Source organism: Sarcophilus harrisii, chromosome 1 (assembly GCF_902635505.1).
Source record: "Sarcophilus harrisii chromosome 1, mSarHar1.11, whole genome shotgun sequence".
Classification (NCBI taxonomy): Eukaryota; Metazoa; Chordata; class Mammalia; order Dasyuromorphia; family Dasyuridae; genus Sarcophilus; species Sarcophilus harrisii.
In genome coordinates this window covers 6988662-7132840 of record NC_045426.1, presented here as the reverse complement: position 1 = coordinate 7132840, position 144179 = coordinate 6988662, and the positions used below count along the sequence as shown (strand labels likewise).

Here is a 144179-nt window from a genome sequence, read left to right as displayed (position 1 = left end):
CATTATCTATGGTACTCTTTAGCAAAATATAGTTTCCTTCCTTATCTCTTTTAATTAGATCAATTTTTGCTTTTGCTTGATCTCAGATCAAGATGGCTACCCCTGCTTTTTTTTTTACTTCATTTGAAGCATAATAGATTCTGCTCCAGCCTTTTACCTTTACTCTGTATGTATTGCTCTGCTTTAAATGTGTTTCTTGTAAACAACACATTGTAGGATTCTGGCTTTTAATCCAGTCTATCCACTTAAGTTTTATGGGAGAGTTCACCCCATTCACATTTACAGTAAAAACTACTAATTCTGTATTTCCTGCCATTTTATTAATCCCAAATTATACTTTTCTTTTTCCTTTTCTCCTTTCTCTCCTCCCCAGTATTTGACCTATGAGCACGACTTGCCTCAAGCAGTCCTCCCCCTTCAGAGACCCTCCCCTTTTCTTATACGTTTCCCCTACTCTTTCTGGATTCCCTTCTATTTAGCCTAACCCTTCCTTTTTCCCTTTTCCCCTTCCACTTTTCTATAAGATGAGAGATGTTTCTTGGTGAAACCAAATATATCTAATACTCTTTCTTTGGGCCAAATCTGATGAGAGTAAGATTCACATGATATTCATCACCTTCCCTTCTTTCCCTCAATTACGTTTTCTTTGCCTTTTCCTGAGATGTAATTTCCCTCATTTTACCTCCACTTTCCCCTATTTTTTCTGTTACAATCCCCTTTCCATCTCTAGTTTATTTTATATATTGTTACAGTAAAATCAGATTATACATGTACTCTCAATGTATACCCATAACAGAAATACAGTTCTCAAGAGGTTTTTTTTTCTTTTTACCTTTTTATGCTTCTCTTGAATTCTATATTTAGAGGTCAAATTTTTTGTTTAGCTCTGGTCTTTTCATTAAAAATAAACAGAATTCACCAGTTTCATTGAATGTCCATCTTCTTCTCTGAAAAAAATATGCTCAGTTTAGCAGGGTAATTTATTCTTGGGTTCCTTCACCAGGCCCTTCCATTCTTTAAAGTGGAAGCTGCTAGGTCCTGAGTAATCCTTATTGTGGCTCCCTGGTATTTGAATTATTTTTTTTCTGGTTGCTTGTAATATTTTTTCTTGGTCTGATAGTTCTGAAATTTAGCCATAATATTCCTTGGGGTTTTAATTTTGGGGTCTCTTTAAGGAGGCATTTGGTGAATACTTTCAATGGTCATTTTACCTTCTGTTTCTATGATATCCAGGCAATTCTCTTTGATGAATTCCTGGAAGATAGTGTCTAGGCTTTTTTCATCATGTATTTCAGGGAGTCCAATAATTCTTAGACTGTCTCTCCTAGATCTATTTTCCAAATTGATTGGTTTCCCGATTGGGTATTTTACAATTTTTTAAATTTTTTTTCATTTTTTTTTTTTTTTTGGTTTTGCTTGAGTGATTCTTGTTGTCTCATAGTCATTAATTTCCATTTGTTCAATTCCAAATTTTTCTGAGTTATTTTCTTCATTTGCTTTTTTTTTTTTTTACTCTTTTTATATTTGCCCAATTGAATTTTTAAATGAGTTGTTTCTTCTATGGAATTTTTTTTTTAATTTCACAAATTCTGTTTTTTAAAGAGCTATTTTCTTTTTCCATTTCACAAATTCTGTTTTTTAAGGAGTTATTTTCTTTTTCTGTTTCACCAATTCTGTTTTTCTGGGAGTTGATTTCTTTTTGCATTTCATCAAATTTGTCTTTTAATGAGTTATATGATTTTCCCACCTCACTAAATCTATTTTGTAGTGAATTTTCTTCAGATAGTTTCTGTGTTGCCTTTTCCAAACGCTCTTGCAAATTTTTCATTTCCTTTCCCCATTTTTTCTAGCTCTCTTTTATGATCCTTTCTAATTTCTTCTAGGACAGCCTTGTGTGATGCAGATCAGGTTATGTTGCCTTTTGAGACCAAGTCTCATCAGTTATATTGCCTTTTGAGATAATGTCTCATCTGGAGAAAATCTGTCTTTAGTGTCCTCAGGGTTTGAAATCTGTTCTCTTTCACCATAAAAACTGTCATTCATTATTGTCCTCTTACTTTTTTACTCATTTATTTTTTTAAGTTAAGATCTGCCTTTAGGGCAAAGGAGGTTTTCCAAGTGGTGCAGCTGTGTTGGGTCAGTACTGATTCACTCCCAGTGCTGTGTGGGCATGGCCAGGTCCCAGGAGATTCTGGTGTTTTGGGGTTCACTATTGATCTTTTATGTTTTTGTTGGATGTTTTATAACTTATATGCAGATCTACTGGCTTGCAACCAGGGTAGAGTGGCCAACATTTCTATAGATTCCTGTATATTTCTCCCCCTAGATTCTCTGCCACGTGGAGTCTGCACCTCCCTGCGAAGTCCACACCTGCTGGCATTTGTACTCAGCTGGTTGTGTTGGCTGCCTCCCTCCCATTTCCAATTGAAACAGAACTTTTCTGGTGATCTTCGAAATTATCTTCTGCTGATAATTTGTTGCACTCCCAATATTTGTGGGTTCTGCCAGTCCAGAGCTAATTCAGAGGTGATTTCATAATTATTGTGAAGGTTGTAGAGAAGATCAGAGAGAAACGTGTGTCATCTCCACCATTTTGCTAAAGCTGTGAATTGTTGTTAGTTGTTTTTTAGTTGATCCTTTATTTGCAAAGAGGAATAGTTTTATTTCCTCATTATCTAATCTAATTCCTTTAATTTATTTTTCTTCTTTTATTGTTAAAGTTAACATTTCTAGTACAATCTTTAAGCTTAGATTATTTAGTTTCCAATTAATTTTTGGTCTATTTTTTTTCTATAGCCCTTTATTACACGTAATTTTTATTGCATCATGATCTGAAAAGGATGCATTTACAATTTTTGCTTATTTTGCGTTTGATTGCAAAGTTTTTAATACCCTAATATGTGCTTAATTTTTTGTAGGTGCCACATCCTGTTGAGAAAAAAGGTATATTTTCTATTCTCTTTCAATTTTTCCCCCCAAAGATCTATCATACCTAACTTTTCTAAAATTCTATATACCTCCTTCTTGTTTATTTTATGGTTAGATTTATCTAGTTCTTATAAAAGGAGGTTGAGATATCCCACGAGTAAAGTTTTGCCATTTATTTCTTGTAATTCACTTAACTTTTCTAAGAATTTGGATTCCATTTCATTTAGTACATGTTTCGCACTGATATTATTTCATTATCCATGTTACTCCTTAGCAAGTTGTAGCTTTCTTTGTTATCTCTTTTAATTATATCTATTTTTTTCTTTTGCTTGGTCTGAGATTAAGATCACTACTTCTGCTTTTTTGACTTCAAGTGAAGCTTAATATGTATTACTTTAGCCTTACACCTTTATTCTGTATGTATCAATTTGCTTGGTATTCTACTCTATGGTGAGAAATTAAAAATATCTTAGTCTATAATGTCTATTATCACAAATTTTATGAATGGTACCAGCAATCATCATTTACTATTGAAGACTTGTGGCTCTCATGACCTCATCACCAATCCTGTATTCCATTTATCTAAATGCAATAAAACTTTGTGAATGCAACTTCAGAGCATATTAATTAGAGTATGTAATATTCTTTTCTAAAATGTAATGTTCTTTTGGAGCAGGTTTCTTGGGGGGCTTCTGGAAGCAGCCTTCATTTCAGTTCAGTGTAATCACCCCAAAATGCAGCCAGGAGTTGAAGTCCAAATTCTTTATTGTCTCTTTAAAAGTCTTGTCTCCTTTACTTGGGCTTGGCTAGTTTTTCTGGAGCCTTCTGTAGTCTTGGTTCTGAATGCTTACTTAAGCTACCTTCTCTGGCTCTGAATCTCCTCGACTAAATCCTGACTGAAGCTCCTAGAGCTTCTACTGGGCTTGTCCTTTCTGGCCCTGACAGCTCCTCCTTATATATCCCACACTGAGTACACACTAATCATTATATCACTAGGAAACCATTGTTTGTTGTAGGATTAAATCAATGCTAAACTACATTTAACCACTGTCTCCTCAATTCCACTTACTTAATACCTTGTTTGGCCCATAACAATCATAACGTGATTAAGGAGAAGAAACATACAAGATGTGAGAATGATAAAGGCAATGTATAGTCCAGAGTACTGTGCTGGAGTGATCATAAACTTCTCTCCAAGCTGAATATTCACATTCAACAAAAGTGGCAGCCCCAAGGCAAAGACTACTAGAAGAATTAATGCCAACAGATTAGAGAGGGAACAGTTTGTTGACAACTTGGAGAGTAAGTTGAGCCAATACAGAGTTGGCAACAATAGAGCAGAAAAGGAGTGGACAGTTTTGAGAGATTTGATACACAGCACTGCATTTGCTCATCTGGGTCAGAATACTTGCAAACATCAATATTGGTTTGATGAAAATGATGGGGAAATTCAGAAGCTGCTAAATGAAAAATGAGAACTACATAGGTTGTACCAGCAGGATAATTCATCTGTCTCTAAGAAGGTAGCTTTCAATTCCATCAAAAGTAAACTACAATTGAAACTTAGAGAGATGCAGGATTCTTGACTATTAAAAAGGTAGAGGAAATTTAAAATTGATACTAACAATCCAAAGTGTTTTTATGATGCACTGAAGGCTATTTATAGGCCAAAGATCTCTGATGCATCTCAACTACTCAGTGCTGATAATGCCACACTGATTAGTGATAAGGACATGGTCCTGGAGAGATGGATTGCACTTCCATAGTGTTCTCAACAGACCATCATCAATAAATGCTGAAGCACTGACCATTCACCTCAAGTTGAAATCAGTCACTCCTTAGCTGAAATTCTAATGGAAGAGAGGTTTTGAAGGCCATTAGGCTATTTTAATGTGGTGAAGCACTGAGTGCTGATTCTATTCCAGTTGAGATTTACAAGGTAGAGAGTCCATTGCTCATACAAAGCTGACTGAAATTTTTCAGATTATATGTCAAGAAATTATGCCCTAGGAGTTCAAGGATGCCTCCATTGTCCATCTTTATAAAAGTAAAGGGAACAGATTGTATTATGATAATCCCAGGGGGTCTCTTAGTCATTACTGGCAACATTCTTGCCAAAGTTCTCCTTAATAGACTGACCTTATACCTAGAAAAAGATCATTTCCCTGAGAGCCAGCACAGCTTCAGACTGTGCCAAGGCACAGTCAATATGATTGTTGTCTAACAACTCCAGGAAAATCCCAGGAGAACAGAGGTCTGTATACAACATTTGTAGATTTGACCAAGGCCTTTTATACTGTCATGAGGATTTATAGAAAATTATGTCAAATTTGGTTGCCCAGAGTTCATCAGCATAGGACATCCATTTCATGATGGCCTGCTTGCCTGGGTTCTGGACAATGGACCATGCTTTTGAGCTTTTCCAGTCATTAATGGAGTGAAACAAGGTGGTATGCTTGTTCACAGGCTTTTTGGCCTGATTTTTTCAGCCATCTTGTCAAATTCCTTCAGTGAAGACAAACATGAAATCAAAGTCAGCTTATTGGTGGTAAATTCAACTTGAAAAGGTTACAAGCCAAAACCAAAATGGAGTGTTGGTGCGTGATTTTTGTTTGCAGATGATTTTTCATTCAATGCAGCCTCCTAAGCAGAGATGCAACAAAGTATGGATCAATTCTCTGAGGTTTGTACTAATTTTGTCCTAATAACACCAAGAAAACACAGGTCCTTCATCAGTCAGCATTACACCATCCATATGTGGAACCATCAGTTACGTAAATGATGAAGTTTTGAATGCTATAGGTTCATTTACCTTGGCAGTATACTTTCCAGGAATGTACACGTTGGTAATGAGATTGACACATGTTTTACCAGAGCTAGCTCATTGTTTGGAAGGCTCTGAAGGAAAATGTGAGAGAGGAGAGGTATTAGACTATCAAACTGAAGGTCTATGGAGCCATTGTACTGACCTCATTGTTGTATGCTTGTGAAACCTGGACAGTGTATTAACACCATTCCAGGAAACCAAATCACTTCCATCTGAACTGTCTTAGGAAGATTCTGAAAATCACCTGGATAAGATACCAGACACTGAGGTCCTTTCTTGAACTAATCTGCCCAGCATTCCAACTCTACTGCAGAGAGCACAACTCCATTGGGCTGGTCACATTGTTCAAACGCCAACTGTATGCTTGGCAAAAAAAAAAAAAATATTTTATGGAGAACTCACATAGGGCTCTGTAAATTGTCAAATCTGCCAGCCCAAATATTTCCTGGCATTTTTATTGGTTGAGTATAAGTGATTCCATAGCTGGTAATAACTAACTCATCATCAAAGGAAAATTCCAATAGGAATAGATAAAAAGTTTTCAGAAATTATTATCAAGGAGTATGTCACTTGTCATACATGTCGGTCACCAGACACAATTCTGCAGAAGGATACCCGACTCTATTTCTTACAGTGTGAGACCTGACATTCTAGCTGACTCCATTGCCAGCTTCAAACTGGATTCCAGATCATCACAAGCAAATGAGCACAGCTCCATGCCAAAGCTAACTAATTTGCGAATCGACATTGGAGATGTGGCTGGACAGGTTTACAATCAGAATGGATTTACCATTGTATTGAAAGCAAGACATAAAAGCTGCCAAGTTTTCATTTGGCTGGTTGGTCTGTGAAATCCTTGCAAGATGCAGATCCTCAAGCTATTTGATGCTCGTTAATATTTTAACAACTGTCAGAGAAATGATAGGGAAAGGAGGTGCTTTTTATAAACCATTTCTAGAATTCTATAAAATGCAAGATAAATTACTCTAACAGTGAAAAAAATTATAATAGCAGCACCCATACTCCATCTAATTAGATTCTCTATTAGCCCTCTGTGACAATAAATTTTACCTTTTCCTCTAGTTCTAGAATATCTGACTAGTTTTCCTTTACATATATTTTTTAAAACAAGAGGTCTCAGCTCTTACTCTCCCATTCCCCAATGGCTTTCAGATAATCCAGTGATCCTTTCATTGTTTCATCTTTTTTCAGGCTATTTTCTTATGAGACATAACATTTTTCTTCTAAATTTTTTAGTTGTTTGATTTTGCTTTATATTTTTTGATATATCATTGAATCTAACTTCTTGATGGCAATTCTAATTTTAAAGAAATTATTTTCTTTAGTAATGTTTTGTACTTCTTTTATTAAGATATTAATTATCTTGTATCTTCCTTCCATATCTCTTCTTTGCTTTAAAAAATATTTTAAGCTCTTTAAGTCTTCAAGGAATTCTCATTGGGGTTGTGTCCAATCTATATTTTTCTTTTGATGGTTTGCCTGTAGCTATTTCCAAGTCATTGCTTTCTTCTGAGTTTGAGTCTTGATCTTCCCAGTCACCAATTTTTTTATATTTTATGGTTGAATTCTTTTTCTGTTTGCCAATCCTTCCAGGTATTCTTTACTTTGGATTTTAACATTGTGCCTCTGTTTACTTCCAGGGGAAGATATCTAATATGAGTTTCTGTTTCTTTTTATGTCCTTCTGCTTTCATAGCCCAGTCTGAGGGCTAGAAATTTTTTAGTGCTTCAAAAGGCATTGAGAAGGAATGATTTGACAAAAAGGAGGAAAAAGAAAGTGCACTATTCTAGGAACGTAGAAAGAAAAGCGTATCAAGAAAAGGATGAGGAACACATTAAATTTTCATTCTCCTAAAGGACCACAGACTGGTCAGAAAATCATTATTATGAAATTAAGTTTAATATAAATTCTTCCTTAGAGTTGTCTTAGTAATCTTTAAAACTTCAAAAATCTTATACAAAATAAGAAGAAACTTAAGGTTTACATACCACTAGATTCTATTTTGCCCTTTGTGCTTGGAAAAGTGTGAATGAGCTCTTTTCCCTTAAAGAAATAAAAATTTCCATCTTTTCCCTTCCTTTTAAGTTTTGCCTAACTATTAATAGGACCTGATTAAAAAAAAAAAACTTGGCTATAGTCACTTGTAATGAATTAGGATGGGAAGAAAGGCATAATCATACTGTTGATGGGGCAGTGAATTGGTCAGAACTGTTCTGGAGAAGAATTTGGAATTATACAAGAAATGTGATGAAACAATCCATATCCTTTGATCTGGCTTCTATATCATGAAATTCAAAGATCGATACTAAGATGCAACAAATATAAAAACATTCATAGCAGCATGTTCTATGGTTGTATGTATTAAATTGACTGTGATATAAAGACAAACAGTATCAATAAAACAGATTTGAAACAAACCAAATCGGGCTAAAATTCCTGCCAAGACCTTCAGTAGTGCCTTCTACACAAAAATGGATGATTTAATCACAATATTAAATGGTTATGTCTTTTTTTTTCAGGGCTCCAAATAACTTTAGACAGGTTCTCAACACAGCTTTTTCTTAGTGAGTATTCAAAGTCTCTTACCTCTTATTTCTAAATGAGGTAAGCATATCATTAGAGTACCAAAGAACATTATCATCCTTGAGGATTATTTCCACATGAACAATGTGTAACAATTTTCATGCTCTCCAACCCCAATTAACCTATTTAGCTATGCCTCAATATCTTTATTAACCTCTGAGTTACACACCATTCAAAAATATAAACTGGTGCTTCAAGCCATTGGATGGAATCAGATCACAAAATTTATTGGGATTACTTAAAGGAATAGACTTCTAGATATTTCTAGACTGATGTATATGAAAGCAGATGATTTAAATGGGAGTGTTCCCCTAACTGTTTTGAGAGTTATAGACTTTGGGAATGCTTTGAGAGGCCAGACTCTTACACCTATAATCAGAATGCATAAGGGATATCAGCCCAAGGGAATTCCCATTCTCTTCTTTTCAAAAGAAGCTTCCCCCATGAATCACCAAAAGACACTAAACTTGTAACTGTATATTGTAGGAAGATGAGATGACAAGACAACTAGACAATGTGGAGAAAAAGCAACTTCAAGACTTTTTAGGACAGATCCTTGAGTCCCAGCAAAAGGACACATAAATCTCAGAGAATGATTATTAGAATTCCAAGGGAGAAAAGGATTGTCATCCAAATAAGAGCAATGAATTATTTCTTTCCCATTGTGTTCTCTAAGCCTGAGTCCACTTTCTCCTGGACTCTGTTATTTACTTGAAGGAGTACCCACAGTTTTAGAGGGAATGTCTTATGCCAGCTATCTTTATAGCAGCAAATACTCCTAAAAGCTCACCAAGAAAAAAAAAAAAACAGGTAGTTGACAACCAATTGTGATCACAGAAATTGACATTGTGAGAGATAGCATTAAAAATAACTCAACCCTTCAGGTTTTTTATCTAGAATCCCGAGTTGCCCTCTAGGAAACTAACCTGCCAGTAAGACTGAAAACTGGAAGAGTAAGCCCAGGGTGTAGTGAGAGTAATTAAGATTTTTTGGCATGGGAGATGGGGAGACTCTTTCAATTAGCATGAAGAAAAATTTACCCTTTAAAAAGAAAAAGGTATATTTGTTTTTCTCTATAAAAGATCCTTTTATCCTTAAATTCAATCAGCATTTATTGAATGCATATCAAGTGCAAGACTTGGTGCTTTTGAAAAAATTCTAATCCACACATTCTTCAACTGAATTTTAATAGGTAGAAACTGGTACTAAGAAGTCCTTTATTTTTAGTACAATAAATTTTGGCTCTGCAACAGATAATTTTCTATTTCATTTTGTCCAAAATTGGAACAGCTAGTGGGTCTTAGAGGTACAGTCACTTGCCCAATCCTTCTCCATAAGGGACTCCCCTGATTCAGATCTATTCATGTGGCCCAAATTTGGTTCAGCTCTGAGAAATCTGGCTTCTAATGTGAGGTCAGCATCCCTTGTCTCAAACTTTGACTTGTTAAATTTTCTTTCCTTATTCCCATATCCAGGGGAACATTCTCATTTATAGTTTAGTATCTGACTCATTTATAAGGAGTCCCTAAAACAGGAGAATAAAAGGGTGCTCAATGTACAACACGACCCAGAAATGAAAAAAGCTATCTATTTAACATATCCACATATGACCAAACAAGTTTAAAATAGGATTCAGTAACAATTCATGTTTGTTACAATCTGCTGGGAGACTTGATACTTAAATTCACAACATGAAGCAGTCTGTGGGATTGGTGAGTTTTCATTTCACTTCAGCTCCAAAATGTCCAAATATCTTCGGGTATAACACATTAGGATTGGACTGGTCCTCTTACTGGAGGTCATTTTCTTTAAGAGAACTGGAATAGTGGTTACTATTTAACTATAACATAAACAATTCAAAATCTCTCTCAAATTTATAAGGTCACCTCCAAACCTGGGACATGTCCATCTCAGCAGAGGTATTTTCTTTTTTTTTTTTTTAAATTTTTTTTTTTTTATTTAATAGCCTTTAATTTACAGGATATATACATGGGTAACTTTACAGCATTAACAATCGCCAAACCTCTTGTTCCAATTTTTCACCTCTTACCCCCCCCCACCCCCTCCCCTAAATGGCAGGATGACCAGTAGATGTTAAATATATTAAAATATAACTTAGATACACAATAAGTATACATGACCAAAACATTATTTTGCTGTACAAAAAGAATCAGACTCAGCAGAGGTATTTTCATCTGAGATCCAGAGAGGAGAGAAAAACAGAAAAAACAGCCAAGGACTCAGGGATGAGTTTTTCAGTTCAGTCTCTAGCTTTAGCTGCCATGTGGCTAGTAGTACCTTGAAGCTGGGATGAAGCTAATCAGCTTTTTTACAAACCCATTGGAAGTCTTCAAGTCATATGCTATTTACTCTGTTCAAGAAAGCAACAGATAGTCAAAAGCTGGCTCTTTTGAAGTAAAATCATCTCTACCCGTTATAATATATAGGAAGTCTGAGAGACCACTCCAGGTTTGCCATGTCATACCAAAACACCAACTCTTTTATTTGGGTTTACTTCATGGCAAAAAGCAGCCAGGTAATATCTATAGATGCTTTGTATAACACATATTTGTTGAGGAGAAATCTTTAAAATCCTTATTCTTCTTGGCTTTTTTTTCTTTTGACCATAAATGCTTATCAAAGTTTTCAATAGTTTTTTCTATGGTGTAGTAAATAGAGTACTAGATTTGGAATCAGAAAAATCTGAGTTCAGTGCTTGATAAACTTACTTCCGAGGTGACAATGGGCACATTATTTAACTTCTCTGCATCTGAAGTAACTCCCCAGGACTTATCTGCTAAGTTACAAATGGCATCTGTAAAATGGAGGGAAGTCCTACGTGAATAAAGTTTATTTTTATTTATTTATTTTTAATTTATATTTTATGCATTGTCATAAGGTTGTTTTAATGTCCACTAAAGTTGGACTTTTCACTTTTCATAATTATTTGGAAGAGATCTTAGATTCTTATAAATTGTGTGAGTACCAGTCTGGAAGGAAACAATTCTTTTTTTTTTCCTTTCATTCCTTCTCTTTTGTTCTTCAGTGCCTGGCACAATGAGCACTTAAAAATGATTGATTACTGTCTGAGAATGAGCTTTCTCAGGCCCAAACTCACCACCAGATAGTTGGATACCAGGTAAAAATGGTGTACAGTAAATATCAAAGCAGAAGAAAAAAGATGAGAAGGCACTAATTCACAACTTCTAAAACCTGGTTATTTTCAGCTTAAGTGCTTCATCCCTGAAATCAATGAGCCTTGGATATAGATCCAAAATGTGACACAGGTAATAAGTTTTGGAATCAGACATCTTCCAAGTTAGTTACAAAGATTATCCAAGAGCAGAACATTCCCAGGAATTGGTAATTCTTGGAAATTAAGCATTCCCCTCTGTTTGGACACTAGATATGGGCAGCAAATTCTAACAACACTTTGAAAAGCAAGTTTTTTTTTTTTTTTAACCGAATTAACAAATGATGCTTCTTTTTCTATTATTATTTCATTTTGCTGCTGAGGATATAGCAAGAAATCCCATGGGCTCAGTTTCAATGTGAAAGAAGTGTATGCTAGGACCTACAGCTCTCGAACAGCAGCAAGGTGGCAGAGCAATAAGTTATAAACCTGGAAGACTCATTTTCATGAATTTAAATCTTGCCTCACAACACTACATATATACCATGAAGGATATAGCACTCTCCAAAATCTATAAAAAATAAGAGGGGCGGCTAGGTGATTCAGTGGATAGAGCACCAGCCCTGAAGTCAGGAGGATCTGGGTTCAAATCTGGTCTCAGACACTTATGCTTTCTAGCTGTGTGATCCTGGGCCAGTCACTTATGCCTCAGCAAAAAAATAAGAGGGAAGGGATAGGTGGATAGGAAAGCAAAGGATAAGAGAAAAAGACAAAGGAGGGAGGAGTTAAATTAACAGTAAGCCAAGTTATGAAGCAGAATTTATTGAGAATCAGCAGGGATAGGAAAAGCATGTTTTTGTGAGGTGTATGTGTGTGTGTCAGTGTGCCCATGTATTTATATAACTACGTATGTATAATAAATATATCTTTTCTTATCTGTAGAGCTTGGGTGTGGTGGGAAGATGAAAGAGAGATATGTATGTGTATATGTATGTATGTATAATGTATATATCTACATATGTATATATAAACATATCCTTTCTTGGTGGTGGGCGGGGATTAAAGGGGGGAAAGAATAAAGTAAATAAGGTGTGCAGCAGAGAATAAAATAATTTATAAGGAAGTAAAAATGAACACTTATGAATATAATTTCTTCTACTAATGTATACACTTCCTTAAATTGGTTATTTGTTTGTTATATATTTTGAATCCTCCTTTGTTGTTATATGGAAGCCACCTTCCAGTGGCTGCTAGAGGTCTAACTCAGACTTGTAGAATGGATCTTTTCATGTGAGAGGATATTGATGATACAAGGAGACTGAGAGGCAGTTGCTGTTCTGACCTCTCTCCTCTTCCCTCTGCCTCCAATTTATTTCATTCCCAATCCACAAAGAACATCTGCATTAAAGGCTGCTTTGCAATTCCTTCAAATGTTACGTAATTCATAGCTGTGGAGACTCTTGGAGAACTGACCTGCCCCTTCACCTAGGCATGGGCCTTAACAATTCCCTATTTTTTGTTTTATGGGAGTGTGATTATTTTCTCCCTCCAGCATGGTCAGTAAGTTTGTGCATTAGCTGTTATCCAAGTCCACATGCTAAGGTATCTGAGTCCGCATGCTAGGGAGTGCAAACAGCACTACAGCAAGTGTTGAATCTTGTGAGATGTTATGGAGACAAACTTTCAATCAGAGAAGATTATAGTCAGAATATGAATTTTTTAAGTCTCTCATCAGTCTCCTGATTTGGCTCTTTTGATGTGTTGGCCCATTTAATCATCCTGATTAAAAAAGTCTTTATCAGGTCTCTTCTTCCTTTACTTCACTGCGGGTTACCGAAGGAACTCTGGGAGGATCCTACTCATGAACAATTCTCAAGTGCTGCTGCTTCTTTCTTTCTTATGCTTCTTGTGCCCTATGTTCGGGCACTATATACTGTGAGATGAGAGCCACCTGCCAGTGGCTGCTGGAGGTCTAACTCAGACCTGTAGAATGGATCTCTTCTTGTGAGAGGATGATGCTGATACAAGGAGACTGAGAGGCAGTTATGTTCTCTGACCTCTCTCCGCTTCCCTCCAATTTATTTCATTCCCAATCCACAAGGAACATCTGCATAAGTAAAGGCTGCTTTGCAACTCCTTCACATGTTATGATTCACAGCTCTTGGAGAATTGACATGGTACTTAACACTCCTTGATGTTCTGCTGGGCACATGACAATGTTCTATTTTATTTGGTTTCATTTTGTTTTGTATTGCTTTTTTTTTTTTTTTTTTTTTTTTGAGAGAGCTTAAGAAGATGTTTTTGCTTATTGTTTCTTCAATTAAAATAAACTTGAAAATTAAAAAAAAAAAACCTACGGTCTTAAAAAAAAATCTGGCCTCAGATTTAAAATCACTTAACAATGTTTGCCTCAGTTTCCTCATCTGTCAAATTACCTGGAGAAGGAAATGGCAAACCACTTCAGTATCTCTGCCAAGAAAACCACAAATGGGATTACAGAGAATTGGACATGACTGAAAAAACAACAGCCCTAGGGTGCTGCTATCTGGAGACTGTCATTACTGGAATATTTTTGGTAGGGCTAATGTACCAATATGGCTTTAGAAAACTGGATAGAGGAATGAGGAGATAAGAACATAGGTGTCAAGGTTAAATTGAGGAGCTAGGGAGAGGAAAATAGCATGTTACAAATAACCAATGTCATGAAAGAGGAAATAAGTCAGTATAATGACTATAAGGGGCAAAAAAAAAAAAAAAAACAAAAAACACACAAAAAAACAAAAAAACAAATGGGGTCATAGTTGGACCCAACTGAAAAACTGAACGATGATTATGAATGGCTAAAAGACTCTTGCTAGATACATCTTCTTAAGCTCTCTCATAAAAATGACCACAGATAGCCTTGGCTGTCCCTCAAGGGAAATTTTATGATCTCCACCCCAGCACATTCCTTGTCAATGTAAGAAACAGGGTCTGATAGCTGACTCAGCTATTTGCAAGGAAAACCAATTTGATTCCTCAGCTCTTTTAATAACTCAGGAGGATAAGCATGGTGACCTAGACTTTGGGATACAAGTCTTAGTTGAATCCATGTAGGGTAAGCACAAACTCATCAGCTTCCATGGGCTCAATGACTATTTTTATTCCAATAACCTTAAATCTACATATCCAGTTCTAATCCATCCATTAGATATACCACAGAGTTTTCATGCCAAACCTTTTTAATCTTCTGTGTTTTTATTCAAGGGAACCATTATTCTTCTCATCACCCAAACAGGTAAACCTGGAATATTCTTTGGCTTAGCTTTCCCTCAGCTCTGCCATATTCTGTCAGTTACCAACCTTGCTGATCCTATCCTCCTGAAAATTTTCATTCCTATATTCTTCCCTTTATTCACATAGCTTCTACATTAGAGGTAAGGCTCTTATCAACTCAAATAGATTATACCAGTTTTTTAATTGGTTTCCTTACTCATGGTTTTTAGATATTCCCAATTCATCCTCTACATGGCTGTCAATGATATTCCTAAAATGTTGTATCTATATTTTCCGTTATCTAACAATCAATGGTTTTTATTGCTCTGATGATATGCAAAATTCTCAGGCTGGAATTTAAAGTACTTTACAATCTGGCTTCCCCTTATCTTGCCAGATTTATTTCATGATACTTCCCTTTGTATATTCGTTGTTCCAGTGAAACTTGCTTATTAAATGTTCCTCATGTGACATTTCATGTGACATTTCTGCCTCTATACAAATGGTCTGCCATAATATCATAAAAATAAAAACTTAAGAAACTGTAATTAATGCAATGATCAATCCGAGGATTGATAATGAATATTACTATTCACCTTCTGAGTCATGAAGGTCTAATGAATAACAGATTTCCAAGCATTCCAGATAAAAAGGCCAGATCTGAATAAACATTGTAAAATGGAAATGTAGGCACCAAGAGAAATAAAGACATATTTGTTTAATTATAAGGGTATATGTGGGGATTAACTAGATGTAATTAAGGAGAAGAAAAAAACAAATGCCTTCTCAGAACTCTAATATCTTTATAGGTGATAGAGGAAAGTAAAAATGATGCATTTGATAGATTTAGATGAAAGAAATGTGAAGGATAGGTGACTATGTTGTGGAAGAATAGAAGAAGGGAATGGAAATCCCTATCATATGACATAGGTACATAAAATAAAGAGCGAATAATCATGGAGGAAAAGAGTAGGAAAATGAACAAATGTGTCATGAAACTCATTTTTATTTTTAAAAAATTCTTTTTCTGTTCCATATTCTTCCCATCCCTATCTTCCTTCCCTCATTGAAAAAAATCAGAAAAACAAAATCTGTTACAAATATATAAAATCAAACAAAACAAATTCCCACATTAGTCATTTTTTTTTTAAAAGTATACCTTAATCTGCCATCTAAAACCATTAGTTCTCCACCTAGAGACAGCATTTCAGCATGAGTTCTTTGGAATTGTAGTTAAGTCATTGGATTGACTAACATTCTTAAGTTTTTCAAAGTTGTCTTTATAATATTGTTATCATTATGTAAATTATTCTCCTGGTTTTGCTTACTTCACTTTGTATCAGTTCATATGCTACAAATTTTCATACGGATGCAAACATACTGATTCAAACTACTCAAGGTTCTCTGAAATCATCTCCATCATTTCTTACAGTATACTAGTATTCGTACATCCCAATTTGTTCAACAATTCTCCAATTGGTAGATGTCCCCCTCAGTTTTCAGTTCTCTGCTATCACAAAAGAGCTGCTATAAATATTTTTGTACATATGACTTTTTCTATTTATTTGATCACTTTGGGGGTATAGACCTAGTATTGGTATTGCAGGGTTAAAGAGTATGCAGAGTTTTCCAGTTTTTTGTCCATCATTCCAAATTGCTTTACTAATTCACTATTCTGTTCTACCATTGGTGCATTAATGTGCCTATCTTCCCATATTCCTGTTAGCATTTATTAGTTTGATGGGTGTGAAGTGGTACTTCAGAACTGTTTTGATTTGCATTTCTTCATTAGTCACTTAGAGCATTTTTATATATATGGTAATTTAAAATCTTTATTCCTTCCTCTAAAAACTGCCTATTCACACCTTTTCCTAATATTCAATTAGGAAATGTTCTTATTCTTAGATTGAATTTGAATTAGTTCCCTATATAGCTTTGAAATAAGACTTTATTAGGAGAGGTGAAGAAAAATTTATTCTGCTTTAGTTAAATACAAAAAAAAGTAAAAACAGAGATTGTGCTTTCAAATAAGAACATGATACACAGATATAATAAAACAACAAGCAAAAAAAATCATACCATACATAAAGGCACCAAAGATATTAAGTCAAAATTGATATTTAAAATGTGTCTAAAAGCACAGCATCTACATTCTTAAAGGAAAAGTTAATAGAAGTGGGACAAGATACACACACATACATATACACACATGTAATAGGGGATCAAGGTTTTCCTATAAACCTAGTCATATCTAATTATTAAAGACCCTAATATAACTATAAAAATTAGAGATGATAGATCTTTGGCAATTACTGAATGGAAGAGAAAAGAATTTAGTGAGGCAACAAAGTAGCATAACAGATAAAGGGCTGGTGTTGGAGTAAAAGTGACCTGAGTTCAAATCTTTGTTTAGATATTTATTAGCTGTATCACTTTGATAAGTCACTTAACTTCTCAGACTGTTTCCTCATCTACAAAATATAGATAATAACATCACCTCTCTCATGGACTGTTATGAAGATGAAATGAAATAACATCTAAAATATTTTGCAAAACCTTAAAGTATCATAGAAATGCTAGTTGTTATTATTGTCATCATCGTCATCATCACCACTACTACCTATTTTCCAGGTGTACATGGCACTTCCACAAAATCCATTACATGTATGAAAGCAGAAATACTAAACACATTTTCTGATTACAAAACAAGATCATATTTTAATAAGAGACTCTTAAGAATGAAAAAAAAAACAATTCAATACTAAATAACAACAATAAAAAACTGGTAAGTGAAAGAACAGATTATAGAAAATTTCATCAAGAAAAATACCTATAGTGAGACAAAATACCAAAACTTATGGGATGCATATAAAGCAGTTCTGAAGGGACAATCTATATCTCTAAGCACTTTCATGAACAAATCAACTGGGAATATATCTAAAAAAAGCTTAAAAAATAACAATTACAAAATCTCCACCTAAGCAACAAAGTTGAGATCCCCAAATTAAAGAAGACATTAATAAAGTTGAAAGTAAAGAATATTGAACTGATAACTAAAAAACTAACAAACCAAAAAAGATAATTGACTCTTCTGGTGAGAAGAGATGAAAACCAAATTGTTTCAAAAATGAAAAAGAACTCACAACAACTGATGAGTAAATAAAGAAAATGATTTGAAATGCATTTGTTTATATCCTAACAAAACTTACAACTTAAGAGAGATGAATATTTTTAAAAAAAGAAATGACTATTTAAGTAACCTACTTAACCTAAGAATAAATAGAATGTTTCCATCTTGTTCAATTTGTATTTACTCCCAAAAGGGGGGAAAATACCCTTCAGTACCCAAAGGACATTTAAGGAAATCCTATATGCAAAGAACAATTAATTCTAATATTATGCCAACTGTTTGCAATAATAAAAAAGCACTCATTCGCTCTTTATAAGATGATCAAGGGTAAAACATGGTTGTACTTTTATCCATACAACTGAACACAGCACTAAAAAAGATAGCTGTAGAAATAAAAGGAAATAAAAGGTAAAGAAGAAATTTTTTTTTTTTTTTTTTTTTTTTTTTTTTTTGCTTTTTTGGAGGTTACATAAAGGCTTACTTATGACTAAATGATTAAAGAACAAAAATCTTAATTGAAAATGTTTTTAAAATTCATCAAAATTGCAGGCTATAAAATAAATTTACACAAATCATTAGCATTTCTTTTTACCAACATTGGATTACCAACATTAGCATTGTTTACCAACAATGGATAAAATTTGACACTATGTTAAGTGCTGGAAATACAAAGTGGCAAATGACAACTCAACTTCCAGGAGCTTACTAACAATGAGAGAAACAACATGCAAACAAACAAATACAAAGCAAGTTATACTGGATGAATAGGAAATAATTAAAAGAGGGAAGGCATTGAAAGAGGATAAATTCAAAAAAGCTTCCTGGAGAAAGTAAGATTTTAGTTGGGATTAAGGTCAGGGAAGTCAGTAGTTGGTGTTCTAGGCATGAGAGAAAGCCAGAAAAAAATGCCTGAAGCCAAAAGATGAGATCTTTATTCATGAAACAGCAAGGTTATCAGTATCACTGACTGGAAAAGTAGTTATTCAGAAGGTACAAGAAGACTGGAAAGGTAGAAAGGAGCTGGGTTATGAAGGGCTTTCAATGTCAAACAAAGGATTTTGTATTTGATCCTAGAAGTAATTGAAGTTCATTGTGTGTGTGTGTGTGTGTGTGTGTGAGAGAGAGGGGGGGGGGAGGGGGAGAGGGATAGGTTCAGATCTGGGCTTTAGGAAAATCTCTGTGGCTGAATGAAGGATGGATTGCTGCATGAAGAGACTCCAGGCAGGCAAATCCACCAACATCTATTGTAATAATCAGGTCATGATTTGATGAAGGCCTGCAGCAAGGGTGGTAGTGTCAGAAAAGAGCCAGCATATTGGAGATGCTATAAAGGTGCAATCTACAGGCTCTGGCACAATCCTATGGGAGAATGGTGTTGAGATAGCTAGGAATGCAAGATGACCCCTAGATTGAGGGCCTAAGGCACTGGGAGGATGGTATCTCCTTCCATAGTAATAGGGAAGGTGGAAGGGAGGAGGGTTTAGGGGAAGAAGAATGAGTTGTTTTGCCTACAGGACATATAATCTGAGATATCTGAGAGCGGTTGGAGACGTCAGGCTGGAGTTTAGCAGTAAAGTTGGGGTAGGAAGGCTAGATTTGAAAATCTTCTGTATAGATATATCATTAAATCTCTAAAAATTGATGAGGTTATCCAGTGATGTAATATAAAGGGAAGAGGGCCCAGGGCAGAACCTTGAAGGGCACCTATGGTTAGCAGCCATGATCTGGAAAAGGATTAAGCAAAGGAGTTGAAGGAATGGGCAGAAAAGTAGGAGAACCAGAAGGTCTAGGGAGCAGTTACTTGCAATCTTTGGCAAAGTTCACATCCAACCTTCCCCCCAACCTCCCTCCTCTGCTCCCCCAAATCATCTTATAACAGCTCAGGGACTGTAGTCAATGAATAAAGACTAATTTCTCTTCATTTTTCAGTGGGAAAGAATCACAAGCATAGACAGGTTGCACTTTTGCAACCAGCCTGAACCCTAACAGTACACCATTAAGAGTTACCTCATCTCAACATAATTCAAGGATCCCTGGGGTTTTCAATCTGCCCTGCAGTTAAAGTCTCCAAGTTTTTATGAACAAATCAAGAAGTCTGAGTAAGTCTGAGTTAAAAGCAATCAGATCTGGAAATTTAGAGATCACTGGTAACTTTGTAGACAGTAGATTTGATTGAATGAAGTCAGAAACCAGAAATACAGAATTCTGAAGACAGGGAGAGGAAGTAGAGGTACTCATTGTGGACAATGGGCTCGAGTAATTTAGCCAATAAATGGAGAAGAGATCAAGGAAAATAGGTAATGGGGATGGTTTCTGGGTAAGTGTGCTTTTAAGGATGGGGGAAACATGGGTATGTTTGTAAGTAGCTGACAAGTAGCTTAATGAGACAGAGGGGGCAATCTGCTGGAGAAGGGGGATAGAATGGGATTAACAATGCATGAAGCAGGGCCGACCTTTGCCTCTTCACATGAGATGGCGTGAAGGAGAGAATGAAAAAAGATATCAAAAGAATTCTTGGTGAATGGCCTCAATGGAGAGTAGGGACAGGGAGCCATAGAAGGTTTGAAGAGGGATGAAAAAGTCTGAAATGAGTCAAACTTTTTGGAACAAAAATTCATTACTTGATAAAAACTGCTGGGAATAAGTGGAGAGCAGTATGGCACAAATTAGGTATAGACCAAAATTACACACTGTATACCAAGTTAAGATCAAAATGGATACATGAATTCACATAAAGGGTAATACCATAAGCAAATTAAAAGAGCATGGAATAATTATCTGTTAGATTTATGCATAGGGAAGAATTAAGGACCAAAGATGTAAATGTTACAAAATGCAAAATGGATTATTTTGAGGATATAAAATTATAAAGTTTTTGCACAAACAAAAGCAGTGCAACCAAAATTATAAATCATTAAGTGGGAAATTTTTGCTACAAATATCTCTGATAAAGGCCTCATTTCTTAACTTGAGACCCTAGTCAAATTTATGAAAATACAAGCCATTCTCCAATTGATAAATGGTTAAAGGATATAAACAGGCAGTTTTCAGATGAAAAAGTATTGGTATTAAAGCTATCTATAGTCATATTAAAAAATGCTCTATAAATTACTGGTAACAACTCTGAGGTACCATTTCATGTCAAAATAGATAATGTGACAAAAGAAGGAAAATGTTGGATGTGGGAAAATGGGCACACACTGTTTCTGGTAGAGCTATGAACTGATCCAACTATTTTGGAGAACAATTTGGAACTATGCCCAAAGGCCCAAAGGAACGATGAAAATCGTTCATGCCCTTTGATCCAACAATACTACTACTATGTCTAGATCTCAAAGATCAAAAAAAAAAAAAAATAAATAAAAATAAAAATAAAAAATAAAAAAAAAGGAAAGGTCTTATCTGTACAAAAGCATTTACTAATTGTCTAAGAATTGGAAATCAAAGGGATGCTCATCAATTGGAGAATGGCTAAACAGGCTGTGGTATGTGATTATAATGGAATTATTACGCTATAAGAAGGGACAGGCAGGATGACTTCAGAAAAACTGAAGAGATTTATATGTAGTGATACAAAATAAAGTGAGCAGAACCAGAGAACATTGTACACAGTAATAGCAATATTGTTCAAGGAAAAACTGTGAATGATTTGGCTATTCTAAGCAATACAATGATCCAAAACAATCCCAAAGGCCTAATGAGGAAGTATGTTGTCTGTCTCCAGAGAAAGAACTGATGCTGGTTGAATACAGACTAAAGCTTGCTATTTTTCACTTTCTTTTATTCAGGTGATCTTGTACAAAATGACTAATATAGAAATGTTTTACATAATTATACATGAATAACTTATCTGCTATATCTCAAGGAGGGGCTAAGGGAAGGATAGAATTTGGAACTCAAAATTTTAAATGATACTATTTTTAAAAGTCTGGAAAAAAGATTTGAAATGGCTGTTGTAAGTACAGTAGTAAATGGATGATGACAGAAAGAGTCCCTTTTTGCAGTGAGGGCTCAGCTGAGATCATTTAACCATGAGTGTGAACATCACGTCCTAATTTTCTCCAGCTCTATTCGGTATTATATGATCAATAATGTTAATGTGTAGAAGTAACTCCAAGCTGGGTCTTGGTAAGGCATGATGGGTGGTAATGTGGTCAAAGGACAAGAGTGAATTGATCCCCTAAGGAATTGGGATAGGGAAGGACCAAGAAGAGTGGAGCTGTAGCATGTATGATGGTGTGGAAAAGAATTGGAGAAGGGGATCTGTTGGAATCCTTACAAAGTGTTAAGTTGTTAGAATCGATAGAGACAATAATTATCTAATTTAGCACGGTTCAGTATGATTGATCTGATCCTACAAGGAGATGTTATGGGCCAGAACTTGAAACAAGGTACTAAGTGGAATTGAGGAGACAGTGTTTAAATCTAGTTTTGCATTGATTTAATCCTACAACAAATAATGGTTTCCCAGTGATATAATGATTGGTGTGTACTCAGTGTACAGTATATAAGCAAGAAGCTCTCAGGGCCAGGGTCAGAAGCCCACTCTCGGAGGCAGAGATAGATTCATTCTATATTCCACCTTTGTGCTGGCTGGAGACATTTGGAGGGAGCTAGGGGCTGAAGCTCAAGACTTTGAAGGACACAATAAAGGACTGGATTTTAACTCCTTGCTGCATTTGAAATGATTACAAACTAAGGCTGCCTCTAGAAAACCTCCCCAAGAAACCTACTCCCAGAGAACCATCATATTACAAAAAAGAAGAGAACACCACAGGGATCCTCCCCCTAAGCCCTCTTCCTACCAGTTTTTCAGATTCATCTATTCATTATCTATGACTTCCCAACTCAATGAAAATTAATTCTCTTTAAAAATCTAATTGCCAAATCTGATAAATTCTCAAGCCTCTTGGCCTTGGCTCAATACTTCTTGGCCTCTTTGCAGCATTTGACAGGTCGTCTACCCTTTCCTCCTATAGTTATTCTCTCCTCTGTGGGTTGTTAAAGATGTTGTGTGTCGCTTATAAAAACTCTTTATCTATACACTTTAAAAATTTAGCAATAAAATTTGCAGTCTATTTAAATTTTCAATGGGTTTTGAACAAATTTATTAAAAATATAATGTGAAGGTTTTCTGGATATTCAGCCTTAGTTTCAGTTGAAATAAATAATTACTCCAAAATGCAGCCAGCTGGTAAGAATGCAAACGTTTATTTCTCCTTCCAAATTAGCCCGGTTAATTGAGAGGCCTATCTCTCCCAAGAGCCCTTGCAGCTTTGTCCTTGGCTTCTGCCTCTGCTTTCTTCAGCCTCCAGCCAGCACCAAGGTGGAAGATGCAATGAATCTCTTGCTTCGAAGATAGGGCTTGTGGGTTCCAAGAACTCTCTCCGACTCCAAGTAAAACTCTCTTAAGCTCCCAGAGTTTCTAGTAACTCCTCAAGTAACTAACTCAAGTAAGTCCCACAAGAAGAAGTAACTCAAGCTTCAAGAGCTCCCTATATATGTGATCTCCCAAAGGTTAACTCTGCCTTCTGGAGGGAGAGGGATTCTGGGTTATCTCCCAGAGTGCTTTCTGGCCCTAAGAGAGGTGTGAATTCAGATCTCATACTAGCCCTGAACTCTCCCAAGTGCTAGATACTTATGAGCTCTCTAAAGGTATGAACACAAGCATTGTTTCCATCAGTATTAGCAACTTATCACCTTGTAAGGATTCGCTCTAAGGTGTGAACCAATAAGCACAGTATCAATTCTATTGAGTTAACACCAGGATTCTGACATCACCCTTGAGTTTTCACCTTGTTTCAAGCTGAGTTGACACTAGAATTCCAACAATATAACGGCTTCAGTTTAGCTTCAAGGAACTGACAAATATAACATATGACAAAAAAAACTGACAAAGCAAACAAAAATCTAATATCCAACAATAACCTTTGCATAATTTGCATTATAATGATGCATAAGCATCAAGATGAGTTTTTTTTTTAAATCATGATTTTTAACAAGCATGGCTGATATACTTTCCCCCCCCAGGTGAATCTATGTATCTTTGTAGAACATTTTTTCCCACAGATATAATTCTTCTTAAAAGGATCAAAATAAAAGTGAACTCAGAACTATACCTTTAATTTCTAGATCACAAAGTGCTAAGCCAGGATTTTCAAAGATAAGCATATTCAATCACACAATTCTCAGTAAAACTAATATGTTCAGTTTTAGTGCTGCTAATACAATAATATTTTGCCTTTATTTCACTCTTTTAAACTTATATTTTTATAATGCACATAATTTATCAGTTATGTAACTCTCACTTTAAAAAAAATTGATGTACATTTCGGGGAAGATAGTGAAAGACAGTGAAATACAAGGTCAATGAGAACTTGCTTTTTCACTATCTCCCTCAAAAAGAAAAAAAAGAACTCATACAATAAAGCAAGCTTAACACAAAGATGCTGAACAAACAAGAATTTCAATATAATGAAAAAATTAAAGTATAAAATATAGTAAAGAGAAAAATATCATAAGACTGACATATCCTAACATCATCAGAAATTTAGAAACCATGACATAAATCTTGGGAGATACAGTTGAGTAATAAACACATGCAAAGAAAATCAGAAAAAACTACAACAGGAATTATAGTAGGAACTGAGTTCAGCTCCCAGTCCAGGGAGACAGTGATGAAACTTGGCACAAAATATATGGAAGAAGTTATGAATACTGGAGAAGAGAATGGCAGAAAGCACAGTTTAGATGGAGAAATAAATTCAGAAATAAAATCTGAAAATAATTTGACTAGGAAGGAATGCAGATGAATCTATTAATCAAGGAAAGAAAGGCTCAGAGTTGGTAGCATTTCAGAAAATATCAAAGAATAATTAATCATCCAAAAAAATCCCCCCAAAGAACATAAAGTAATTAATATTTGGCAAATATCAAGAATCATAGAACTTCATGAACAAGTAGTTAAGACCTGAAATTCTGCAGTTGGAAATCCCCACATTTATTTTATCTTACTTAAATTCCACAATTGTCTTGGTATGCATATTTTATAGGAGAAAGAACAGTGTGGAATTAGTACTAGGCCTCAATATTCCTTTTTAATTCTAAAATTATGATTTAGTGAAGACCAAAAATGGGAAATGACTTATCCTCAAAATTAAAAATACAAAGAAGAAATCTTTCAAGTCAATAGGTTTGAAGATTACAAAATAGCACTTTTCAAAAACATCATTTTGAGTTTGAAAGGATTTTTCAAAAATCACCACTGATCAAATATACTGAAAGAGAAGTGACACAGTTTAAAAACATGGTATGGATAACAAATTTAGATCCCAGAAAACCTAAGCATTATTTGTAAAAACAAGGTAGATGGTTAAAAATCCTGAAGACCTTCAAGACTTTGGGAGGCAGGGGGAAAAGAAGTGATTCTAAAATCACTTAAAGGCTGGTACTTTTCAAAAATGGTTAATTGTAGCCTTTCTGTGAGAACCAGAGAGTGACTGAAATTTAGCATTACTTTATTTAATCAGTGATATGCAGTTAGAAAACACAATCATTTACTGAAAACTTTTAAGATTAGCCTTTTACTTCAATAAACTCTAAGATAGGGAAGCATTATGAGGCAACTGATGTGCTAAGAGATTAGGTAATTTGTGCAGAGTTACACTGATAAACGTGGGCAGGATTTCCTGATTCCAAGTCAAATCCATTTAATTTTTAGTGGGAAACAGCATGGAAAACAGGAAAAAAAAGATAAAATAAATCAAAATATACAATTAAAAGATCATTTAAGTAATCAGAGAGCAATAACTAAGAATGCAAAAAGGAAGATGACTGGAAAGACAAGCACAAATTGGGAAGTGAGAATGAACTTTGGTGATAACAATAGTACAAAACAGAAAAACTGTGTTTAAGTTTAGTTAAGGATCAGAAATCAAGCTTAATCTATAGAATGCAGCAAAGTATACTCAGTACAAATTACCAGCACTGACTGTCCATATTAAGGAGAGAAAAAAGAAAAACTCCTTCAGCTGATTTCTGTATTTAAAGCACTTTGAAAAAGTCAGGGAGATAAGAAATTGAAAATAAAATTTGAATAAAGGAATCTATCAAAAGCAGCAGGAATAAGATGGATCACAAAGGAGACAGAACTGGTCAAACCATAATAATAAAATAACATTTTTATAGGTCTTTAAAGCTTACAAAGAACTTTCTTAATAATGACTGAGAGATCAGGATGGCAAGAACTGCTTAAAAGTTTTGAAAAGTTAGGAAATTTGCCAATGATTATATGTAGTGTAACCTAGAGGCTTCTAATTTTCAAAATACAATACAAGTGCCTATACAAGTCACAAGCTATTTCATTTAAAGGACCAATAAAAGAGAAAAAGCTCAGACTAAGTTAGGACAAATCCTTATGAGTTCAACAAACAAAATCTGCAGACTATTATGCTTAGTTTTGAAATAATCTGAGAACTCAAAAAGAAATGACTGAATATCAAACATAAAATCCCCAAACTGATGAAACAGAAAATATCTTGAACTGGCCAATCTTAGGAGAAATTATAGGGATCAGTAATGAACAACATCTGGACCGTCTTAAAATATCATTTTTAAATGTAAAAAACAAAAACACATAGGATTACAAAGGAAACCAGTTGTTTGGAAATTGTTCTGTTTATCGAACTTTATACCCAGGTTAAGAACACTTGTTTTATAGATTCTCAAGTAGCAAAGTCAGGATTAGAATAAATTTTTTGACTTGTATAGGTTCACTATGTTGAACAGTAAAAACAGATAATTCCGACTGTTAGTAGATATAAAGATAACATACCACTCAATTCTTTTTACCTGACAAATCCATAATAAAGCTGAAAAAGATAAAACTACAGGCCAATATTATTGAATACCAATGTAAAAATATTAGAGAACTGGCTAAACTATAGCAACATACAAAAACATTATTCATTTTGGTAAAAGGAATTAATGGGAAATCAAATATACTTCTGTACTGAGAAAATATAACAATCTTTAAAAAATATATGATCTGGACCTGTGATTTCTTTAGTAGATTTAAAAAAAAAAAGGAAAATTGAAGTCATAAAGAAGTGGGATACTCCTTTCAGTCAGGAAGAATGTCATTCCACAACTCAAGCTAAGTGAGTTACCCAGAGCCCTGAATGGACAGGTGATTTATCTCTGATGCTACTGAGGGGCCAACCTTTGGTTTTCCTTATTTCAAAGCAGACCTTCTATCCATAGCACCACTATACACCCTAATCACAACATAAAAAAAGTTATATCAATAGATGTTGCTAAAATGCAATGTTCATTTGTTTAAAAAAGTAACAAAAATCTATAGTTTTTTTTTCCTTTTAAGTAAACAATCTGGCTTTTATTAATTGCTGGCATACAAAGGCACTGCATTGCAAAGTTTAGATCAAAAGCACCTTATTGGTTTTAAAGGAATTTACAGTGCAGCAGAACTATCCAGTCATCCCTCCTGTCTGGTATAATTTGGGGAATGTCAGTTCTAGCAAGGAGACATGAAAAAGACAGGAACAATGAAGAAGTTATACCTCTAGTCCCAATCTCTTCCTTTTACAGATGAAGGTCTGAGGTGAAGCAATCTGCTTAAGGTGACAGAATTAGTAAACAGCAAAGCCAGGGTTAGAAAGCTTTGTTACTCTTTCACCAGTAAAATCTAGATCCCAAAGGGTGCAAACTTTCAGGGGAGTTACAATTTTAAAACAACCTGAATTTAATTAAAAGTGGGATGTGAGGAGCCATGCCAATATGCTGTTGCTCACGGTGTCATCAGAGATTTAAAGCAGCCACTGAAAATTAAGTGGTTAAACTTTAACCTCTAAAAGCTATATCTTATTAAGACTATTAGGGAGGTTGCATTACTAATTATAGCCATGTGGCAGGGTATTTACAGTTGTTATTGCATAAATTGTTTAACAAGAACAAGATTGTAGGTTTAGAATAACTGATTCGATAAAATTTGAAAGATAGTACAAGAAACTTACAAATACAGTGGGGTTAGTTTTGACTTTAACCACACATAAGATCTATAAAGACAAATTTTTAATATTTCTGACAGAAATAAAGGAAAACTGAACTATAATATCTCCAACCAACCTTTCACAAATTAAAAAAAAAGAGCACTAACAATCAAATTATTAAGGGACTAGTGTGGGAGATGGGCTTCCTGGAGAGGATTACTTCGTATTTGAAGAACACATTGTAAAAAATTCCCTCCCCCAGTTGCAGAAAGCTTTACGCCACCAGATAGAAAGAATATAGCTATCTCTGGGAGGCAGAAGGCCAGCGGAGCCTTTTTTGTCACTTTATAGGATGGAGGGACTCTTCCTTCTATATCTTCTTAAAGTTTGTCCCTTATACTTGCGGCTTGTTAACCTAAGTGCTTGTATGGGATCTGAGGGCTTATTTTTTTCTGAAAAACCCAATTCTGATGTTTGAAAGGAGAAACCCTAGGACAGAGAGGGCAGGGAAGCGAGTTTAAACAAAATAAAAATTATATAAGGTCTGATTCTCTATGAACCTCAGAGCCTGTGACGCAAATTACATTTATAGAATTAGATTTAAGAACATAATAGGGAAAAAAAACCAGCCAAATTTCCAGTTGTAGAAACAACCCGATTGTTCTGTCAAATTTTAACATATAACAAAACAGAACATCACCTCATCCTGAGACAAACAGGAACATAAAAAGATAAATAGAATCAGGGCAAACACATGACCGTGCCTTGCTCCTCAATGTTCCTATTTTACAATAGTTTCAGATTCTAAGATTTTTTTTTTTAAGTTTTATTGTTATTAAGTTTACAATTGAAAGCCAATTCATTCCTGAAATCCCGCAACAGATGGCCTCAGCGCCACAGCTGGAGCTCAGCGAACAGACCGACCCTTCTTACTGGGGGGACACTGCCCCGCACCTACCGACTCTCCCGCCCTGCGGGACTGACTCTCGGGGCAGGAGGCCCTATTCCGGGAAGGCGCCGACCACTAGGCGGCTTCCAGGCCGGAGGACGCCGGCCCGAGAGGCGGAAAGGGGCGGCCTCCGGGACCAGGGCAGAGAACACCAGGGTGGGGGCGGGACGGACTCTTCCTCCCTCTCCCTCCCCCCTCCCCGGGGCGGCTGCGGACGGCTCCAGGCGCCCAAAGGAACCAGGGCCGATCCCAGAGAGCCCAGGAAAGGCAGGGACCACAGCGGGAAACGTGACGAGGACGAGCGTGCGGCCCGGGGGGCAGGCGCCCTCTCTCTCTCGAGCTTCCCGAGGCCGGGGCGGGGTCTCTTTCGCGGCTCCCGCCCGAGGCCGCACGAAAGGGACCGGCGCTGGCGCGTCCCTGGGAAGGGAAGCCCGGCCGGGGCGGGCCTCTGCTCCTTTTCGCCTTTCCGACCCCGAAGGACGATTTTCTTCGGGCCTCGGGGGCCGCGGCTCCCACACCTCCCACTCCGGCCCTGGCGCCGGTGGCGGGGCGGGGCGCGAGGGGAGGCTACGGCCTGGGCCTCCGACCCTCGTCTTTTTCTCCCTTTCCGGTAACGCTCCTTCTTCCTCTTCTTCCCCGCCCCACTTCCCCGGAAATAGAACGACGTCGCCTCACAACTTCCGGCGCACGCACAAGGCGCGAGCACGCCGAGGGCGTCGACGAGGCGACCCAGAGGGCACTCGACTCTACTCGCCGCTGCCGCCATTCATCTCCGCTTATGTGTGCGAGGTGTGCGTGCGCGCCCCCGGCGCAGCGTCCAGGCTGAGCGCGCACGCGCGCCGAGGATACGAGAGGCAGCGAGGGGAGGAACCGCGGAGGCTCTAGTTCCCGCCCCCTCTCACGCTCCTCCTCCTTAGCTTCCTTCAGACAAGGGGAAGGACAAGGGGCGGGGCGGCCCGTCGCGCTAGTCCGTCAGAGGGGAGGGGCCAAAAGTGAGTCCTGGAGAAGGAAGAGAGTGTCCTGACCCTATTCCCCGGGCCGCCCCCACCTCCCAGCCCAGTTGGCCCGAAGCCTTGCCCCTCCACCCATTCCCCTCCACACCCTCCCCCACCCCCGTCCGTCAGTCCATCAGCCACGCTCTCCTCGGTCGGGCTCACGCACCCGCGCGCCCCGCCGTCGCCGTGCGCGCGCCCGTCAGTCCCGCTGGGGCCGCTGCGTGCGCGAGGCTGCAGGCCGGGAGTTGTTGTCAGGCCCAGGCCTCCGAAGCCGCCGACGCCGCCCCCCGCCGCCGGACCGGGACCGGGACCGAGGCCGAGATCGGGACCGGAGCCGAGACCGAGACCGAGATCGCGGCTGAGTGAGGAGGAGCTAGAGCACGCGCGCGCGTGCGGCCGCCGCCCGAAGAGGACAGCCCGCCCGGCCGGCCGAGGCTCCGCGCACACTCGCACGCCCGTCCGCCCGCCCGGAGCCCAACGTCGGGGCGGGATGGAGTGAGGCGCCGGGGCCGCGGCCGCGCCACTTCCGCCTTGTGCGGCCCGAGCAGGAGCCGCGGCCGGAGGAGCCCGAACGGAGGCCGCCGCTGTTGTTGTCGCTTCCGGCGCGGGCATGGCCACGGCCCGGCTGTGAGCCGGGCCCGCCGGAGTCGGAGCCGAAGCCGAAGGAGCTGAAAGAGGAGGAGGAGGAGAAGAAGAAGGAGGAGGCCGCGCCCGCCCGCCCCGCCCGCCCGCCAGCCGCGTCCGGCCCGTCCCGCCGCGGGCCCGCAGCCGCCCCCCCATGCCGAGCAGCTCGGACACGGCCCTGGGCGGCGGCGGCGGCGGGTCCGGGGCCGGGGCCGGCTTGAGCTGGGCCGAGAAGAAGCTGGAAGAGCGCCGCAAGCGTCGGCGCTTCCTGTCCCCGCAGCAGCCGCCGCTGCTCCTGCCGCTCCTGCAGCCGCAGCTCCTGCAGCCGCCGCCGCCGCCCCCGCAGCCGCCGCCACCCCCGCAGCCGCCGCCCTCGCTGCTCTTCCTGGCGGCCCCGGGCCCGGCCGCCGCCGCAGCCGCCGCCGCCGCGGCCTCCTCGTCCTCCTCCTGCTGCTTCAGCCCGGGGCCGGGGCCGGGGCCGCCGGGGCTCGAGCTCAAGCGGCTGCCTAGGGGGAAGAGGCGCGCCGCGGCCCGGCAGAAGCGGCGCCGCGGGGCCCGCGTCAGCAGGCCGGCGGCCGGCTCTTCGCCCGCCCCGCCGCCGCCCTCCGCCCTGCCGCCGCCGCGCAGCCCCCGCCGCCTCGCCCTCCCCAGCCCCCGCAGCCCCGCCGCCACCGCGGCGGCCGCAGGACGGGGGCGGCGGGGCCGGGCCCGGGGCCGCCAGCCCGCCCGCCGCCGACTACGACGACGTGAGCTCCCAATCGGAGCAGGGCCTGGGGCCGCCCGGAGCGCCGGGCGCCGGGGCCGGGACCGGGACCGGCGGGGGAAGCCCGGCCTCGTCGCCCGGGGCCCCGGCCGGCCGGGGACGCTCGTCCAACCAGGCCGCCCGGGCACCAGGGCGGCCGGCAGCCGGCCGGGGCGCCAGGGCCGAGCAGGGCAGCACCGGGGGCCCGTCGGACGCGCAGCGCGCCGGGGCCGGAGAGGCCTCGGCCAAGTCCCGCGGCCGCCACGGCCACGGCGACGACCGCGCGTCCGAGGCCTCGGCCAAGGGCGGCGGCGGCGGGGGGCGCCGCAAGAGCGCGTCGGGCGCGTCGGGCCGGGAGCGGGACTCGAAGGCGCACCGCAGCCGGACTAAGGCGGCCAAGGAGCCGCCCTCGGCCTACAAGGAGCCGCCGCGGGCCTACCGCGACGACAAGAGCGAGCCCAAGGCCTACCGGCGCCGCCCGCGCTCGCCCAGCCCGGCCGGCTCCCGCAGGGACGCCCCCCGGCCAAGTCCCCGGCAGCCCGGGGGCGGCGGCTCGGCCGCCCGTGCCTCCGGGCGCGGGCCGCCCCCAACCCTACGCCCGCCGCCGCTCGCCCAGCTACAGCCGCCACAGCTCGTACGAGCGCGGAGGGGACGTGTCGCCCAGCCCCTACGGCGGCAGCTGGCGCCGCTCCCGGAGCCCCTACAGCCCGGCCGTCGGGGGTGCTCGGGCCCGGGGGGCGGGGAGGGGGAGGGGCGGCCTGACCCAGAACCCGGGGGGGGGGGCGGGCGGGGGAGGGGCGGCCCGGCCGCAGGTGCCCGTTCCTGCGGGGGGCCTGGGGGGGTGGGGGAGGGAGGGTAACCGCGGGACAGAAGCCCGCCGCCCTGGCCCCGAGCTCCCCAGTCCGGGCTCAGTCTTCCCGGCCTCCCAGAGCGGGCCCCGGTTCGGGGATCTCCCTTGGAGTCCCGCGTAGCAAAAGCGAAGCAAACCCTCGCGGTTTTCCGGCGCCTCCTCAGACCTCAGAGGCGCCCGCCCCGGGGGAAAACCTCCCCAAAAGGGTTCCTCCAAGCAGCCCTCGGGGTGCAGGGTCGGTCCGGTCCCGGTCCTCCCCCCACTGGCTTGGTACCAACCCAGCCCCACGTGCCGGGATCGGGGCAGAAACGGCCCGAGAGCTCCGGGACGTTGCAGGGTGGGGCTAGCCTTAGAGCAAAAGGAAGGTAGGACCTGATTCTCCCGGCCCCGCGGTGCCGGGCGCTCCTCGGTCAGGGGCAGCTCGGGGCGTCCGGCTCCAGGGGCGCTTGTCAGCGGCCGGCGTGGTCTGGATTGGGCGAGGCCGCCAGTGCGGGGCGAGCTGCCCGTCGGGACTGTGGCCGCCAGTTTGTCCCTCCGGGAGGGCCTCTGACCGGAGAAGTCGCAAGTCAGGGCCTCCCCACCCCCACTCCTCCTGCCTTGGAGAAGGATGTCAGTGCGGGGAACGGATTGAGAACTTCTTCCTTGGGGGCGGCCAGCAGCGTCTGCGGGTGTGTGTGCGGTGTGTGGCCCTGCCCGGCCCCGACTTGGGCCTGCGGCAGCTTCTGGTTTGTGTTTGAGACCGCGAGGCTGTTTGTGGGCTACTTGGGCTTGTTCCTTTAAAGAGGACGGTGATGTCCTCCCCGTGACTTTGTGCTGAGCACTGCTTGTATTCATGGAGGGAAGCTCTGCCAGCACTTGGGAATTGCTCTCCTCTTTAGTGAAAACTCCCAGCTCCGGGGGACTTTTCTCAGGAGCTCCCAGAACGGTCTTTCAGGTGAGAGGGTGCTTGGAGGGAAGGCAAAGGCTCTGGCACTGACACAGGCTTTGCTTTGTTGGACAGTTCCAAGTGTCTATGAGGAGGCTTCCGAGTCCTGTGGTGAAATCTGCCTTTCTCTTTACTTCTCCCATGGGGCCCCAATTCCGTTCTCTGGAATAACATAGAAGAGAAGTCTAGTTCTTTTTCTGGGGCCAGATCGTTAAAGAAACCCGCTTTGTCTTTTCTTACACTTCTTCTCTCAGCTAAACTTGGCTAGTAGATTCCCCTTGTTTTCCCCTTGTTTCACGGTTATATGCTTTTTTTTAGACTTGGAAATTATCCAGCTTGTTCATTTTAAAGATGAGGAAAACTGAGGCCTGTCACCAGAAAGTCATTTGGCCAAGATCTTAGTACTAATAAAGAGTGGGTCTGGGAATGGCCTTCCCACACTGTGCCAAGTGCTTCTGATTTTCAGCTGGACCCCAGATCAGGCTGGTCACCTGACTCTGGACACCTGGTTTGCTGATGCTCTGCTTAAAATGCAGCTGCCAGAATTAGCCACCGTCTGCCTGCTTGCAGGGCATGGATACTCTTGGTTATCTTTTGCCTTATTTGAAAATTTTTGCCTTTGAGGAAAATGGAAATGTAAAAAAGTAAAACTGGTGAGCCCTTCTCATAGCCTCCATGACAGACAGGAATTGTGGAGCACTTAGTTCTGTCCAGGATGGCTGGGATTTCTTGGATAATATTAGATGGAGACATATATCCTGTAAGGGGGTGAGGGTGGGAAGCATTTATTGATTTCCTTTAAAAAGTGACATTAATTAGATGAAGAGGATGTTCTGGGGTCATTCTCGGGGGTCATCTAAGATCCATTGGACCAATGTTATAAATGGATGGTTATCAAATGATGTTGGATCAGATCTTTCCCATGTTAGGTCAGTCTGGTTATAATGTATTGACGGCTTTATATTTTTGGCCATAATTGGTCGGGTTAGTGTTGTATGTTCTGTCAAAGAATTGCCCGGCAGACTTTTGCTTATTGTACCTATTGGAAAATTAATTTAACGCTGTGTTTGAGCCAGAGAGCAGATGTGATTTATAATGCTTTTAACATCATGTGAGGTTTGATGTTAGATAAATCATTAGATGAAAACTCATCATGAGAAGTAGTTAAATGAATAGTTTGTGGTTAGTTATGACAATTTCTTCAGGGAAAATTGTGAGGTGTTTGTTGTTAGATAAAACTTCCAGGATCCTTTTTAGGTGCTTTGCTGTTAAGTGAAAAGAATTAGGAAAAGTCAAATAAATTTAGGGTCTTTTCTTAAGGAATAATTGATTTTCCTAGTCCCTGTTAAATTTTCAATGTAATTTGTCACAGTTTTTTCTTAAGCTGTAAAAATTCAGTAACAGTATTTGCTTTTTAAAATTTTATGGTAAACACGTTATTCCACACATACTGCTTTCAGGGCCTAATGTGTACAAGGAAAGGTAGATGATAAAAAATGCATAAGTAGTACATATATACTTGCTAGAAGCTATCCCAAGATTTTAGAAATAGTTCCTACGAACTTGTATTACCATGAAGTTTTGTAGAGACTATAAATAACTGTTTGAGTACATGCCATATGCATAAGTAATCCTAGGCTTGTCGCTGTAGGTCTCATAAGTACAGCAATGTTGGCTCTGGCAAAGTGCTAATAATTGTAGGTTAGGGGAGAGAAAAAAGCAAGTGGAAATGAATCTCTGAACTAGATAGTATGCCAGGTATTCCATTCTATAGTTCAGACAGAAAGTTGTTTTGAAAGTGCTAATGGTGTGACATATTAAAGCCAAAAAGTTATAATACAGAAGGTGAAAGTTCATCATAGTCTGGAGTTGTCAGAAATGGCTTAAAGCATCCAGATGGGGTCGAATAATTGCATGCGACCCGTCATAACATTATATATTAATCAGTGAATGTTTGATTTATTTACTGATCTTGCATACCTACATACTTGAGGTCTTGTAAAAATTTCTCAGGCTAAAAGGGGTCCCGATGGAAAAAGTTTAAGAAGCCCCAGCCTAAGAGATCTGGCCTAGGTTCTGTAGCTCCTGGGATCCATAAACTGAAGGGGGGCTTAGGAAAGGACTGAAAAGCCTAATATCCGGCATGGGGCCATATCCTTTGCTCACAGCCAGTCTTTTAAAACTCTCTGATGACTTTTCTCCTTCCCTAACCCATAAATGTAGCGATCTCCCAAATCTCTTTCTAGTATAGTTATTTAATTACTTAAGTACCTACTCTCTGCCAAGGTATTCAAGCTGGGTGCTAGTGATGGAAAGATCTGAAGGACTTTCCCCTTCCTTGTTTCTGGATGACCTTTGCTTTTTGTACATGTCCCCTTCTCTCCCTATCCTCCACTTTTAGTAGAAGGGTAATCTTGAGGGCAGACATTGTTGAATTTTGTCTCCCTGCTCTCCTGAAAGGGTGGGAAACTAGATAAATAGATCCAGGCTATTTGAGGGAAGAATCTCACCAGGGAAAGAGTAAAGTTATCTGGAGGAGCAATCACACAGCAGTTTCCCTGGGCTCTGCTTCCTTTGTCCCAGACCCTTTTGCTTGCCTTTGGTCTTAGCTGGCAACTCATTATACCTGGAAGGCTCCTGCTCCAAGATGAAGTTTCTGATCTGAGCTTCAGCTTCTCATCCTTTCCTGCCTTGAGTCCCTGTCCAATTATCACAGGGCACTTCAAACTGAAAATGTCTAGAATCCAATGTTACCTTTTCCTCAGATCTGTGTTCTGTTACTTCCATATCTGTGGAAACTTATTTCTCAAGTAACCAGATCTGTGGGTCCGTTCTCAGGCTTGGTTTTTCCTGATCACTCAGCTGCCTTAGTCACTGATCATCTTCTCTTCCTAGATTCTCTCTTTTCTTTGGAGCATCACTTTTTCCCTTGGTAGTAGTTCTCTTGTCTCTCTGGCTTTGCTGTATCATTATCTGAAGGCCATCCTCTGTGTTTGTATTTGAGGACTTTATCCTTTCCTTTCTCTACTCTCAGTGATCTCATTAGTCCCATGAGCTTAAATTTCATCACTGAAGATGATTCCCAGATGCACATATTTGGTTCTCATTTAGACTCTACTCTTGAGTGCACTTTTTTAGAGCATTTTTTTTTACCTTTTGAGTATTTTCAAAGTGGTTATTTTGTAGGCGTTTCAGACTCAACATGTCTGAAGCAGAGCTCCGCTTTGCCCACCAGCTTCCCAAACCTACCCTCTTCCAAACTTTGCAGTTTCTTTTGAGGGTATCACCATTCTGCCTATCTCCAGTTATGACTTCAGCCTAAGCTTTAACTCCTTACATATTTGCTCTTTTCCCACATAGCCAATCAGCTGTTAAATCTTGTCATTTCTAGGAATGACATATCTTTGCAAACATCTCTTCTTATGTTCTTAAACTTGGGATGTGTGAATTAAAACAATTTTTTTTTTTTTTGATATCTATAATTTGGTTCAACTGGTTTCCTTGGCAGCCTTTTAGATTTCGTTTTGTGCTTTTAAGTGTCTTGACCGAGGGTCCACGACGCAAACATAGTTTAGAACTTACAGGATCAGGTGAACTCTGATCGTCTCTGATCACTTGAGTTGATCGCTAAATCTAGTCCCTGCCTGCACAGGCTATTTTGAATGCCACAGAGGTTCAGGCTTTCTTCATGTCACCTCATCCACTGGGTGACTGTAGTAGCCCTTGGTCTCTCTGCCTCAGACCCATCCTCCACATGATTGCCAAATATAAATATTTCCATGTTAGTGCAGGTCTCTAAATCTCTTCATGTTAGTTCAGGTCTCTACTGCCAGGTTTGGATAGGAAGGTCTTTATGCTTTAAAACCCTACATAACTTGACTTCTTTTTGGACTGGAACAGTGCCCTTCAGGCATTCTTGGATTTGGCTACCCTTGAAGGTCCTCCAGCATATCTCTCTTTGTCTTCTCCCCACCCCATCCTATTCTCCTCATTCGGCCTCCAAGCCTCTGCCTTTTCCAGACTTAGCTCATCCCACCAAATTGGAGGAGGTCTTTACTTCTTTCCTTTCTTCTCCCCACTTAGACTCCTTTAATTCAAAGACAGTGGTTTTTGCGTTTCTTTGTATTTGGAGCATTTTGGGCAGTGTGTACATAAAACAACCACTTAAGAATTGCTTTTGAACTGAAGAGGAAATTGAGGGAGCACTGACAAGAGCTGGTTGGTAATGGCCCCTGAGGTGAGCTTTGAAGCTCCAGACTTTCCAGTGCAGATGGAGGGATGAGGAAGTGGAATGCTAAGCTTACTGTTGGCCAGTTTAACTGGAACAGAGAATCCCTGAAGGAGGAATAATATGGAATTTGTCTAGAAAAAGTGGGTTGAAGCCATATTGTGAAGGATTTGAAAATGGCAAGTGGAGCAGTTTGGATTGTACCGTACAGTCAGTGAGGAACCTTTGGGTATATAGATGTAGGTATTTGTAAAGAAGCTCATGGTGTTTTTTGGTAAATTCTCTTAAATGAGTTCAGTTTTTCTGGCTGTAACTTTTATCAGTTTATCCCCAGACCATGGAGATTTGACATGGTAGTATTTATTCCTCTCGCAGCTCTGTCCAAGGAAATGAGAATTGGAGATGGGCTTGTACTAGTTAAAACTCAGACCTGTGTGGACTTCGGTCAAGTCATTTTCTGTGTAGCATGATGCCATCTCTATAGTAGGCACTATACAAATGCTTGACACAAGCCTCAAACCTACTTTTTATGGTTTTTCTTTGTGAACTCTTTAATAATAATAATAATACTCTCACACATTTATGAGACTTCAGTACGTGGCAGACACGGTGCTTAAATGTTTTACAGTTATTATCTCATTTGATACTCACACCAGCCTTGCTGTTACCCCCATTTTGCAGGTGAAACTGAGGCACACGGATTAAACGATTTGCTCACACAGCTAGTAAGTGTCTGAGGTCAGATTTGAACTTGCGAATTCCTGACTCCAAGTCTGGCACTCTGTTCACTGGATCCCCTAGCAGCCACAATTCCTGAGCTCACCAAACAGGTGTTTGTTTAGCTGCATCAGGAGAGAATTTTCAAACTAGTCTAATCTTGGCTCACTCTGTTTCAGGACCCCTCCCCCAGGGATGCTCTTCCACATATTCCCCCCAGGAGTATTTCCCTTGTATCTGCTTGGAAAGTTTCTGCTGATGACCAGTGGAGCTTTCACTCCTGCTGTTGGGAGTTACTTGGCCTGAAGGCCACTACTCTTGGTAGGGCCAGAAACCTGACTTCCTGTGACCTGTACTGTTGTTCATCTGGACCCAAACGTGTTAATGATTACTTAATTTCTCCTGCCTTTGTGTTGCCTTATTTAGAGACCTGGAGAGGACCATTAAAAAGTGAATTCCTCTAGGGCAAGGGAAGAATTTTTTGTCTTTCTTCGGATCCTCATGGTTTGTCTGGCTCTCAGTAAGTGCTTGATGATTGACCTCATGAGGTCAGCATTTCTGAGGATTATTACTGGGTTTGGGCTGAGCAGGGTTTTCTTCCAGGCTAGAAATCTCAGATGATGTTGGGCACAGGGAGCAGTCTCTAATACTAGGAGCTGGGTGAACAAGCTGATTAGCTCAAAGGATCCCATTGAAGATGTGAGAGTAAGGCAGGAAGAAATATGGTGACTCGGTGGCAGAGAGAGCCAAAGGCTTTAGCAGGACAAGGAATATCATTATAATTTTGAGGTAAAGACTGTCCTTACCCCTCTCAGGGATGCTTCTGATACCCTTGTTCCCAAGGCTAAGGATAAAAGGCTTTGAACCTGGATCCAGATTTTCTGCCACTATTCTTCTCATTCCATCAAATACTATTGATATACCTATATTTACTCCACTTCCTTCCCCAAGAATTCTTTAGCTCTTCAACCATTTTGAGGGTGGGCAGGGTCAGTACTATAGGAATAGTTGGTTGAAATTACAGTCAGTTGGCATTTATTAAGTATGTGTTGTGTGCCAGGCCCAAGCTTCATGCTAAACTTTGGGTAAAGAATAAGCCTAGGGTGACCAGATTTCACTACTTAGGCGATGAGGAAGGAGACAGGCTCTTGGCGACTGAGTCTAGAGGATCTCCAAGGGCCAAGGATCTCCCGGAATCTTTTGGTTGTCTGGCATATTGGTGTTAGTACTTGGGTGTACATTTTCTCTCATAAATCTTTGCCATCCCTGGCTCTCCCAGGTTATTTTGGAACAGAGAGTGTGAACCCAAATACTGAAATAATCTTTTGTGAAAAGACTTAAAACTGTTTTGTGAAATGAGTTTGTGTGGAGTAGAGGAACATATGATTGTGGCCAAACTCCATGGGGTGTAGGGAAGTTGACTAGTTGCCCTCATTAGGAAGGGGCTAGTGCCAAGGTCCTGCTTTTATATTCTTTTAGTTTTTCCTTGTTGGGTAAAGGATTAGGGGTGGTATTCTGCCATTAAAATCTGTCTTAACTTGGTGGATGAACCCAAAGAAGGGACCATTATTTCCAGGGAGGTGAGAGTGCAGGTGGAGCTTTCTTGAGTTTCCATCATTGTGGGTGAGAAATGGGGGCGATCATTACTATGAGGTTCTTACAGTGTGCAATCAGATCTTTGCAAGGTTGGCAGCTCTGTTGAGGGTCTCTGCCCAGGGGTACCAACAGTCTGAGTGCTTTAAAAAAAAGAAAATCCAGAACCTTTCTCATTGTTTCAACTGACATTGTTCAGCCACAAGAGGAAGTAACATAAATCTTCTTGAGCTACTAGCCTAGTTTGGTTCTGCTCTGTTTGCCAGCAAGAGATTTGCAGGGAACATGAGTAAGGGTCCCATAGCAACCTTACTGAGAGTCAAACACCTTCCTGCTACCATAAGACAAGGTACCATTAGAGCCATCCAGAGTTCTTTTCATAAGATGTCTGAGAAAGGGCTGCCAGAACTTTAGCACAAGGAACCAGAGATGAAGAGCTACAGCCAGCCTAAATAAAGGCTTGTGGTCTGGCTTCCTTCTTTTATAGATGAGGAAACTGGGCTAAGGTCTTTGCTAGTATGTGTCCCCCACAGATACATTCACACATACATATATTCATACATGTGTTGTTTCCCTCATTAAAATATATACTGCTTAAGGACAGGGACTCTTTTTGCCTTGCTTTATATCCCTATCATTTAGTTCAGTTTCTGGCATATATTAAGAACTTAATAAATGTTTATTACCTGGCTGTTATTTACCACTTCTGTGACTTTTGGCCAATCATTTAACTTCTCTGTAAAATGAAAGGTTTGTGTTTGATTCCTTCTGAGGTGCTTTTCAGTTTCTAATCTTGAGAACTTTTTGCCTTGAGCCCTTGCCTTTGCATGCTGCTGAACCATTCCTGGGCCCCGTTTGCAATAAGCTTAACTTCTTTATCATGTCAGTCCTTCCCCTGGATTTTTTGGCTTTTTGAGATGGGAAGTATGGAGAAAGGAACAGAGGGGGCAGCAGCACTCTAGCTGGCCATTGAGGCAGGTCTTGTTTTGGGCTCTGTTTCTGATGATTTCTAGTGGCTGGTTGCTGGTTCAATAAAATGAGGAGTTACCTCATTTTAGATGGGATCTGTCAGACTTTGATCAGCTAGTCTATCAGAGTTCCCTGATTCCATCAGAAGTCTTGGGCCCAGAAGCTGCTCATAGTGCTGCTCCCTTGATGGTATTGGATGGTTGGTTTATGGAAAACTTTCACACCCTCTGTAGGAAGCTCTCTTGAAGTTGGTCAACAGGTTGTGGTCAAACCAGGCTTCAGTTGCAGTGCTCCTTGATCTCCCTCCATTGCCCCTTCCTGGATTCTGCTGCCTGCACCATCACTCTCCTTTTAAAGAGAATTCATTTAATCCAAGTGTATCACACAGCCAAGATTCTGGTAACTGTAATCTGCCATACTATAGGACATTCTCCTGCCTTTCTCTTAAAAAAAAATCAATAGTGTTTTATTTTTTTTTAATTACATGTAAAGAGAGTTTTCAGCATTCAGTTTTCTAAGATTTTGAGTTCCAAATTTTTTTCTTTCCTCCCTCCCCAATACAGCAAGCAATCCGACTTAGATTATACATGTATAGTTATTTAAAACATATTTCTATATTAGTTATGTTGTGTTAGAAAAATCAGAACAAAAATCTCCTTCCTCTCTCAAAAAATTCATTACTTGCTTTACAGCCTTTCCTCTTGATCCCAACTTCTGTCCTCAGGGGACTTTAACTTACACATGGATACTTTTGTCAGACACCCTTACTTCCGAGTTCCTCAGTCTGGTCTGTTCCTGTGATTTATTCCTTCACTCCAATTCAGCTGCATACTGATTGACTATACCTCCTTTGGCAGTAGAATTTCTGAGTCAGAGAAAAGGAATATTTTATTGGTGTAGTATCATAACTTTTAGTCATCCAAGTAATGTGGAATCCCATCTGAAATAATCAGCTATGGGGTTTTAGTATCTCAGTAAAACATGTATATTTTGGTCACTTTATTTGCACCATTCCAAATGGTTTTTACAAAATGGTTGTACTGATTCTCAATTCCCCCAACAATGTAGTAGTGTACCTATCTTTCCACAGCTCATAGAGCATTGTCTCGTGTCTTTTATAATTTACTGGGTGAGGTAAAATCTAAGGGTTGTTTTGATGTGCATTCCCCCGCCTCTGATTAGTGATTTAGAACATTCTTTTATATAGTTATTAATTAGTTTGGAATTCTTCTTTTGGGAACTCTTTGTTCATAGCCATTGGCTAGTTTATTGAGGGATGCTATTATTATATTTTTCCCTCTGCCTCATGAGCTCTAGTCTTGCTCTTCATCCTCATAGTGACCTCTAGGCTGTCTCTTACACAGAGACATTCCCATGTCATCACCCCTGCAACTGACTATACTTTCTTCCCTTTCCTTTCTTCCCCCCTGGTGAAATAGTTCAGCCCTGCACTTGAGCCGCATGCCACATTATTCTGTTGCTGTCCATCATGTCTTGCTAAGCCCTAAGTTTAGGTTATGTCAGCCACATGCTACTTTTGCTCCTATGCTAGTCCACTACAAATTTGTTTCATAATTTCTACCGGGCTCATTGTGTTAAGGGAGTCCTTATAAGTTTCACTAATTGATTCACTGTCCCACTCAATTACAGCCTCCATCCCCAAACTTTTTGTTCTCCCCTAAACTTTACTGGGCACCACTTTCCCTTTCTGTTGAGAATCTTTTCCCATGTTTTATTGAAAAATAAATAATTGAGGTGATTTGCCAAGAATGCTCTCCTTGCCTTCTTTTCATCTTATGTTACTCTGTCTCCTGTGAAGAGGTAGACTTTCTTGCCAGGGTAAATCCTTCTACATGTGCAATCAAGCCCATTTCTCCAGCAGATTTGTTCTCTTTATCATAGATAATCTCTTACTAATATTTAGTCTTTCCATATCCATAAGCTGCTTCTCTCTTATCAGTACCTTTATCATCCTTAAAAAACAAACCACTTTCTTGATCAAAACATCCCTATTACCTCTATCTTTCCTTCTAATTCTCTTTCCTGAACTCCAGTCTCCATTTGGAAACTGGACATTTGGAGTTGCTTGTCTTATTATAACATCTCAGACTCAATATGCTCAAAGCTGAACTTATCTTTTCTCTAAAACTCTCCATCACTCTTAAAGGGACTACCATCTTCCTAATTTCTCAAGCTTGTAACTTAGGTTTCATCTTCTACTCCTCATTTGCACTCACCCCAAAATAATCGAATCCATTGCTAAGTCTCTTGTCCCTCCACAGAATTCCATCTTGCAGTCATCACATCTTGCCAAGATTACTTGCCATTGCTTTCTGCCTAGTTTTAGGCCATCCTCCACCCAGCTCTCAAAGTGATCTTCCTAATGTGCAGCAATTCACCTCCCAGTCCCTTTTCACTGGTTGTCTGCCATACTTAGCATTGGCTCCCTCCCTACCTCTGCCTCTTGGCTTCCTGCAGCTCAAATTCTTTTGTGCTTTCCTCTCCCTACCCCGAACCTCATTGTTATCTCAGTTTTTAGGGTCTAGATCTTATATGGATCTACTTACTTAAATAATGCTGTCCTCCAAGTGAATAGAGTCTTTCCTGTATGTGAAGGCAGGGATTGCTTTTGCTTCTCATTGCCATTATTTAACACAGTGTCTGACCCGTAAGAAGTGCTTAGTAAGTGGTTGTTGACTGTTGACACTAAGCAGAACAAATGTTTTTATTTTTCATTTTTTAAATTTTCAGTGTATTACATTTTCCGCAAGTATATGTAAAGATAGTTTTAAGCATTCGTTTTTGTAAGACTTTTGTGTTCTAAATTTTTCTCCCTTCATCCCTTACCTCCCTTTTCCCAAAACAAGTAATCTGATATAGGTTAAATACATACAGTTGTTTTAAACATTTCCATATTTGTCATGCTGTGCAAGAAAAATCAGACCAAAAGGGAAAAAACTATGAGAAACAAAGAAACAAACAAAAAAGGTGAAAATACCAAGTCTGGCTCCACATTGTTTCCACAGTTCTCTATGGCATTTTCCATCCCAAGTCTATTGGAATTGCTTTCAAACACCGCATTGTTGAGAAGAGCCAAGTCCATCACATCGATTATCCATCTTCTTGTTACTGTGTACATATTGTCCTGCTTCTAATCACTTTACTTAACAGCAATTCATGCTAATGCTTCTAGGCTTTTCTGAAGTCAGCCTGCTCATTATTCCTTATAGAACAATAATATTCCATTACATTCATATACCATTTATCCATTCCCCATAATTCAGTTTCCAATTCCTTGCCACTACATAAAAGAACTGCCCTCTTAATAATTACTGTAAATATAATGCTAGCTAATATTTATATAACAGCTTCCATGTATTGGGTATTCTGTGAAGCATTTTACAAATATTATCTCATTTTATTCTCACGATAGAATTTTTTGGAGAGCGTTGCTAATGTCCCCATTTTACAGTTGAGGAAACAGAAGCAAGCAGAGATTAAATGACTTGTCCAAGGTCACACTCTAAAAGTGTCTGAGGGTGGGTTTGAACCCTAGCTTTTCTGCCTCCAGGGCCAGCACTCTCTCCATTGTGCTCTCCGGGCTCCCAGATCAAAGGAGATGATAATTGTAAAGTGCTTAGTACAGTAGGTACTATGTAAATATTAGCTATTATTATTAAATGTGATAATAATGTATGTAATGTCTAATCACAGGGGTGTTCAGTGATATTCTCATCTCTTTATTCTTGAATGCTTTGGTTGGTTTGGTTATGAAGTTACCAGCTTGGTTGTCATATCACATTGATTCTAAAATTGAGTTTTTAATCTAACACTTTCCACCCCACCTCAAGCCGTTGTCTGTCATGCTTTCCCTATTTTGTCTGTAAAGTTGATTTCTTTAATTAGGTGTAAGGTTTTATATTATCTATGTTAAATTTCATCTTACTTGACTCAGTTCAGTGTTCTTGTCTATAAAGATATATTTGAATATTGAAACAGATGAAAATGTTTCCCACTGTTTAAGATGTGGGACTGCAGGTCAGTAAAATAATTAAGGCTAGCTAGGTAGGTTTAAGCTCTAGATCTCTGTTGAAGACAAAATGAACTCTTGGGAGATGGTAAAATTACTGAGAGAAGAATAAGAAAAGGGAGCAGGAACTTGACTTATGTTTTACTTGGACTATATTGACATATTCTGGTCTTAAGATCTGACCTGTACATTGTCTGACCCTTTTATTACAGTCCTTTCAAAAGGTTTTGCCTTTGGTAAAGTTAGGCCACTGTTGGGTTGTTTTTATAACCTCGTCACATAGGGTAGAAATCTGTGTGCTACATTTGGCTTGCTTAACTTTTAGGGAGCTTAAAGAGTCATGCATAGTACTCCCAAAATCAAGTGTAAATTATTGAAAATTGTGCCAGTTTTGATTTGGAGCCCTGTGGGTCCAAGTTGGGATAAGAGTTAGGAAGTATTCCTGTTCCATCTTTTCAGTAGCATTGGAAAGCTTTTGACTGGTGCTGCCTAATCCAGCCATAGTTTGGAACTCCTTGAAGGTTACTTCTTCCTCGGAGTGCAAGGCACTTTGCCTAGAATTGTATGCTGCGTTTAACTATTCCCCAGCTGGACTCCAGTTCCTTTACCATTATCAGTATTATTAATTAATTAATTAATTAACAGAGAAAGAGGAAAAGAACCTATATTATCCAAAAGCTGGAAACTGAAGAGGAAGGTGGGTTTGCTCATCCATTGGAGAAAGGTTAAGAAAATTCTGGTATAGAAGTATAATGGCACCATAAGAAATGATGAAATGGTTTCAGTGAAATCTGAAAACATCTGTATCAAGTGAAGTGTGAAGACCCAGAAGAACAATTTTTATAGTTCTAGTATTATAAAGCTATAAATCTAATATTGTAACTTTGAAAGACAGTGAGCTGCCCACTGAACTGATAAGGAAGAGAACTTACCCATCTCTATTAAAGAAAGATAAAGAGTAGAAAATAACCTTCCAGCCAGGTATAGTTTATATGAATATCATACAGATCTAGTATACTTGTAGTTTTAGAGTTTTATAAATGACCAAATTTCTTTTTTTTTTTAATTTATTTTTTTTCACATTCTCTTCCCATCTCCCCTCTCTCCCCAACTCGTTGAAAAGGCACATTGCAAAGGCAAGAAAGTTGATACCCATTTTACATATGCAGTGATGCAAAACATTTCCATGTTAGTCACGTTGGGGGAAGAAGACACAAATAAAATAAAGGAAGGAAAACAATCTTTAAAATCTTCATTCAGGAAGTGGATAGCATTTCATATCATAAGTCCTTTGGAGTTGTGATGTTTCATTGTATTGAATAGAGTGGCTGAGTCTTTAACAGTTGACTGTCATTACAGTATTGTTATTGTGTGGATTATTTTCCTGGTTCTGCTCATTTTCTTTTGTATCATCTTCTTTCTGAGAAGATCTATTCTCAGATTTTTGTGAACCTATCTACTTCCAGCTCACTAAGTCATAAAAGACCTCTAGAATTGTTCAGGCAGTACATTTTTATATTAATTTTTATTAGTGAGAATCTATTGAGGATGCCAAATCAATCTGGGTTGTTCGCCAGTTAATCCACACAACCTTTCCTTAATTAAACTGATGAGTTAAGAGTTTTCTTAAATCTCTGGGTAGCAGACATGAAGACCATGCTGATATACCATCTCTTTTATGCAAATTGAATGCCCTGTTAGGGGTGCATTGCACCTTTATTCTAATTGTTCAAATTTTAGAATCCCAAGATGGGTTTTGAGCTGGAAGGGGAATTAGGGTTCATTGAGTCCAGCCAAAATAAGGAAACTGAGTTGTGATTCTCTTCTTGACTTTGTCACATAATGTCGCCAGGGAGATATTGATGTTGCTGTTGTAGGTCTTTGTTTCGTGGAAAATCTCAAGTGCATTAAAAATAGCCCTGTTTTCTATAATAGTCCAACCAGCTCTGCTAGTTAATTCTGGCCCACCTCAGGGGCCATCTGCAGTTTCTATCCAGGATGTCTTGTCCTGATGAACAGGTTCTGCCCATCGCCTACCTGCTAGTGACAGTCTGGACAGCAGGGTTGGCTTGAGCCCGCTTGTTTTTCGTGATCGTTTGTTTTTTTCGTTGATAGTTGCATCATATGTGCTTGAGTGATTGGGGATCTCATTTAGGATGCTTTGCAGTTTTGAAGGGATTAATTGAAACAAAACAGTGTTATCTGCCAACATGTCAGGAGGACCTAATCATTTGAACTGAATTCCTCAGTATTATGACAGTAGCATACACCTGTTTTAAGCCTGAATTGATAGAAATAATAGAGAATTAAAAATTCTTGTTACATCTTGTAAGGATTCTAGTAATATATTTTAATATATGAATGGGACAGACTTTCATATTTTAGAATAGTACATAATCTGTACCATATCCCACAAAAGCTAAAGTCTTCTCATTGTGCAAAAACACACCATGCACATTTGTATCCCTATTTCTTGATTCAGTCTGCTCTGGATTGAGGCTCTTCTGTTGTCATTGTGACTGCATTATTGTCAAGTGAGGAGAAGACTTTAACCAGGGAAAATATATTAGGAGGTTATTTTGATAATGCTTTTGAGAAGTGATGAAGGAGTAGTGCAGGGGTAGCTATATGAGTGGAATTAAGGGGATGGAGGTGAAGGATGTTGTGGCAGTAAAAACAACACGGTTTGGGCAATTAATCTTTGATTTTGTGGACTGCAGGAGGAAGAAGAGTTGATACAAAGCTTATAAAATGTGGTAACTGGAAGATTATGTAACCCTTAACAGTTGTAGGGCAAGTTTAAAGCAGAGGTGAGTTTGGAGAAAAACATTATGAATTCTGTTTTAAACATGATAAGTTTGATATTTTTATGGGACATCCATTTTGAATTATCTTTTAGCCAATTGATGTGGGATTGGAATTCAGGAGAAAGGACAAGAGATACAGATTTATGGAGAGATAGTAATTGAATAATCCATGGCAGTTGAGTGTAGAGAACAGAAAAACGAGTCTATTTTTCTGGATGATTATCCAGCAAAGGAGACAAGATAGTGGGATCATAACCAAGAGAGTAGTGTCATCAAAACCCAAAGAAAAGGGATTGTCTAGAAGTCAGAGCCTGCTCATCAATGTAAGAGGTTACAGATCGACCAAGAAGAAGAGAAAGTAAGAAAAAACTATGAAGTTTGGTAATTAAGAGATCAATCATTGCTGATCTTGGGGAGAGCTTTCTCATGTCTTTGATAATTCGTTTCTGTCAGCCTGGCTGCAGAGTGATTTTTATGTGTGTGTGTGTGTGTGTGTGTGTGTGTGTGTGTGTAATATTGCTGTTATCTCTTGGCTAGTATTTTATTCAAAAGTTGCATCAGTATTCATTAGAAAAATTAATCTAGAGTTTTCTTTCTTCACCTGGTTTAGGTATTAAGACTATATATGTATGATAGAAGGAACTTGGCAGGATTCCTTCTTTCACTATTTTTTCAAATAATTTATGTAGCACTGGAATTAATTGTTCCTTAAATAAAAATCCTGATAGAATTTACTTTTAAATTTATATGGTCCTGAAATTTTTTTCCTTTTGGAGCTCATTTATGACTTGTTAATTTCTTTTTCTAAGATAGGATTGTTTTAAGTATTTACTTCCTTATCTAGTAATAAATAAAAGAGCCAGTTTAAAAATAAAATAGATAAGCAATTACCTAATTATAAGACGAAAATCAGATTATCAGTATCAAAAGTGGAAAAATAATCAGTGAGAAATAAAAATAATTATCAAGAACTATTTTGCCTAAGTGTGGAGCAGTAAAATGGACAGTCTTTTTAAAAATATAAATTGCTCTTGATTAATAGGAAAAGTAATAATTTATTGTTTCCTTCTACAACTTGTTTAACTTTTCCATTAAGAATTTAGATGGTATGTCATTTGGTACATATATTCATATTGATATATTAATTCACTGGTGTGATACCTTTTATCAAAATATGGTTTCCTTATTTATCTTTTAGTTAGGTCTTTCTTTGCATTTGCTCTGTCTGAGCTCATGGTTGCCACTCTTGGCTTTTTTTTTTTTTTTTTTTTTTAAACTTCAGTGTAATAGATTCTGCTCAGTGCCCTTATTTTGGTTCTATTTCATGTGTATTTGTTATTAAGTATTTTATTGAGGGGCAGCTAGGTGGCATAGTGGATAGAGCACCAGCCCTGAAGTCAGGAGGACCTGAGTTCAAATCTAGCTCCAGGCACTTAACACTTCCTAGCTGTGTGATCCTGGGCAAGTCACTTAACCCCAATTGCCTCCCCCCATAAAAGAATATTTTGTTGGATTCTGATCCATTTTGTTAAACTCCTTCCTTTTTGTGAGTGATCACATCCCACTTACAATATTTGCTGTTATATATTTCCTTCTGTATCCTTTTCTTTTAAAATGCTTTTCCTTGTCTACTTTGCTTCTCACTAATACCTCTCTGAGTTCCCCTCTTCCCCCCATTTTTCTTAATCCTTTTCACTCCCATTTCCCTGTTGGATAAGATGTATTTCTATACCCAACTGTGAGTGTATGTTTATATTTTCATTCTTCAAACAGTTCAAATCAGAATGAAATTCAGGTGTCACCTCCCCTCCACCTTGTATAATCCCATTTATCTGAAATAATTCTCGACATTCATGTTCCTGCTTCCATCCTCTGCCAGTGCCTTCTTTCCTGCCCTTTCCATTCTTTAGAGAATATCCAAACATAACGGAATTACATCTAGGTCCTCTGTCTAATTGTAATCCCTCTGACACTTGATGATGGTGAAGTTCTGACAGGATACTTGTATCATTTCCTTATATAAGAATGTAACGATGACAGCTAACATTTCTATCATGCTTACTGTGTATTAGGTATGTGCTAAGATTGATCTCATTTCATTCTCACAATAACCCTGGGAGATAGGGCTATTAATAACTTTTCTCATCTAATAGTGAGTCCTTGGATCTGAGGTAAAGGACTTGCCTTGTTTCATACAACTAGTCAGTGTCTGAGGCAGGATTTGAACTGAAGTCTTCCTGACTCCAACCTTGACACTCCACTGCGACATCTAGCTAAGAGATATTAAATTTTGTGTGATCCTGACTGTGTCTTCTCCTTGACCTAAGCTTTGAAGCTATAAAATTCCTGGGAGTTTTTGTTCTGGTGTTTCTTTCAAAAGGTTACTTGTGGATTTTTTTCCCCGAATTTGTATTTTTCCCTCTGATTCTTAGATCTGAGCAATTTATATTTATGATTTCTTGAATATGATGTCTAGACTCTGTTGTTAGCTTTCAAGTAATCTAGGGATTGTTAAATTATGTCTCAGATCAATTTTTCAAGTGAGAATTTTTCCCCTTTGGGTATTTCACATTTTCTTCTATATTTTCAGACTTTTGACCTTGTTTTAGTATTTATTTCTTAATGTCTCATGGAGTCATTGGTTTCCATATGACCAGTTGTAATTTTCAAGGAATTACATTTCATTAGAGGATCTGGGTGGTACAGTGAAAAGAGTACTGGGACTTAGAATCAGGAAGACTTCTTTCCAAGTTCAAATCTGGCCTTAGACCCTGTGCACGTCATTTAACTTTGTTGGCCTTAGTTTCCTCATCTTGCCAAATGAACTAGAGAAAGAAATAGCAAACCACTCCATTGACTTTGCCAAGAATACCCTAGATGAAGTTGGACAGGACTGAAAAACAGCTGAACAAATACGGCACAAAATTTTGTTCTTCTTTTTCTAAGCTACTAAATTTTTTGTCATCTCTTTCCTTGCTTTCACTTGTTTTCCCCGTTTTTGGTCTACTTCTCTCAGTTGGTTTAAAAAATTTTAAAAATAATTTTAATTCTTTAAAATTTCTGCTTTAACTCTTTAAATTCTTGAAAGTTTTTCTTTGGAAGCTTTGCTTGTTGTAGACATTTTCAAGTCCATTATTCCATCTTCTCTCAGCTTTTCTTTTGTGTTTATGCCTTGAACTTCCTTTTTAAAATAGTTGTTGGGTTTTTTCAAGATGGTGTCATTTCAGTGTCAGGTATAAATGAGTTTTCAAATTCTTCATTTTTTTATTAGAAACATGTGGTCCATGAGACAGTGTCTTAAATGAAAATATTCCTGCAAAACAAAACACAAAATTTACCTATTTTCTTCAGAAATACATGGAACTTTATTGTATCATCTGGGAAGTTTACTTTTTTTCCCCTCCAAAGCAATTGGGGTTAAGAGACTTATCCAGGGTCACACAACCAGGAAATGTTAAATGTCTGACAGATTTGAACTCAGGTTCTCCTGATGGCAGGGCCCGTGCTCTATCCACTGTGCCACCTGGCTGCCCCAGTTATTTACTTTTAAGATTCAAATATTTGTCAACTTTTTTTTTTTTTAATTCTGATCTTGATATCTCTAATAGCAGAAATATATTTTGTTTTATGTTGTGAAAGAAAAAAGTGATTTCATAGATTTTTTTTTTAAGCCAATGGAAGCATTGACATATTTTCAGTTTGAGGAATCCTAATGCTTGTGAAGTTGTGGTTTCTTATCAAAAAAATTTAAAAATTGAATGTATCAAAAATATTTAGAGAAGAGGATTAACTTTATTAGTCTCAAAGTTTCCTTTTTGGACACAGCCAATTACTTCCAATTTACCCTGAATATGGTTTATGCATAGCTGTTTCCCTGTTGTTTCTCCCATATGATTGTGACTGCCTTGAGAGCAGAATAGATAAAAAAAAGAATAGGTTAAAAAAAATAGGTAAAAGATATTTTACCTATTAATCTCCAGTGCATAAACAGTGTTTGGCAAATAGTTCATATTTAATAAATTAATAAATAAATATTGACTGGTTATTGTACTCAATTATTCAATATTTTATCCTTTTTTTTTTTTTTTCAGAATACTTGGAAAAAAAATCTTAATTGACTGCTGTTTCACTGACTACTTTATATACCTTCATTTATTTTCTAACTTTAATATCAGTTTTCCAAAAGATAAGAAATATTTTATATTGCTCTAATTTAGGCAAAAACTTTGTGATAGTCTCTGGCTGTATTTGAATGTATTTTTCCTTATAACTATGAAAATTTTTTAAAAAATTGGCACTAATTGGGTCAGTTCTTTTAGTAAATGCTTTTTGGGGTTTGTGATTTCTTCGGTGAATCTCCCCTAGATCGCAGATTACAGCCCACTTGTGCTTTCTCAGCTTCTGTTACCTGGTAGTCAGATTTCTACAATTTCTTGGGAAGTGGGTACTAGTGGCAGAGACTGATTTGGGCTACCCTGCCTTGGAAACTTTCCTTTAGGATTTAAGAACATGAACCAGTTGGGGGTGCGAGAAGTACAATTGGGAAGGGGAGGAATCAAACAAACATTATATAAGTAAAAGATGGTTTAATTTAAATTGCTTTTTGGCTTTTATTTGTTTCAAGGAGGAAGCCTAAAACATTCCATTCATCTGTTTTAAAAATTAGAAATAAGAAGCATAATCTCCTTGTTAAACAATCAGTGGTACCACATTCTTTTCAGACCTCCAGGTTTTCAACCTCAGCTCTTTATTTTAATTCATTTGAAATAATAAATCAGTTGTTAGATCTTGTTACTGCTGTAAAAACTTTTATATCCTATAACTTTTCTCTATGTAGCCATTATCAAAATTCAGGACTTTATCATTTCTCACCTCTACTATTGAAATAATCTTTTTTTTTTTTTTTTCAAAGATAAATCTCCTCAATTCCTTTTTTAAAAAAAATTATTTATTAAAAAAAATAGAAAAAAAGAAAAGGAAAATAGATAAAAATATCCTAGAACATTGTCATGTGCCATGCCCAGCAGAACATCAGGGAGGATTCATAATAAATAACAATAATTTATCAGTTCAAGAAAGGATATATAATACCAGAAAAAATTCATGAGTATCTTTTCTTTGCTTGCTTATTTTGTTCTCTGCTGCATACTTTTTACTTTATTCTTTTTTCCCCTTTTCATCCCCCTTCACTTTTCTCAAACAGGCTGTAATTAATCACAGATATATTTATATATACATATGTAGCTATATACATACACACATGTCCATCCTCCCACACATATACCCTTGCCCACACACATATACATTCACACCCATTCACAGACCCACACACATAGCTATATATACACATATTTCTTCCCCATCCCTAACTCTTCTACTTTAATTTTGCTTCTTAACTTACCCTATTTCTTGACCTACCCCCACACATGGATCCCTCCCTTGTCTTCTCCTCCCGGCTTTACTTAACCACTCCACCCATCCCTTCCCCTTATTTCTTTATAGATTTTGGAGGGTGTTATACCTTAGAATATATATGTAGTGTTAACAGTTTAACCCATTCCAGATGTGAATAAGTTTTCAGATCTCCAAGCTCTCATTTCCCGTTCTAATGCTTCTGTGTATATTCTTCCTCTGCGCCTCATTTGTATAGCATGATTACTATTTTTACCTTTTCCTAGGCAGTTTTGCTTTTTAGAGTCAGATCATAATCAACTCTCTACTAGTCTTTTTTGTTTGTTTGAGTTATCCAATTGCTGATGTCAATTTTAAACATATGGTATAATTTCCACATAAAAAGATCCATGTTAAGTTCCTTGAAATTAATCTTTGATATTGGCCTTAATATGTTAAATTTTCTATTAAGTTTGGGTTTTGTTGAAAGTCTGAAAATTTTCAAGTTTGTTGAATGTCCTTTTTTTTTTTTTTTTTTTTTCCCATTCAAAATTATTGGTAACTTTGCTGGATATGATATTTTTGGTCATAGACCTAATTCTTTTGATTGCTGGTATATGTGATTTCAGGACCTGCAGTCTTTTATTGTGATTATTGATAAGTTCTTTACGATTTTCATTGTAGCTCCAAACATATTTGAATTGATTTTTCCTTGTTTCTTGTAAAGTTTTTGCTTTGATCTTGAGGTTTCAAATTTGGCAATAATATTCCTATGTGATTTCCATTAAGGATCTCTTTGAGGTGATGATTACTGGATATTTTTGTTTTTCTTCTTTCCTCTCATGTTCTGTCACTCCAGGACAATTTTCTTGAAGAAACTTTTTTTTTTTTTAAATAACTTTATTGTCCTTGTCTGAAGATGAACTTGGTCTTCCCTGTTCCCATAGTAGGTTTTTATGGTTGGGTTCTTTCTTTTTTACTGGCTTATTTGTTGTTGTTTTGGTAATGAGAAATGAGAATATTTCTAATTATGGAGTAAGGGAATTGGTGCCTCACTTCACCTCTTCCTTCTGACCTGGAATCCCAAATCAAAAGCTCCTTCCTCCTGCAAGTGCCCCGAGGTAGCAGTGCCCCTGCCCCTGCTGTCTCTGTACTCACCATGGCCCCTGAAGAATCTGCTCAGCAAATTTGGGCCTGGCAGCTCCTGATCAGTTGAGGTTCCCTCATTCTTCCAGAGTCCTCATGTGGTTTGGGAGGTCAAAGTTTCTGTGATTGCTCCAGCCACACTCAGCTAGCTGGAAGGGTCCCCAACTATCTTTGAAATGTTTGTTTCACACTAGCTAATCTCTGACCTTCCTTTGGATATTTTCTGTGATTGTGCCTGGAGGACCCTTGTTCTTTCTCAAGTCTTCTTATTTTTCACCAGTCTTTGTTTGCCCTGATGCAAATTTGTTCTGTTTGTGGGGAAATCTGGAGAGCTTGAAATTTACTTTCTACTCCATGTTCCCAGAATCTTCCTCCAAAATATTAATTTGTTGTCTTTCTTTAGGATTCTTCCCATTCTAATTCATCTTTCAGTCAGTTGCCAAAGTGATTTTTCTAAAGCACAAGTTTGCCTGTGTCAGTCCTTTACTTAATAATCCCCAGTAGCTTCCTATTTGTTAAAGAGGGGATCAAATATAAATTTCTCTATTTGAAATTTAAAGCTTTTCATAATTTGAGTCCAATTAACCTTTCCTACTTGTAAAGACCCTTTCCCTTCATGAATTCTATGAGCCAGCCAGTCTGACCTCATTGTTTTTCATATATGTGTCTCCATTTCTCATCTGGATTCACTAAAGGCCATCTCTAGCCATGTTGATCTATGTCTTGCTGCCATTTTGATGGCTCTGGAGGAGAAAGATAGTTTGGTGACTTTGCCTAGTCCTTTCTCACTTAAATCCAGGTCACTTAGATGTCATGGTCCCTCTTCCAGAACAAAGAACAAACAACAAGGATGTTCTCCACAGCTGGAGTTCTCTTTCCCTTCTGCTTCTTAGAATCTCTAGTTTCCTTAGATCTTAGGCCAAGTGTTCCCTTCCACAGAAAGCCTTTCATGGCTCTTCCAGATGCTGGTTCTCCCACCCAATACTTTGTATTTAATTTGTCTCCACCCGTATTTGTTCCTCACTTAAAATATATGTTCTTCCAAGGTGATTGAATGTTTGTATCACTACTCTCTAGCCCAGTACGTGGCACATAAGTAGACACCTAGTTAACTCTTAGTGATTCATAAAACTAACAAATGTAAATCTTCTGTTTTGGGGAAGTTCTTTTAAGAGGGAATTAAAAAAGAGAAGATGAAGTAGAAAGGATAGCTAATTGAACAAATATAATCTAAAGCAAAAAGCCATGCAGAAATGGTTAGTTTTAAAATAAGGATGTCATTGTGGTCCTTTTAAATCAGTGCTATGTTTGCATGACCTTTGGCAGATGAGGATATCAGTTCTTAGTACTTGCTGTATGGGCTGCATGCATCAAAAGGATAGGAGAACAACTGTCTTATCAGTGCTTTAAAAAAAACCCAGAAATATTTGTAACATGTTACTCTATCAATTTAGATTAGATGGTTTAATTATTGATTTTGCTTTGTAATGATAATCAATTTCCATATTAGTCATTTTCTTCAAAAGTTTATTAAGTAGTTTGCATAGACTCATCTTTAGAGAAAGAGAGAGTTTTGGTATAGAATAAAAGTCTGGTTCCCTTTTACTTTTCTTTCTTAGTACCTATGTGATAATGGGTATGTCATTTAGTTTCCATGAACCTTGGGTTTTTTTACATATGAGACAGGATGCCCCGCCCACCTCATGGGGCTGCTTGAACATAAAGTGAGTGAGTGTATATTATTGTGCTAGTAAATTAAACGTGGTATTCTACACAATTAAGCATTTCTTTAGTTTCAGACCCTTGACAGGGGATTGGAATTGCAATTCTGGCTATGCCATTTATTTTATGATTTTTGGCATATCACTCTGTCCCTTATGCCTCTGTTTCTGCATCTCTGAAATGTAATACCTACCTTACCATTTCCCAGTCTTTTGTTAGGATAAGAAAAATAATGATTCTTAAAATACCTTGAATGGCTGAAAACAAACATAAGTTGCCTTTAAAGATTTTCTAATAATTCTGCTGTTATTAAATGTTTAATTATTTTTAATGCCTTAGATGTAAATAGAATGCTAATTTGGTAAGAATCAAATCACTTTATTTTGTGTGTAATTTGCTGTGCTGTGTGTGCTATAAGATTAGTTTAGGTGCTGCTTAGACAAGGATCCTTTATTCTGTCCATCAAGAGAAGGCAGATGTAACTGAACTTGAGGTTGGAGTGGGTGTTTGGCTTTGGCTGCTACTGAATTTGATTACTACTGTAACCTTGTCTTGCTTGGATTTCCTGAGGCATCATTCTTGTCTCGTGGTCTCCTGGCTCTTTTATCTATATTACCTTTTTTTCTCTCGGAGACTACCTCTACCTTTTATGGGCCAGACAATCTTGCGAAGCCTGGGCAATTCTATTTCCATGACTTCTTTAAACTCTTAGTCAGTAATTACACTTTGTATGGTACTTTCTACTCTTTTTATTGTTGTTCTGTGTATATATTTTTTTTTGTTGTTGCTGTTGCAGAACTAAAATCTTTCTGGACCTCACTTTCCATTATCTGTGAAATAAGGCAGCTGAACTTGAGTTCTGTGCTATAACCTTGCATGTAGAAATCCCTGGTCTTACAATAATTCTAAGTTGAATTGGTGACTGTGTTTCACTGTACAGTTGGGGAGTATGTAGTGGAATTTGAATATCAAGCCCCACTATCTTTATTTCCCCCCAAAAACCCCAAATCTGAACATTTGCTAATTCAATCTTTACTGTTTTTCAAGCAGGCGATCTGCCAAGTCGCGAAGCAGAAGCCCTTATTCATCTAGGCATTCGAGGTCCCGCAGCAGACATAGATTATCTAGGTCCCGGAGTCGCCACTCTAGCATTTCTCCTAGCACCCTGACTTTGAAAAGTAGCCTGGCTGCTGAGTTGAACAAGAACAAGAAAGCCAGAGCCGCGGAAGCAGCCAAAGCTCACGCCAAAGCGTCCAACACCTCGACGCCCACCAAAGTAGGGAGCACTGACCCTGCAGGTGGCAGCGCGCCTCAAGCCAACCATGTGAAGGAGCTGAAGAAACTCAAGGCTGAACACACGCCTTCTCCCACAAGTGGCGGGACTCTGAAAAATGACAAGACAAAAGTAAAACCCTCTCTGCAGGGAGCAAAGATAGAAAATAATTTGATTGTAGACAAAACCAAGAAAGGCATTGTCGTGGGCAAGGAGAGTCAGCCGACTGTGGTGAAGGAGGAGCCGGCAGTACTGAAAGAGAAAAGCAAACCACGCACCCCAAGCTTGGGCACCAAGGACAAGGAGCACCACGGACCATTGGTGACCTCCACTTTACCACCTTTGCCTTTTCCTCCTCTGCTGCCTGAAGACAAAGATGCTGACAGGTGAGTGTGAAACTTGTGAGGTTCTGGTGTGGAGGGGAAAGGAAGTTCTGTGGGGAAAGACTGAGCAAAATGCAGGTTTTAATTGATGCACTCTAAAGAATCAAATTGCTTTTTATTGTCTACATTTTGACAACAAATTAGTTATTGCAGAATCATAGAATGAAAAGGAACATCAGCCAGAAAACTGCCACACAAATCCATTGTTAAGGGCCAGAGTTTCGTGTAGTTATAGTGTCTTCTAAGCTGTGCTGCCTAGGTCTACGCATCTCCTGCCAAAGAGTCCCAGAAATTATGGGGCAGACCTGGCGTGGGACCATCGACCTTAGCTTTTGGTTCTGGGAGTAGCACCTGGGTATGTTTTGTGGGAGAATTTTATCTTCCTCAAAAGTGTGAGGTATGGCTCCCAAATGTCTCTCAGTTGTTCCTATCTCCATAACAATTTGTGATACTCCCTGTGGCTAAGCCTCCATGAGTCTGTGCTGTATGTTAAGTTGATGTTGACTGGGAGATTATCATAGTACTTCCCTTGCCAAGTTGTGAGACATTTATATACTTGAACATTTTGCAAAACTTCAAGTGCTAGAGAAATGTTAACTATTAGAATTACGATGAATAATTACACAAATTTCAGAAAACCTTTCATTGTTGATACATTATAGAAATTTCTTTTGTAATGAATATTAAATAAGTCATAGCAGAATAGCTTGAATGTAGTTGAAACATGAGAATGAACTGAAAGAACTGCTAGATATTTTCAAGGGATTTTTGAGTATAAATATAGAAACTTAAGAATGTTTCCTGTAAGGTCTTTGCTTCCATGAAGCAGGCAGACCATTTGTTGTCTTTCTTGGGTTCTTTTAAACAGTTCCCTTTTGTGATTTTTAATTTATTTTTTGTATATTTGAAAAGAAGCTAGAGCTTTCTGATTCTGTTCCTGTGACTTTATATCCTACTGTCCTTCCTCATTCTCCCCTTTTGCTCCTCCCCCTTTCAATTCTTTTCCCTTCCCCTTTCAATTTTTCTAATCTAATCTCTTTTCAAGAATGTGAGTGCAGGGCTGCACAAAAAAAAAAAAAAAAAAAAAAAAAAAAGTCAAATTTTGTATCTTGGTCTTCATACCAGCCTTCCTTTCTGTATCCAGATTGTTTCTCTGTGCTGGCCCTCCTTTCCCTCTCCATTTCTGCCTCTCTGTCTTTATTCCTTTTTTGTTTTTCACAGTACAGAAAATCCTTTAGGGAGCACATCTGGAGAAGACGAGACGATTGTGTTCCATTAGTGAATATGCTTTGGACCAGGAATTGCTTTACAATTTGTTAATTTCAAGTGCCATCAATTAAATTGATTTTCATTCTCTGAAGATTTTTTTTTAGCTGCTACTAAATTATTAAATTTTTATCTGTCTTAATTAGAATAATAACCATTTAAATCTTTTAATTGGTTACTGTTTTCCCCTTTTATTTTGGGAAGCTGATAAGGTCACTATCCCACTGCCTATTCCCTCCTTTTCTTGATTTCCTCAGCATTGAAAGTTTCAGCTTTTTTTTTTTTTTAAGGATAATCATTTTATGCCATGAATTGATTTGAAGGGACAACAAAGAAATAGGAAAATGACTTGTTAAGTCTCTTGTCTTTTTGATTAGTAATCATAGTTCCTTTCGGTTTTCTCTTTCCCAGAATCCTATGGATTTTTATGTGTGTTTCTCTTTAATAAATGAAGCTTATAAAGAAAAGGGACCATGGCATTTTTTATAAAAATTTTCTTTTCCCTCAGAAGTTTGGCTTTGACTAATTTTTCCATGATTATCTTCCTTAAAAGGACTTTTCTTCTCTTCCTCCTTTCCCCCCTTCATCTGCTTTGGATTTATTATGTGTGTGGAAGTTGGTGGTATCATTAAAAATAAAGTGCTCTTTAATTCCATGATAATAATTTGAGTCTTTTTCTTAAAAGCCTTTCAGTGAGGAGCATAGAGTTGTTCTCTGGTTACAGGCAAAGCTGCATAGACCCAGATTTTGACATATGTATTTCATGGGGATCCACTTGGAATGTTTGTGATCAAGCTCTTTTTCTTTTCTCTCAGGATCCAATTAAACACATTGAAATATTTTTTATTGTGATGATACTTTAGTTTTCTTACAATTTTAGTCAATTTCAAATCTTTTTTTCATAACTAGATTCTTTATACTGATAAGATAAAGGGAATGCTATAGATAAAGCATAATTAAACTTGTAGCAAATGAGAACATTTAAGTGGGGAGCAAATGAATTAAGCATTTACATAGCGCCTCCTATGTGCCAGGCATTGTGGTAAGTGCTTTATAACTATTATCTCATTTGATCCTTACAGTAGTCCTAGGAGGTAAATACTATTATTATCCTCATTTTACAGATGAGAAAATGAAGGCAGACCGAGGTTATAACCTGCCTATGGTCATTTGGCTAGTAAGTTTCTAAGGCCAGATTTGAATTCAGGTCTCCTTGATTTCAGTTCTGCTGTTCTGTGCTGTGCCACAAGTTGCTTTCTTATTGTGCCAGTCATTGTGCTGATAGATGCTGGGGATTCAGTCACAAAAGCCAAGGTAGCCCTTGCTTTCTAGGAGCTCATATTCTAATAGGAAAAAATAGCACAGATTAGAAATTTTAGCTTCAGGTCACATGGAAAATCTTCATGATTTTTAAGAATGAATGACCAGGTAGATGGAAAGGCCTCTTCATTAGTGTAATTTCCACTGATAAAACCATATTTGTTTCTGACATTGAACTGTTAGATAGTGCCAAGGACTTTGAGAAGAACTTGGTTTTCCTGGTCTTAAGGAGCTGAGATCACTGAGGAGGCTGGGGCCGCAGCTCCAATTTTTCCTCCCTGGATGGATTCCTGGGGTGGTGGCTATCGGGGCTGCACTGGAAGAGGCCATTGGTTTGGGTTGGACTCATTTGCCTCTGAAGCTCCTTCCAGTGATGAAATTCAGTCTTTCTATGTGTATATTTGAGAAAATATTCACTCATGAAGATGCTGAATGCTTTTGATCACATATTGCTGTGGAGACGATATGATTTCTTTGCTATTGAGCCTAGAAAGATACTTCCCCTGCTCCTCCCTTCAACTTCGCTGAAATTTATCTTTTATTTTTGACAGTAATTTTAAAAATACTTTTTTGAGTTCCAAAATCTCTCCCTCCAGCCTTTCTTCTACCCATTGGGAAGGCAAGCAGTATTGGTATCAGTTATAGATGTGAAATCATGCAAAACATTTCAGGAAATGTTCTTGACACTTTAGTTTGATATAGATAATTATAACTGAGTTTTAAAATCCTCCATGAAATTGATAATTCATGTCCTTTCCTGAAAATTACCTCGTAAGTGTGATTTGACTTTCAGACAAACTTAAGAATTGTTAGCTTGCTGGAGCTTGGATTACAAAATGAAATTCGGCAGGAGGAAGTAGTAGCTACCGAGGAATTAATGTTATATATTAAGTAGACATTAAGGCTGAGCAATAAACATCATGAGGTATCAGTGAGAACCAGAGAAGTTACAAATAGACCATCTATTATGTTCTTGTTTCAAAAATCATTTCGGTAAAAGTAAGAGTTCCTTGAAAAAACATGTAATTTAAAATTTAATGACTTTACCCTGTTTTGTTAGGATCATTTTTGTTTTAATGAAAAAACAAACAACTGTTTAGGATGGACAGAGAAGGCAAATGTGACAATATTAACATGAAATGCTTAAAATACACCGATTATTTTTTTAAATTGTAAAATAACTTAGTCTTTTCACCCAGAATGAAATCAAGTGCTTGGTAGCCTGCTGGCAACTCAGTGTTCTTTTTACTTGGAGCTTGTGTGTTTGGGGCACACGTTGTGGGGTACCACCATTCCCTGCATCAAAGGTCAGTAGTAGGAAGTACACCATCCAGGCGAGTGGGTGTGAGTGTGACATTCACCTATGACCCTTTCTTTTCTAGTTTAAGAGGGAACATTTCTGTAAAGGCGGTGAAAAAAGAAGTGGAGAAGAAGCTGCGCTGCCTGTTGGCAGACCTGCCTCTGCCCCCTGAGCTCCCAGGTGGGGATGACTTCTCGACCAGCCCCGAGGAGAAGAAAGCCTCTGCCCCGGCGCACAGTAAGAGAAGGCCCAAGTACGTGCCGCCCAGCCCCGGGCCTTGCTTTCTGCCTGCTGTTAAAATTTGCCTCAGATATTTCTGCTTTATCCAGAAAAGTTGAAATGTGAAGTTGAATTTCAAAATTAAAAAAACAAAAACCAACTTCCCAAAAGAACCTCAAATCTCTTTATGTTAGCAGCTTGTTTTTAAATGTGATTTTTAGTGTATTGAAAAAAATTAAGATTATTTTCATAATTACATGGTGTAATCTGTCAGCGAGTTCTAATAAAAAAAGAAATCTAACAAAGCTATGAATTGCTGTCACTTGGAAGAGGTATTAGACTTTTTTGCTTGAGAAGAGAAAGCCAGGGGCAATGGGGAGGCAGTTTCAAAGAGGCAAATATGATGACAGAAATGTGTTATCAGTCACTTATCGCTGTCAGAAAGAGGGGTGGGCTGTTTGTGCTCTTCCAGGCAGGACAGGCTAGAGCAGTCATTTCTCTAGAGAGTGACGTGAGGAGGGAGTACGGTTGGGCTGTTGGTGCTTTCTGACCCTAAGATTCAGTAGTCTTTTTACCTTGCTAATTTCCTATGGCTCCGTTAAATATGATGATTCTCTTTTTTGTATAGGATATTCTAAAAAAAAAAATAGAAACAATAAGACTTGGAGGCAAGGGAAGGTGTTTGTGGTCAGCTCTCAGTGAAACCACCCACTGTGAATTGTGGGAAAGTCAGTACACATCTTTGCTTTTAGTTTCTGATTTTTTTTTTTTTTTTTTTTTGGCCTTTGATTATCTCCCCTGTATCTTGTTTCTAAAACAAGAATTGGAATTAAAAATAGATTGAAGTCTTATCCTAGTGGCTTCGATGAAATAACCGAAGCAAGTCTCCCTGCAGCCTAATTTAGTCTACAAACTAAGCTCCTTTTTCTCATGGCTTTCTTTCCACCAAGGGAATTTGTTTTTTAGATGTGAACTAAAAAAGTAAAACATTCCTTACAGATTAATTGAAAAAGTATGAGAGAATGTTCATCCCTTCAACAGGTTGATTTATTAGCATAGCTAATAGCCAGTTTCTCCTTCTTTGAGTATTAATAGATGAAGATAATATTTCATTTAAATAGTTGTAGGTATTAAGACTAACCAAGCATTTCATTTAAAGAATATAAAAATTGTTCTGAACTATTCCTATATCTAACTAGAAAGAAAGTTTGTGGGTGGCTATTGGGGTGGCTAATGGAATTGATTGAAATGAAGAATTGCATGTATTTCCCTGACTTTAGAGTTGAGTACTGATGTGTGCATTTGTCAGTGTAAATTCCTAAAGACATAACTCCATATTAATTCCCAAAGTCCAATGATTTAAATTCAGTACACACTTAGCATAAAGCTTTAACTTTATGAAGAGATGATAACTGTTGATAACTGAAAAGAAGGAGACCCTTTTCTTTAACAGTGAAGGGATAAATCATTTGGGTTTTTTGCCCATGAATGTTGATTCTTGGGCTTTACTACTATTTTGAAAAGCTTTCATAGAGCTTCTTCCTTCTTGTTCTTTTTTAGTTTATACACAAAATGAATAAATGTTCTGGGTGATACAATGACTCTGTAGCATTATTATGATATAGGGTCCCAAACCTATTTGTCATTATGAAGATGGGAGGTGGGGTGGGCTAAAAGGGAGGACTGATTCTTTGTTTTGGGTGTTTAGTATTTAAAGTAGACTTACCTGACTGCATATAAAACTTCAGAACTATATTTACTAGAATATGTGGGCCTCGCTATGGTGAAATAAAAGAAAAGGATATTGACTGGGGAAAACGCTGCGTGGATAAATTTGATATCATTGGAATTATTGGAGAAGGCACCTATGGGCAAGTTTACAAAGCCAGGGATAAAGATACAGGTAAGAGCTCATCAGATGTGTTTATATTGGGCTGTACTGTGGGCTTGGCTTGGTTTCATCTTCTAAAAACACAGTTTGAGGAGTTTTCAAGCATATAGTTGATGTAGAGGGAATAATTCTGTCCTAATCATGTCAGCTTCTTTTGCAACATTGTGATTCTTAATGAAATCAAGTGTTTCTCATTCGGATTGCTTTTATTTTTAGAGAGAATTTTATATTCATTCATATGTATATATTTCCTTTGATAGTCTTAACCATAAAAGTATTTCAGCCTTAATGAGGTAGGGTTGTTTTGGTTGTTGTTTAAGTATCTTTTTTATTATTTAAAAAATCATAAGCAATTGTTTTATAGAAAAAGATTAGGAAAAAAAGCTTGTACAGAATGTTTTTATGTAGCAGATTTTATTGTAGCAAGTTCAGCAAAGTACTTTTGCTATTATTGGCAGTGGTCCAGTTTGAGAAAGTACTTTTTGATTATTTATGGCCAATGTTTAGAAACATTTTATTTACATAGTAACTTTCTACAGTCTAACCCTATGGAGGTGAGGTGTTCCACAGCCAAACTTTAGAAATGTAGGTGGGACTCAGAAGCTGGCAAGAAATGTTTGGAGCATTAAAGGATAAGAGCAGGTTACATGGACGGAAAAAAGAATGAACAGAAAAATCCCTAAATGGTTCCAGGTCATTTATTCTGTTCTATTTTCTTGTCATAGGCTCTGACCACTTCATCATCTAGTTAAACAATTAGTATTTATGATTCCCTGGAGTCATTAATCAAGCGTGACATGGATTTTAAGATGATTAAAATACAATACATGAAGCAAGTATACTCTAAATGAAATTTTGGTTATAACAATATTATAACTTATATAACAGTATATATGTACATTCTAGTAGTTTCTTTACACACACACACCTCTGAAAGGAGAGAAGACTACAGTTTACTTTGTGAGCATATCCTGTTGATAAACTATAAAAAAGAAAAGAACCCAAATTAGATCCTTTACTTTTTTTTTTTTAAATCCTGTATGTCTCCAGCTACTTGTTTAATACAAGATAGTGATTCCATTTTCAGATTGGAGCAAAAGAATATGGACTAGTTATTTTTAAAATTCATCAGTTTGAATTAGAATTTTTGACAAATTTTCTTGGCTATAGGTTGTCTGGGTCTCATTTATGTATAAATAATCTTATAAAGAAAATATTTGACATTAATTATGGGCTGGAACTTCAAGTAATAGGGATTAAAAATTGAATTCAAATTTAAAATTGAGAAAAAAATATGTCTGGCTTGCCCAGTTATGACAAATTGTGATTTGTTTAATTTTATGACAGGAGAAATGGTGGCCTTAAAAAAAGTCCGGCTAGATAATGAAAAGGAAGGCTTCCCCATCACAGCCATCAGAGAGATTAAGATCCTTCGACAGCTTACCCACCAGAGTATTATCAACATGAAGGAAATTGTGACTGACAAAGAAGACGCTTTAGATTTTAAGAAGGACAAAGGTACGTGATGTTTATTTAAAATACTGGCTTTTTTTTTTTTTTTTTTTTTTTTAGTGATAGTGACACCAATTTACAGATCTAGTTTGTCATTTGATTAGAAGTACATTTTTTGGGGAGACAATTGGCCTTTTGGTAGTAAACAGTTAAATGAGAGCCTGTTAACCTAAGGAAAGCCCTTTATTTAGAATGTTAGTGAAATTGAAAATGCTTTAGTATTTCAGTGGGTCACAAGCCATCCATACCTTCTCATTGTGTGCCATTCTTCATGTCCTTCCATGAATCTTTTATTTCAGGTTCTAGAAAACCTTCTTTGTGCTGTCATACTATCTCATTGGTACCAAGAGAGCATCCTCCACTCTGCCCTTCCCTATTTATCTCTTTTCCTTTGCTCCAGCTCTGGGACTAGCCCATCTTGTTTTCTGGTCCTACATTGCCTTGAAGGATGTCTTTTATCCTTTCTCATCTAAGCCATAATCTGGAAGTTTCCTGCATTCTCTTCCCAGTATACATCACTGCATTGCCCTCTAGATTCCTTTGAGTCTTCTGGGATCATAGTGGTCTATGATCCATAGCTTTCTTAGGATTTTATCTGTTTTAAAAAGATATTCGTTTGCACAGTTGAACATCCTGCAGTTGATGAAAACACTGCTCAATTTTCCCAGGTATTGTAGCCTATCCTCCGAGTCCTGTTAACTTCTGGGTCTAGTTCTCTGTCACAGAGCAAGGCTATGATAGACTGATTCATTGGGCTACCTTGCCAACTTCATTCTCTGTGTTGGACTGATGCCTTTTTTCATCCACTTGGTTTTTTCTGTGTGATTTGCCATCTTGTTCAAGTAGTTTGTGGACTCACTGAGGAGGCTTGTGATATTCAGGGGCTCAGTGTAATCAGCACTATGTCATCTGTAAGCAGCATCTGCACAATTTGATAAGAAGCTTATTTCTTTTTAGTGGCTTCTTTGCGTCGGCTAAATAAACAGCAGGCACATGTAGCGTATGTAATCTCTTCGGTCTTAGAGCCTGTATTTTCAAATCCCGTTATCAATTAGAAAATTGCTTTTAAAGATGAAAAAGCTTATGCTAGAGTGCTGCTTTGGGAGTTTATGTGGGCAGGTCTTGGCATAAAGGCAAATGTTTTGCAATTAGCTCTGTATAGCCCAAATTTACTGACCTTTAAAAACTTAAAATAACAATAATAGCCCTCAGACCACCTTCGTCCCTCTCCCCCCAAAAGAATCCAACAACCTTCTGAAAATGGGTATTGACTGTTGAGTTCCACTGAGTAGCTTGATGCAGGTCTTGTCGATGAGCAGTAGAACTGACTGTTCTCAGCTACTATTGGGCTGGACTGCTTCCTCTCCATTTGGAGAATGTGTGTCTATTTACCTGATTCTCTTTAGTGACAGTGTAAATGCTGAGAATAAGATGGAGAGAAGATCAGGGGTTTGTAGCTCACAGGGCAGGGCATTTATGCTGAAAGAAAAAATAACTTATTTGAAAGCATTCCCATTCAGCATTCCGTTCTTACATGAATATTTCCAGTAATACTGCTTGGGTCCTGTTCTTCTATTCAGAAGCCTTCTCTAGAAGAGGAGATACATCTGTAAGGCGGAAATTAAAAAACTAATTAATTTTAAAAATGCTTTTCCTATTTGTGAAAGTTAATAATAAATTGTTTTTTAAACTCTCAGACTTCTGCAGCTTTTCCATTGCTTATAGGTCAAAATCTCCGAAGTCCTTAGCTTCACGTTTTCAGCCTTTCCTCTGTATGGTCCTGTGTATTTTCTAACTAGAATCCCAAAACTTCAGGGATCCACTAGTCCAACTAGTTCATCTCTTTCCCTCATAGCAGCTCCTTCCTAAAACTGATTTGTGTACATTTTGTATTAGCTTATTCAGTTGCATTCAGGGAACTCCTGCCCCGGTTGAAGGGTAGTCTTGTCTTTGTGGTTGTGTCAGTAGTCCTCAGCCCAGTACCTAGTGCTTCAGTTACAGCTGTGGAATAGATAGTTGCAGTTAGATACTTGAGGGCTACACAGTCAGCTGGGAGCACAGCCTTTACTAAGCTAGGAGCCGGGTTACATTCGTGTATTTGCAGGTCTGGATCTGATCAGGAGCCCCAAACACCTGTATTCTGAGTTTGATGTGTATTCTGCCATGATATGATGTGGGAACAGAGATGGCACCAGGTGTGATTTCAGCCTTAGTCCTAAAGATCTAATCACTAGGTATTGCTTGGCCCAAGATCCTCACTCCCTCCAGTGCCAGCCCCTTTGTTTTAGGGGAGAGAAAACTTTAAAAGTACAACTATTATGCTTATATGTTTATATGATACTGGACCAGACCTGGTACTTTTCCTATCCAGTGGCTAGCAGACTCCCCAAATCTGTGTCCTGAATTACTGTAATTCTGAGTTGTACATTGCTATTTAGCCATAAAATCTTAGTAACCCCACTTTCCCTGCTAGCTCTCCTGGTTCTGTCTTTGTTATTCAGTGTAGCCCTGTTTCCCTGATGTCTCCTTTGATTGTGTCCTTGGAGACTCCTTGTCCTGGAGACTTGGAGATAACAGAGCCCTTCCCCCTAGATCTCTTCTTGGGACATACTCTCTAGCTTAATGCACTCCTGGGGACTGCTGACTCCATCACAGAGTCCTCTTTCCCATCTCTGAGCTCTTTGACTCTATATTCCTATTTTTGGTGTTTAATAATTTACATAATTCTGAAATAGAAATTTAAGGCCTTAGGAACTAGTCTAATTTATAACTGAGATTCAAACTACCATCTGTGACATTATTTTGAACTTCCCTGAAGAATGGGTATAGAACCTAAAAGAATGATCTGAGATATGGAGAAGAGTGAGGAATGGAGTTTTTTTCTTAAGGAACAAGTTGGGGAAAACAGCATGTGTTTGAAGGAGGAAGGCAATTTGGTGGGAGCTCTGTTGCAAAGTAATGGGAGGTTAAGTTTGAGGAAGTGTGATTGTTTGGACCTGATTATGCTTGGACTTTAGAGATAATTAAGACATTTTTCTTAGAGGGAATGAGAGCCACTGAAGGGCTTTGAAGAAAATTGATCTATCTGGGTGATAATAGTGGGACTAGAAGAGAGGGAGAGGTTCAAGGAACAGGACAATGTGGCAGAGTGCACTGGTCATAACATAGACCGGGGGAATCCTGGTTTGAAATCTGATCTTTAAGACTAAGACTGAACCTTCCTGAAAGTGGAGGATGCATGGATTTCTAGGGAAGCACAGGCAAGGTGATGTCTAGCCTCCATTTTACGCAACCTTTAATCGCTGTAGGCTGGGTGTATTCTTAGCACTTAAAGGATGGGAAAATATCAAGTGCAGTGTTCTCATTTTACAGGCAAGGAAATTGAACCCCAGAGAGGTTTCCCTAAAGTCACACAAGTAGAAAGTGGCAGACTTAGTGTTTAGATCCAGCACTATGGCCACTGAAGACCTTTCCCACCAAGAATTAGGAGTAGGTCAAGTCAACTCACTCGTGCCTTTATTATTTGACAGAATTCTAGAAACTCCTTGCGGGCTTTTTTTTTTTTGTATTCCCCAGCATGTTGTAGGCACTTGATAACATTGATTAATTATTTGAAATCAGCTGTAGTAATAACATTGTAAAGAATTTTTAGATAACTTTTTTCTTTTTGGCAAATGATATGACAGTTTATTTAGCATTCTTAGGTGAATCAACAAAAAAATGAGGTGATTTTAGCAAAATAGCAGAAAAAATAGAAATCCACTAGTGGTTGACTTTATTATATGTCAGTGATGAAAATCAGAAAGTGATAGCAAATTATTAATTGAAAGAATAATTCATTGTATTCAGTATCAAGAGATACCAAGCTATATGCAGGATTTATGTAAAGATTACTATAAAACACACCATTGAAATTAAGGAAGAATGAGTTTTCATTATTTGTAGCTATTACAACCAAATATGGTAAAGATCATGCAGCCCAAATTAATTGATAGATTTATTACTTTAAAGATCAGTACAGCTAACATAACTTTATCAAGATCACACATCAAGGGGGCAGCTAGATGACATGGTGGATAGAGCATTGGCTTTGGAGTTGGGGACCCGAGTTCAAATGTGGCCTCAGACACGGAACACTTTTCTGAGCAAGTCACTCAACCCTGATTCCCTAATCAAAAATCAAATAAACAAACAAGCAAACCAAAAAACCCCAAAAGATCAGAGATCAGGCCAAGGTAACCAAAATAGCTGTTTTGACCAGATGCTAAATTAGTAGACCCAGCTGTGTTTCAAACTTATAAAGTTTTACAAAACATTCTAATAGAAATATTGATCAAAATGACTTTAATTAAACACTTAAATATTTTTTTAAAAATCCTTTTCTGTTTTCCTTTTGAAAAAGTGTCTTATTTGGGGCTTTTGTTTTTATGTCCTCTTTGGTTCTTTTGCATAATAAGTCATTAAGTGTGTAACAAAATTAAAAAAAAAAACCCCACAGAAAAATCAGTTAAGTGAAACAGTACAGCCAGTGGTTCAAACCCATAGTTTTCCCTCATGTAATGAAGGGAGAGAGCTATATTTTCTCTGCTTTCTTTTTTAAACATTGTTTTTATTGTAATATTTTGTTTTTGTATATCATCTTCATTTATACTTTTCTTACTTCCTGTCTTTTTATCTGGAGAGTCATCCTTAGTAGAGAATAATGCACAGAGAGGGAAAAATGCAGGTCAGCAAAACTAACCAGCATGTTGTCTCTATCAGTCCACATAAATCTTCCCATATTTCTCTGAATTCTTTGCATAATCCTTGTTTCTTATGGTATAGTCATATTCATGTGATTTCCCCGTTTATCTCTCTAGGTATCATGTATTTTTATTTTTGCTATATCTGATAAGGATAATGACAACTTCTGCTTTTATGGAATCATCCAATGCATAAAGAATTTATTCAATCGTTTTCTTTCTATTATGTGTCTTTCTGTTTTAGATTTACATTTTTGAGTTTTGTTTTGTTTTTTAATCTACTTTGCCATTTTTTCCCTAAAAATTGTTTAAACCATTCACATTTATACTTAAGCATGTGTTTTTCTCAATGAATTCTCTTTCGTGTTATTGTTGTTTTTGGTCAATATTTTGTCCCTGAAGTTATTTTTGCTTATGCTGCCTTGATGCTTGTCTCTTCAAAGGCTCTTCCCTTTGTTTCCTATTCCTGCTCTATCCCAAGTTCCTTTAATTTACTTATATTAATTTCTTTTTTTCTCCTTTTAAAAATCTGTTTTTCCTTGTTCTGTTTGCCTTTCTTTTCCTCTCCATTTAAGTTGCAGCAAACTACCTCCCCCCCAAAAAAATACTTCCCCCTTTGAATTTTACTTCATCTATTTCTAGCAAGCTTTTCTTTATTTAGTTCTTTTCATTTCTCTTTTCTTCTTACCTATTCAAAGTTGTTTTTTAAATTCATTTGCTACATGCTTTTTACTTTGTGTCCCCAGAGTGGAGCTTCTGAAGTACTAATTTTAGTTTTCTTCTCTATTCCATTTCTTTGTTATTGTTGATCTTACCCTGTTCAAACTTTTTTGCTTTTCCTTAATCTTAGAAATATTTATTCATGGGGGATGCAAATGGGAACATTATGTGATTAGAGTTATTCCCCATTCTTACCATGACTACTCTTGACTCAAAATACTGGGTTATCTGATTTCTGGATCTGTGTCTGGTCTCCCACTATGAATTCTGGCTACCTTTAGCCTCATAAATCTCTTCTCCTTTGGTTGGTTAAGTCCTGGCAAGGAAGCCCATTTTGGAAGATGGTCTTCAAATGGGCAGTTTCCTCGTCCTCCCTCAACCGTCCCAACCCCCATGGAATGCACTATAAGGTTTCTGTCTCTTACCACAAACATATCTTTGCCTCATGCAAATATCCTTTGATGACACCCTTTTTTCCCTTTGGGACAACATTTTTCCTTCTATTTCCCATTCCCCAATCCCCATCACAGTCTATTTATATTTAGAGGTGAAAGAAATTATTCTTTGTTCACCTATGGACTTGTTGGGGATATATTTCCATCTCCTCTCACTATTCTTCCTATTCTTATCTCTCACAATCGCAAAAAAAGTTGATTTACTATTGCAGAATGGGAGGAGACACATTAGGTGTTGGGGGTATTATTAACTTTAATCCAAGGACTAATCACCCACCTCTTTTCCTCTCCTAATATTTAAAATTCTCCTTAACATTTTAGTTCTGTAGGTCTTTTTTGTCCTTTAATTTTATTTTATATCTCAGTTAAAATCTTTTCTTTTGAGTAATAGGATATAAATGGAAAAAACTGATTTTATTATTTAGACTTGACAGTTATACTTGTTGACCTTTCTTTAATTTGGAAGTCAAATATTCTGCTTATGTCTTTTTTATACGAATGTCTCAAATGTGTCTGCTGAGGGTCCACCTCTTCATTGTGTCTCAGTTTTATGTAAAAAATTATTGTTATCTTGGATTGAACTTGAGCTCCTGTGTTTTTTGCAGATTATACTATTCTGTTCCCTTTGATTATTTGAGAGTATTCTCTCGACTGCTTTCAGTGTCTTATTTGTTGTTGAATTTAACCAGTAAATGCACTTTTAAATGTTGTCCTCTTAACACAACTCTACCCACATTTAAAGAGCCAATTAATTAGTAATTTGTCTTTATTCAGATGTCCTGGTTAGTTCATTTGTGATTTTTCCTGCTATATGTTATATTCAAGTTTTTTGATGTATCATGTTTACCTGGGAGATCTTGAAGTTATGTTGTCAGCACAGTTTGTTAATCAAAGAAAATTCTGTGATTTCTGAAGAACTCGTGTGCCCTTTCAACATTCTTGCTTTTTTCTTTCCTTTTGTCAAATTATATTTCTTTTTTCTATCTAAAATCTGTCCTTTGCCCTTTTCATATCTAGAAACTGTCCATTCTACCCAATATGTTCTATATCTTGTAAAAGTCTGACTTTTTTGCCCTCTTCTTTCCGTTGAAAGTTCTTATAGGCAACATTTTTTCTAATATCTTTTAGCCTTATTTCTTGTTTGAAACCTTCTGTATTTCTTGCTGTTGCTTTATGATCTCTGAAACGTCCCCAAATGTTTTCTGATAGAGGCATTTTAGTTCATCTTGTTTTTTTGTTTTCCATGTTTTAGTACATGTTCATAGTGTCCAAACCTTTCCTTGTATCCTTATGAGCTCCTTTGTTGGTTTTCCTGTTTCTGAGTGATGTTTTTGCTCATGGATTCTCCCTTGATTTGTTACTTTTTTCAGCCTTTCTCTTATATTTCGAGTTGCTTGTCTGATTTCTCAACCATTTACTTTCCCACTGTTTACAGTCTTCTCCAGTAAGAGATATAGAAGCCTAGCCTGAGTCTTTAACCAGAGTCAGTTCTGGTGGGAAAGTGCTGGCTCTAGGTCGGTTTCTAGTCCCTTTTTCCTGAGCAATAGCTCTCTCTCCTTTTCCCCTTCATATGGCTGTATAGAACCCGCAAATATTGCCTTTTTTGAGTTAATCAGGACTAATTGACTTGTCCCAGTGTCATGCTACAGGTAATTGAAACTGGGTTTGAAATCCGGCTTGGTGCTCTATCTATTGTTTGACCTAGCCATTCCTCTAATTGCCTCTAGTTGGACCTAAGGACACAAGCTTTGAAGGTTGCTTTTGTATTCTTTGTATTGAGTGAGGGCAGGGAGAGATGAGGAACTACACTGGGTCCATGACCTGAGAATTGTTTTGTTTTGGTATTTTTACCATTATCTTATGATTTCAGTTTGATTTACTGTGATTCATAATTCTCTTTGGGGAGATTTTGAGGTTCCACAAATTTTTGGAAAACAACTAATTTGCTATATTGTTGAGCATGTGCTTATTATTTACTTAAATGTGGGCATATCATTTGAGACTATCTCATGTTGTAATGGAAAATATGGAGAGTTGTGGGCTAGATGATAGTACAATTAGGTGGCTTTTGAGCTCATTGAACCATCCTATCTAAAGAGTAGTCATTGATAGTTTAGTGTTTTCTTGGCAGAATATCTTGCCTGGCTTTTCCTGATGATCTGTGCCTCAGCATTTGTATAAATGTTTTTAATAAAATCATAGATGGGATGACTTGACAGGCTGGAAGATGGCTAGAATTTCCTAAGTTTTTGACAGACCAGAACATTAGACTGAGCCTAAAAAGATGAAATTTCATGGGAGAAATTGTAAAATCTTGATTTTAGAGCTGCAAAGAGTTATCCAGTCCAGTGTTTGCATTTTACTAGTGAGCTAAAAGAAGGTCAGAGTAGGTGAGAGACATTTGCGGCCTTTTGGATGACTTGCAGCTTTTTGGAGATAGCAGTGTGTCATGATGCTGAGTCATATATCACCAGAAATCCAGAAATAATGTGAAAGAGAAAACACTGTTAAAAAGAGATGGCCCTTTGTTCATGGAGAAACTTGGGTGGTTAAAAGTACTCTGGTTTTCTAAAAGGCATTCTTGCCAACTTTCATCCCTTTAAATTCTGGACCCAGTTTCTTGTCCATCAGAGTGTTGAAAGACCAGCTTTATGGGCTATTTGGGTTAAAAACACAGTTTTTGGGGAAAGACAGGACTCGATTACAGTTCATCTGAGAAGAAGGTGAAGGTCCAGTGGCCTTGTGTGCTTTATTGTCTATCATTTATTTGATATCATTGCCAAGAAAATGAAGATGATTATGGGTTGCATTGCTAGCTTCCCTAAATAAAAAGGTGATCCACGTTCTGTGGTAGTTTGCCCTGGTCTGAGTGCTTCTGTAGAATTCTATGTCATCCTGGGGATCCTGTTTTAAGAAGGATATCAATAAGCTGTCCACTTTCCAGAGAAAGGGCAATTAGGATCATAATGGACACCAAATTTAATATCCTGTGATAATTTTGATTGAAGGAACTCTGTGGATGGTTAACTCAGAGGACACAGAGACAACAAGACGTCATGTCTTAGAAGTATTTAAATGACTGTGATGTGGAAAAGTGATTAATCTTATTTCCTTTGGCTACAGAAGAGTCATGGGTGGAAGTTGCAAGAGTCAGATATAACTATGTTGTCAGGAAAAACTACCAAAAAACCCAGGTAATTCGATTAGTTGAATGTGATGGAAGCAGATCCTCCTCTATGAGTATCTCCAAGGAGTAACTTTAGATGATTTGTTGGACTTGTTATAGAAGAAATTCCATTTTGGATATGGGATAAGTTAGGTGATTGCCAAAAATCCCTTCCAGCTCTAAGATATTGTCGTTTGGAGATTTTCTCTTAGACTTGTAAAATTGGTAAAGATCATCGGGTAATAAAAATCTCTGATGCTATGACAGTCAAATAATTGGCATTCATTTTATAAGCACTGATGATGTGCCAGGTGATATGTTGAGCATTAGGACTACAAAGATCAGCAAAAAACCAGGAGGGAAGATCATGACCTGTGCTTTGAACGTGCTGAGCATGGGATGCCTTGTGAGATGCCCTGCTGGGGAAGCACAGATAGGACCTAGTCCTAGCTCCAGAGAGGGAGAGGACACTTGCTGAAGGTTACCCTAAACCAAGGATCCTCGGACTATGGCCCTGGGCCAGATGCAGCAGCTGAGGACGTTTATCCCCCTCACCCAGGGCTATGAAGTTTCTTTATTTAAAGGCCCACAAAACCACAAAAAAAAAAAAAGTTTTTGTTTTTTACTATAGTCTGGCTCTCCAACAGTGTGAGGTACAGTGAACTGGCCCCCTGTTTAAAAAGTTTGAGTACCCCTGCCCTAAACTGTGGAGCTGGGGATGGGGTAGGTCCTAAAGGTCTCCTCTGGGTGGCCATGCAGTCAGAAAAGAGAGGAATGTTGGGAGTCCATTACCCAGACCAAGAAAAAGCTATCAGATAGGAGTGAACCAGAGAGAGGAGGGCCAGGAAATAAAAATTTTAAAACATAATTAAAAAAAAGTTTTTTTTAATCGAATGCTATACACATATATACATGTATGTATTCACACATGTATACATACATACAATTCCCTCAATTACATATTAAAACAATTTTAAACATGTTTTAAAAGTTTTGTGTTCCAAATTGTATCCCTTCCTTTTCTCGCCCTCTTTGAGACAAGCAACCAGATCTAAGTTATAAATATGTAGTTGTGTAAAACATTAATAATAAAGAACTCACATCTTAATACTTTCATTAAGCTACAAAGAGGAGTTATTTGATTCACCTACAAAGAAGAAACTAAATTTAAAGGACGATAACATTTGAGTGACTGCAGCAAGGAAGGAAAGGAAAAAGGAAGGGAAAAAAAGATGAGAACAAGATGATTAACAGTAATAATAACTGACATTTATATAGAGTTTTTGCAAAGCACTGGCTCCTTATTGTCTCATAATAATCCAGTGAGGTGTAAGTACTCGAGATACTGCTGTCCCCATTTTACATATAAGACAATTCCAACCCAGAAGTTAAATATTGTCTCAAAGCTTGTAAATATCGGACAGAATTTGAACCCAGCCCTTCCTGACCATAGGGCAGTGGGTTTGTATGTTCCCTTCGGTGCCTTTCTTGGGTAAGAATCCAGGCAGCCACATCCAGAGCTGCTGAGGAGCCAGGAAGGCTGAACTTAGTATGTCCTTGATAGCCTTGGAGACAACAGTTTCAGCCATAGTGAGCGAGATGGGAAGCTCATTGGTGAGGTGGAGATGTGAGAAGGCAGAAGTTGCATATAGATGCTCATTTTTCTGCCATTCTTCCCGTTTCATTCTGGGTCTAACTCCTCATTTCTGCTGCATTGATTTATTAACTTAGATAAACTGCTCATCCCAGTGCACATCTTAATTAGGGACATTGCCTGCTTTAAGCACTTGACTTCTCCCCAAAGACTGGTGAACTTAGGAATGCTTGTGGGTATTTGAATTATTACATGCTTAAGTTCTGCATTCAGCACAATGTGACCTGCAAACATTTCTTTTTGAGGGACATTTCCACTTTTTAGTGCACTTCTAGAGAATACCATGCCTAGCAAATCTCACTTTTAACTGGATTGTGTGTACAGTGACTTTCATGGCACTAGTAAGTCGATAGCCTTGGTGCCCATGTGTTGTCCTGTTTTATGCCCCACTTTGATAACTACAAGTGTGTTCATTTAAAGTCCTGTGATTGCATTAAAAATTGATCCCGTGTCACCTTCCCATTTGTATAGGAGACACATTTTTGGCAGAGAGCCTTTTAAAAGTGGTATTTTGCCTTGCCAAATAAAATGCTGTTGATCCTTTAGTCCTCTGAACAAATCACAGTAGGATTGTGTATCCTACCTTTTCCCTTCAATTATTTGGTAGAATATGTAAATTCTATAGAGAATTGTGTAAGAGCAGCATTCAGATTTTCTGCAAGCTGACCAAGCACACATAGGCTGTTTCTCGAGTATTGTACTGAGCCAGGCTCCTAGTGCAGTCATTGATATCTTTTCATTCATGGGTAATAGCACCCGTGCTCTTTTTCACTCTTTTGGAATTTCCCCCTCCTTGAGATGTACGGAAAAGCCTTCCCAAGCACTTTGACAACTATGTTTCCAGAAGCCTGGACCTCCCAGGGTCAGCATGCTTCTGACCATCACTATCTTGAGGACTGGTTTTGCTTCCCTCTCTCTGTGGCAGCATCTGAGTACTGAGAAGTAACAGTGTCATTGTCAGGGATAATGAGGAAAGAAAAAAAGCTTAAATGTAAACGGAATCTCTTGGATTTTTGGCCCCGATGAGTTTTACGTAGAATTCTTCTTTGAACGAATTCTCACCAAGCTTGCCTTGCACATACATGTTGCTCTTTTGTGAAGTGATATTGTTATTCTTTTGTCCTCTTTATTCTAAACGTTTATATTTAGCTACCTTATCTTTCTGCTTGGTAAAGTGACAAGGCTTCCTTGGCTTGACCTTCTTGTTAAGATAGTTATGTTCCAGTGGTTGAACTTCTGCAGGAATGAATGAAAAAGTAAATGCAAAGTAGTTGACTGTGCTTAAAGGGTTAGGGAGGGATTTGTGCCTCAGTTGGTGAATGAGCTTCCTCTTGAAAGAAGGGAGGGATTTTTGGAGGTGTGGGCGAGGGCAGAATGTACCCTGTCTGGAGGCTTGGCCCAGGCAAAGAAAGGCCCAGCTAGCCTGCGGGAGAGAGGTTCAAGTCCAGTGAAACTGGAAAGATGAATTGAGACCTGCTTATGTTGAACTTGTAAAGCTAGAGTTCATCCTATCGGCATTAAAGAAAGGATGGCTTGAACCTTTAGGCAGCAAGCTGGTTTGGAAGCTGGCAGAGCAGGGTGGAGGCCATTGTAGTGCTGCGGGCCAGAACCAAGGAGTTGGTTGTATGAGGAGAGAAGGGGATGGCCGGGGAAAGATGTCCAGGTGCTGGTGGCAGGATTTGGCAGTAAACAACTGCCAATTGTGTGGATGTGTGTGGATTCGAGGGAGATGCTGAGGTTACAAACCTGCGAGACTGGAAGAACATCATGTGATCAGCACAAAAAGGAATCTTTGGAAGAGGGAGGGGAAAGAGATAATGACACCGACCTATAGAGTTTGAGGTGCTTCCACAACATGGTTTGAAATGTCCTATATAAGAAACAGAAAGAGGCTGTCTCGGGGAGTGGAGCTGAAAACACTGAGAGAAGAGTTCAGCTGAATTAGATTGAAGAAGGGAGCGTCGGTCAGTTCAGCAGAAGCCCACTCTCGGAGGCGCAACCAGATTGGGAGATCATATATATATAAAGGAAGCTCTTAGAGCTTCAAAGTGTGACTTTGGAACATTGACTGATGACTTTGATGAGTGGAGCTCGTGAAGCTGGAGGTGATGGGAAGTAGATGCATGTACACATATTATCTCTGTCTGTCTGTGGGCTGTCCTCATAGAATGGTAGTTAAATCCATGGGAACTTGTGGAGGTTATCTGGGGGCTGAGGGAGGGAACTTTGCTGGGATGTAATGTGGGTGAGGAGCCAGAGAAGAAATCAGAGCAGCAGAAGGTGAACCAGGTGATGGTAATATGAAAACCTGGAGAAGAAAGGGGGAAAGTGGCAGAATCTGCAGGTAGTTGAGAACGAGGTCTAAGACTGTCAGATTTGGTAGTTGAAAGGATTTTGGTGGCTAGAGCACAGGTCAAAGATCAGGAACACAGCAAATGTGGGTTCAGACAATCTTTGTGACTCTGGGCAAGTCCAGGAAACTGTTTGCCTCTTGTTTTCTGTTAAATGGAAATCATAATATCTGCCTGCCCAGCAGAATTGTGAGGATCAAATGAGATAATTTTTGGTAGGGTGCTGTAAGCATTGTGCCCGGTAGGTCTTTTGTATTTGCATGATTTATTGAGCGCTTGTCAATCTCCAGCTTCCTAAGGATGGGTCTCTTGTGGTTGCCCCTTGGATAGCACACGTGGCCATGGTGGGGACCAGCCTTGGAAAGCCTCCAGAACTTGACCTCCAGCAGCTTTTCGTTACTAAATTCAAGACAAAGAGCACTAAACAAGATGATGGATCCCTGGTAGAGGGAGAGCCAGGAAAGAGCCAGGGTTGATCTTCGGAAGTTTGAAAATTTCATTTTGTTTTTCCATCTCCTCCTTACCTAATAATTTGTGTTCCCAGGAGACTTGAGCCCTTCGATTATTCCAAGCCACCCACTTGAGTGCCTCAAGTACACTGGCAGTATTCTTCAGGATTTGTCCCATCCTCCAAATGCTGTGACCATTCCTTTTCCTTCCCTCCCTCATCAGAATGCCCTTTTCTTCTTGGCAGTTATTTTCCTCCTGATGGCTGATGGCCTGTTTGAGTTCATTAATTTTTTAATTCTAGCCTCTTAAGTTTCCCAGAGGTGTTTGTAATTTTAAAAAGAGACTTATTTCAAATTAATTTTTTTTACCTAATGAAACTTAAAGTACTATTTTTTTTTAAAGTTGGGGAAATAATTCAAGTAACACAGAAGAGATTTTGTGGGTAATCCTGCCATGTCTAGAAATTGCCTATAGTTATCCTTAAATTAATCTTGGCTGAATGACCCTGGACAAGTTACTTAACTCTCCCTCAGTTTCTTCATTTATTAAGTACTTAGCATAGTGACTCACACATAGTAGGTGCTTAACAAGAACTTATTTCCTTCCTTCTCACTGGAAGTCAAGGATGGAAAACAGGTTTGATGATAAGCCTCTCTCCCCCCCCCGCCCTCCGGTAGCCTTTAACCCCCCCCCAGTTTAATCTGTATTATTCACATTTCCCATCAATTTCTTCTTTTCTTCTTTTTTTTGGTGATAGTCTTCATTAAACTCATGAATAGCTGTATTCTTTCATATCTCTATATAGCATAAATAGTCTTCAAGAACTAATTTTGTTAAATTAGCATGTATTAAGACCCTTCCGCAAGCATCACCTATATACGTTGCCTATTGGGGCCAGTATTTGATGTCTGAGCCTAAAAATTGAGGAGGGGTTGTTATTGGGAGTATCTATCAGGTAGCTTTTAACCCTGGTTTCTCTAGTACTACACCTTAGTCTTCAGGCCCACCAAGAAGATCAGGGCTTTGTGAGTTCAAAGGTTTGTAGGTTCAGAAGGTTTAAATCACAGATCTGCTCTTGACAAGTAACTAGAGAATTTTCTTGCTCAATGATTCGGAGCAGTTCAAGTGAGCAAGGGGTCTGTCTCCCTTCTTCTTCCTGTCCCATTGCCCGAACTGTGCAACAGATCCTGGGAGAGGAGCAGCCCTTCCTGGCCTCCTGTCACACTCCCCTGGTCATCACTCACAGTGGATCCCAGTGGCTGTCCCCAGCTCTTGATTTTACTTCAAGTGACCCACTTCTAGTGCTGAAGGGTTTTGTTACGTCTCTGAAGGATTGGATGGAAAACTTCTAGCAGCAGACTCATGACTTTGGCTCAGGGTTCATATTGCCATCTTATCTCCCAGGACTGCCTGGTGCTAAGGACCTGAGAGTCAGGTCCTCCAGGAACTTTAGACAGTTCTCTTTTCTCCCTGGAAGGGGGTTGTAAACCTTAGGAGGAATGGGCTGTGTCTGCTGGGCAGCTGTTTATGGAGCTCCTACAGATAAATGGCCTTTCTATATTCTGCCTTCAAAATTAGCAAAATGTGGTAGTTTATTAAGGAGTGGGAATTTCACATAATTGGCAGTTATCTTCAGGAAGACCAACCAACCAGAATAAGGGCCTGTTTTGGAAAATAAAGCTTTCTTAAATCAGAGAATCTGGGGATTGGCTGGGAATTTAATGAGCGAGTTTACTCAAACGAAGAAACAGATAAAGAAGAGAAGTGGCTTAAGGCATCATATGGGAGGCTCTGGGCTCCATTATAATTCCCAGCTTCCAGAGGCAGACTCTTGGAAAATGGGACACTGGGCCTCCAGACAGTGGAATGATGCAAACCTTCACTCAATCGGCAGGCTTGTATTCTATATGTCAGGTACTGTGCTAAGCGATGAAATCCATCGTTCTCTACAAAAAGAGGCAGATGATTCCTACTCTTGGGGAGCTTACGATCTCATGATGGAGACAATATGCAAACAAATATATACAAAGCAAGGTAGAGATAGGAAAAATGGGAAGTAATCAAAAGAGGGAAAGCGCCAGAATACGAGGGATCAGAGAAGCTTTGTGGGATTTTGTTGTTGAGTTGTTTTCAGTATATCTGACTTAGGAATTTTCTTGGCACAGAGGCTAGAGTGGTTGGCCATTTTTTCCTCCAGTTCATCTTATAGAGGAGGAACTGAAGCCGTCGGGGGGAGAGAGGGGGAGTGCCTTATCCAGGATCACATGGCTGGTCAGTGTCTGAAGCTCCATTTGAGTTTGGGTCTTCCTGACCCCAGCCTAGTACTCTCTGTACTGTAATGCCCCTGAGCAGCTGGAAACTGGGGTTTTAGTTGTGACTAACAAGGAAGCGCTGGAGGTCTGTAGTCTGAACGGAGAGGGAGGGGAGAGCATTGCAGGCTTGGGGATTGGCCCGAGGGAATGTTTGTAGCTGAGCAATGAAGGATCTTATTTGTGGAACAACTGGGAGGCCAGCATCATTGGATGGAAGAGGACATGTTGGGGGTGAGGAGGAAGAAGGCCAGATTAGGAAAGGCTTTGAATGTCAAGCTGAGCATTCTGTTTTTGATCCTCAGGGGATGGAAGGTGACACAGACTAATGTTTTAGGAAAGTCTCTGATGGCTGAATGGAGAATGGTTTGGAATGGCAAAAGCCTAAAGGCAGGTGGTCCCCCAGAAGCTATTGGTGGTAGACTAGTCTGAGGTGCTGTGGGTCTGGCGCGCGCGCGTGTGTGTGTGTGTGTGTGTGAGTTAGAGGAGACAAGGGATTCTGCTGGGGCAATAGTGAGCAAGGATAACTTCTCTGAGATAGGATAGGGTTCTCTCTTTAGTAATAGGGAGGAAGGCCCAGGGCAGGTGGATTTGGGGGAAAAGACAAAGAACTTGACTTGGTCTTTATTTGAAAAGTTAATTTTTAAAAGATGCTGGGGCTTTATATGAAACTAAAAATATTTGAGATGCACGGAAGACTCATTTTTTTTTTTTTTAAACGAAGAAAAGAGATCCTAATCTGTGGGAGAAGTTGTCAGTGTCTCTTTGAGACAGGGAGGATCCCGATGCTGCCCCGCCAAGCTTTAAGGTTCATTGAATTCAGGATCAGTTACTGAGGTAAAGGTGTTGGGGAGGGCCCTGCACCCGCCTTATTAGTATTAGCTAATAGCCCAGGCAGCCACAGGTGGCACCAAGGAGCCCGGCGCCGCCTTCTGGCAGTGCTGGCATGGCTTGAGGCCAGTTTTCCAGAATATGAAATATTTCTGTTTCCACACATTCCTCTGGGTCACTCTCCTGCTCTCTCCTATGGTGCTGCCTTCTTTCAGAGACAAACTTTGGGAGGGCTGGCCACACTTATTCCCCTCTGTTGTCCTCCATGTTTGACCCTTAGGAATGGGATTTCTTTCTCTGCCAATTAACTGAACCTGGCCTTTCCAAGATTGCTCATAATTTTTTTTTTAATTTTTTAATTGCTATGACAATTAATTCATTTCTGAATATATTCCTTTCCTTTCTCTGACCTGTGAGCCATCTCTTATAACAAAAATGAGAAAAAGAGAAAAATAAAAAATTGCCCTTCTGGCCAAAGAGAAAAATAGTTTAAGAAAACCGACTAATACCAGTAGCATATGACAGTCTGTGCATTATTTTACACCCATCATTTCCTATCTTTGGAACAAAAGGAGGGAAGAACATTTTCTCACCTTCTCTGATCATTGGTCATTTTAATTACAACATGTTCATATTTTTGTTCATATTGCTGTTAGCTGTATAATTGTAATGATCTTTTAATGGATCTATATCCATTATTTTCTGATTTTTCTTCCTACTGCAAATTTTAACAGTGGCTATTCTTCTGTGTGCACTGTCCTTCCTTGGCATTCATGACGTTCTAATCTGTCTGACCTCAGTGTCATCCATGAACAGCCCCCAAATGTGGTTGTGTACCCAGATTCTCTCTATATTTCCCCCCTTGGTGCTCTTGTCACTTCTCATAAATTCACCTATTAATAACTCCCTAGATTACATAATTAGCCCTTACCTCCTTTCAATACTTACTTGCCAAATGATTAATTATAAATTCCCTGTCCAAAATGAAGCTCGTAATCTTTCTTCCTAAACCTGCTCCTTCTCGAACTTCCTTATTTTTGTCCAGTGCCCTGCAGTGCTTCTAGTTTCTCTAGTAGTTTGTAAATAAAGAATTTTAGAACCATAAGACATTTCCCTTCAGTGGCCATCTAGTCAAACCCATATCCAGAAGGCATTTCTATTATAATGTGCTTTACAAGTTGTCCTCCATTTTCGGCTCAGAAAATCTCTATAAAGAGGCCAGCTTATTCCACTTAGGCACCGTTCTCGTTATTAGGAAGTTCTGTAGATAATGCTTCAGTGGCTCTTAGTTTTATCTTTTGAGTCCAGTCGAATCCCTCTTCCATGTGATAGATTTTTAGTTGCTTGGAGATGTCTCGTATGAGTCATCTTGTCCAGGTTAAGCCTCCTTGGCTCCTTTAGCTTGGCCTTATGACATGGCTTCATTCTCTTTCTTCATCCTGGCTGTCCTTAGGGAGGTCCTCCCTAAACTGTGGCACTCGGAAAAAGCAGATTGTTCCAGATGGAGTCTGACCGGAGCACAGCAGAGTCCCTCCTCCGGCAGTTGTGTACCCTTGGCCATCCTCTCTTGGCTACCAAAGTCCCTCAGCTAGCTCATCCCAAGCTCGGCCTTCCCTGGGCTAGTCTGGCGTCTTGGCTTCTGCTTCCTTGGCCAGAAGGGCAATTTCCCCCGAAATCCAAGTCCTGGTCATTGGCCTACGGTTTTCAGACAGATGATGGGGCGTCTCTTAACCTCCGGAGACCTGAAGCGCCCCCTCTGTCTTCTCTGGTTACTCAGACAACACTGCCAGTAGTTGTAGCTAATCTGGGTCAGATCACTTGAGCTCATTAAGAGCAGTTATACTGTTCCTCTTAGACATTTTTATTCTGTCATTTGCAGTGTGAAAGGTCATTCTCCCATGTATGGAAAAAAAGGAGCAAAACAAGAACCATTCGCATTCTATCCCCTGTAGCATCCTTTTGTGCTGATCCAAATAACTAAAAATTCAACCAAATAAAACTTCCTTTTTATCCCATTCTGAATGCTCCTGTTTTCGAAGGCTAGTGTCATGAACTGAGGTTAATTCTTAGGCATCCCATCTCATCTCTCATTAGCCTTGAGGTCAGTTCACGTTAGTTTCTGTATTCAGCTCCCCTCCCATCTTTCCTTCATCTCGGTGTCATCCTTACTTCACCGTCACGCATTATTTCTGCTCTCCAGTCTGCTGCCAAGTCCTTCCATATGTCTCCCCATTTCTTCCTTTTTCCCCTCTCAGATGACCACCAGTTCTTCTTGCACCTTTGTTCTCCTCTTTTCACTTCATCCCCCACCTTTGCCAAACAATCGGCCTGAAGCCCAGGTGAGACATCAGATTGCTGGCCGGCCCTCCCTCTTTGAGCAACCCCTCTTGCTTTTAGAAGAAGATAAACTCCTGGGCTTGGCATTTAGAGCCACCTGGCTTCAGCTTCCGTTTCTAGACTCATTTCCCATTTCTTCTCACACGTTCTGTAGTCTAGCCCACCTGAATATCTTACCTCCAGGTGTTTCTGGACTCTTTGTGCCTGGAATCCTTCCCTTCCTTCAAAGCTTGGCTCTGAGTGCCATTTTCTTTGTGAGGGTAAATCTTGATTCTTTCGTGCGTCTCCTAGCACCTGTTTGCATACCCCCCACTCTGTTTTTCCCCTACCCAATTTTACTTATTTATATGTATGTTGTATCATTCTAGTAGAAAATAAGCTTCTTAGGACAAAGATAGCTTTATTTTTGTATTTATAATCCCCGCGTCTTTTACTAAACATCAAGAAATGTTTGTTGGATAGCAGCTCTTAGTTGTTGTGACCAGTCCATTCATTTTTCCCGTAGTAAAATTCCTAATAGTTGCTGCAGTGCTTGGTACATAGTACTTACCTAATAAATATTTGTGAGATGTAACATTGTGAAGACATGGGTAAAACCGAATATCAAAAGGTAAAATTCCCTTGGATGAAAAAGCACTTGTTGGGGGGTGGGGGTGGGAGTGGGAGTGGTGGGGGGGGCGAGAGAGAATAAGTATTTATTAAATCCATACTATGTGCTAGGCACTGTGCTAAGTGTTTTATAAATATGATCTCATTTTATCCTCACAACAACCCTGGGAGGAAGGTGCTTTCATTCTCTCCATTTTATGGTTAAGAAAACTGAGGCAATCGTGAATTAAGTGGCTTGCCCAGGGTCACAGAACTTCCAAGTGCCTGAGGTTAAATTTGAACTCAGAACCTTGCTGAATCTGGGGCCAGTGCTCGTTAAATATTGATCAAAAAATTGTGCTCAGCTCAAACTTGAAAGTTGGAAAAGGAAAGAATGAGAAAACTTTCCTGTCACAGAGTTTCAGGTTTGGAAGGTGTAGACCACCTCGTCCTTAGAGGGGCTTATGGACTTCGCCAGTGACCGTGCTGGGTCTTCTTGAAGACTTCTTTCTCTTGAGGCCGCCCAGATTGTCTTTTGATGAGTTGCCCTGATTCTGAGGACATTGTTCTCCATCAACCCCTACTTCCTCTCTATACCTTGTACCCAGTGTTTCCTGTTCTGTTGTCCGAGGCTCGGGAGAGCCGATCTGATCATTTCTCTCCTGCCCTTGTTCAGGCACTTGAAGCCTGGGCCTGTTCCCCCTAAGTCTTCCCCTTCACAGCTGAGGGCCCTGACTTCCTTCCCCAGCTCTTCCCGTGGCATAATCCATAGGCCCGTCACCACTCATTGGCACTCTTCTGTGTGTTCTCCTGCTTCTCACTGTCCTTCCTACCGTGGGTTCCCCCTCATCTGGCCCGACAGGGGTAGCATGGAGTGGGATTGCTGTGTGCCTCATCAGGCAAACACTTTCAATGTAGGCTGGGGTCACCTTAGCTTGTTATCTGTCATGTCATACTGTTGATTCATATTGAGCTTGTAGTCCATTAAAATCTGCAGATCCTTTTCAGATTGCTTCCCAGCCATGGTTAGCCCACTTAGTGTAATAAATTAAATTTCTCCCTACCAAGTTTCATCTTATTAGACTCAGCTCACCATTTTAGCCTTTTTGAATCTTTTCCAGTACGGCCTCTGTCATGTACCATGGTAGCCCCCCCTCCCAGCTTTGTGACATCTACAAGTTTGATCAGGATGCCATCCATGCCTTTATCTGAGACATTCACAAAATTGTTAAGCAGCACGGGGTCCAACACCACATCCCTGGGGCCCTCCACTCAAGACCTCCTTTCAAATGAGCATGGAACCATTAAGTAGTCTTTGCTTCTAGCCATTCAGTGAATTTTGACTCCACCCAACTGTATGATTGTCTAGCCCACATCTCTCCATCTTTTCCACGAGAATAGCATGAGAGACCTTGTCAAATGCATTGGTAAAATCTAGGTAAATTATATCTCCATCATTCCCCTGATCCACCAGTCTAGTAACACTGTTTAAGAAGGAAATAAGGTTAGTGTTGCATGACCTATCCTTGATGAAGCCATGCTGGCTCTTTGTGACCACTGCTTCTTCCTCTTCCTCCTTCTTGCTTTGCAGGGCTCCCTGCTTCAAGGAACCAGCACTCAGGCAAGTACAATTTATATTCTAGTTCAGCTTTGTTAGACACGAAATAGGCTGGGACATTGCTTGAGGTAGAGACCAATAGAACGTTCTTTGTGTTAATCACGATGATATTGAAAGCGTTGATGATGTCATTTGTATTCTTGTCCTCTCCTATAGTTACCCTACTTAGAACTGTCCAGAGCCAGGGGAAGGAATTGGGAAGGCTGGTTTAATAAACTTTAATTGTAACAGTAAATTGAGGGTGGGGGGGAGTGTGGCTTTGGGGAGGAGGAAGGGCATTCCCAGGTGTGTAGGAGATAAGATGCTCCTAACAGTCCAGTGTATCCGGTGCTGATGAGCAAAAAGGGGGCAGTAAGTTGGCCAACCAGAATCCCAGAATCCCAGTTCTAGTTAAAGGTCTTAAAGCTATAAAATATGCGTGTTTTTATTTAAACGTAGGTTAGACGTACGCAAACACGTTCACTCCCTAACATTAACCTCATTTCCTTTTTTGACAGGGTCACTATTACTAGTTGGTTAGAGGAGAGGAAGGATATAGACATAGTATGTCTGAACTTCATCTGGATAAAGTCTCTCATGATATCCTTGGATGGTGTCCTAATAGGGAGAAATGTTTGCTGGATACCAGCTGGATACTAGGTGGATTTGAAACTGGTTGGATGACTCTCTCCTTAGAATATCGATTTAATGGATTGTTTTTTTTAACATGGAATGGAGGTGGGGGAGGAGGTCTCAAGTGTTGTTCTATATGCCCCAGTCTTTGGTCCCATTATGTTAAATATTTTTATTAGGGACATTGATGACTTATTGGACAAATTCGTGGCTGACAATTCATTGGATGAGAGAATCAAATTGTAATAAAAATCTTGCTATGTTGGAATGTTGTGCTAAATTAAACAAGAATTTAAACAAGATTAAAAGGGAACTCTCAAACTTTGGCGACATGGGCAGAGAGCAGTTCACATTAAGAGGACTACAGGTGTTAGTTGCCTGCAAACATTAATAAATGCAACGTGACTGTCAGCAAGCTCTGATGTTAATCACTTAGGCTGCACTCAGAGAAGTATAAGGCCCTTACCGAGTAAAGAGTCGGGCCATCTATGGATGACAAGGGCTGTTGTGTTTTCCATTTTAAGTGGCATACTTTAAAAGGAGAATTGACAAGATGTAATCCAACCAAAAGAAGGTGACAAATATGGTGAAACAATTAAAGGAGTAGTTGAAGTAACTGGGGATATTCAATTTGGAGACAAGAAGATGCAGTGTGAATGTTACTGCCTTCAGTCACTGAAGGGCTTTTAGGTAGAAGCTACCAGTCTTAGTCTTTCTGATATAACTCTAGGGGGTTGAAATAAGGCCAATGGCTAGAAATTATACAAAACCAGATTTTTTTTAGTCAACATATGTTTGAAAATGAAATGACCTAATTCCTTGAGTCTCAAAATGATTTTTCATTTTTGTCTTTGTATGCTCAGCACTTAGGACAGTGCCTTGCACATTATAGGCACTTAATAGGTGCTTGTTGAATTGAATTATATTGAATCGGGAGGGCAGGGAGTTTTGCCTTGCTTTTGAAGTAAGTGTTCAGTTAGTCGCTGCCCAGGTACAGGTATTTGGAAATAGTTGAACTGCATGTCCCGTGATGCCCCTCGGAACCCTAAGCTTCTGTATCCTTAATATTATAAACATTAGTGAATCAGTTATGCCGAAAGGTTATAATGGTTTGATACAAGTGAATTTGCATGTCAGCAAGAGGATAAGATTTCTAAAATCTTGGAGTAGTAAAAAGTATGATGGACTCGGGAACCTAAGAAGCCAAGTTTAAACCTGGGATTTGCCACTTATTTAGTCTTGGACAAGTCATTTCACCTTTGACCCTCACTTCCTCATCTATAAAAGGAGGTGATTGGTCTATATAACTATAGCAATCCTTTCCAGTTCTAACCCTGTGACCCTATGACCCAGGAATAGTAAAGACATTCAGTAGCTTTTCTTTATTTAGCCGTCATCTTTTGGGGGAAAGCTTCTGGTATTTCTTTGCTATAAATAATGCTCTTGGTTGCAGAAAGATATTTTCTTAGTAAAGGAAGGTTCTTTTTTTCAACCAATCCTAGTGTTGTTATCATGAACAATGCTATATTTTGTTGAAATGTTTTTTTTTTTTTTTTTGATCCGTTGGTATTATGATCATGTCATTTTAAATTATTACCATTAATTATGTGATTTATTATGTTTATGAAATTTCTAATGTTCAAGTATCCTTACATTTCTAGTATAAATCCAAATTATTTATAGCGAATAATTTATAAATGAATTGCTATGGCTTCTTTGCTAAAGTTATTCCATATTTTTGTATCGGTATTAATTAGTTTTGATGGTCTGTAGTTTCTGATTGAAACTTTGTTTTGGGTTGCAAAACTGTAGTCTTCTCATAGGAGATTGGTCTCCCCCCAAAAAAACGGTAACAACAAATCCAATCAACAAAAGCCAAAACCAAGCCTAAGTAACATAGGAATTTCTTGTGTTCAGAATGTTGCTTTGTCATTGGCCTTCTCTGAGTCTCAGTTTTCTCCTGTTAAATGAAATTATTTGCCAAGGTGATTTCTAACATCCCTTTCAACTTTCAGCTTATGATCCTGTGACAGTTTTTATTTCAAGGATCTGTTAGGTTTAATTCATGGTCGTTTTATTGACATTTAATTCAATGATCTAATCACTAGGGAAATGAATTTTAGGGAAAATTGTGTTGGGAGTTTTGAAAGTTTTTCACTATTTTGAATGTCAGCTATAAAGGGTTTGCAGCACCCCAGTTTGTGTGTCATAAATATATTCTCTTGTTATTAGTTGCGATTGTCATCTAGAGCTGGTTGGAGCTCACACAGTCCTTTAGTCCAGTCCCCTTAGGTGGTCAGTGAAGGCATTGACACCCAGAGCAAAGTCACAGCAGTGCTAAGGAGGCAGAATTTGAACTGAGGCCTTCTGTTTCCAAATCATAGTGTGGTTTCCTCCGCCCCCCAAACGACGACATCATTTATTAAGTGCTCACTCTATAAAGATGTGGCGCCAGGTTCTGAGTATTTGAAACCAAGCAATGCCTATTTCAAAGGGCTTATATTTTATTGGGAGAAGATCTACTATGTATTCACACAAGTTACGATCAGTTTGAGGATAAGGACAAGATTTATTACTGGGATGTTCAAGAAGACTTCATGGAAAAGATAGCTTCAGATCTGAGCCTTAAAGGAAGATGAAACTGCAAAGTTGAGGAAATGAGGAAGGAGTAAAGACCGGTCACGAAGAATGGTCTGAGAAAGGGTCAGAACTGGGAGAAGCGGTGCCCAATTTGATGGCTTGTAGGTCAGTCCGGCTGGAAAGTAGAGTAGATAAAAGAAGGGGATGATTTGAAATAATTTAGAAAGGTAGGTTGGAGTTAAGACTGTGGAAGACCTTATTAAGTTAGGCTCCTGGCTGAAGAGTTGGTGTTTATTGTAGAGCTAACAGCTAACTATTGAAGTCTTTTGAGCAAAGGAAATCTAATCTGGTTAGGCCTGTGTTAGTTTGAGAATTATGTGAAAGAGAAGATACTGGAAGCAGAGAAGCTAATTTGGGGTTGAGGTGGAATGTGATGAGGGCCTGGATTAGGGTACTGCTGGTGTTTGTGGAGATAAGGGATGGATATGGCCTGTGATGGTAGAACCATGGCAAAAGTTTAGATTTAAGAGAGACAGATAAAGGAAAACACCAAACTTGACCGGCTTGGGTGACTGGAAAGATATTAGTGTCCCCAATAGAAATAGAGATATTTGGGGCAGGGATAAGTCTAGAGGAAAAAAAAAGTACAATGCTCCATTGTAGACCTGTGAGTTTGAGATAACCAGTAGGACATCCTCATGGGAATGTCCATTGGACAATTGGTACATGTGGGACTGTGATTAAGGATGCAGATAAAAGCTTAAATATTTAGCTAAATATTTAAGCTGGAAGTCTTATGCAGAGAGATAGGAGGCAAGAGATTTTTAGATGATGACCTGGGGAAATAGGAAAAAAAGAAGGATGAGGAATAAGAAAAGGCCATTAGATTTAAAAGTTAAGAAATCACTGGTAATCTTCGAGCTTTCATTTCTGGAGAGTGATAGGGCAAAAGGTTGATAGTGATTGAAAAATGAGTGTGTGACTCACTTTTTAAGTCAAGGCCATAAACTACTCTTTTAGGTGTTTGGCTGTGAACAGGAAGAGATCAGTCAACAAGCATTTATTAAGTTCCAACTGTGTGCCAGGCTTTGGGATATAGAGATACAACTGTGGGGGGAGAGGCAATGTTAGATGTTGTTTGAAGGACTGTTTATAGGCCTCCCTTAATCTAGTAGAAATGGAAGAAGGATGAAATAGGAAAATTTGGGAAATTTCCTGGAAGAAACAGGAGAAGAGCAAAGGGCAGAAGGAAAAATAGTGAAAAGAAAATGGGACATGGGAGTGGGACCCTCTGGGAAAGGAGCCTTTCTAATTTTGCCTTGATGTGGGTGAAATGAGTTTAAAAGTGTTCTGAGAAATTGAAATAGATTATTGACTGCAGGATAAGGGGAGTGACGTTTGGGACTAAAGAGAGAAAAGGAATCCAGGGCTGATGATTTGGGACAAGAATCCGGTAAATCAGGGAAGAATTGCTGTGCATCTGGGAATGCCTCAGGGAAATCCGATGGCGTATATTTGTAGGTGACCCGATTAGCAGGATTTGGCATAGGGACAGCTGGTGTGGGGCGTCTTGTTGTGGGGATTGACCGGCGTGAATGCTAAGGTGCTAACACACCTGGGGACAGGGTGTTCTATGTAGTTGATGACATAGGTTAGTTACTAGGATTGTGCGGTTACCAATTAACTCCATAACCTCCACTCAGCACAGGGGCCATGGATCCTTCCATACTTAGTGAACTTGCACTGGGCTCTTGTCTTCTGATCTGCTAGAGACCCCAGGGGGGCAAGCCTCCTCACTGAGGAGTCAGGCTTCCGTTTCTTTATCTTCTTCCACGTCTGTCTGTCACCTTCCTCTCAGACTCCCTTTTTACCCTTCCTATTCTCACATGGCATCACACCCCTTGTGACTTTATTTCCCTCCTTTGCAGTCTTGAGCCCCTCACTGGTCCTTTCAAAGAGGCCTCACCTTCTCCTTTGGCTCCCTTGCTTTTCAGCCCTTCTTTTGTTCGTTCTTTGCTGATCCCCCCGCCTGAATGTTCCCGTCTTCAAGGATGAGCAGACTGACTTTATTAGGGTTTCCTCACTTGGGGCTGTGGGAGGCAGGTACCTCTCCTTGGAAGGATTGTGTCAGGACAATGGCAAGGCATTAGGAGGTCAAGTCCTTAGTCAGGTTCTAGACTTGGATCATAGAGAGAGCAGTGCCCTGAGCTTCTGCTTGAGGTAGCAGGGAAATGTCTCCAAGAGACGCACCTTCACACATGCCCCCTACCTCCAAGCACTAAATATTGGTCTTAAGTAATCACAGTAGAATCTGCCCTGGATATGTTGGCTGTGTGATCCTGAGCAAGTCCTTTGAACTCTAAGCCTCATACAGGAATAATTTCTCTAGCCCCTATAGGGTTTTTAATTCTAAGCCCCAGGTTTACTTAATGCTGCCTGCCTTCTATCTAGCCTTCTGGACCTAGAAATTGAAATGAGGGGAAAGTCTTCGACAGAATGACCTTTCAATCATTCCTAGCCTCTTTCTTTTGGCTTGTGCCACCTCCCCTCCCCTCCCCCCCCTTTCCAACTCCTTACATACATATTTAGGCAAGGGACTGTGTTAGGTGAACTAGACTTTGCTGGACATTTCTGTAGCTTTGATCACGCCATTCCCTTACTGCACAGCTCCACTGACTTCCTCTTATCTCTGAAATTAGCTGTAAACTCTCAGCTTAATTTTTTAAGTCTTCATAATCTGGCTCCTCCCTGTCTTTGCAGCCTTGCACAGGCTCCTGAGTCGGGCTCTCTGGGCTGTGGGGCCAATTGATCTTCTCTTCCCCCACGTTACTCCCATCTCTGGGCCTCTTGCTTGGAATGTACGCTTGCCTCAAAGAATCCTTTTCATAGAATCACTCTATAAGCCTCACCTTTTATGGGAAGCCTCCTGATCACCTAGCCTGCTCGTGCTTTTCTCCCAAACACTTCCTTAATGAATGACTTGTATTTATTCAATGTATGTATATCTCCTTGTGTCTCTTCCCTATTCTCACTCTGTCCCCCTGCTCCCCTCCCCTTAATAGAAAGTAAACTTGTTTGGTTTGTTTTATTTGTACCTCCAGTTCTCAGCTCAGGATTTGGCTCAGAGAAGGCCCTTGTTCAAGATGCAATCAGCCAAGTGCTAAACTGGGAGTTAGGAAAGACCTGAATTCAAACCTTGTCTTGTAGTCTTCCTAATTGTGATCCTGCAAAGTCCTATAAATTTTCTCCGTCTTCCTTTGTAATATGGGTATAATGAGACACCCACCTCACCCAGGGAGTAAATGGGCGTTACAAAGATAAAGCATTTTACAGACTTTAAAGCAATATGTGGATGCTGGTTATTATTGTTTGTTATTTATTGATTGATGGAACTATGACTGGGTCATTATTTGTAATTTCTGTAATTTAAAATAAGAATTCTTTAATGAAATAGCTATGTAGGATTCTAGCCCTCTACTTGTCTTTCTCTCCATCTTCCTCCCTCCCTTTTCCTCCTTTCTTCCTTCTCTTCTTTCCTTTTCTCCCTCCCTTCCCATACCACCCCCCGCCCTCAATATCTCCCTATATCTATATCTAATTCATTCTCGAACTCCCTGCATATTTCCATTTTGTATTTCCTGGGTACCAGTGGAGTATTTGAGGCTGGGCAGAGAGAGCAGGTGCTAGCATTCTTTACTGATAATGTTTTTCTTTGATGTTACTCTTTGTTGCTTCTTTCATTTTGAGTAGTCATTAGAAACCTAGTGTCTTTAGTGTCCCTTCATTTCCCTTAGAGTCACTGATATGGTACTCTATATGCTCATGTTTCAAAGATGGATCTTTGCGCTGGAGAGCAGCTTGAGGCTTTTAAGTAATAAGTTTGGAATCTTCCTTCTCTTTAATCCTGGGCCCAACTTTCTGTCCATCTTGCACTGCCTCTTTCAGATATATGGCTGCTGGCCTAAATATGTATATAAGGAGTTGGAAGAGGAGGAGGGGCATAAGCCAAGAGAAAGAGGCTAGGGATGATTGAAAGGTCATTCCGTCAAAGACTTTCCTCTCATTTCAATTTCTAGGTCCAGAAGGCTAGAAGGCAGGCAGCATTAAGGCACTTTTTGTGTATTACTCCTTTTCTTCCCCTCCTTCTCCTTCTTCCTTTCTCCTCCTCCTCTTTCTCCTCTCCTCTCCTCTCCTTTCTTTCTTCTTTGCCTCCTTCTTCTTTGCGCCTTTTTTCCCCCCCAATATATCTTTAGTGTGCAATGGTTCTAGGTCTCCCAAGAAGAGGGAAGCCTTGCAATACTTCTGGGGCTTGATTCCAGATGTTCATGATCTAGAGGGAATCTCTGTTCCATTTGGTCCCTGCCTTAACAAATCTCTTTCATAAATGTAGCTCTTCTTGTTTTATGCTTCACAGAGATCAGGAATACCAAGCACTGCTGTAGACAAGTCTCCTTGTCTGCATTTACCAAAGAGTGTGATGTGATCTTAGCATATAGATGAGGAGTATCTTAATCATAAGTGAATATATTCTGTTCTTATTGAGCTCTCTCTATTGAGAACTGTTAAGGCTGTTCTAATCCACAAACACTGCTGGGTAGTAATGTGGGGTTCTATAATACATAACAAGGTGCTCTTTTCTGAAATATCATTTGTAAAATCCTTTCTCTTTTTACATTTTCTTGAAGGACACCTTTGATATGCGTACTGATTATTCTTAGGGGATTTTAGAAAGATAAGAAAGCAAGTATTTTGGTTGGTAGCTACTGCTTTTTGTCATTTTTCGTCCCTTCTTTTGATGTCTTTACTCCCTGAAATTTCTTGGAAAAGTGTTTCTCAGTGCTTTGAGATAGATGTAAGTAGGGTAAATGTCTCCAGCAACCTGTCTTTACTATGTTCACTCATGGTTCAACTATTGCTCCCTAGTTGGTCATCTACGTTGCTGGTTTCCACTAAGTATAGCCTGTCAGGGATTGTGCCTGAAGGTCCAAACACAAACATTTCACTCCTTTGTGAAATATGATGGCAAATAGATTGGTATGGAAATGCTGACGATCTCACTGTGCTCTCCATCTTGTTTCTTGAATTGTTAATAGTACTCAGTTGGAGTCTCAGGGCAAGTTCTTTTTGCACTTATTTTTACTTCTATTGCTTTTCCTTGTAATGAAACAATATTGCTCATTATTTTCTTCACCATCCCTTTGTACTTCACAAATTTGTTTGTATTCGGAACTGGTCTTGCTCTTGGCTTCTCTTTTATTCTCATTTGGCAGAAAGATCCTATGTTTGCTACTCAAGTGGGTTTGTTGGTTTCTTTGATCTTCTTGCTATGGCAACTGTTTTCTTTTTGTTAAACTTTAGCAAAAGAAAAAAAATCACAGTGATTGTAGAATGTTTTTGCTTTATAACATCAGTAGCACGTTTAGATAGGGTTCAAGCTCTTGTAATTTTTCACAGTGGTTTCTGCCTATCTTTATCTCTTCTTGAAATATGATAATGATTTTGACCCTGGCTCTAAATAGTTGATGGTTTTAATATAGATATTTCTGAGATGATTCTTATATCCAAATCAAACATTTCTTGTGCTAAGATAGTTTTCTTTGGTGGACACTATGCTTTCTGACTCTTTTTAAAGGAAGTATTGATATACATTATAAACCTAGTTTTGAGGATATTGTCAGGTCTTTGAGATTTTCAGTTTCTTTAACCTTTGCAATCAATTTTAATATGTAAACAACAGTTATCTTAATGATGTTCTTTTTATTTACACTCATCATGATTACCAAGAATCCCATGAAACGTGTTCCTTTTTTAGATAGATAAGAAACCAATTCTGCTCAGTTCCTTTGTTTTGTTTATAATGAACCAGTGAATCCTCCTTCCATTTACTTTCGATATCCTTTTGACTTGGTTTCTTTCATATTGACAATACCAATAATGTGATTTAACTACTCATTTTTATTGAGTTTGACCCTTAGACAAACAAAATTTAGGATGGCTGACATTTAACTAATATTCTGAATGGTCATAGCTGTGATTTTTAAAACTCTTAGTTCACTTTTCACTCAGCCACTATCGCTTGGAAAGTTTAACATAGGCCATTGTAAAGGGAGAGGGAGGTATTGCTGAAGACATCTTTGTATATTTGGCATTTTTGTGGCTTGCTGTGGCCCCAGACTGTACCAGTGGGTGGCCAGCCTCTCGTTGGTGAGCATTGTACTTGGACAGTGTCATGGGTAGAGCCTTAAGGAACTCAGAATCACTATTGTGCCTTAAGGAGTACTATAGAAACTGTGAAAATGTTGGGAAAGTTAGTATACCTTTTTGGGTGCCTTTTGGTGTTTTATCATTGTCATTTCCTGATAAACCTTTTTGATCCCCTTTTCCTCCAAGTCCAGGGAGCACTTTCCTTGTAATAACAATAAAAATCCAGCAACAGCTAGTTAATAAAAACAGCTGACAGCATAGGCAACATTCAGAACTCGATGTCCCTTCCTCGTCTCTCCTTTCCTCCTCTGCTGAGGTCGAGTTGTCAGTAAAATCTTCATATGCTGACTTTGCTTTATTGTTATTTTTGTTTACATTATTGTAGTTCTGCATTATCTCAAATAAGATCTCCCATGTTTCCCTGAAATCCTGCTGTTTGAATTTTCTTAACAGCTCCACATGTGTTAGGTTGTATTCTAGTTTGTTCAGCTATTCCTTAGTCAATAAGAATTTATTTTATTTCCACTTGTTGCTACACAAAAAGTGCTGCATTGAATCTCTTTATCTTTTACCTCCTCTTACTCTATCCTAGCAGTAAGATTCTGGTTCAGAGTATAGAAATAGTTTGGGGCTATTTTTCTCATAATTCCAGATTGTATTTCCAGATAGTTGGAGCACAGTTCATTAGTAAGCCTGTATTTCTATATTCCTTCCCACATACACTGTTTTCATCTTTTGTAACATTTGCCAGTTTGTTGGCTGTGAGAGGAAATTTCAGTTGTGTTAATTAGCATTTTTCTTATTAGTGTTGTGGAGCAGTCTTTCATTTTGCTTTCAATAGTTTGAAATCATTGTTTTGAAAACTGTTGCTATCCTTTGGGAGTATAACTGTTGGTAATGACCCTTGATCACTCTTTCTCTTTCTCCTTCCCACACTCCCACATCCATTCACTCACATATACATGTGCACCACTTCTGTTTAGATGTCTTACATATCAGAATTCTGTCACTGGTATTTATCACTAAGACTTTTTTCACCCTGTTCAGTTTTTTTTTTTTTTTTTCCTTTTTTTTTTTTTTTTTTCTGGCTGTCGTGGTTTCGTGTGTATCAAAATCTTCTCATTTTATGTAGTTGAAATTGTTGATTTTCTATGACCACCTCTCTCTCTTGTTTAGTAGTCATATATTGAGACTTGGAGTAATTGGCATTATAATCACTTTTTGCTTATTTTCTCTTGATAAACTAATCATCTCAAATATCTATGAATATTAATGTATTTGGTAACTTTACCTTGGCCTTTTTGTCTTCTGTAGAACCCAGTCTGTGTTCCTGCTTTAATGGTGTCACTTTGATTTGGGGGAGTGGGAGCTATTCAGATTTGAACTATTCTTGTAAGGCCTTTTTATCCAGAGTTTATTCTGGTGATATATTTCAGGTTCCTTGTATATGTCTCTATACTTGCTGTTGGTGGTGATGCAACAGTTTACTTTAAAGCTGCTTCAGTGTGCACTCCAGACAGATTGAAGAAAATAGACTTGCAGTTCTTTTGGTGTGTGATCCAGAGGGATTTAAAGATGAGATGCTGCTCAGTTTTCTTTTTCATAAGAAAACATAGTAATTTTTTTTCCCAAAAAAGTAAATTTTTTTTTTTTTTTAATGGCATGGAAGGTCGGCTCTGCTCAAAAGACTTTGAATTTTTGCCCACTACAAACTGATGTTTGCTTTTCCAGGACCAGCCTCATTAAGTGGACAGAGAAAAATAGTCTCCATTAGGCTGACTGGGAGGCAATAAATTTTTAGGTATCGGTAATCGGTAATCTATGAAACAGAAGAATTTAGAATTGGCCCTTGATTTTTGTGTTCTATTCTGTTTTTGACAATGCCAATGACATTGGTGTCAAGTATATCAATACTCAAACAGTTTTTTACAGACTTAAATAATGTATTAGCTTGGAAATCCTTTCCCCAATGACCCGTGAATAGACACCCTTCTGGAGTAAACGGATTATATTAACTCTTATATTAGTCTAGAAGACAAAAAATAATTTCAATTCAGGAGAAGGACAGAGGGCTTGTGGATTCTTTGAGGAGAATAAACACAAGAGTTGGCTGAGTAGACTTTATCATGTGTCTAAAGACAAGTAGAATTATTTTCTGGGGCGTGTGGTCACCTTGATTCAGAGTGGTTTGAAACAGTAATTGCACAAAAGCTGCCATGGGATATTGTCTATCTCAGTATTTGATGCAGAAGATCAGAAAAGAAAATCTACAAGGAATTTTAATGCAGTGCTCCAAATTAAGAAATTAAACTCTCAGGCCCACACATGGGCACTTAAATGCCTGTTGTCTTGATTTTGATACTTGTTGACTTCATGAAGAGGGAACCATAAGGTACTTTGAAAAATACTTCTTTGAAAAAGACCAGAGGCCTTTTGACTATAAAAGAAAGTTTCATGCTTACTCTCTCTGTGTACTATATTCTACAAGTGTCTTCTACCCTTTGCCTGCAGATGTCCAGGAAGGGGAATCCACTGCCTCATTCTGTCTTTGGGTAGCTAACATCTGTCCTAAATCTACCTTTTTGCTAAATCTCTCCACTGTTCCTAGCTCTGCCTTCTGGGCAGGAATACACTGTGTTGATTGTTTAACTTTAAGAAAGCATTTACTTTGGTAAAGTGAAATGTTGCTTTAAAGATTTTTTTTTCTGTCACAAAATATGTGGCATTCATACGTTAAAATCATACAAGAAAGATTTTACACCAGAAATAACTGGTCACCTCTGGTTAAAAATAGCAAAAGAAGCTTAAAACAGGGATGTAGAGGTTGGAAAGAAGTTATTGGCCACAGTTAATGAAGATGTCCAGTGCAGAGCCTGGATTGCAGAGGGCTTCCTTCAGATACTCCATTTTGGAAATAAAATTGTGCTGATTGAATCAAGTCCCAGAATATTACTGAGCCTCCTCAATGAGATTTAGAGCCACTTAAGAGCTCAGTTAACATAAATATCTCCATAGGAATCGGCAAGAGGGTGAAGAATGCCTCCTCCTATCCCTACTCTGTGTTTGGAGGACAGCCCCTCATGCTGATTCTTCAGTACATCATCTTTTAGAAATGGATATTTTGTTTGAAAAGACACTTGAAAAAATTCCTAGGTTTCTCTAAAAATAAATGTCCCAAAACCAGTTTTGGGGTTGTTAACAAAGAAAAAAGATAGCCTTTTATTTTAATCCGATGGGGTAGTGCTGATATTGACCTTTGTATCTGTTTGGATTTTTGTAGTTCTTCATTGTTGATTTCATTCACATTGTGAAGCCATTGATTATATTATTCTTTGTCCATATGTTGATGTTAAGTTGGCTTCTCAGCTCTTTCTGAATTTCTTACTTCTATTATGGTGGGGCAGGGAGGGGAGGCAGAGGCTGTGCGCTTTTGATCCCAAACCATTTTACAAAATTCTCTTGTACGGGGTAGGGGTGTGTGTGTGCAAAAAATTGTTGATGGAATAGACTAGATGAGTAAGATCTGAAAATTAATATGTACAGAAGTCAATATCTTAGCAGCTTACAAAAATATGACAATGCATTCCAAATGAATCAATAGCCTAAATAAAAATCCTACCATAAGAAAATTAGAGAACAAGGGAGGGTTATTCATTTCCCAGATGTTGATTAGTAAGGGGAAATATTCATAGCCAGATGTGAGTCAGAAAAGTCTTTTATATATGAAATTCAAACTCTTTGGACAATTAAAATCAGTGCTGTTAGAATTTTAAAATATAAATATATCTATATACATATATATATATATATATATATATATATATATATATACTGGGGTCTAATTTTTCTCTGATGAGAATTTGACATCCATCTTTTCAGATTGACATAAATCTAATATATTAAGAAATATTCTTCAGTAAGTAAGATCAAAAAGTGTTTTAAACTGTCATTTGAATAGTTTTCCAGTAGCAAAAGTAGTTAAGCACAAAATTTAAGTAATAAGGGTAAATCGAGGAGAATAATTCTGTGTTGCAAAACACAAAATGAATAGTGTCTGCAACCTTCTAATACATTGGGTGGGATAGACCCCTCTCAGATTTGGGAAAACTGTCCCTTAGCACATGGACACATGGGGTCAGAAAAGTAGCAGTTAGCCCTCTTCTCCTTTTCCTTGTGCAGAGACTCTGTTCTGGATTAATTTTGGAACAAGCTCTTCACCTTATGTGGTTTCCCTTGGGTTGGATCATTTGAGAACATAGGAAGCCTCCTTTTGTCTATTGTTAGCACAGGACTTCCCTGCCCTCCTACTGCTCCAGTCTGACTCTTAAATTTATAGTTCAAGAACACTGCCAGACTCCCCCTTACTTCTGGATTTATCACTTTTGTCTCCCTTTTCAGGGTGCTGCCTTTCTCTAGTACTTCCTTTTCTCAGACAAACTTGATAAAAAAATATTTTTATTGATAATTCTCATTTTTATATCACCTTGTTTCTTCCCCTACCTTGAGAGCCATCATTGGTTACAAAAAAATAAAAGGGGAAACAATGAAGAAAGAACTTCAAAAAGACGAAATAGAAGATGTCAGCCAATGTGTCTTGGACAGACCGTCTGGAGTGTGAATAGGGCTGCCCGTCGGTAGGAGGATGAGCGAGTGGGCTGTATATCATCTAGGAAGTGGTGCAGGGCTTTGAGCTTCTCTATGCAAGAAAGGGCAGGCTTGTTTAACTGAGGTGTGAGGCTATGGACATCTTCCAATCGGAATTCTAGGCTTCTGGGAATTAAGGCTGTGAATGACCCAAAGGTCAGTGATAAAATGAATGATAAGTGTACGTTTCAGGATAATATCCCTGAGTTCTTCTGTGTAGCAAAAGTAACCTGAAGGCCCTTGTTGACGAGATGGTTGCCTGGAAGGGAAGCATGGCTGATGTATTTAGGCAGAGAGGTCAGTGGCCGACCTGCAGGAATACATTGATATCTATGTGAAGTTGGGCTAAGTAGGAGAAGGCATTCCTCATGCTGGGTAGATCTCCTGTGGAGCATTTGTAAGAGGTCGTGAAAATGGGGGCGGATTCCAGTCTGCCTCAGTGAAAGACATGTCCACATCAACAAATGGCCACCACCGTCCTCATCGTAGCTCACATTGACAAGAGTGCTTACTGTGTTCAAGGCACTGGGCAAAGCATTTTACAGATATCTCATTTGACCTTCCCTACAACTCTGGGAGGTAGGTGCTATTATTATTCCCATTTTAAAGGTGAGGAAACAGAAGCAGAAGTTAAACGATTTGCTCAGGGTCACACAGTGAGTGTCTGAGGTTGGATTTGAACATTGGCTTTGTTTTGTTTTGTTTTGTATTGCTTGTGTGTTTGGGTTTTTTTTTTTTTTTTTGGACCTGGGCCCAGTGTTCTATCCACTGTGCCAACATAGCTGCTTGTGTGCCTCATTGGTCAGTAAGATCATAGAACCACCTTTGTGTCTTTATATAGCTTGTTCACACGTCTGTCCCCTGCACTTAGCATAATGCTTGGCACACTTATTTCAAAGATCCTTATTAATTGATTAAGAAAAAGCACAGAGTTGTAGTGCAATAAAATTATTTTCTCCTTGGCACATAGGTTTTTTATTTTTATGTCAATTGCCTCTGAAATCTCTGGGCTTCCAATAGATTGGTCAGGGAGTAAACATTTCAAACCTTGTCTGGGGCACACACGTTCTGTGCCAACTGTGGCCCCAGGCTCTGTTTTACACATCTGTCCATCAGACGGGTTGTTTGGCAGGAGATGACTGAATGCAGTTATTTTTCTCAGGACTGCCTCATTAATGCGATAGTTAATGGCCAAGATAGATGTTAGTAAGCACTTGGCAAACTTAACGGAGCTGTTACCGTTCTTTATTCTGTTCATACTTAGCGTGTTGAAGGCCTTGACCGTGTGTAAGGGGATGTGCCAGGCTTGGGGCCTCTAGCATGTGGGGGAGAGTGGTAGGAGGAAGAAGCTGTAGAATCTTACTGCGGCAGTTGTCCGCAGTCCATTGTTCGTGATTTTATTTGTAAATACTTTATGTATATGAAGTTCCCTTCACCATTCAAATGTATTCCCATCATTTAGCATGGTACCTGGCCCATAGAAAGCATTGAGTAACCGTTTACTGAGTGACAGATAGATTAATATGTTAGGATCTGATTATTTTAGCATGGTCATTTTTTTCCACAGGCACAGGTTGATATTATTAGCCTTCCAGAGCTGATTGGGTGAAATCATCAATAACTTGTACTTAGTGATAGGTTTCTCTGAATTGAGTTAGGCTGGACTATCCTGATATTTCTGCAGTTCTTTGCACCTGGTTGCATCTGCTTGCCCACCACTAGCATTACCTTTGAGAATCCACAGCATTGATTGACACAACATGGTATTCCATAGTCAGTCATAGCATCATGCAAACATATAATTGAAGCTAAACTATTCTTAAAAAGTGTTTTTTGGTTTTTTTTAAATTAAAGTTTTTTAAAAAGTGTCTGGATTTCATGATGCCTTGTGGGAAGATTGCAATATATCCATGTGGACGAGATCGGAGATGTAAGCTGGAAAAGAACACAGGAGGCTTGGTTTAGAACTTTTGGAATAGCTAGATTGAGTTGATGTCAACTTTGGTGGTAGGAAGAGGAGGGTGTACTGTGCAGTTCTATGGCTCTCTTAAGAGAGAAATAGCCTGTTTATGTGATAGTTGGCAGGCTCAAGATGCCTAAAAATCTTGACAGGTTTTTGAATTGTTATTGTTTTTGTTGCTTTTGTTAAGATCCGATTTGTTGTCCTACAAGGAACTCCCAGTGTAGAAACCCCTCTCCTGTATAACTTAGGGTTTGGGGAAGCTACCTAGGGTACTGCCTGTGGCATTAGCCTGGATGTGGCATGTATAGGATTTTTAACCTATTTTCCTGGTTTCAAAGCCAGCCCCCTGTATATGCTCTGCCACTTTACTTTTCTAAATGAAACTTATTGAAGGTTAAATGCAAATTCCTGTACTCTGATTTTTAAAAACAAAGTGTATTAATGATGGAAATGTTGCTGAACCGTTCCCGTGAAATGCAAAATTGTGTCAGCAGTGTGAGGTTAGCCAAGAAAAGTTACTGTTAGACTGTGTTTGTAAAAAGCATTGCCTCTGGAACGAGGGAGCTAACATTTTGCCCTGTTCAGAATCATTTGGGAGGAGAAGGATCTTGAGAAGTCGAAGGGCATCCAGAGGAGGGAGATCTGGGTAGTAAGAGGATGCCAAAAAGATAGCAAATGAGAATCAGATTTAGGAACTAGATATGAGAGAGATTTTTGTCGGTAACTCCAGCAGCTAGCACGGGACTTGACATGTTATGTGTACTTACTGAATGTTTGTGGATTGATTGAGATGATTCCAAACTTAAACAAGTAACACTTTGTTAATTCTTTCCTCTTCTCTTAGGTGCATTTTATTTGGTGTTTGAATACATGGACCATGACCTGATGGGACTCCTGGAATCAGGCCTGGTTCATTTTAATGAAAATCACATAAAATCATTCATGAGACAACTGATGGAAGGTTTGGATTATTGCCATAAGAAGAACTTTTTACATAGAGATATTAAGTGTTCAAATATTCTACTAAACAATAGGTATGACTTAATTTTTTCTACCTATATATTTTTGTATATTCATTTTGGGGGGTGGGGGTAGGGAAGCATGTTTTTAAAATATCCAAAAGACAGCACATTCGATATTGCTACACATGATGTTAGTCTGATTAAAATTTGAGAATTTGAGAAGCCAACATGACATATACCTTATGCTGTTATATTTTTCAAAGAATAGATCTATTTATTTCCATTTGACTAGTGAAAATACTGGGGTGTAGGGAAGAGTAGGTCTTGGATGCTTTTCATTTAGATCATTGTTTGCAAATTGTGTTAGAAATCTTGGTCTTGTACCTCCCACATTGGGGTCATACAGACTGAACCTTTGGGGAGCCCTAACTGTGCTGAACCTTCCGACTTCCTCCGTGGCCAGGCCTGGGAATGTCTTGCAGTCTTGGGTCTCATTGTGAAAGGCTGATGAAAACTGAGAACTGCTTTTGTCCTTGGGCCACCAGAAATCTGCTAAATTCCTGAGATGGGTCTGGGCTGGGAGTGTCATTTTTTTGACTGCTTATTGAAAATCAGATTGATTTGCCCAGATTAGCTTAAATTCAGACTTCAATGTCAGGATCATCTTCTTGAGATCCCAGAATTCTGTGGGACTTTCTTCCCCATGTCAGCAAGGCCATTTGTGACCGGTATATAATTATCTGACTTAGGCATATTTCATTATAAGGGGACACTGTATACATTTTTAAAAACTACTCATTTATTATGGCACTCCTTCCTGAGCTGCTGTTCTAGGTAAGGTTACTCTCATTGCTAAGAAATGAAATAATGGATCTTATTTGATTTTATAAAAGGCTAGATTAAAAATCTTGCCTTAAACATAACTGAGTTCATCTTAGCACTAAATCTAAGTTGTGTTATAGTTACTAACTTCTGAAACATCACTTGGCATTTTTAGTATGTATTAGTGTTCGTGATGTATGACATCTGAACAGATGATCATGATCAGCACAGTAAGGACAGATGGCACTGAAGGGAAGTAGAAAAGAATAAGGAGGGATTGGGTGTAGGCAGGATTTGGACTTTACACAGAATACCGAGTTTCTTTATTTTGGGGGTGGGAAAAAGAAAACCCCAGATGTGCTGTTTTCTGGTTCATTTGTTTGATACTTTGAGCAATTTTCACAAATTTGCTTTTGAGCATATTTTCCGTTAGCAGCAATTGATGTTCCTTGTTTTGAGATTCTCTTGTTTTTTCTTCTTTTCCCTAGAGGGCAGATAAAGCTAGCCGACTTTGGACTTGCTCGATTATATAGCTCAGAAGAAAGGTAAGATGCATGAAATAGTGTGAAACTTAGTGGCCCCATTCTAAAAGTCCTACTGACAACTTTATATTCAATTCTTGAGAATCATGACATGACTTCCTACCCAAGCTCATGAAGAGTGGCTTGGGTCATCTGGTGGTCTTGTCATGTGTAGTCATTGACTCCTAATAGTATGATTATCTTCGTTACCAAACCTCTGTAGGATCTAGCCAAATCTTGTTGCTTTGATTTTATAAAGATTTGGTCCCTGTTGGGAAACCATTTATCTAAGTCAGTATAATTGTAACAAAATGTCAAAATAAAGCTGACTTTCTACAAGTGAAAAAAAAATTTAAGTTTACATGTATTATCTGCACATGTTATCTGAATGATGTTTAAATGAATAAATGTAACATTTGTTGGTTGATATATTGTTGTTCCTTGTGTTACTGCAATGAGAGTTAAATGTATCCACTTAGTCTTTTCCAGGACATGCCCTAAGTGTGGGTTTCATGAAGGGTTCAGTTTTTGTGTTTGGCTTACTTTTCATAGGGACATGTGGAGGATTCTTTTTGACCCTTGACTCTAACTCATGGTGGGAGGTGATGATGGTTGTAGTGGGGGGGTAGGTTTGCTTGTTAGTCTACATTTTGTGCAGACAGCTGTAAACAAGGGAGATCTGGGACAGGCTTCTCCCCCTCCCCCTTTAATTAAACCCTAAGGATATTCAATAAGGTAGTGTTTGATTTATAAGATATTTTAATTTAATTTTAAATCAAGTGAGTTTTCCTTTTTACTTCTTCAACAAATAAAAAGTAATTCAACACAGTCTGTTCTCAGAAATGACATGGTTTGCAAAATAAAACTTTGGAAAGTCCCCAAGGATAATGAATTACAGATTTTTACGTAAGCAAATACAAACCTCTTAGCCATAGAATAAATGCTTCTTGGATTGAATTTAAATCATAAAGTTTGAAAAGAGGGCCTCTTGGACCCATTAAATACAACCCCTCATTCTCATAGTCTAGGCCAGTTCGGATTTGATTTTCACATCTTTTTCTTTCGTGTCATTGGGGAAGGCAGTTTAATGTCACCATAGTATGCATTGCAAAACTTCAATAGTTCATTTACTAAGTAGTATGCGCTTAAAAAAAAAAAAAAACTGATTCTCTATTTTGAATTTCACAGAAGATTTTTTTAAAAAGATGCTTTTTTTGAAATCTTGCTAAATATATCTAAAATATAGTGTCATTTTTCTGATTTCTAAGAGGATACTAAGAATAATTGGATTCAGAATCTTGCAGTGGCCTGTTTTTCTGAATATGTTCATTCTTGGAGATTACAGAATATTGGAGTTGGATAGGACCCTAGAGATCTTCTAATCTGCCTTCCCAGCATCCCCTCATTTTATTGATAAGAAAGCAGACCTTTTAGGTGGGGGTTAGGTCTGGCTCATGTAGTTGGTAAAGCCAGAGGAAGGTCTTATCCATGAGGTCTCCTGACTTTTAAGGGATTTATCTTTCTTTTGGACCGTCTTCATTTGAAACTGGGAAATGGAGTTGAGTGGGCCCTTGTCCCAAGGAACTTTGGGACATAGATACTCTGTTGTTTCTCTCTGTCTGCTGTCTGGGATGTTGAGTGGGGGAGAAATATGTCTGTAAAGAGGACTCATGGTTGGACTCCCACTGGATGGGACCCCAGAGGCCTCTTTGGCCAACTCACTCCTTGTCCAGATTCAACCACTGAGGTCTTGGGGAATTTAAGGAACTCGCTCAGGTAGGTATCAGGGGAGGCTTTTGGGCCTTTGTTTTCAGAGTCATAGTGGTTGTTAATTGAAATTACTGTTAGGCTATCTGTTTCTTGCTTGAATGGAATATCCTTTCCTGTTATGTTTTGGTAGAGAGATGAAAATCAACTATGAAGTAATTATAATTTTCCATTTAACAATTTCTACATATTTATCGGTCTAGTTAGAAAAATATATTTCCACAGTTAGATAAAGCAACTAGGTATATCCAACTCTTTTCCTTTTTCAGTTTAAAATGGGAGATACCTTGAGCACGAAAAGCTGGAGGTTATAGTGACACGAAGGACTGAACTGGAGAGTTGTAAGGTGGGAGCTCAGAGTTCTGCTTCTCCTCATTACTCTCCAGGTGACTGGGCAAGTCACCGATCTTCTCTGAGATGGTTTCCTTGTTGAATTAAATGTACATTTGTTCACCACTTAGTCTGAGAAAGGCCCTGGGCTTGGGATCCCCAAAGAAGATAGCTCCCTGTGCTAGGGGGACTGATATATCGTGGTAGGAACCTCACAAAAATAAAACCACGAGCAAAAATGATCTTAATGTTGGAAGAGTCAGATAAACAAAGCTGAGAGATTCAAGGAGAGGGCAGATTGGGAAGAATGGAGAAAGTATTATCAGAGCTGGGCTTTAAAGGAAGATGAAGTGAAGGGGGGCTGGAGTAGATGAGTGCGGAGAGGATGCTGTTCCACAGATGTAGAAAGTTGTATTGAAGGGGCAAGGAAATTATAACAGCCTTAATTTGTCAGGAAAATAGCATAGGGAGAGAGGGTGGCAGGAAAGAGTTCTGCCAGGGTGGGTTGGAGCCAAATCATGGAGGTCCTAGGACGATAGGATGTTATGTTCTCAGTTTCTCTGGAGGGAATACAGAATAATTGAAGAAAATTTTCAAGCTTGCCGGTGAAGGGAGTACATTGGTACTTTAAGAAATTTTTACTGGCTATTATACTACCCCCTCATAGTTTTTACAAAGTATCTTATCAACTATTAAACACTCTATAAGTGAGAGCTTATAACTTATCTATATCTATCTATAGACCTATAATCTAATTTTAATAAAGGGTAATTGATTTTAGGGAAGCAAGAAGTTTAACACAGTGTTATGTGCTTAGGTAACATAATGACTTTCTTTTTTGTTGGATCACCTGCAGACTATAGAAACATTGCATGTTCCTTTTCCACATGACAGTGCCTATCTTTAAGGATCAGAATGCTCCTTCAACTTTCCCTTTTATGGGCTAGTCATACCAACTTTTGTAATGATTCGTTTACAAAGGGAAAATTTTTTTATACATTTCCTTTCAAATGTAATTGTCCTTCAGGAATCTTTTATCATCACCTTGATTTTTAAAACAATACGGTTTCGGTTGTCTGGGAAATTTTCCAGGGTAACATGGAGGATGTACATTTATTTACAGAATTCTCTATTATTATTAAATTACAACCTTTTTCACCTTATATTATCTTTCTTCCTCTCACTCTCACTCAAGATATTTTCAGTTTTATTTCTATTTGAGGTGCTGAAAGGCAGAAAGCTTCCACCAGCATGGGAAGAGATTTACTCTTGACAATTTAAAAATATGGGGCAGTGAATTTTTCTGTTTTCTCTTATTATAAAACATGAGAAATAGAGAAATCTTGGAGTCTTTTTTGACTTTTCCATAATGCATTGTGGTTGATAGCAATCTATAAACATATATTAAATTAGGTAAAGACGAAGTTTAGTAACAGGCAAAAACCATTAAATTACAATAAAAGCAAATTGGGAAGAAAATTAGAAAGTCTACATGAATGGGAAATGACATTAATCTCTTCAGTCTCTAATCTCTAGCTCATCCTGGAGAATAGACTAAAGTGTCCCTCAAAAGATTGGAAGAAATGCTTCAAAGGGAGCCCAGTGAGGCTGGAGATTTTTGATGTTTCTTTCCAGAAGTTCTAAGGGAGAAGAATGTGGAGGAACCAGAAGGCCCAAAGAATTGCTAACCCTGGGGAGATTCCTGCAAGTCCCGGGCCTGAGCCCTCCCCAGCATTGCTGGGGACAGAGGATGTTCCCTCCAGGGCTGATCGGGGGAAGGGAGAAACGAATGGGACAAGATTGCCTCCTTCTGCTTATTGGCATCGTGGCGAATGGTCACAGTGTTTCCTTTTGGGCTAGCATTTGTGCAGCCAAGACTTGTCAGACCCCATGATGAACTTGGTGACAAGGGTGCCGTGCTGCTGCCCGGCAGAATATCTGAAGTGAACTCTGGATTGTGATGTTCTGGGTTACAAATTCAGAAGCTTCAGGGCACAGATGGGCCCGTAATCATGGCTGTTGAAGAAAAGTTTTAGAAGGCAATAATTGGTTAAGAAGATGGTTTTGAGGCCCTAGATGAGGACCTCAACACAGAAATTGTACTCTTGGCTCAGAGAAACTAGCTAAAGAACATCTTCAATTAATTAAATAACTATATATGTTTGCATGGAGATTTAAAGATCCAATTAAAAGGATTTAACTGGAAATGGAGGGAGACTGAGAACATTCCACATCTTCTTCAAAAACAGATTTCAGAGAGAGGAAGAGGGCAAAGTACTGATGGAGAGATCTCAGTAATTCATGGGACACATTATCCAAGAACCCATTGTTAATGATGACTCCCATACATCAGGCAGAGAATATGGTAGAGAAACTGCTGCACTTGGGGAAAGGAGACAAATTCTTCTTCATTACTGTGAGACATGACTAAAATGCAGAAATGGCCCATTTTGCTCTACATGAGACACATTAGATAAAGTTGTATTTCATCCCAAGATGTGATGTAATGGCACGAAGAGGGAGCCCGTCATGTTATGATGGATTCTATTTTGGTGATGATCACTGGAGTGAGAAACAAAGGATTTTAGTGTGGGAATCCACCGTAGACCGCACTGACTTGGAGGAACACCACCGTTCGGCCATGGTTGCAAGGTGTAGTTGTGATAGTGGGCACTGGAGCCTTCCCTCTTTCTGCCACAACCAGAGCATCTGGTAATTTTCTTGTACTGAGGACAGCGTTATTCTTCAGAAGGTGAGGAACTGGTCTTGAAGTGGTGGTAGGAACCTTGAGAGGAAGCCACCCTTCCTTCTGGGGCTCAAGTGTCTGAGCCAGGCTTCTGAGGGGTCAGAGAACAGGGAGTGGAATCCATCTGCAGAAATGGATGCTTACCATTGTTGCTCTGTGGGAAGGGGAAATGGGTATAAAATGCAATTTCAATAACAGTAAAGGATTTTCTTCACATAGAACTTACGGGGAAAAGTGAGGCAGACTGTAGTAGTTTTCAGGTGGTTAGATTTATTGTTTTTGGCCCCAGGGAAGAGATGTAGGAGCCATGGGAAATAGGAGAGAAGCAGATTTAGGTTCATCGAAGGGGAAAACTTCCTAGTAATGATGGCTGACCCCAGTTGGCATGAGTGGCTTGGAGGGCTTTCTCAAAATGATGTCTAGGTGGCCACTTGCAAGATATGTTTTATTTCTACCCACCTGTCTTTGTTGTAGTCAGGCTGGAATTTTGATCTCTGAAGTCCCAACGGAGATCCTGTCATCCTACTGCCTAAAATCTTGTAGGAGGAGACTTCCCAAGAAGATAGAGTACTTTGAGGAACAAGGATGAGTGATAATGATGGGATAAAGAAAGGGAGCTGTCTGCAGAGACCCTGGATGCTCAGGAATCTTCTGACCAGCTTCGCATCTTTAAAGGTCATAGGTAACTTCAGAGGATTTCAAGAGAGATAAAGTCCTGTAATAACTGATTCAGAAAAACTGAGGCTTGGAACAAGCTGAACTTGGCAACAGCACAAAGGAAAACAAGGCTTTAAAAACTGCCTTCCTAGGACAGTGGTAGAGGAAGCTAAAGGAAAGTAGAGATCTGAGCTGTGTGGGGTGGGCAGAGAAGGGAGGGAAGGCAGAACTACTCAGCTGTGTTTGAGAAAGGTGATTTGTACAGAAAGATGATCATAAGAGGGAAAGTGGGCCTCAGCAGAGAATGGAGAACCTGGGCTCGGGCCTGGCCCTGTAGTTCACTGCTCTGCTGCTCAGCTCAGTTTCTTTGTAAAGGAGGGTGTTTTTAATTACTTTTATAACTTACTGTGATTTTTAACAAATTTACAGAAGTTCTGTATAATTAGGGTTTAATGGATGTATCTTGTTATGGTAGAAGATAGGAAGAAAAAGGGAGACATGGGAAAAATATAAACCTCTCCCCCACATGCTCTTCCTTCTCCCTTAGTAGTTAGTGTAAATGAGCCATTTCTCTAGGTGTTTGACATAAAAGTTGGAGAAGTGCTGTCCCTATTCTGTGATTCTCTTTAGCTTGGCAGCCTCTTTCAGTGGCTGCTCCCATGTTCCCTCTTGAGGCATTGTACTGTAACATCAGCTGTGATTGGCTCACCTGCATGCTTCCTCCTGGCTCTGACTGATGGGTGCTGGGAACACTACAGGAATCCCCGGGAAGACCCAGCCCTTTGATGCCAGTTAAGTTGGGGAAGGTGGTGCCCAAAGCAACCAGGAAGCCTGAGGGTTAGAGATGGAGTGGAAACCTGGCCGTCCTCTAACATCCAAAGGGTCTCGGTGGCAAGCCTCAGGCATCCGGTCTCCTTGGGTCATCCCATGGGGACCCTGTCACTCTGACCATCCCCAAAGGGAAGGCCTGAACAACCTGGTGAATTATGTGTTCCTTGTCCCCTGTCCTCCCTCTCTTAATATTGTGGAGATTAGCAGTCTGAGCAGGATTAGCATATGAGTGTATTTTAAAAATTCTTGCGTTAAGTATCTGGGAATGTTTGGAGTATACTTAAAAGTTAAACATTTTTTATCAGGCTCCATATTGACAAAGCTTTTTCTTCAGCATCATAATTGATGGCTAATATTGGACACTTTGAAATTGTGAAACGCTTTCATCTCTTTAGTCCTGACATTTTACCAGGGAGGGAAATTGGGGGGTGGGGGGGGAGGAGTATGAAACTGAGGAATTGGAAACAAGTGTTATGGGGAAGACTGGAACGGCTTGTGTGGGGCAGGGTCTTTAGGGCCTGGAAGGGGAGGGAGGGGAGAAGGCCTCCCTGCCTATCAAGGAGAAATGAACCCTGGAGCCTCGGCCTCGGGGTGCCAGGATCCTGGTCAGAATTCACCAGGAGATAGGACTTAGCTGTTGTGGACCAGTCTGTTGGCCCTCTAAAAGTGGTTTCCTGAGCCTCCTTCTCGATGTAGGAAGATGGCGCCACCTCGTGGGGTTTAAGGAGATTTCCTCTGAAATAGCTTGGCAACTACTGGAATAAATGGGCCTTCAAATTTGGGGTTTTCTTGACAATGACACTGGTGTAGATCGCCGTTCTTCTCAGGCAAACAGGGTGAAGTGACTTGTTACTGAAATGTCTGAGGCTGGATTTGAACTCACAAAGCTCCTGCTCTCCACTGTGCTGCCTTGCTGCTTCTGTGTGCCGTGTTTGATAATCTCTTTTTCCTTCTGTGGCCCCACTTTTCTCCCCTTCCACCTTGGATTTCCCCCCAGGTCACAACACACTCAGTCCCCATCCCCTAAACCTAAACGTTTTTTCCCTGACTCTTCCACTCTACTCATCGACCAGTGGCAGCTAAAGCAGACCTGGAGAAGTCCTCCCCGTGTCTCAGTGGATTTATAACCATCTCTCCCCACTGGGCTCGGCATAGCCACCACACTGGCTCCTAATATTTCCAGTTAAGCTATGAGCTGTTCAGCTGTCGCCACTCCAGGCCTGCTGCCCAGGCCACAACTTCTCTCCCCACCCTTCAGCGCTGTTCCAACTGATCTGGGTACTGCTCCAGTCTCTCTCTGCTTCTCTGCCCAAGCCTGTGAGAAGTGGGATCTGGGAAAATAGCAGTTTTTTTCTCCCTCGCAGTGGCTTCTTCCAGGTAAAACTTAATTCTCGTGAGACCCTCTACCTCGAAGGCGCCTTTTGCCAAGTCTGCCTTTAGCTGCCACTGATTAATGAGTAGAGTGGACAGTTGTGGAATAAATGTGCAGGTGTCGGGGGTGAGGGGTGAGTGTGTTGGAAGCTCGGGGTAAGGGAGGTCATGATGGAAAAGGAGAAAAGATGAGGAAGAGGGAGAAGAGGAAGCTCTTTTCCCATAACTCAGGTGCCTTCTGCCCCTCTCTGGTTTCATGTGATGTCTTGCTCTGTACCAAGGCTGCCCCTCTGCCTGTGCAATCAATCCAGTTCCTTCCCCTCGCTTCTAAAAGATTACCCCCTGGCATCCACCCTCTATTAATGCTTAGTTTCAGTCCCTCCTGGCTTATTCCCTACAGCCTAACATGCCCACGCCTTCCTTATTCTCAAAAAACGCTCACTTGATCCTTCATCCCTGTGAACCGTCATCCTATTTCTCTCCTGCCCTTTGTATGTAAACTCATCTCCGGCTGTCTATACTGGGTACATCCACCTTCCCTTCTCCTATTCTTGGCTGAACCCCCTTAACAATCTGGCTCTTTATCATTGCATGAAACTGCTTCTCTTCAGAGTTTCCTATTTATCTGCCAAATCTAATGGCTTTTTCTTACTCTTCATTCTCCCTGGCCTCTGTGCAGCCTCGAACAACAGCACTAAGAATAAAAATGCTAATGTACAAAGAGCGTTTGTATGTTCCAGGTGCCGAGCACTTTATAATTATTATCTCAGCTGACTCTCAATAATAATAGGAGATAGATGCTAGTATTACTATCGTGATTTTACAGAGGGGAGAGTGAGGCAAACAAGTTAAATTGCTTGTCCAGGGTCACACAGCTAGTGAATGACTGGGACTGTTTTTGAACTTGGATTTCTGTGGCACCGCCTGGCTGCCCTAGCCTTTGATGTGGTTGATCACTCTTCCTGCATGCTCTCTTTTCGGGTTTTTAAAACGATCCCTCTTACTCTCCTGATTTTCCTCCCTCTTAATTGCCATATCCAATGGTCTTTTCTTTCATGTTTGTATGTGTATATTGTTTTCCTTGGTTAAAATGTGAAGTCCTTGAGAACAGGGGCTGTTTTGTTTTGGTCTGTGTGCACACGTAATGGTTCATAAATGACTGAGGGGTAAGAACCTGTGACCTGGGCCATCCTTAGAGTGACTGGGAGATCAGCATTCTCAGCTAGTGACTGTTTTCTTCTTGATGTCCATAGTGATGCTGCCTTCCACCTAGGTGCTTCAAAGTATAACACAACTAGAGTAGGTTTGATATCAAGCTTTTTCTACCTGGTCTCTTATTTTACAAGCAAAGAATGTACATTTACTTGATTACTTGAGGCTTTTTCAAAATGGAATTTTGGTGTTATAATTCACCTTTTTTTTTTCTTAATTGTTGCCTTTGTGTTATTAATTATGTGTAACCTTTGCCTTTCAAGTTGTCACTAGTTGTTGGGGAAGTTTCTGTTCCTAGAGTATAAGTTTCCTAATTTGTAAAAACAGATTTCATGTACTTGGTGATTTAAAAAGAGCACCGAGTAAAGACTTAATAGTTTTACATGGCCGTTTAAGCACAGTGCTTTCCTCATTTAGTTTAAATCCTAAAAATGGATTCTCTGTTCATTCATTAATATGAGAAAATAGATGAATTTGTAGAATCTGTACTAATTTTTTATTTAAATCAAACATTCTAGTAAAACTGAATGCATGAATTCTCTCGTCATTATTTCTTCACGTGTTACTACAGCATTCGTATGTCACTGCCGGCATATTTATTTTATCTAAGGACAATTGATCTTGAATTCTTGAGTTTTACATCTGCACTTGGGAACCATGGTATCTTTTTGACGGGCTCTAGCCCCCAGTTATCATTTCCTCACTTGGAAATTCTGTCACATTTTCATTGCCCTGAATAGTTTTCTCCATTTCCACATAGTATATGATTTACTTGGACAATCTCAAGGACGAACTGGATTCCCCATCCCTAGCATTGAGATGGTTCTAGAAGAAGGAAAACATTAGCAGATCTAACTGAACAAAGCCTTATGCAGATGAGAGAGGCTAGGGAAAGATTAAATCAGCGTTGTCTACACATAGTGGACATCTTTTTCTTTTCTTTGGAGAAGACAACAAAAGGGAGGGTAATCTCCTTGGACTTGGTGCTGGTCCATCCAGGGGGTGGACTCTGCCCTGATGGGTCGGGTGTGTGGCTGCGGGTCAGTCACTGACTACCCCTGTACCCCAGTTTGCCCTGTCAATGGCAAATGATCATGGTTGTATTTCCTGCCTCATAGAAGGGTTGGGAGAAAAGCAAGTTATAAGTTTTAAGTATTTCAGGGGAATTGTCATTATTTCTGCTAATGCTTCCTCTGACTGGTTCTTTCTTGAGCTTTAGAGTACAATTTCCTTGGTCAGACATAAAAATTAGCCCAAATGGCCCCGAGTGATGAATTTTTCTACTTATTGATGTGATCTTGAGCAACTCATTTCACTTACATTTGTTTTTTTAAATTGTGAAATAGAAATCACTGGCTAGGAAATTGATATGGGAAGTCTCTTTTGAGGGAGTAAAAGTCTAGACCTGTGATTTCATCGTTGCAAAGATGGAGTTCTTTCTCTGCTAATATTTAGCAGGACATATCCAGCGATTTATTTTCTTAAGAGTTACCTAAGACATTGAGAAAAGTCATGAGTTTACCTAAAATCACACGATCTAGTATATGTAGAAGACGATACTTAAATTGGGATCTTATTGACACTCTGTCCCCTCTCCCTTCTTTCCCTCTCTCCCTTCCTCTCTTTTCCTTCTTCCCCCCCGACATACCTCTTGGCTTATCCCTAATGGGATTGACCTCAGATGTGAACCCAGACCTTCCCCCCTCCAAGATGTTAGATTGGAGTTGGATAGGTCTAGGGAATTTTCCTTGATCTCCTTTTTGTAAAAATCAGATTTGTAAGCTCTGAGAGAAAATGAGTTTCAGGGTATCAGATTTTTTTTTTGGGGGGGGGGTGTCTAGGACTTCAGCTTTCACATTACTACTAGAACCATTTGGTCTTTCTAATTTTTTAGCCTATATCGGAATCTGATTTAGCTGAGGAACGATTGCTCTTGTCAAAATCTGGCTCCCCCCACAGAGAGCCAGAAACAGCTGGTACTGCATTGCTTCGTCTTTGGGAGAAATTAGCAGTCACAGAATCTGCCGGTTGGATGAGGGCTCCAGAGACCAGCTGAAGCTGGCGTGTGGTCCTAGACTTGCCGACTTGCCATCCCTGGTTTTTAGCAAATTTATCCTCGGTGCAGTCTCTCCATCACTTCGGCTTCTCCTCTCAGATCTCTGGGTTGTTCTTTGCCAAGTTGTATATCGGGGCTCTGGCTTATCCACCTCCTGCAGCCCTTCCTCCAATGGTCCAGACTTAAGGTCTCCCTCCTTTTGTTTGGCCTGCTCTGGGACATCTCTGCCTCTTAAGCAATACCATCAGATAGCCGACCACAAGGGTGGTTCTGGGATCACTGAGACTTCTTCTGGACACGTAGATTTCTAGTGCCTTGATCTCTAAAAGGTCATTGCCCGTGCTGTAGAAATGTCCTGTTCTAACACTGGTTGGTTAGGCAGAAGGGAGGGAGGAAGGAAAAAACAGTGATTTTGTGCTATGTTAACGGATAGGCCATAGTTCTTGGACCTCCCTCAGACTCAGTTTCCATAGCTGCAAAATGGACCAATAATTCTTCCAGTTTCTGCTTCATTGGGGTTGTGAGTGAGGATCGAATGAGATGATTACAAATCACCTTATAAATATCCACTTATTCAGAAGAGGCAATTGAAAAGTTTAAACGAGACACCCATTTCCAACCTTTCTGTCCATTTTCTTTCAATGTTAGACTGAATCATGAACTAAATTTAAGGTGTAAATTGTAGTAACATTCCAAGTTGGTCCAAAGTAAATGAACTCCTTCAGAATTGATTGGACAGAGAAGGACTGTGCAAGTGCAGAGTTGCAGTAGAAGCTGTTGTGTTGCTTCAGATCCATTGCTTTTCTGCCTGCAGTTTGACCGAACTCCAGGCCTTCAGGTCCAGGACTTTGTTGGCGTGGGCTATGAGGAAGGAGGAACAAACTGCTCTTCTCTATTTGCAGAAAACCAGGGTACTTTCCCCCCCAACATGTTATTTTGTTTATTTGCTTCTGACTCTCTGTGATCTCATTTAGGGCTTTCTTGGCAAAGGCACTGGAGGGGTTTGCCATTCCTTATCTAGCTCAGTTTTACAGATGAGAAAATGGAGGCAAATAGGGTAAAGTGACTTGCCCAGGGTCACGTTAGTGTCTGAGGCAAGATTTGAATCCGAGTCTTCCTGACTCCAGACCCGGCATTCTAGTCACAATATTTGGAGTGAAATTTAGAGTGTTTGTCAGGAATGAATGTAAATACAACCAGCTGAGTTACAAGAGACCCACTTGTCCTACTAGCTCTTAATCAGGTGTTTATGCTGGGTATTGGTGGTATTAAATAACATTTAGAACCGATTTTTAATACTGAAATATCCAGTATAGAAAGCACTCATGTGCTATATGTGGGAGTGAAAGTGCCTTTTAGTTTAGAGAATTGGAGGGTGGTTTTGATAAGCTAGCAATGTATGTTTGTCTTTTATGTTGTCCTCAGGAAATCAGTCCCTGTTTTATGACAGACTAACTTTAAAAGATCCTTTCTCTGTATTTCAGTCGGCCATACACCAACAAAGTGATCACTTTATGGTACCGGCCTCCGGAACTACTTCTGGGGGAGGAGCGATATACCCCCGCGATTGATGTCTGGAGCTGTGGGTAAGAAATCTTTCTATTTCCTGTTGGAATTTACTCAGTCTTACATTTTGAAGCAAAATAAAACCCTTCTGTAACAACGAAATTTGTTTTCCAGATGCATCCTTGGTGAACTCTTCACTAAAAAACCGATATTTCAGGCAAACCAGGAGCTTGCACAGTTAGAACTCATCAGGTAAACCTTTTGAAGTGTTGTTCTTTTATTGGAGAGGAGAGTTAAGTTGTCTGTAGCATTGGTGCTGTGGAACCTGTGGGGAGAATGCTATTTCAGCTAAAGTCCTGCTATTTGATAGCGTTGATGTTTGTGGGATATAGAGATGAGGCTCAAACCCACTTCACTTGGCAGTTTGGTCCAAGAAGGTATAGAGCCTGAGACCCCGAGGTGACCTTGGGAATATATAAGGGGATTTGAGAACGGGGCAGAGAGAAGCAACTCCTAACAATTAGCAGAGGGGAAAAAGGAAAAAGCATATGGATGAAGAAGGGAAGAGTCAAGGAATACTCGTGGCAGTGGCCTGTTAGGGGAGAAAGCCAGATTTATCTACGGATGGAAAAGAGACAGTTCGTTGGGAGGGTCCTTGAAGTATGTGTGTAGAGCAGCAGGATCTTAGGCCAGGCAAGCTTTCTCTCAACTTCGGAGGTTGGACACAACTCTTTTATTTTCTCCTAATGAAGAAGTAATTCTCGTCTATGCAAGCAGAAGTTGCCAATTTTAAGAATTTGAAAGGTTCAGAATGTAAGAGTTAATTCTTTCTCATTCTAAGAAAAATGCCATTTATTGGGAAGAAGCCATGTAGTATGGATTATGTATTTTTGGCTGCAGACACTAGGTGTCAATACAGTTTTGTCTTATTCTTTTTTTTTTTTATTTCGACTGAAATTTAACTAATGGAAACTTGCATGTATTTTGGACACTTATTCTTTTTTTGTTTTGTTTTTTTGCTGAGACAATTGGGGTTAAGTGACTTGCCCAGGGTCACACAGCTAGGAAGTGTTAAGTGTCTGAGGCCAGATTTGAACTTGGGTCCTCCTGACTTCAAGGCTGGTGCTCTATCCACTGTACCAATTAGCTGCTCCAAGACTTATTCTTGTATAAATTTCTTAGTAAATGAGTAATTCTTAATAGCCTTTAATGTCATGACATAGATATTCATCACCAGAACGATTTCCTCATTTTATTAGATGGTACTTAACCATTTTTTGTGAAGCGGAGGCTAAAAATCAGACTTTTCGTCTGGTTTGCCCTATCGGGCCAACCTTGCTCTCATTTCTGCTTCCACACCAATTTCAGATTTTTCAGTTAATTAAAAAATTTATGGCAAGTGGATCAATAGATTAATAAGCTTGACAACTACAAAAACGTTCTCAGTGTGTGATCACCATGGTGACTGAGGCCAGTTTTTAACCTAGGGGAGATCATCTCCCCACCCTGATCATTTTTATCTGTGCACAAAGGCCATCTTTACTGTGTAGCCTGACAATTTCTCTCCTTGGCAAAGGGTGCCAAGGCAATTTAGGGCAAGTAACAGCTGGGCAGAGAAGGGGTGGGGTCTGGATAGTTTAAGTGTCGTCCTTGGAAACAGAGGTGCAGAGGGTTCTGAGCTGTATGCGGCCCACACAGGAAGGGCAGGGGGCCTGTAGGAGCAGAGTTGGGGGGGTAAAGTAGGGATTCCTAGGGGCCCTCCAAAGCCCCATGGACTTGACAGTAATTCTCAGTTACTATTTGGAATAGGGCCGAACCCCACACTATCACTGCCCCCTACTCCCCACGTCCTGTTTCTGTCATGGCAGCCTCTGCTCTGATTGACTTGCCCTCACGCACCCTGCTGCTGGAGGCCCTCTTCGCCTCACCCTGGCTGCCGCAGGATCTCCCTGCTTCCGTCTCTCCTCTGGTCCATCAGGATGATCTTCCTGAAGGGCAGGGAATGAGCCTTTATCCCATACTTGATGGATTCCAGGGGCCTCTGGTGAAGGCCTTTCATAACCTGGCCCCTTCTAACTTGTGTGTGTCCTTATACCTTACCCCTCCCTTGTACTCTCCGGTTATTCTGCCCTCATGGCTGTTCAAATTCTGTCTCCCACACAGACTAGGTCTATAACTTAGGCAAGGCACATCACTTTCGTTTCCTCATCTGTCAAATGGGGATAATAGCACTTATCTTCCAGAGTTGGGAGGATTAAAGGAGATATGTGATGGGCTATGGGAACCTTAGCCTATTACCTCCTCTTATTATCACATAGGATCACCAGTTTAGAAGGGAGGCCCTCAGAGGAGTGCAGGTATCTGTTCACAATCAGCCACACAGAGTGAGTAGCAGATTTAGGATTTGAACTCAATTCCCTGGCTCCCAATCCTGTGCCCATTCCATTGTTCCAGCCTTTGAAAGGCCAGTGCCCAAGCAGATAGTAAAGGAGTGAGTCCCAGCCTCACAGCTGCTTTTCAACCTCAACCCTAATCTGAATTCCTTATGTGCAAGTTTCCATTAGTTAAAAACAAGTTTTTAAACTTTTTAGCAGGATTTTATTCCCTTATTGATCCATTCCTCATTCTTTGTGAATCAATAAGTGGGATTATTCCATTGACTTATTTACTTAAATGTTATTCTCTAATAGCTTTAGGATGTTGCATCTCGCCTTAACAGACAGCCTCTAAAAGGGGTGTTGATTTGGGGACCCCATAGGATTAGGCTGTTCCCTGGGCATGGACCTGCACTGTTAGGTGTGAAGGGACTTGAGTCATGGGAAGGGGATCAGTGTGCTAGGGCAGCCATGGAGGAACAGAGGGCACCACTTTTCTTGTTCGTTCTTCCTTCACTGCCCTTTCTGATCCTTGACTGCTTTGTGAAATGTCTGCCCCATTCATCAGGCAGGCAGAGGCTGGGCTTGGCGGGGGGCCCGGGAGAGCAGGATTGAGGTCCCATGATGGGTAACTCCTTCTTTTTGCATGTGTTGTTTAGCCGAGTATGTGGGAGTCCGTGTCCTGCGGTGTGGCCAGATGTCATCAAGCTTCCCTACTTCAATACGATGAAGCCAAAAAAGCAGTACCGCCGGAAACTTCGAGAGGAGTTTGTCTTGTAAGACTGGAGTGAAAGAATATGGGGCGTGTGTGTGTTCAGTGTGGGGCATGCATGTGCGTGTGCACTGTGTGTGGGGAGTGTGTGTGCGTGTAGTGTGGGGCACAGTGTGCGTGTGCACTGTCTGTGTGTGCACATATACTAGCATGGGGGTGGGTTGTTCTGTGGAGTTTGGTCTCTGCTGAGCTGCTTACCCTGGGCCACAGCTTCTTCAGAGCTCCACGTTTTGTTGAGTTCTGTGCATCTCTTTATTTTGTAGCAGTGTGATGTGACCTAGTAACAAGTTTGCTCTGAGCCATGATTTTTAATGTGCACTAGTCAGTGATAGTGGAGAAGAGCCTCAATGTGCCGCCATGTTAGAAGCAATAGGGAAATGTTGTAGTGCCATTTCATTCCATGTAGTTTCCTTTTGTTTTAAGAACATGGCTTCTTTCATCCTTGTAACTAAGCCATAGATTATCTGTGGAATTGTGGAAAATTGTTTCAAAATGTAGAGCAAGATAGAACATTGTTTATGTAATCGGTACAAAAATAACTTACCTACCTTAGTCAGTGGAAAATATGTCCAAAGAACCATTACTGAAACATAGTATTGTAAACTGTGCTGTGAAATGCCGTCTCATTTTGAGCAGATTGTAAAGGAACATTGGGGACTCACAGTTTGAAACAGCAGCAGAAATAATGACTTTTGTACTTGTCTCTTTTTGTGGCAGTATCCCCACAGCTGCGCTAGATTTATTTGATTACATGCTGGCTCTGGATCCTGGCAAACGCTGCACGGCAGAGCAGGCCCTTCAGTGCGAGTTTCTGCGAGACGTGGAACCCTCCAAGATGCCGCCCCCAGAGTAAGTGCTAAGGGTTCTTTGTAACGCGAGTCGCTCAAAACCACTCCTGGGACTTCTGGCTAGACGGAGAGACTGACGGCATTGCCGCCACCAGCCCCGGGACCACCTCGCCCCCCACCCCAAGTCCGTGTTAGATGTGAGGTCACATCCTTACTGGGCTGCTTCCTGTCAGACTACTTAGGATCTCTTGGTCTCAGTTTCCTCATCTGTAGAATGAGCTGGTTGGAACTGCTCTCAAGCTCTCTTGATGTAGGACTCTTGGATTCCAAGGACACTGATGAGCTGGCCCAGGGCTCTGGGGTAGACATAGTCTTCCTGTCATTCAAGAATTGTTTTAGGGACGTGAGGATGGAAGGGATGGAAAAGAGTCCAACTGCAGGCAGGCTTTCCTGGGGGGAAGGGATCAGTGGCTTTCAGCTTGGCCATGGGGATGCTCACTGTGAATGATCTCTGTCTTTTCTGTAAAGTAGGAGGCAGCTAAGGGGACGGGGGAGTGGAGTTTTAAGTGGATGATGGGACGAGAAATGGGAAGATGTGGCGAGTGAGAGAGTGAGCTGATAAGGGAGGCACCGAAGGATCACCTGGAAGCAGGGAGGGCCTGGTGGAGATAATGTCCCCTGAGTTCATGGTAGACCCCGTCAGAACAGGTGTGGGACTTTCTCTGCTGCTCTTTAGCAGCATATGTGTGGAGGAATCAAGGCTTGGTGGGAGTGGTCCAAGACCGAGGCTTGGCATGGCACAGGGGGAGCTATAGGAGACCGTGATGAGAGCCTGTGGGGGTAGCAGGGTGGAGGAGAATGGGCATAATGTTATGGGAGGTTTGGGGGAGAATCTGCCCCAAATCAGAATTGTTGGAATTGTGGAGCTTTGAGGGAATTCTCTCCTTCATCCTGCCCAACTCAGGCTTTCTGCCTGAACCCTTTCTCATCCCCACTCTTATCACTCACTTCCAGCTTCTCCCTCCCTGCTGGCTCCTTTTGGACTTGATCCTTCCACCCCCACAGTGATCATCCTGTATCTATTCAGCCCTTTTTGCTAAGCCCCACCTCAGGTTCTCCCCGCTGCCTTTTCTTCTGCTCTAGGATCTTGTTGCTCCCCTACAACTGTGTTCTCCCATGTTTTCTTAGTTCCCAGCCCAACGGCTTTTCATTCTCCTCACCCTCTCTGCAGCCTTGGTCCCTGTTCCCCTCTTTTCTCTGACCCCTCTGATTCTCCTCCTCCCCCTCCACTGGCTCCTTCTCCAGCTCTTTCGCCAGATCCTCTTCCAGCAGCCTCTAGTCACAGGGGCCTCCAGGACTCAGTCTGGGGCCATCTTCTCCTCTCTTATCCCTCCATATTACTTCACTGGTGATGCCACCGGTGCCTGTCAATTTAATTACCATCTCCAGGCTCATGGTTCTCAGATATCTCATCCAGCCCTCACTACTCCACTGACCGCAAATCTGCAACTGTCACTCATACACCTTGACCTGAGAGTCCGGTGCACATGTCTAAAACCGATCTCCTTCTCCTTGCTCCTTAACCCTCAGCCCTCTCCCCTTGCCTGTCACTGTAGAAGGCACACTTTCCCCCTGCCCCCCCATCCCTGAGGCTCACCCCCAATGTGCCCATCCTTATTCTTGCACAGCCCTCCCTCCCTTCATTCTAGCTGTTGCTTTCCCAACATCTCTTGATCACATTCCCCTCCCCCGATGCTGCTCCCAGCCTGGTCCAGGCCCTCATCACCTCAGGCTTGGACTTTGGCTATAGTTCTGAATGGTTTGCCTGCTTCTGGTCTCTCCCCACTCAGATCCATTCTTCATTAAGTCACCAAAATGATTTTAGTAGTAGTAGTAGTTGTGCTAGTAGTTGTCTGAGACCAGATTGGAACGTGTGCCATTGTCCTTGGTGCTTCCTGGCTGCCCGATTTAAGAGGTGCTCACTGAAATGATCACTAGAAAGGAAGCCTTTGTGTCACTGGGAGCTCAAAGATCTTTGGAAAGATTTGTGGAGCTTAATTAGGCCTGGAATTTTGCGTTGAGTATTTCAAAGGGTTTTCCAGAACTTGTAACTAGTTGACAGCATTAAATCCCTATGTTTTCTCTTATATAGCCTTCCTCTGTGGCAAGATTGTCATGAACTGTGGAGCAAGAAACGTAGAAGGCAGAAGCAGATGGGGATGACGGAGGACACATCTTCGACCAAGATTCCTCGGAAAGATCTGTCTCTGGGCCTGGATGACAGCAGGACCAACACTCCCCAGGGGCTGCAGGCGAATTCACAACTCAAATCTCAGGGCAACACCAATGTAGCACTTGGTCAGTAACATTTGTTTGCTTTTATTTTTCTTCCTATTTTTTCTTTGGAAATGATTTATCAGTTTAATGTCGATTTAGAGGTACTTTGTTTCTAAACAATTGATCTCTAAAATTACTGCCCTTTCTGTAGCAAACTACAGAACTAGGTTTGATGCACTTGGTGTACTTGACCGTAGTCAGTAGCAGTATGAGGCTCATTGCCATGGTGTCACAAGGGGTCCAGGGCAAGGTCATTCTTGAGGCTGAAGCCCCAGAGTTTTTTTGAGGTACACGGCATGAAGAAAGACTATTTTACATCTAAGTTTCTTAATGCTGCCTTTTTTCAGACTCCCGATTTCAGAACATTCAGTGTATGCATTTTTCACATGACACCTTTTTTGCTTCCTGAGAATTAACATCCTAGTCCTGCTGTCTGGCCATGACACAATTGAGCCATGATAATTCAAATTTTAAAAATTGATGTCTTTCAATGTAAATAACATTTGAGATTAGGCTTTTTCCTTGCAAAGTGAGTTTCTTTAAACATTTACTTTCCATTCTGTTGGGTAGTTATTAATGAATAGGATGTATAGACTTTTGGCCTTATCCTATACATGGCATAAAGCATCTTAATCTGCAGCTTCACTTCTTCAAAAGATTGATGGAAAGAAACATACTTGATAAATGAAAGGCCAAGGGCTGGTATTCTCGATTTGTTGCTCGTTGTTTGGGGAAGAAAGGACTCTTGTCTCTAGCTGATCGTTGAGTTCGAAATGTAGAACTAATAATCTGTTACAAGTAATCAGCTTTATCTGAGGATATAAGAGTAGGAATGAATGAAAGACACATGTTCCAGGATTGGGGAAACTTAGGTTCTAGTTCCTTGTCTGCCCTAGGTCATCACCATATCTACCTGAAGTATAGTACTCAGGGTCTGCTTTAGGAAGGCCATTGATAATCAGGAGGGAGGAGTCTTAGGGCGATCAGACTGATGGCAGTAATGTGCCCCTTACCCAGTGATACTGAAGAGCAAGGGCCAGGGTGGAAAAGGGGATTTTTTCCTCTGACTCAAAACTCCTGATCTCCTCATTGGCACCGTGAATCCCATAGAGCAGATGGGGGAGGACATCCAGTGCCTTTGGTTGCTTTGGGGCCTTGTGCTTGAAATAGGATTAGTGTTTGCAAGATGGCAAAAAGGACCAAAGGGGGTCACGCAGGTTTAAGTAATAGAAGCAGGAAGGGAGAGTTTGGCCCCCTGGAGTCCTTGTCCTTTCCACATACCCCCTGCCTCTGAGCTGAAACACCTCTATTTGTCTTTCTGTGCTGTTACCGATCTCCAAGGTTTGACTCATTTGGCCACAGAGAATGGATTTTTTTAGTAGGAAAAGAGTATGGAAATTGATGATCTCCCCAGTCTATTTATATATAGCAGGCTGCTCATTTCTGCTGGGGAAAGCACACAGAAGCACACAGCTGAAAAGTGCTAAGTCATCCTACTGGTGACATGGGGCCTTCTTACTGTTTGTGAACTATGGATCTGATCCAGAGACTCAAAAAGGTGTTTTGCAAATGGTTAATTTGGACAATTATTGATTCCAGGAAAAGGTTGCAAGGGAACAATAGCTCCTGAGAAAATGGAACAGAAAACATTCCAGCGTCCAGGCTGCTCTCTTGCTTCATCCCCATTATAAGCCTCAGGGAGGATTGGGGGAGGCTCCCCAATGAGCCAGAGCAAGTAGCCTAGAAGAGGCGTTTTCCCTCTGCCCCTTGACGGTGGTGCAGTAAAGTTTTTTGGAGGGAGGAGTTCAGAGGACAGATTCTCTTTTCAAAGTTAGGAAGAGATTTTTTTTGGGTGGAGGGAGTAGGGAAGGGAAGGGAGTCACACAGATAATAGAGGATTTGGGCAAGAATCCTTCTCATGAAGAATTTACCTCTCAAAGTTAACTCATTAAAATTGAACATTGGCTCTAATTCTTCTCTTTTCACAGTAATACATTTTAACTCTTTAAAAATGTGTAATTGCATTATTTGGAGATTGTTCTTAGGACTGTTTGAAGTCTACTTCCCCTACCGCATTTCTTTCTTTTTTTTTTTTTTTTTAATTTTTTCTTTTGGTGTTACCATGTAAAATTCTGCTTTGCTGGTTAAAAGCCTTCCTGGTCTGATTTGGACTTTGATATTTGAATGATGACAGTTCTGATTAATAATAATTGTTTAAAATTTTGTCTTTAGTAAAAACAGGCACTGGACAGCATTTAAACCACAATGAATTGGCAATACTTCTAAACCTCCTACAGTCTAAACCAAGTGTTAGTGTGGCTGATTGTGCCCAAATATTGAACATTAAGGTAAATCCTGAGCCTCAACAGCAGCTAAATAAAATAAACCTTCCTGCTGGAATTTTGGCAACAGGTGAAAAACAGACAGATCCACCAACACCCCAGCAGGAGTCTTCCAAACAGCCTGCAGGAGGAATGCAGCCTTCAACTCAGCCTGTGCCCCCTAAAGTTGAGACTGATGCTGCCCAGGCAGCTGTGCAAAGTGCGTTTGCAGTTCTCTTGTCGCAGCTAATAAAGGCCCAACAGTCTAAGCAGAAGGACGCAGCCATGGAAGAGAAGGAGAATGGAGCAGGCCACGAGCTCTCTCTGCAGCTTCGGCAGCCTCCGGAGCCCAGCCCTCCTCTGCTCGGTGAGTGGCCCACAAGACTCCTACCGCGGGAGGGTGTGTTTGGACTTTCCATGGCACTTGTGAGCTCCCTTTACAGAGGAGGATACGGGGCCACGGCAGCCCGATGGCTCTGTGTCTGGTGCTGTGGGCAGGGAAGGAGTGTTGTCTCTGGTTCTGAAGTCTTGGTCCAACCACTGGCTATCAGTGGGATCTGGAACAATCATTTCCCCTCCTTGGACTTCATTTTGCTTCTCTGTAAAATGGGTTTGTCTTGAAGGCTGATGGCCCTGAGATCCCTTCCAGTTCTAGGGTTTTTGCTAGAGTATATTCCTGTGATTTGGTGTTGAGATAGCTCCCACTCCATGGAGTCCAGAGAACATGGTTGGGTAGATTATCCTATGATCCCTGGAGCTCCTGAAGGTATGTTCTGAGATGTGGAGAGGCTGCTAACAAGAGCAGGGTCTGGGAACCCTTTTACTGAAATCACAGACCTTTCAAAGGCATGGAGAAAGGGGATCTGAATTCCAGATCATCTGCACGGGGATATCTGCCTTGCACGTTTCCCAGGAGCCCAGTCTGGCAGTTGCGTTCCACTATCCACAGAACTCTTCACAGGCTTAATATCTTAAAGCAATAATTATTGCTTCTTTTGGTTATGCTTATATTGTTATTTGTTATGCAAAAAGATATATTTGCCTTCCAGAATTATTCTTGTCAGCCATGAGTGTAAAACAAGAGAATAACATAAAAGGGGGGTTAAGAAAATGTGCTCCTCGGACTGTTCCTTCACAGTGTGTTTGCATAATTATGCATGTACATGTATGAAACTTAGATTCACAGGCATAGAGTTCCTGGCCTCTTTCCCCACTTTGCTCCTGTGTCTCAGTAGTTTAGATTCTAGCAGTAAGTAAAAGTTAATTATCTTTGTGAAGAGTAGGGGGCGGCAAATAAGATGCAGCTAAACTTTTGGTGCTCCTTGTTCATGTTGTACTTAAAAGTGATGATTTTGAAATCACTTGCTCATCACATCTTGTGTTTGCTCTTAACCTTAAATGACATGGTCAAAGCATCCAATAGAAAAAGAGTGTTGGAAAGACTATTTTTGGCTTCCAACTAGATTGTGTCATTGGAAAACAAGACAACCATTATTTAGTAGTTAAATGTATTGAATCATTAGCATGCCCTGCATTCTTTCTTTCTGACAAACCAACAAATCCCCCCCCCCCCCCCCCAAAAAAAAAAAAACACACACACACAAACACACACACACAAAACTCAATGCTCTTTCACTGGGCCTGGGATCCCCTTGGTTATTTTTGTAGAAAAGAATTCACATTTATTTTTAATGTAAAGGAAAGAGAGCTGCAGATTTTAGGAGAGGAAAAACTAGATCTCTGGAAAGTAAACTCTTTTGGAAACCTTAAGACAGGGAGATTGTCCCACAAGTCTCAGGAATTGGCCCAAGAAAGTCCTGTTAGATACAATAATCCCTCATGTAAATGTTCCAACAGATACAACCCCCCAAAGTAAGCCACTGAATATCACACATAAATGATTCTATGTGACAATTGAGAATATGGCTTACATTTATGGAAAGCAAGCAAGGAGAAAAGTTCTTCTATCTGGTGGTTAGGGCAAGATGGCATTGAGGGAAAGGGGCACTTGAGCTGAGATTTTGAGAAAGGAAAAGGATTTCAGTAGGTGGAGATGTGGGAGGATTTTGTTCGGGAGAAAAGGGAGACAGTATGAGCACATGCAGTGACCGTTAAAACATTGAGGACATCAGGGAAGAATCCTGGAAGGAAGCCAGACCTTGTAAGTTAATAGGTTGGGATGAGTTAGCCATTAGGGATCATCAGAACTGTTTCCTTTTCTTTAGAGAGGGCAAATTAGGGGATTGTGTTTGCCAGCTGAAGTTCTGTTTCTAGTGCACAAAAAGACTGTCTTGCCCTAGTAAGCTTCTCTCAGGATTTGGGGCCTGTTATATCCAAGTATATAGTCTGTTTGGCAGGCCTTTCCCCCCCTCCCTCCCACCTCCTCACCCCATCTTGTCTCATCTCATCTCTCTCCCTCTCTCATCCATCATCTTCTTTTCCCATTAACCTTCACTTTGCTGCCAGAATCTCAGAGCTCCCCATTCACAGCCCATTTATAATATAGTAGATAAATATTTGGAAAGGGCCTTAAGTTCAGAGAGTTTTTCAGTCTCACAGCTGCTACATGTCAAGTGAGATTCGGCCCTTGATCTTCTACCCACTGGGCAGCTAGATGATAGAATTCTGGGCCTGGAGTTAGGAAGACCCGTTTTTGGTAATTTCCAATCCAGCCTCAGATACTCCCTAGCTGTGTGGTCCTGGGCAGGTCACGTGATCCTGTTTGCCTCAGTTTCTTCATCTGTAAAACAAAATGACAGACCACTCTTGTATCCTTGCCAACTCCCAAATAAAGTCACTAAGTGACTGCAAAAACAACCCAGCAACTTCTGTCTACTAAGCCATGCCAGCTCTCCAATTTTACATTGAATTTTGGAGCCTCCTTTTTGTCGGAGAATGCACCCTTCCAACTCTGGATTCTAGATTTTTTTCTACCTCACTAGCCAGAGGAAGGAGCTCTTTTTCCTTTTTGACCAAAGGAGGCCATTTACCTCTAGTTTGGGGTTGTTGGTTCTTCTCGGTGCTTTTCATTATTGCTTGCTGCTCAAGGGCTTTCCTTAATCTTTCACCTCATATTGAGATGATTGAGCTTCCCAGAAATTAGATTTCCAGGTAAGTTTTACATACTTAAATCATTTAGTGGGAATAGGGATGAAGATGTAAGGACATTGGAGGTGGAAATAGTTGGAATATTTATAGAAATCATTCTCTATTCATTTTCAGGCATAAAAGATAGAAGTTAGTTATCACATTGACTCAAGTGGCACATGAATAGTACTAGGCCATTTATACCATATATAATATTCCCAATACCACTGTTATTTTTAATATGTGTGTTTCTTTTGATTCCCATCCTGCCCCCAAAATGTGCTGGTTGTTCACTTTTCAAAAAAAACTTAAAAACAAATGAGCCTCAGCTGTTTTTAAATGATAATTGTTGCTTTAACATGTAAATCAATTATAATTTTCTTCTTTCCTTCTCAGATATTTTATAATCCTATTTTGGTGTCCTCCTTTCCCCCAGTACTTTGAAGCTGTGCTTATAAGTTGTTTAGAACAGTTGAATCCTTAGGGCAAGCAGTAATTAATTTCCCCCCTAATCCTCATGCTCAGGTAAACTAAAACTCTTATCATGTTTGTTTTCAAATAGCATATGATAATGATGGTAATAGTAACAATAAGTAGTACTTACATAGTGCTTTAAAGTTTGCCATACACTTTACAAATATTTCATTTAATCTTTACAAGAACTCTGAGAGGAAGGTGCTGTGGTGGGTGAAAGATGAAATGACTGAGGAAACAAAGGTTGGAGCTTCCAAGTAAATTGATTTATTAAGTAGTGCATGCCAGTTACATAACAAATTAGGGCCAGGCCCCCTCCTCAGCTTAAAAACCAATTAACCAAATAAGGTCAGTTAATTAAAAGGATTTATTAACAAGGTAATCTGATGTCTAATTGGATCCAAGATCGTAGGGCCTTTGCAAGAGGGGATGGGAAGAGTGACTAGGTGGAATTTCCCCCAAATTGGAAAAAGAGGTCCCACCAAGTCTCTATGCAAGCAAGGGAATATGACTGATCAGTACCTGGCCAGTTTTCAGATAAGGTCATATGAGCTGCTTGAGCTGTGTAATTGTGAGAGAACTTGGATCAGTCTTTGTATGCAGCTGTATTTCTGGTCAGCATTGAAGAATCTCTCAGTAGCAGTAGAGGCGGTCCAGTTTCTGAGCCACAGGGGCTGGATTCAAATGATGCCGTAAAGTTCTCACAATTCTATGACTGAATAGTCTCACAAAACAGAAGTTGGCCTTGGCCCCTGATTGAATAGGAAAGGAGCTGAGCTAGCTCCAGAATTGAGTCACAAGATGGAGTCAGTGGGTTTCACTCAGTTCCCACAAGTTCCCTCATTTTATTGACCAAGAAAATGAGACAGGTTGAGTAGTTTGTGTCTGATACTGATATGAACTCAGGTCTTCCTGGCTCTAGGCCCACTGCTCTGTCCACTGTGCTGCCTTCCTAGACACCTCTAATAGAATGACTATTCCAAGTTGTTTGGTTTGATGTGAAACCATGTGATTTTTTTTCCCCCTCCCCAATTCACCTAGGGCAAGATGAACATGTCAAACACGCAGAGATGAGGATGCTGGAGCTAACGCCAGAACCGGAGCGCCCACGGATCTTGCCTCCAGACCAGCGCCCCCCAGAACCCCCCGAGCCACCGCCCCCTTCTGAAGAAGATCTGGATTATCGGACAGAAAACCAGCATGTGCCCACGCCTAGTTCTTCATTGACTGACCCTCATGCTGGAGTGAAGGCTGCTCTGTTGCAGCTTCTTGCTCAACATCAGACCCAGGATGAGCCCAAAATGGAAACAAGTATGGATTATCAAGCAGGCGATACCTATGTTCCAGGTTCAGACTACAAGGATAATTTTGCATCCTCTTCTTTCTCTTATGTTAATGACGGTTTAGGAAGCGGATCCGTTCCAGCCCTAGAAAGACGAAGCTTCATTGGAAACTCAGATATACAGTCTTTGGAGACCTACAGCACGGCTTCATCTCATTCTGGGGGCCCACCTCAGCCGCCTGCCTTTTCAGAATCCTTCTCCAGCTCAGTAGCTGGGTATGGAGACATTTACCTCAACACTGGTTCCATGTTGTTTAGTGGAGATAAGGACCATAGATTTGAGTATAGTCACGGCCCAATTGCAGTTCTGGCCAATAGCAGTGACCCTGCCACTGGGCCCGAGAGCACTCACTCTTTGCCAGCCAAGATGCACAGCTACAACTATGGGGGCAATTTGCAGGAGAGTCCAGTGGGCCCTGGCCTTCTGCACGGACAGACTTGGCCTTCCCCCGCCCAGGGCCCTGGCTATTCCCAAGGATACAGGGGCCATATTAGCACATCTACGAGCAGAGGGCGAGGCAGAGGGTTGCCGTACTGAGTATCTGTTTTTCCTCAGGCACATCGTTTTTATCTGGAAAGACTTTTCCTAGCTGCAGTTTCAGGCAGCAGTCCAACAGACTTGAATAATGTTAATTCAACAACAGCTTTATTTTTTATGTGGAAAAGGGTCTTGCATACAATAGTTTAAAAAAAAAAAAAAAACCTCACACACAAAAAACCCACCTTGGCTTAAATTCATGCTGTTCTGAAAACTAGATCTCCTGACTGTACATCTTCAGATTCTAGTTAGCAATTTTATTTTGTATTTTCGCAGGTATTAGTGTATGCTAAACTTGGGGACACGAGCATTTTATGACCCTATTGCAGATCTTCTGAACTATGCACATTTGTGCTTTTTTTTGTAAGTTTGGACCAACTTTTATGTAAAAAAAAAAAAAAAAAGTTTGCCAAGAATCAGAAAGGGCACTGATTTATCGGGTATTTTTCTTTTTACAAAGCTACCTTTAGCCCAAGGTCACTGTCAGTCTTTGCACCTGCTTTCAGTGTGATTGTGAAAGGTGTACTTTGTGCTCATTTCAGAAAATAAAACACAACCTTTCTCTTGATGCAACAGTTTTATAAAAAAAAAAAATGGTCAATGTTATTTTTCTTTTGAATTTCCAAATTACTGCATAGCCTAGCAAAATACTAAAATGAAACAATGGGTTTTATATACAAAATATGTTGGGGTGGGGAGGGAAAGTAAGTGCCTTAACAGGTAAGCTTAAAAGTTTGAAACAATAGCCTTTACAACCCATTTTTTAAAAAAAAAGGAGACTGGTGCCCTGAACAGAAGAGTGCCCACTCTCGATTCACATAACGCCCACCCTCCCCCACTCATCACCCCTCATTCTCCCCCTGGCCCACCCACCTGTCTGCCTTTGGGTTGGGTCCTAGTCATTACCACCTCCATTAAAAAAGGGCGAGACCGAGAACAAGAGAGGAGGATGAAGCGCCTCTCAGTACATTTTGCTCCTTGTCAGAAATTCTGCTCAAAGAGTTTTATGTGGGATCTGGCTAAAAGCATCAAAGAGAAGGAGGATTTTTATTTTATCTGTGAAGTTCCGTTATCCATGCTAACCCTGTTCCCATGGATAACAGAGTTGATGATAGTAAAAGCCAGGGTCAATAACAGAATGAGAACAGTCCTATATTAGAATGGGATAAGGGACAGAAACAGCATTGTGAATTTACCTAATTGCCATTTATTCATTTCCTGTCAGCCTGCTCCACGTATTTCATTGGTTTAATGAGAGCCATTGCCCAGAATGATTGCAGAGGTGGCAAAAGAGGGAAACATTCTGAAAACAGATCCCCTTTACTCCCCTTCTTCTAGATAAATTTTACATGACTTGTCCTGAGTTCTTCTGCCAAGTGTTTATGGAATTTTATTTCATTTTAACATCGTTTTTCTTTTGTAAAATAGAAGAGAATGATGGAATAATCCTTGTTTAAGCTGCAAGTGGTACCAATTTTAACTTTGCTCACAAAAAAATCATCATTTAAAAGGGTAGCCAAAGGTAAATAACTAAGTGTTTCCATTATAACTAAATAGAAAATGTCATCCCTGGAAATTAGAATTGTGCCATTCAGACATTCTGATGAGAATTTAATGCTTGATTTGGAGTTTTAAATTGGAAAGATTATTGAATCCAAACCACTCCAGGTGTAATTTCTATTTCCAAATATGCTCCCTCCACCCTTAGAACCTTAAGGCCCTCAACTTTCGGGAAAAAAAAAAGAAAAAAAAAAAACTTGAACCCCATTTCATGGAAAATGATATCAAAACAACATGTGGAAAGAATCTGATGAATGAATATAACTGTTAAAACTTAAGGCACATTCTTTACTTTTGTAAGTGGTAAAAATTTCCATTTCACAACTATGAAATGAGTTGGTATCAGTTGACTTTTAATTTTTGGTGGAGTTTTTTTGGGGGAAGGGAGGGATGGGGTAGAAGGAAAAAACCCCAAAGTTTTATTTGAACTTTGAGTTACTAACAACTTTATAATTAATTACTACATTGCAGGGAGTGAAGAAAAAAAAATCTGTAAAATTAGCAAAATAGGTACAGTATTCAAGTATCTGAAGTTGAGTACGGTGAGTCTGGTAGCTTTAGACTTTGCTATAAATGACAGTATCTAAGTTATTCTTCATAGTCACACTAGAGAATCCTGCTGCCCATGAGCAGCTAACCTGGAAATGAAGATATTTATGTGACATGAATAGCCTGTGTTTAAAAAAAAAATTAAATATTTTATATAAAATTGAACTGTGTTTGGATAGTTCTTCCTGGTCAAACATGTCAGCATCTCTATTCATGTTGTGGGCACGGTGGGGGCGAAAGGAAAGAACTCTGGTACACTGACTTTTAGCATTTCAGTCATTTCTCTGCGGCAGATGTGTGCTTAAGGCTTATGGGACATTTACTATATCTTTCTGACCTTATTTGAGCCTTAAAACAGCTCTGTGATATATATGTAGGTAGGGCAAGCATTGTCAACTGGCCCCATTTTACTTAGGAGATGCTTGAGCTGTTAGGACTTGACCTCTTAGATGCAATTCTGCTTTCTTGGAAAGTAACCCTCAAAATCAATATGGCGGCAGCCCTATCCTAGAGATGCAAGCATGGGTGGGGAGGGAGCAGTGTAAGCACAGGTCCCTATGGTGGGAGAGTTGAGCAAACTAGGTGTGGAGAAAGGACCCATGAGTGAGTTTCTTAAGAAGCAGGTCAGTCTAACAGCAAGTAACACGTTAAAGACAAGAATTATTTGTCAGTTGACCAGGATAAGACTGAAAGGTGTTCTTTTTTTTTGCAGAGGCAATTGGGATTAAGTGATTTACCCACGGTCACACAGCTAGGAAGTATTAAGTGTTTGAGGACAGATTTGAACTCGGGTCCTCTTGACTTCAGGGCTGATCCTCTATCCACTGCGCCACCTAGCTGCCCCAAAAGGTTTTTCTTGACTTATTTTGCAGAAGACACTTCACATTCTAACCATATTTGTGCGAGTCAGTCAGTCATACAATGTTTTGGTTTGCCATTTGAGGCCATTCCCAAAATGAAATTCCATCTTATGCAGAATCATTTCTATTTCAAGGATAAACACGACTTTAAAGGAAAAGAGGTAGCTGGTGCCAAATATCTGAGGAGGTGAGTTAATTACTGCACTTGGGCCCTGTATAAGTACTCAAATGAAGTGATTTTCTTTCCTCATTATCTCTCTGCCCCTCAAAAAACCCCAACAGCAACCACACACATAAAGCATATGTTTCACGTCTGTCTCAAGCTTGAGAATACTAAGAATTTAGTATTCTTTTTGCTGTTTGGGTTGCTAGCTTTTAAAATTTCAATCTTTTTTAGTTATGTCCAAGTCTTCGGGACTCCATTTGGGGCTTTCTTGGCAGAGACAAATGGAATGATTTGTCATTTCCTCCTTCAAAGCTCATTTGATCAATAGATGAGGAAACTGAGGTAAAAATATAACCAGGTTCATACAACTAGTAAGTATCAGGCCAGATTTGAATTCAGGGAGAAAATTCTACCTATGTAACCACAGGCCCAGGACTCTACCTAGTTGCCTAGATTTAAGACAGGGATTGACAAAAAGATCTTTGCAGAGTTTGTTAGAAGATTAAAATAAATCCATTGTGATGATAACCATGAATTCCTGACCCAGGGCCTAAAAAAGAGTTTAGGACCTCAGTAAGATAACCTGATAATTACTGTGAAACTTTTAATAAGATTCGCCCCCTAGTGTGTACCTGTCATGAATCAGATATTATTGCACTTGAGCACGTGTGGGTTGTAGGGACGGAGATGCTGCAGATGGTAAGTTTGAAGGAAGCGGAGCCACAAGGATGGCTTGGCTCCATGAGGTAGCGGCCAGGCCAGTGGAATACCCACTCATTGTTCTGTTTTCCCAGATAGGAGGTCTTGGCAAAATGCATTTTTTATTCCAGCATCACTGCAGCATTTGTACACAGCTTTTCACATCCATAGACTAGTTCCCTTTCCTTTACAGCCACTATTCACTTAATAATCATGGTAAAGGAATAATGATTGCTACTTACATCTCTCTTAAATTTTTTTCTCTTTTTGCATTATAATCTTCCAAGAATTTTCCTTCTAGTTTGTTTTAATCTTGTTTATCCATGTGTCTAGTAAGGATGCCTATGATTCGTATCCCAGTTCTATTTAATACCTAATGACTTGGACCACTAATTTCACATCTGAGACCCTCCAGGTCCTTTCTACATTGATTCCGAAGCACCCTCTGAGTTAACTACTGTATGCCAGACATTGTGTTAGGCCCTAGGGCTCCAAAGACAGACAGAAATGAAACAGGAGCCTGTGAAACTCAGGCCTGTAACTAGATACAGAATAAATACAGAATAGTTTAGAGAAGGGCACCAGCAGTTAGGCAGGGGAAGGTAAAAAGCTTCATGGAGGTGGTGTCTGACCCCTCAGATAGGAGGGAACATCTACTGGGCAGGAGGGATGAATCATGTAGGGCCCAAGCCTAGAGGCACAGCTGGACCAGACTAGAGGAAAAGAATGTAATGAAGAGTAAGTGAGGATGAGCTTTCAAAAGCCAAAGTGTTTATACTTCATCCCAGAAGCAACAGGGAACCACTGGAATTTGCATAATGGAGGCACAAGGTCAGATCTGAACTCAAGGAAGATCAATGGCAACTAACTCCTTTGAAAAGGCAGCAGTTTGCCCTAGAACCTGTGTGACACTAGGAAACTCACTGGCCATCTCTTTCTGGGCTTCAATTACCTCAGTACAAACCGAGGTGGGGTTAGGCTTGCCAGCCTCTCAAATCCCTTCTAATTCCATGTGATCCTAAGTAGATGACAGCTTCTTCATTTTCCAGGCTTAGAAAGGTCAGGCAAAAAACGTCCCCAAGTCAATAATTCATGGCAGAGTCAAAGCTAGAGCTGAGGTTCTCCTATCTCCCCCTCCCCCCCCCTATTGTATCCCATTTAGAATTTGCTGGACAGGCTTGGGAAAATACTGTGACTGGAAAAATCAATCATCTTCCTTTCCCCCTTCCCAGTCTTCTGTGGGTGTGTGGGTGCTGAGTGGGCAAGTCCTCCCAGGAGAGAGTTGTCCTTGGAGAGTTAAACCCAGGGGCAAGAACCCCAGTCTGAACCAAAGAGAGAGGCTCATGGGATAGATCTGAAATTGGTGAGGGATAGGAAACAGAAGATCCTTCTTAAAAACATGGAAGATTAATGATTCTGAAACTCAAAGAGATCTTTGCACCACACTTTTATTTTGGGAAGTTATATATGTGTCTAAATTGGGAGTTGATAAATATAATTTCCAAAAGTGAAGGATGAAACCAGTTGTCAGTAAAAAGCAACCTGCTCCTGCACTGGCTCGATCTTTGGATTGTGGCAGATGATAAATGATGATTGATATTTTGTGAATTCATTGACTGATTGACATAGCCAGCTGCTCTGCCTCCCCAGGCCCGCTTGTTCCCCTGACTAAGCCACAGGCCCTTTCCACAGGGCCTTCGTTAAAAAAGTCGGCTTTGCGGCCGGAGCAGCTTTTTCTTTACCTCACCTGTGGCTGTGTCTGTCACTCCTAACAGGCAACACAATGGGCAGTAGTGTAGTTCCATGGAAAGAGCAGACTTTGGAATGAGAATCTAGGCTCAAATCCTGTCCAAATCCTGGCCCTTTCTCTCTGAGACTCAGTGTTCCTGTCTGGAAGATTGGGAAGCTGGACTGGATGGCTTCTGAGGGCTGCTGCCACTCCACGCTTGTAAGGATGTGTCAAAATGTTTAACATGCAAATATGCATGCAATGTGTTCTCAGAAAGGATGCTGGATTTGGAGTTCCAGAAGGGGGCCTGCTTTTGAATTTCTGTTCTAATTAATACGCTGACTTGGGGAGATTAATTTCCTAATCTGATGAAATGGGGTGATTGCCAAACTCCTGGATGCTTCCGAACTAGATTAAAATATAACTGGGAAATAATAAAATAAATGCAGTAGAACAAAGATCAGGTTAATATGTAGTTTTCTAAGTCAATTATGTAGCCCCCAGGAATTCTTAGTGACCTGCAATTCTATTTGTCTTTACGAGGATGACACCTAGGGCAGCCCTTTTCTGCTCTAAATTGTTAATTTAGACAGGTTTCTTGTTTAAAGTCTCTGACATGTGAGTTTATAATTTAAAAACTCCAGGCTGGTCAAATCCTCTTGTGGCTCAACTTTCTTTTTTGAGGATTGCAAACATCAGCATTAAGCTTTAAGCTAATTAAGATCTTTTATTAAATTAAGGGTGGGAAGATATTTATTCTCAAACATATTAGAAATGTACCTTTTTTCTTTGCTCTTTTAGTATAAGTAATTCTCCCTCTTTTTGGGAGAGACATGGGGCCAAACAAACACTAAAGATCAAACAATTTCCTTTTTTGGTGTCTTAAGATATCTTTTCCAACCTTAATACATCTATAGGAAAGACTTCATTAAGAATTTTGATTTTCAATGTCTTTATTTTCCAGATGAGTGAGCCCTTTTCCTATTAAGGATTTTTCTGTCTTTTAAAGCAAATCAACTAGCCATTTATTAAGGGCCCATTATGTGCCAGGCACCAGGCTAAATGTAGGGAATACAAAGAAGGGTAAAAGACAGGTGTCTCCTTTCCAAGAGCTCCCAGTCTAAAGGGGTACATGAAAACCTAGAAGAGAAAGACAAAGGAGCGGCTGTCTCGGAGGAAAGGAGAGCTGGGAGAAGGGGTAGGGCGTGACGAAGGCAGAAGACGTGTGAGTGAAGCATCTGTATGTTCACAGGTAAGATTGATCCCCTCAGTGTAGGATCAGTTGGAAGTAATGCAACTGCATCCTTCAATGACTTGTTTGGGAATTAAAATTAACACCTGGCTTCTTGTAAATCAAGTGCTGGCTTTGCACAGATTAATGTTGATTTGAGGAATTGACTTAAGAGATCAGATCATTTTCTTCTAGCATTTGGGAAGTCAGTTTGCATGGGTCTTAGTATTTTTAGGTAATACTGGATAATGAATTATCTATAAAAATTAAAAAATGATTATTAAAAATTAACTCCCCCTTTCTAAGGTCAGGTATCCCCAGATCTGCATTTGGAGTATGTGGCCTCTGCCCCACCCTTGCAGAAAGCTTCCAACAAAAGGAAGCTGAGGGTAGAGAGGGGAGGTGTGCTGGAGGTCTGGGAGGGGAGGGGAGAGGCACTGGGCATCTAGGGTGAGGGCTGGTTGGCTGGGTTAGGGCTTTAAAAAATTAAAACAGATAGATTTGTTCCTGTGGCTCATTTTTCCAATCAACCTATCCCTATATTCAATTACCATATGATCGATAGCCAATAGCAGAAGAATAAATGGACAAGAAAATAGAAGTGATGTCCTCATGGTTAAGCCTTCAGGCACAGAGCTGCTACTCAGGTGCCCCCTCTACTGCTGAGAGGCTCCTCATTTGCTTTCCCCTAACTCATCCCAGGCCCACTCTCCCTGCCTTCCCAGGAACAATTACCTAATCACTAATGGCACAAGGCTGCAAAGATCCACACTCCTCATGCGCATGAGAACTGTGCATGTCTCTGCATGACAAGTCCTGTCTGGAGAGAATATTAAATTTCATGGTTCTGAGCTTCTGGAAATTCAGATGACTGAGTAGAAGGGAACCTGAACCTGGTTCTCCCCTCTGCCAAAGACTGTCTCGATGTCCCTTGATCATCCCAATGTACAGCTTAGCCTCTAAGAGCTCGACCCATAGATTGTCCATTCCTTTCCCCTTCTAACTGGCTCTAATCCCTGCTTACAAACCTACCTCCTTTTAAAATACTTTCTCCAGCTGTCCAATGTGTTCTTCCTTGAGAGGCCAAACGACAAAGCCTTTCTATCTCCTTTGCAAGATTCTTTGCTGGCTCCTCCTTTACCTCCCAACCCCTATTAAAACCTTCCTATCTGGACCCAAGGGGCCTTCTTAGTTTTCCCATTTTACATTCTGCTCCCTTTTTTTGGCTCGATGACTGTGAAACAGGCCTTTTTATAGCTCATTACATACCCAATGGTTCGTAGCCAGACTTGCACACACTTCAAGTGCTCATTACTTGTTATATGCTTGACTGACTCCTGTGATATGTTATTTCTATGCGAACTAAAAAAAAAAAAAAAAAAATCTAAATACTTAGCCCTAATCTCTTTCCGGCAGGAGGCCTGTATAACCAACATGCCTGTAGGCATCTATATCAATGCCCTGTCAATGTCTTAAATCTGGATTTCTCATTGTCTTATCCTCAATCTGCCTGAACCCCACATATTTCCCTTTATTTGTAAAGGGTGCCACAGTCCCTCCCATCTCTCACCAGCGAGTCTTACTGGTTAGCCTCCGTAGCCCTTCTCCCACCTGTCTGTCCATGCATCCATCCCACCTCCAGAGTCAGGCAGCACCCTGTGTCATGCCCTCAGAACCTCATCTCTAGCCAATGAACTAGATTCTAATGCATCTCCTTATACTTAGTCTCCTCCTGTTCTAAACATCACAGTAGCTTTCTTAAACTTCTATAATAAAATATAATCTCTTGGGTAGCAAAGGGGGACAAGTAATATCAATGTGCCAGCCCACTGTGCCAAGTGTATTTAAAAAAAAAGAAAACAAATATTTCATTTGATACAACCCTGTGAGGAGGGTGCTCTTATCATCGCCACTTTACAGTTGAGGAAACTAAGAGAAATTGTAACATAATCAGCATCTCACAGGTAGTATCGGGGCCACACTTGAACTCAGGTCGTCCTGATTCCAGATGCAGCAAAACATCCCCTGCCCCCATAGCTGCCCTTCCTCCACTTCTTTCCAATTCTCTCTCCCTTTCATGCTCTGGGTTCCGGACACCCCACCCCCCCACTCAAAAGCCCATTTCCCCTCTTCTGTTCCCTATATCTGGAATAGCCTTCCTGCCTCCAAATCCTCAGCTTCCTTCAAGGATCCCTTCAGGCTGCCAACTTCTAGGAAGCCTTTCCTGATCCCCAGCTAGCCAGACACTTTTCAAATGATCAAATGATGATGTGAAACACCATTTGTTTGCAGTAGAATGTTACTTCTTGGAGGACAATTTCCCCTCCTGTTTTTGTATCTCCTGGTCTTCCCACCAAGTGCTCAACATACATAGGCATTAAATTCTGAATGAGTTAGACCAGTGAATTCCATTCAGTTGCAACATCAGTAATTCCAATTCCTCAGACTCCACCACATCCACTCCCTTTGGGGAGAAGCCCCAGAGTCTGATACCTGGCAGAGGCCTAATGACATACTTATTACAGGGCCCAGGAAAAGTCCAAGCTCCAAATTTCTTGGAAAAAGACAGCCTGAGTCTCTTTAGAAGATATCACCAAAATAGGAATAGGATGGCTGCTGAGGTTGGCCAATTCCTTCAGTATGAATCTGGTCCAGGGAATGAAGAAGTATTTTATTACTTGAGAAATAGCAAGGCTTAACAGTATGACTTGAGGATGCTTTCAAGAATGTGGCGACTTACGGATCTGTTGCTGCTATCCACCTGTAGTCCTTGGAATCTTGTTTCTTAAAATTCATGAAGCCACAGGACAAAACACATACCTAGAAGATATGTGAGCATTTCCCCACATTTTTACCCAGAAACTGAAGAGCTGGAGACCAGGGCTCTATTCAACCTTCTCATTTGGAGTACAGTCTTTATTATGAATCCACTTGATAGCCGAGGAAACTGAGGCTCTGGGGTTAGTCACAGAGCGGGGTCATACTCAGATCTTTCCGACTCCGCATTGCCCTCTAAAATAACCTAAAACTTTTGTGTCCTAAAAAGCTGTTCGATGACAGGAAAGTATTGTTTCCCCAGGGATTTGCCTTCATTTGGGTCCAATTTCTCATGATTACATTCTAAAGTAGCTGTTGCTTTGCCCTTATTCTTGTCTCCAGAAAGCTCTGGACAGTCTGCTTTAAATTCAGTATTGACAGTAGCTGTCACCCCCTGATTAAGAGGGTTATTTAGCATCATCCCATGCAAAAGATGACCGGCCCCGCAGGTCTTTGTAAAACACAAAAATTGGTTACAGACAAGAGAACTCGTATTTAGTTCTAGAAGCCTTAAGGGGAAAAAACCCAAACTAAAATTTAACCACCCTACGACTATCCATCTAGTCAAATAAACATTTATTAAAGGCAAGCCTATTATGCAACAATTACTGTGCTAATACAGAGTACTACACTCACAAATACATCCAAAGTTTGCAAGAAGCCAGCGATAATTCAGGAGAAAGGACTATAAATGCACATACTTTCAATTTTAAGAGCGACTAATACCTTTCTTGCAACTTCTTTCAGTTGAAACACATCTGTATCAGTGAATTAAAGACAAATCAAAAAAACTGTAAATATGCTGACAATGTCTCTGTTCCATGGACAGACTAATATTACCTCTTGGCTCCAACTCCCACCTCAAACAGCAACAGGTTCCAGAGAAAAAAAGTATTTTCAAAGTAAATTTGATATATAACAAATGGGATTACAATCATTCTTGCTGAACTATAATTCCAAATTAAACATAATCTAACAGATGTGGGCTAGGTAAAATAGCAAGGAAACATTTTTTTCCATCCATTTATTGTTAAACATCCTATACAGGATGGCCAAATAGACTGGAAACATTACTGATGATGCCTAATTATGAAAGCATGGATTTTGAAGCAAACAAAAAAGCAAATGAACAAATAAAGATCCAAATGTGCATTATGGGTTTAACAATTTAATTTTCAAAAGCCACAACAGTTCTTTCTGGAAATGGTGATGAGTAGGACAGATTGTTAAAATTACAAAAGACATGGTACACAGAATCACATGGCATATTTTAAACAGCATGACAGTTACAAAATAGGCCATTTCATGAACTCCAAATCCTGCTGATTGAACATCTGAAAAACTTCATGAAGAAAATATTACAAAACATGGACTCAGAAAGCTCATACTACAAATATAAAAAAAAAAAAAAAAAAAAATGAGGGGCAGTAATTAGTCCACAAGAGTAGTTGAGCACAGTCCATATAGGGTGTGAAATCTATCAAAATCTCATTAAATCAACTGCTGGTGAATCTTCAGAAAGGCAGCATTTGCATCCAGATTGGCAGTGGAGTTCAACTTTGTTTTTTCAAATAAAGATGTCTTGTTCTTTTTCTGACAGAGAGTTCCATTGGACTTTTAAGAACATTTAATTAAAATATCTCCCCCTTTTGCCAGTAAATACTGTTTGCTCATTGTTGTATTTCTGGTTTACATCTGTTACAGAAACAGGTTCTAGTCCTGCCCAGGGGTCCTCAAGCATTGAAGGTTTGAAATAGTTTTCCACATCATTAGACATTCTTTTCTCTTTGCCCCGCGCTGAACCAAATGGTGTAGATGTCCTGGGTGAACCCTTTGGAGAAAAATCATCAAATAAGGAAATATTCAGCAAAGAGACTTAAAAGTGTAAATAACTTTTTAAAGAGAAAAATGGAAATGTAGCTTTTTCTGAGACTTTTCCAGAAATTAAAACCTTAATCACTTTAATGTAACCTTGCCACTACATATTACGGTCAAGTATATTAATATACTAATAAAAATGGTTATGATCTACAACCATGTTCCTTAAACCTTCCTGTTCATATACCACTTCAGCAGAAGAGATTGAGGGTTACCATTCCATTGTTAAATAAACAAACCAGGGAGCTTTTGCCTGTGAAAAAAAAATAACAGTATGTTGGCCACAATTTAAAATGTTCATCTTGGTGCCTGGTAAATGTAGTTATCAAAAATAAATAACCACTCGGTATTAAACAGGGCCTTAGGCAAAATTGCAAGGGCCTGGAGGGATCATCCTTCCCTGATCCACTGTACCCACAAATTAACTCAGGACTGGACAAACCTTGTCTCTAGAAGTTATCCCCAAATTTAGGATTCTCACGATTTCTTCTGCTTTTAGATGAATACACACCATAGGAAAAAAAATGGGGCTTTTTTTGTTGTTAAACAGTGGTTCTTAAACTCTCCATCACTTTACTGGCTTTCCCTAAATACCAAGTCAGAACAGGGACAGTACATCAGACAAATCCAATGAACGTTCCCTGGGATGTCTGCAATGCTGCCTGAATCAAGCGAGGATACACACTTGAATTTATCGGGATGGGGGCAAAAGTGTGTCAAGGGCAAAAATGAAGTGCATTTCCATAAATTTCTGACAAAAACACTCTGGGAATACTAGGTACTCCAGTAATCTGAAGTTTAGGATGAAGCTAGACTCAAGATAATCAGGACTAGTTTAGATAGAGGCAAATAGCTTCCTTTAAGCTTCCCGTTTGTTCAAATTAACCTGGTATAGTCAAACCTCTTGCTTAAAGGAGGAAGGGCTGGAATAATATGGATGTCCTTTCTTACTACCTCTTTTCTACTTCTTCTTCTTTACTTATTTAGTATAATCCATTCTCCACCCTTTTTAACAGATCACCTATTAGATGAAACTCAATGAATGACATCAAATACCTAATAACAAGGTCCCTCTAAGTCAGAGGGGAAATAAGTCCTTTGTTTTTAGTTATTTCCCCCCACCCAAAATTACCAAGTTCCAAATGATAACCACTTTAAAAAAATCAAAAAGTGCCTTGAAAGAATAGTAAAACCTAACTTAGTATATGTAAATGAAGACTAAGCAGAAAAGTATAACCAACCAAAAGGGTACAGTACATCAAGGTGCTGATGGCTTTCTCAGAACTGTATTACAACCAGCTCTAAAACAATCTAAGAAGCATCCATAAAGTTTAAAAAATTCCAAATCTCACTTCATTTGGAGATTCTATATCCACATGGCCTCCAGAAGAAACTTATTATGTAAACACCTTTACTACTTCTGGCCGTGTGTGTGTGTGTACATGTGTGTATGTGTACATACAAACACACACACATGTATGTATGTATATATACACACACAGAGGAAGGGAAATGCTCATAATGGTCATTTAAAAAATGGTTCTTTAATAAACCAACAGTTAACAACGATAACAGGTAACAACAATTCAATAGCTCTTACTGTGTGCTGGGCACTATGCTTAGTACTTCATAAGCATCTCATTTGATCACCTCATCAATCTTGGGAGGGAGGTACTATGATCACCCTCATTTTACAGATGAGACAGAGGCGAAGGTACTTGCTAGGCTTACACAGCTAAAAAGCTTCTGAGAACAGTTTTGAGCTCAGGTCTTCCTAATTCCAGGCTTTGAACCGACTCCACTGTGCTTAGCTGCCCCAAATGCAAATTTAAACGGCTCTGAGGTACCACCTCAAATCTATGAGATTGGCAAAGCTGACACAAAAGGAAAATGGGGGGAAATAATGTACTCGTGA

At 40.0% G+C, this 144179-nt stretch overlaps 2 protein-coding genes across 2 annotated transcripts in view; one reads left to right on the top strand and one right to left on the bottom strand.

Moving 5' to 3' along the window:
- The first annotated feature begins 30555 nt into the window (after window positions 1-30555).
- Window positions 30556-132554, top strand: CDK13 (cyclin dependent kinase 13). The gene is made up of 16 exons (XM_031961603.1): window positions 30556-31015; window positions 31104-31690; window positions 31788-31909; window positions 56620-57231; window positions 61197-61367; window positions 63097-63236; window positions 64572-64742; window positions 102805-102994; window positions 104233-104289; window positions 116720-116821; window positions 116916-116993; window positions 119776-119892; window positions 120606-120737; window positions 122829-123034; window positions 125426-125701; window positions 129937-132554. Exons 1-16 carry the CDS (start codon window positions 30607-30609, stop codon window positions 130773-130775), a joined length of 4209 nt encoding a protein of 1402 aa, XP_031817463.1. The 5' UTR covers window positions 30556-30606; the 3' UTR covers window positions 130776-132554.
- Window positions 132555-139534: 6980 nt separating this feature from the next.
- Window positions 139535-144179, bottom strand: part of MPLKIP (M-phase specific PLK1 interacting protein) — a 7517-nt gene continuing 2872 nt past the window's right edge. Inside the window, exon 2 of the mRNA XM_031951840.1 lies at window positions 139535-142217. Coding sequence (XP_031807700.1) covers window positions 142014-142217 — 204 coding nt within the window. The 3' untranslated portion in view covers window positions 139535-142013. The remainder of the gene's footprint in view (window positions 142218-144179) is intronic.

Bases quoted from the DNA above. Each gene is read 5' to 3' on its own strand.
- CDK13 (XM_031961603.1), top strand. From the start codon at position 30,607: ATGCCGAGCAGCTCGGACACGGCCCTGGGCGGCGGCGGCGGCGGGTCC. The intron at 120,738-122,828 runs GTAAGTGCTAAG...TCTCTTATATAG, and splicing joins TCCAAGATGCCGCCCCCAGA to CCTTCCTCTGTGGCAAGATT. The intron at 125,702-129,936 runs GTGAGTGGCCCA...CAATTCACCTAG, and splicing joins GCCCAGCCCTCCTCTGCTCG to GGCAAGATGAACATGTCAAA.